At 46.6% G+C, this 143,348-nt stretch overlaps 5 protein-coding genes and 1 pseudogene across 6 annotated transcripts in view; 2 read left to right on the plus strand and 4 right to left on the minus strand.

The window, feature by feature from the left end:
* Positions 1-16,971: 16,971 nt before the first annotated feature.
* LOC144098980 (uncharacterized) lies at positions 16,972-53,931 on the minus strand (annotated as a pseudogene). The gene is made up of 6 exons (XR_013307279.1): positions 53,804-53,931; positions 29,479-29,671; positions 28,170-28,306; positions 27,264-27,380; positions 26,307-26,376; positions 16,972-23,732 (listed from the first exon to the last, which is right to left on the minus strand). The product of XR_013307279.1 is annotated as an uncharacterized LOC144098980 (transcript).
* A 2,340-nt stretch (positions 53,932-56,271) lies between these two features.
* Positions 56,272-78,492, minus strand: LOC144098981 (uncharacterized). The gene is made up of 10 exons (XM_077631969.1): positions 78,205-78,492; positions 74,986-75,171; positions 74,077-74,214; positions 72,612-72,758; positions 70,379-70,504; positions 64,890-65,000; positions 63,041-63,193; positions 59,231-59,419; positions 58,072-58,239; positions 56,272-56,491 (listed from the first exon to the last, which is right to left on the minus strand). Exons 1-10 carry the CDS (start codon positions 78,272-78,274, stop codon positions 56,352-56,354), a joined length of 1,428 nt encoding a protein of 475 aa, XP_077488095.1. The 5' UTR covers positions 78,275-78,492; the 3' UTR covers positions 56,272-56,351.
* Positions 78,493-85,870: 7,378 nt separating this feature from the next.
* LOC144098982 (superoxide dismutase [Cu-Zn]-like) lies at positions 85,871-92,131 on the minus strand. Its single transcript, XM_077631971.1, has 5 exons — positions 91,763-92,131; positions 91,324-91,430; positions 89,195-89,388; positions 87,786-87,903; positions 85,871-87,692 (listed from the first exon to the last, which is right to left on the minus strand). The coding sequence occupies exons 1-5, from the start codon at positions 91,815-91,817 to the stop codon at positions 87,501-87,503; spliced, it is 666 nt and encodes a 221-aa protein (XP_077488097.1). The 5' UTR covers positions 91,818-92,131; the 3' UTR covers positions 85,871-87,500.
* A 2,192-nt stretch (positions 92,132-94,323) lies between these two features.
* On the minus strand, positions 94,324-96,432 carry LOC144097661 (uncharacterized). The gene is made up of 3 exons (XM_077630312.1): positions 96,399-96,432; positions 94,950-95,174; positions 94,324-94,757 (listed from the first exon to the last, which is right to left on the minus strand). The coding sequence occupies exons 1-3, from the start codon at positions 96,430-96,432 to the stop codon at positions 94,465-94,467; spliced, it is 552 nt and encodes a 183-aa protein (XP_077486438.1). The 3' UTR covers positions 94,324-94,464.
* Positions 96,433-111,922: 15,490 nt separating this feature from the next.
* Positions 111,923-113,580, plus strand: LOC144097074 (diaminopimelate decarboxylase-like). The gene has a single exon (XM_077629859.1). The coding sequence runs from the start codon at positions 112,295-112,297 to the stop codon at positions 113,540-113,542; it is 1,248 nt and encodes a 415-aa protein (XP_077485985.1). The 5' UTR covers positions 111,923-112,294; the 3' UTR covers positions 113,543-113,580.
* Positions 113,581-115,345: 1,765 nt separating this feature from the next.
* und (methionyl aminopeptidase und) overlaps positions 115,346-143,348 on the plus strand; it is a 39,847-nt gene continuing 11,844 nt past the window's right edge. Inside the window, exons 1-10 of the mRNA XM_077631972.1 lie at positions 115,346-115,562; positions 115,989-116,099; positions 118,415-118,459; positions 119,867-119,972; positions 120,566-120,671; positions 121,242-121,297; positions 126,265-126,446; positions 129,205-129,299; positions 133,312-133,408; positions 134,945-135,048. Of these exons, the coding sequence (XP_077488098.1) occupies positions 115,409-115,562; positions 115,989-116,099; positions 118,415-118,459; positions 119,867-119,972; positions 120,566-120,671; positions 121,242-121,297; positions 126,265-126,446; positions 129,205-129,299; positions 133,312-133,408; positions 134,945-135,048 (1,056 nt within the window). The 5' untranslated portion in view covers positions 115,346-115,408. The remainder of the gene's footprint in view (positions 115,563-115,988; positions 116,100-118,414; positions 118,460-119,866; positions 119,973-120,565; positions 120,672-121,241; positions 121,298-126,264; positions 126,447-129,204; positions 129,300-133,311; positions 133,409-134,944; positions 135,049-143,348) is intronic.

The following is a 143,348-nucleotide window of genomic DNA, read 5'->3' on the forward strand; positions in this document are numbered from 1 at the left end:
GATTCCGCCGCGCTGGGAAACAAAGGAGGAGGAGAAGGCATACAGCTCTCGTGACGTATAGTAACGACAATGCCGCGGGAACCAGACAGGCGGGAATTTGCTGCAGCATATCGTACGAGAAGGAACAAAAGACAATGCAAGCACGGTCCAGGATCAGGCGCGGGCTTTGCAAAGCTTCGCAAAACAAAGCTCTCTTGGCAAAGTGAAGGGGGGGGGGGGGGGGTGTCCGCGATGCCAGCAGCTTTGAGGTTTGGATTCGTAGCGTGCCTCACGGCTCTTTGATCGTTGCCGCGGCGGCGGCTGCGTTGTCGTCGTGTCCGCAGCTACCGCAGTCCGCGCGGCTTTTCGGCTAGCTTTGCGGCACCCGCTCTCCCTCTCACTCTCTAATTTGTTCCGCTGTGCCCGCGTGCGGAAGAATGGATCCTCCCTCTCTCTTGAGCCTCTTCTTCTGCCCTTTATCCTTGTGTTTTCCTCTGCAAAACTCTTTCTATATTTGCCAGCTCTTTTTTTCTTGAACAGAACTAGACAGCGAAATGGCTTAAAGCAGGGAACGTTTTCTTCCGCCTGCGTGCGGCTGAGCAGTGAGCGCTCATTATTACACTGGCCTCGAGCGAAGCAGCGATATTGTTTCTGATTCTGCGGCTTCAGGAGATTCTTATAGCGTCGCATTTTTCGCTACGAAATTTTGCTTCATGCCGACATGAATTAATGTGTGACGTAGCCGTAGTCCCAGTAGCTTCCTGAATGTCTGTATCGACAAATCATTATGCGTGGGACAACAGATTTTTTTTACTATATGTAGTCATATAGGAACAAATCCGAACGCGCTATAGAACTTGAAAAAACAGCTTGTTGGTATAAGAGGTGACGTTATGGGGCCCGGGAAACTATAGACACTATAAAAAGCTGTATCGACAAATCATTATGCGTGGGACAACAGATTTTTTTTACTATATGTAGTCATATAGGAACAAATCCGAACGCGCTATAGAACTTGAAAAAACAGCTTGTTGGTATAAGAGGTGACTTTATGGGGCCCGGGAAACTATAGACGCTATAAAAAGCTCAACAAGTAGGCATTTAAGCTGTAAAAATATAAATAATAGGCGCTCGAAAAAATAAATTAGCTATTTAAATGTTAAGCAGCACATTATAATAATCATAATAGAAAAAAATCCGGTGTTGTCGACCTTCGCTTACTGCTACTGCCGAAGAGTGCACGATTGGCCGTGTTATTCGGGAGCTGTCAGCTTGCGCTTGTCGATGCACAGTGCAATAAATAACATCCTTTGGCATCATCTCACAGTGGCGGGTAACCCTACATCTCACGTACCCTCCTGCCATGTAATCAAGCTAATATTACTACCACCGGCAAAGTTCGCCATCAGCTTACGCATCAACCACCGCATTGTCAATGAGCTCACCGGGGCTTCGCGAATATCAAGTCAGACAGCTAGGCCACGAATTTGACCTTAGTGAAATTCTTTATACAGTGCCATCATTATCAAAGATACAAGATTGAAGTTGCGCTTCATACATTGTACAGTGCCATCCTCAAGGTTCCTACGCACACGCCCGATGAGCACCTATAGTCTACAGGGTTCTTCTTATCCCTTGGAGACGTCCTACAACATCATCGAGATTGGCAGATGGCCCGCCTTTCCAACGCCAAGCAGGAGCACTGGATCCTTCAACAAGCTGCTCTCAATCCCATCAATCTTCCCATCATTAACTCCCCTTCTACGCTCCCAGATAATCTCCGCTTACCCCCCCCCCCCCCCCCCCTTCCATTCGAAAGTAGGTTGCGGCCGATACCAATCTGTGCAGACACGCTGCTAGTGTTACCCACCACACCGTCCCCCTGATTCGACCATCGTCTGCACAGGTGCTTCGCGAGCTCAGGTTGGAGCCGCTGCTTGCTCCATTGCGCCTGTCAGCCAGATCGCGACAAACACTCTGGGTGCTACACTGATCCGCCTCCCGAAAACCTCCCGAAAACCTCCCGAAAATGACCAGTAAACAGGGCCCCGCTAACTTCAACCCCAAGCGTCTAGGATCCCCTCGCAAGACACTACTCTCCATTATAAACAGCCGCCGCGATGGCTCAGTGGTTGTGGTGCTCGGTTGCTGACCCGAAAGCCGCGGGTTCGATACCGGCCGCAGCGGCCGCATTTAGACTGGGGCGAAGTGTTGGGGGTCCTGTGCTGTGCGATGTCAGTGCAGGTTAAAGAACCTCAGGTGGCCGAAATTATCCGAACTTGCCATCCACTACGGCGTCCCTCATAGCCTGAGTCGCTTTGGGACGTTGAAGGGACACTGAGGAGAACTCTATCATTTTTTTTTGTTAGCAAAATCTGATAGTTCGGCATTTCGTGGCTTTGTTGCCGCTTGTCTGGGCGCGAAAGATGCATTTATTTCAAAGAAATTTGGATTCGAAGATGAAAACGTTTTTCCCGCCGCTCTGATTCAAACTCAGAGAACTCTTATGACGCCACGGCAACTCTTATGACGTCTCAGAACGGAGTGACGTGATACGTGAAGTAAACGCAGACTCCGTGATTTCTGACGGCTAGCGGTGCGGTGCGGAACCTTCCTTTGCCAGCCTTAGAGATTCGTGGTTTCCATGAAGTAAGGAAAGTTACTCCAAGGTGGCGCCTCTTGTCCTAGGAAGTCATCACGCTTGTACTTGCGAGATTGGCCTGTGGCGGTGACACCTGTATTTTAGTTCTTGCTATTTTCTACATTAAAAGAGCTTTGTTTTCAGTAAGAGTGAAGTTTTTGTGATCAGGAGCTGCTATTCTATCGATACAAGCCAACTTCAATTTCTCCTCAGTGTCCCTTTAAATCTGATAAAGCCAAAACCTAAAATTAAAGCATTATAAACCTGAAATAGATATTGTAGCGGGAGCTACACTGGGCTATCAGTCGAGCATTTCGCAGTACATGGGAGAGGACAGTTGTGCGCATGCGCCGTTACCATGGCAACCGAAGAGGAGCAAAGTGCGGCGTGCGCTTCGCTGTCGCCGTGAAGCCCCTCAATTGCTTCATTGAAGGTCTTTACGTCGCCGCGGCCGCGCGCCCGCTCCACCGTCGGAGCCGAGCGTGACGTCCCGTGGATGAGCAGTTGTGCGCATGCGCCGATACCATGGTAACCAGAGAGACCCCACAGCTGCGCCACGTTCTTCGCCGCCGCCTCGTTGCAAGCCGCTCTATCACCCGAACCCCGCGTCGCATGCGCAGGATTGCGTATAAAAGGCGGAGATGTAGTGGGCGTCTGTATCACAACCTTTCACATGCATGCAGAGAAGGACAGTCCAGCCTCTGATAAACGGCGGTATGGACAAAAGTAGATTAACTGTTCCTAACCTGAGGTTGTCGCCTGGAAGTTGGCTTGAACCAAATAATAACGCTGGAGTCTGTGTGTTCGTGAAACAAGGTATCACCGCCGTCAGACATCTCCCTCCGATAGCGGTGAATGCTGTGTTTGGCTTCTGGAAAGCGGCATTATCATTCAAGGAGTCTTCGTGGCACCGGGAACATCTGTGAAGCAGACGATTGATGTGGTTACCACGTGTATACCAGCCTACGGCACGGTTTCACAGTTGTGTGTGACTTTGGGTGATTTCAACAGGAAACATGACTCTCTTATTCAGTGTATGAAAGAAAAGTCTAATTTAGCTTCGGACCCTCACGTCTAGACTACACAATGGTGAACTACAATAGAGCTTGTGTACTAAAGAGGCTCTACAAAATCGAAATACTGTATCGACAAAGTTGAGACCGCTGCATGCTACTTCACAGATCAGCGGGAAGTCTTCGCCTCTGTCAAGCAAAATGAATAAAAGATGTGTATACCCAATGTCTTATTTCTAAACATACCTTGACCACAACAAGTTTAGCCAGGGAAACGTACCTCTCGCTACGTGTATTCTTGCAATGCCGAGCTAAGCCACTGCCAATTTTTTTCGCTACGACACCATTAGGCAACCTCGTCCTTCCCTTCCTGACAAATATCTCACCATCACCAAACCACGCATACTGCGAACCATCAATATAAATACACTCCTCACCAGAGGTGGACATTTGACCTCAAAAATCTCGACCTCACGTCAACCTCAAAAAGAATTTGCCGACCTCGCTCAATTTCAACCTCATCAGTTGAGGTTGAAGTCTCCTTAGACGCCCTCACCTCACTTTTCCTGAGGCCACCGCTAACCTCACTTAACCTCACCTCAACCTCAAATTGTGAGGTTTAGGTCGGCTGCTCGACGTCAGAAAACAAACGAAAAACAAAAAAAGCGATTAAGAAATATTTCAGTTAAAAACAATTCTGAGAATCCTGTGAGACGGGAAAGCCAAAATAATGATGGTATTATTTAATAAGGTGCGTACAGACACTATTGATGCGCACGTAATAGGAGAAGCTTAAAATCTGGGATGAAACCTCAGAGAGCATATGGCCTGCGGGCAGGGGTGTCCCATACGCGGTTACCACCTGCACGTCGGTGAGTACTTTATATGTGTCAGTATTCGGCAACCTGTTTCGTGTATACTTGTTCGTATTGGAAGCCTCTCGCTCATTCACGCACGAACCGGCAATTGATAAACACAGACCTTCTACACCATCTACCAGAAACTGGGAAGAAGGGGGAGGGGGGGGGGGTATTCACGATACTCTTTTCAGGCTTGAGAGTAGTTACCGAATATAAAGGGACTGGTCGTCGATGTACTTTCCAATGCGACGGTTAATCAGATGCATATCAGCATATTTCGATTTTCTCGCTCTATTCGGCATAGCGAGAATGCTCTTTTCAGTTCTCTGTATGTTGCCTTCGAAAACACTTAACAAGCTGCGACTGTAGTACACCAACAGAGGCACGCTGCATTTTTGTGTGTGCGTAAGCGAGCGGCTTCTTTTATTAATGCGAAAGCATTAGATGGCTCACTTTCAAGGCCATATCTGCAAAAAAGTGTCCGCAGGAAACGGCAGGTTGAAAGAGCGAACAAGCCATTCGCAAGTAATGTCTGCTTTGCCTCTGTTGGATTTTTTTTTTACGCTGGCACTGTATGTCATGAACTGAAGTGCGTATCCTCCTTTACCTCAATTTCATCAACGTATCTATTTGCAGATCATTGTCTTAAAAGACACGCTGTCGTGTGCCTCGCCGAAAGGCTTCCGGACTCGTTTACAGCCAGATGCGGGTAGTAAGATGGCCAATTAACTTCGGCATCAAACAACTAAATATATTTTTACGTAGGTGTGAACCTAAAAAGGCGTAGATGTAGCGTGCGTCTAAGGTGTAAGGGGAATGCGTCTTAAGTATTCGTATAAGGTAGCGAAGCAATGCCTCAAAACGCACAACTGCAACAATCCAACGGCACCCCCACCTCACCACACCAGTGACTTTAGTGCAATAATTTCCTTATTCGATTAAATGCTACCCCTACTTAATAGCCAGCTACAACTCAGGCATGCATATTAAGGATACTGACATTCTGCGGTTAAAACCGAATTTCAGAAATTGATTTCGGCGTACTTTCATCGTTTTCTTTTCTTTTTTAAACCGAAAAGTTCGACCCATACGTATAAAGTAGGGCATTGGCTGCGCGAATATATATTACCCAATGCCTGATTACAGACGCTGACAAACTATTCTGCCCGAGGTGTTTCATGCAAAGACAATTACAGCAGAGTGGAGCAATGGTTCTTTCCCCGGCAACGATTAGCGCGTTTTGTGCAGCACAAGCTTCCGAGAACAATTCATCCGTTCTTCAATTCAACGAGAGGGAAACAAAAGACATAAAAGGAAGGAGAAACGCTATAGACATTCGCCTTCTTCTTTCGAGCGGAAGTGTAATTACTGCCTAATGTTGCGAGCGGGCAAACGTCCTTCGAATAGATTCCGTGCGCCCTCTCGCTCTCAAGATAAAGAATGCAAATGGATTTTTCCCTAATGCCGAGAGTAACTGGGGCGCGGACTGACTTAGCCACGCGCAACGTAGAAATTTGGAAAAAAGAAACAAAAATAAGAAAGACTATTAAGGAACTGGAGCGTGCCTAAAAACTGCGCGTAAAAAAACCATCTATCCGACCATGCGTAGAGAGGGAAAGGTTTTGTCGTCTTCAGGGGAAAAGAAATGAAAAATTAAATCGGGCCGCGACCATCTGAGCGTTGCTTTGATATCGTGCCGAGCCAAGTCAAGCCAAGCGTCGTTAGATGCATGTGTACGACTGTGTATCTAGGGCTGCGTCATCTGCAGCGTCTGGAGCCCATAAGAACGCTTTAGAAAGCTATATAGCCCATATAGACAGACGTAAGCACACGCGCGGCGGATTTAGCTTTGCGCAGCGCGATTCCAGACCCCGAAACGATGGCGCAGTGTCGTAATGCAGTATAGCTTTATTTAAAAATATTCAGAAAAGTAGCGTCCAAATGCGACCGCGACTCTTTACGGTCGCGTCTCTAATACATGTGCACAACGGAAGCATACAGCCCTGGGGTTCGGACTGAAATTCGATGAAAGGAATTCAGCTCGATGAGCTGTGCTTCTTTTTTTTCACATCTGCTTGGCCTCCGTTTTATGACCCTGTGATCGAGACTTCACTCCCTCCTCGTTTGTTGTCACTTTTATTTTTTTCGCTGTGCTTTGCATCCTTTTTTCTCGAAATTGGGCCGCAAAATGAGCTTCTATGTAGGAACTATGGTGACAGAGATCTTCACGACTCACATTAACATAATCTTCTCGCCACTTTAACGCACTGGAGAAAAACATGTATTTTGAACCGAGCTTATGGTACAGATTGCACAAAGGACTCTTTCTTTCATGAAGTTGGATAGCCGCACCTTTCATCACGTTCCCTGAAAAACGGCTGCCGATTTACGCGCGAAAAATTAATAACGATATCAAGGCGCACCCGTTCTTTTGAGCGAAGATGGCTTTACGTTTACTGAAGCAAACAGCAAAATCACCGCTTTTATCCTAAACGAAGATATTTCTGTACAAGTCGCCAACTGTGGCCTGAGACAAGGGGATGAGTTTCTGTGTACAGTAGTTGTTTCTCGAATGATGCTGCCATGCTCCTTCATGGTTCGTTAGCCCCAGCTTTATTGTTATCGTTGACACCACCAGCAGAGTAAACGTATACATATCGACCAATCGACGCGTAGCTTAGTCTGGTACTCCAGTAAGGCATGAGGGCGGAAGTGTGGAATGGAGACATTCACATACGAGGCGCATGCGCGGGAAGTTCTTCGTTCATCGTCCACAAAAGGCGTACCATGGGGCCTGGCAACAAATTGGCAGCCATTAACTACCAGTCGATGTTTGCATTTCGCTGTGTAAATGCACCAACAGTTGAAGTTATTGATTCACTTTGTTTTTTTAGCCGTGCGTTAAATAAATCTTTCTACATGCTTCAGTCAGGGCTATCTAGTGCACCTCCTTTCACTACGTAGTAAATATGTCTCGTCTAAACTTTGATGATTTTTTTGCCTTTCGGGGGTAAAAGGAGATAAACAATGTGTGTGTGTGTGTGTGTGTGTGTGTGTGTGTGTGTGTGTGTGTGTGTGTGTGTGTGTGTGTGTGTGGGGGGGGGGGGGGGGGGGGGGGGTGAGGTTGAGTCGACGCGCACGGGATATTTGCACACAGAGATACCATGGCTCATGACAATGTCCAAAGAGCCCAGAAGTGTGCGAGCTATGCCACGACTTTCCACTTTCCAACGATAAGGACAAAGACGCTAGAAGTTTAAAAGTAGATTCATCTTTCTCTCAGCAGCGCAACGACGCTAGACGCTCGGTAAATTGAGCGAGAGAGACGGTAACGGCCCTGCAAGGACACTACGCGTTATGCAGGGCCAACAGTTTCACTCGGGAGGCAGCGGTATGGCACGCGCATAAAAGGGAGATCTCTGCTGCGGCCGTGAGTTTTGGAAAGTCGAAAGCCACGCGGCTAACAGGGCTACTTTTTTTTGGAGGGGGGGGGGGGGGGGGGGGCATGCTGCGAAGGAGAGGCTTTTTGGGGAGTGGAAAGGGAGCGCATAAGGGAGCGGTCGGACGGAATGGGCTGGCCGCGTCGTCGCCGCCGCGACCAGGCCGGCGCGCGATCGAAGGCCCGCAGGAGGCCGGAAGCCGGCAGCGTTTGCGCGCGCTCGCGAGCAATTTATCTGGATCAACTTGACACTTCGCGATTTCTCACGGGAAATGGCGTTATTCCGCCGCCGACTGCCAGCAGCGCAACGGCGACAACGGCGCGTTTTGGGAAGGGGGGCGCTCGCGCCCGCTAAGGACTCCGCAGGCGCTGTGGCCATTACTTTATTTTTGTTATTCTACATTCTTTTTTTTTCGATCAGGGAGCGTGGGAGCGAGCGCCAGTTGCCGCCGCCGTCGTGTTCGCTCGTGTTTTGCGCAAAATGGGGAGTGAGGGGAGAAGTGCGGCCGCACGTCCGAATATGACGTAGGGCACGTAGGGAACGAAGCGATGGGAGAAAAAGGAACGGGCGCCCCCTGATGGAACGCAAATGCGCCGTGTGCGAATAAAGAGGGTAGGCGCTGCTGCGCGCGGAATGAGGTATCAATCATACGGGAGGAACAAATATGGCCTGGCTGCTGTGCTTTTGTTTTTGTCCTGTCTAGAACATGAGAGCGAAAGTCATTTGTGATACTACGTCGCCCACTGTACCAAGCAATTTCCATGATAATAAAGAACAGTCAACGTTAATTAAGGTGATTAGCTTAGCCGCTTGCTTGGTATGCTGCGGCGTGGAATCCAGTGTTATTCTGGGCTACACTTTGTTACGTGGTTTAGACCTATGCTATGCTATACGTTTTGCTTTGCTTTTATTTTTTGTGATATATGTGATGTGCTTAATTATGCCATATATTGTATCATGTGTTATGCTGATCAAAGCAGCGCTGCGCTGTGCTTTGCGAAGCTGTGCCACATGTACTGCCCTTCAGCATGCGCAACATTTCAGAAATGGAGCAGAACCTAGAAGCAGAACCCTTACCCGCCGCGTTGGCTCAGGGGCTAGGTCATGGGTCCGATCCCGGCCGCGGCGGCTGTTTTCGATGGAGTAGAAATTCAAAAACGGCCGTGTACTGTGCGATGTCGGCATGTGTTAAACAAACCAGGGTAATCGAAACTATTTCGGAGTCCTCGACAACGGGGTCTCTAATAGCTCAAATGTATTGCTCTGGTATGTTAAACCCCGCACTTTACACTTCATCACTATCCTATTTCTGAGATCCTGAGAGTGGTTTAAAAAGCAGAAAAAAAAACACAGTCACAAAAACCTAACGTTGAAGATTGCTTACAGATTTAAGTGCTAATATCTTGTCTGGAATTTGGTTATTTAAAGCTGGCCCTTTTGGAAATTATGATGTATTAGAATTGGCGCTTTGGTCCCATCGACCGAAGGGCATTAACAAAGCTTTCCTTATTTCGAACTCCGCATAATTCGAACGCATTTTGGTGTCCAAGTTTTACACATCGAGAGTTCCATCTTTTTCAAGGCTGACTTTCTTAAAGAAAGGCTTGTTTATTAGGGTTGTGCAAATATACGAAAGTTTTGATTAGAGAACCAAATATCATCTTATTCGTTTCACTTAACAAATCAAAAACAGTGCATTTACAATATCATCCTGATCGAACCGAATACGTTTTCAAGATTTCTGATGGTTTTTGAATAATTGGTACGAATTTCGAATAAGGCTGGACGTAGTTTTCTTCCACTAATGTTTCAATAATAGGGACCGCTCCGACTTCGCACAGCGCTCTTCCGCGATCGGGCAGCTCGAGAAGCAGGGTTGACGGCCACGACACTGTCAGTTCATCTGCAGACGTTCTTAATAATACTTTTATGCGACCTCCAGGCTTGGGCGATGTTACAGGGCAGAGGCAGGTTTAGCACTTCAGCTCGGAATCCTTGACTCGGAATCCTTGAAGAAATGGGCTTGGGCAGGGCATGTAATGCGAAGGCAAGATAACCGCTGGTCTTTAAGGGTAACGGAGTGGGTTCCAAGAGAAAGTAAGCGTAGCAGGGGGCGGCAGAAGGTTAGATGGGCGGATGAGATTAAGAAGTTTGCAGGCAAAGGGTGGATGCAGCTGGCAAAGGATAGGGTTAATTGTAGAGACATGGGAGAGGCCTTTGCCCTGCAGTGGGTGTAGTAGGGCTGATGATGATGATGATGATGATGACGTATAGATTGGGGGATAGACAACTTCTTTCTTGTTCCGCCTCTATTCTGTTTTTATTGTATGCGTTGCCGCGTGATGAAGAGAGGTGGTTGTGGGTTTTAAATTTGGTTTTGAATATTTCAGCTTTTATAATCGCCGGTAATAATTTTAATAATTGGTGAAATTTAACGCTACCTTTCGTTTTGCAAGGGCCGTTACAGGCGTTGAACCAGTAGATTGAAAAAAATGTTGGGCCATATGAACATGTGCACGGGACAGAGCGCATAGCCTAACGCGTTACAGTGTGACGTTACCAAATCTATGATGCATCAAGCCTTTAAAAGTGCCTACTAGGTGGCTCTCTCGTGAGCGTATCAAGCCGAGCTGCGCATGCACGAACGCAATTCGACTCGCTGCGGGGTGGATGATGATGACACCTCCTCCGTTGTGGTGTCGTCACTGGAGATGTCTTGTGGGCTCACCATTTTGGCGAAGTTACTATGGGCGGGCTCATTAGTTGAGGCTTGCTTGCTATAGTGCAGTGCACTACAACGACGCAGTGAGACTAGTGCCTAGGGCAGCGATGACAGTAGTGCATTAGTGTTGATTGGGACTATGTCGAAACGATAAGGTGCTCTCACGAATGGTAGCGCTCCAAGGTTTGATTTGAATGCAACAGTTTTCAGTCCAATCAGTAAAAAAGCTAAAGGTCAGCTGACAAAGCTTATTCGGCACCTTTAACTTATTCGAAATTAAAACTACAAGAGAGTGGACAGATAATTGCTTGAGGTAAAGGAGAAACCTCGCCCATACCAGAGAGAGGGGACAAAAATTATTGCGGGACTCAAAAAAGAATGAAAAAGAAACCGTCCCTGCCTGTACCACAAAGAGAGGGGACAGAACATATATGAGTCTAATTAGAGTGGAATCCCCGCAGACAGAAGCCAGGACAAACAAGATTTTGCGCGCATTTCTGAGCAGTTGGCAACTCCAGATTGTATGCACGAAGCTGGATAAGAGACCGCCGCATAGTGCTATAATAAAGTTACATTTTTAGTTGGCTATATAGGTATATATGTATGCCGCGTTGGAGGTAGGAAGCAGGTCGATTCCGTTTATTGCGCAAACCTGCCGAGAGGAGATCTGCAGATGAGTTTGTTGTTATAGTGGGACCTTACGATATATGAAAACATTGCGTTCATAAACAACTTCCCGCTGAAAAATGCACTTGTCCAAAATTTCTGGGTAAGTTTCGTGTGTGAGGAGGCGGGGAGCTGTTTTGTAGATTAAGTGGCCGCAAAACAACTGCCTTATTTACCACAATTACGTTTTATTTTTCCTTTTCTCGCGTGCAAGAGCCGAACTTATACTTTCTGTGTAACCAAAATTATTTATTTGATCCATTATCGTCCGCCCACGAACGAGAAGAATAAGCATTAACAAGTGCCGGTAATGGCACACGTAAAGTTGGAAGCAAAAAAAAAAACGCACTTGTGTGAACAGCATGACAGGTCCTTCCTTCTCACTAAATGAAACTGAGCAAGAGAAGTTGCCGTGAAATATCTCGTATCGTATTGGAGTTTATCCTCGCTGAGATGATTACTTGTGTCTTCGCAAAGACACGCCGCGGCTTACCTCAGTGACAGCGTCGTCGCCGGCTCGTCATCGGGTCAGGTGGGCCCGATTCGGGCCGCGGAATCTGGGTCACACTCAGTGTCGTATCCCGACAGCTCTGGCGCTCACGCGCGCGCCCGATTTACCTTCCCAGCTGAGGGGAAACTCTTCTTCCTCTTCCCCAAAATGGCTCCTCTGATGATCGGGGCGCCGGCCGTGGCGCCATCTGCCTTCTGCGGATGCAACTGCTCTCACTTTAAAAACGTTGGCACCGGCAGTTTCCTTTTCTTGATTTCGGTCCTGTTTATTCCGCACAATAATTATGCATAAAAAATGCGAGACGTGTGCCCAGGGCTCCACACGGTTTTTTTTCCCTTTCGCATAGGAAGAGATTAGTTTTCACAGACAGTCAAATGGTTCTTGGCAGTTTTTGCTTTAGATCTCATTGTGGTCTTAGGTTCCGATCAGATCTTCTGGTACTTTCTCAATAACCACAGATACAGGCCTTTCCGTATGGTGACTCCCTGAGACAATGAAGCAAGCCATAGCCACCTTGTTCTTTAAGTCGGCTCTCACAAAGTTGTGTCGAAATGCGCTGCACATTAGCTTTTACATTAAGGTATACAAAGGGTGCGTTCGGAAGGCTTCATTCTGGCAGCGATCACAATGGTTGTTGAAAACCTAATAAAATATAAAAGCTAAAACTCGGAGTTATTGGGTTTCGCGTCGGTGTAGTAGTAGTAGTAGTAGTAGTAGTAGTAGTTCGGCGTAACCGTTGGATGGTTGCCATGGTAACTACCGAGAGGGTGTTTACCGTGGAAAGAGGGGGCATGACGAAATCAGAGGAATGCGTAACAGCAGGGTGGTTAACGTAGAAGAAAGGAAGGAGGAGTGTATGACGAAAGGGAAGGAATGTGTAACAGGAGGGTGGTGATCACCGGAATTATATGGAGGGTGCTTACTCTGGAAGCAGGAGGGCATGACTTAAGCGGAGGAATGCATAGCAGAAGGGTGGTTACCATCGGAACCATCCAGAGGATGCTTACCGTGGGAAGAGGGTGGTTACCGTAGAAGGAGGGTATGCAAGTGCAGAGTGCGTACCCGGTAGGTGACTACTGCGGGAACCATCCGGATGGTGGTTACCGCGGAAGGAAGAGGGTGAGGAGCGCGCCTACAGGGGGTGGCTGCCACGGGATGAATTCGGAGAGTGGTAACCGTGGGAGGAGGAGGAAGAGTAATACCTCAACAGCTATCGCTGATTCTCACGTTGGACGTATATTAGTGTGGGCAGAGAAAAAGACAGAAAATAATGTTGCCCAGCCCGCGCAGTAATAACAGTCCTGTGAGTTTTTGTTTTTTCTTCACGCGCAGGCGCTTATTTGGGTAATTTCTTAGCGGAACGTAATGCGCACATTCAATATTTGCCTATATATGCGGTGTCGAGAAGGACAATAAGTGTTAGTCGAAAGTTTGCGCCTGTCCTGACCACCTCGTCTACTGTGTTCTTCTTTTATATTTATGCAGTTTTCCTTTGAAAAAAAAGCTCTGGCAAGCTAGCTCAGCAGCACGTTCTGTTTAATTCATCTATCCACTCGCTATAGGAATTAACAGGGTGCTGTGATTGTAGATGATGGCACGCTGGCAGTACCCGCGCTGAACCAATTGGTTCAACGCGGAAGCAGAGAAGCGCTCGATGGATCGGAGACTTGTTTACACGGCTGCACGCGAAGGCAGCCAAGGCGGCCTAAACACGAATGGTAAACGACTTACTTTTAGCATGCTCACTATTAAGGCGCGAGCGTTAAGGAGCTGCAGAAAATACGACGCCGTTAACAGTGAGCGAAAAATTCACAAAAGAACTACCACGGTTTAACTATGTTACACCGAATGGGGGCGCGATAGCTGTTCTTGATTCTATGATTTAGCTGTTTCTTACCTCTTGGCTTGACTTGTTGCTTGCGTCTGCTATGTGTGCGTTTTGACTTGGATTAAGTCAAAATTTTAGACTACTATCGTATCGAGCACATTGAAATTAGCCTGGACATCGATTTGGTCCAAATCGATGAAGGTCAAATTTCCACGGTGGGGTGGGCCATTTTTTTTTTGGTGGGGGGGGGGTGGGATCTGAAACATTTTGGAAACGACCCAGGTCTAGCTTAGAGACACCATCGCATTGGACATTGTCAAAGTTTGCTTCTGTATCTTTTTTAAGGCTGTTGCTATGAAATCGTTAAGTCCGATGGTTACTTCAATATCATGTGCGCACACCGGACTGAAACTCGAGGTTTGCATTAAGTAGAGCTATCGTCCTAAAAGAGGAAAATAACGTTGCGGCGGAGCGGCTATACCGGACATGAGAAAATCTGCGCTACTTTTGAAACACTGTTGGCGCATAACGTTCTTGATGCCAGAATACTACTAATTTCGAAGGGTATTCACATGGTTGTTAATTTAAATCACCCTGCATTAAATTGCTTCTCAGCTCTACGACAGTATACTTTCACTGCCGCCACGTAACGGTCACACTGGGAGCGATCCTGAGTTAAATCCACAAACCATTCCCCGAGTCATGCAGTGAAGAAACTGTAGAGTAAACAATAAAACGTTTCATCGGGTTCCTAAGTGTGTGCACCTCGAAAGTAACCGGCAAAAAAAAAGGAGTTACTGTTTTCACTATTCAATATTTTCACGGAGGCTTTATGAAGTGAAGTAGTAGTTGGCTACTGTCTTAACTCTCAGCCACCTGAACATTTTTATTTTTATTTTTATTTACGTTAATTTTTTTAATTGTATGTGCCTATGCGCGACACTCAAGAACACCGGCAGCCCTTCCCAGCATGGAATAACAAGGCGCCGACGTCAAAGGCACCTTCACGTCTGCTCCGCCTTCTGCGGCATTCTAGCATCGAATTTTTGTCAGCGCAGAGCGTAAATCTGGCAGCTGTGCATAATTCATGGCGGTCGCCGGCTGGGGTCAGGCCGGGCGCCAGCTGCACACTTCTTACTTGTTCCGCTGCCTTAACGCTCAAGCTGTCGTTTCGCAACGCGTTAGTTTTTTTTTGTCTTCTTTTCCTTCGAAAACAGGAATTCTGGCGTGATGAGGAATTGCTCCGCAACACTTTTTGCGAACGTCAACGATTTAATGACTCGGAAAAGTTGCTGCTTCTACAAAAGCGAATTTTGACGTCGTCTTGAAAAATGCCGGATTTTCTTTCTCTGTTACAGAGCGTCTGCGGTTCTGCTTCGCTAGATCGCAGCGGCTGTTTTGCAAGTATCTTTGTTATGGAGTTTACTCTTGGGTCGGTAAAGGACAACAATCTGTTTATTCGATTCTGTTCCATTCTTATCCTCCATGGAGACTGACCTATCCAAGTGGAAACGGAGACCTAGCGACGCCTAGCTAATGTAGAATGTCAAAGAGGAACAAAATTGAGATGAATCTTCATCTCAATTTTCAGCAATTCACCGCATCAGCAATTCAGCATTTCACCGCATCAGGCGACAAGACTGACCTATCCAAGTGGAAATTGAGACCTAGCGACGCCTAGCTAATGTAGAATGTCAAAGAGGAACAAAATTGAGATGAATCTTCATCTCAATTTTCAGCAATTCACCGCATCAGCAATTCAGCATTTCACCGCATCAGGCGACAAGACTGACCTATCCAAGTGGAAATTGAGACCTAGCGACGCCTAGCTAATGTAGAATGTCAAAGAGGAACAAAATTGAGATGAATCTTCATCTCAATTTTCAGCAATTCACCGCATCAGCAATTCAGCATTTCACCGCATCAGGTGACAAGACAGACCTATCCAAGTGGAAACGGAGACCTAGCGACGCCTAGCTAATGTAGAATGTCAAAGAGGAACAAAATTGAGATGAATCTTCATCTCAATTTTCAGCAATTCACCGCATCAGCAATTCAGCATTTCACCGCATCAGGCGACAAGACTGACCTATCCAAGTGGAAATTGAGACCTAGCGACGCCTAGCTAATGTAGAATGTCAAAGAGGAACAAAATTGAGATGAATCTTCATCTCAATTTTCAGCAATTCACCGCATCAGGTGACAAGACAGACCTATCCAAGTGGAAACGGAGACCTAGCGACGCCTAGCTAATGTAGAATGTCAAAGAGGAACAAAATTGAGATGAATCTTCATCTCAATTTTCAGCAATTCACCGCATCAGCAATTCAGCATTTCACCGCATCAGGTGACAAGACTGACCTATCCAAGTGGAAACGAAGACCTATCGACGCCTAGCTAATGTAGAATGTCAAAGAGGAACAAAATTGAGATGAATCTTCATCTCAATTTTCAGCAATTCACCGCATCAGCAATTCAGCATTTCACCGCATCAGGCGACAAGACTGACCTATCCAAAGTGGAAACGGAGACCTAGCGACGCCTAGCTAATGTAGAATGTCAAAGAGGAACAAAATTGAGATGAATCTTCATCTCAATTTTCAGCAATTCACCGCATCAGCAATTCAGCATTTCACCGCATCAGGTGACAAGACTGACATATCCAAGTGGAAACGGAGACCTAGCGACGCCTAGCTAATGTAGAATGTCAAAGAGGAACAAAATTGAGATGAATCTTCATCTCAATTTTCAGCAATTCACCGCATCAGCAATTCAGCATTTCACCGCATCAGGTGACAAGACAGACCTATCCAAGTGGAAACGGAGACCTAGCGACGCCTAGCTAATGTAGAATGACAAAGAGGAACAAAATTGACATGAATCATCATCTTAATTTTCAGCAATTCACCGCATCAGCAATTCAGCATTTCACCGCATCAGGTGACAAGACTGACCTATCCAAGTGGAAACGAAGACCTAGCGACGCCTAGCGAATGTATAATGTCAAAGAGGAACAAAATTTACATGAATGATCATCTTAATTTTCAGCAATTCACCGCAATCAGCAATTCAGCATTTCACCGCATCAGGTGACAAGTTAACAGCTGACATTTGTGACATTTGCACAAAGTCTAGACTAATCGAGCTTTATCGCTTTCATATGTATCGATAGCGTAGAGAAGGTTAGTTGACTCTTCGAAACTGGAAAGAAAGGGGAAAGAGATGGGGGGAGAAGGGAAAGAGGTTATATGAAGGTATGCGTCCATGGTACTAAATACACTTTTCAGTTTGTGGACAGAAGATGAGAAGAGCCAACTTTCCGAATTGTTTATTCACAAATGGTACACAGGTTGGAATGTGACGGTAGGTCGTCGTCATCCGATTAGTTACAGGCAGTGCCGCTTCTCAAACACCCATGTAGTTAACTCTTTGATTTATGTGGTAACCCCACAAACGTTCGTTTGTATTTTTTTATGCTTAACATGACTGGTACAGTAGCGTGAAGCGACAGAGATTGCCAACGGTAAAGTGTGTCACGAAGGTTGAATAATCTCCACAACAGCGCCTTAAGATGGCCGAAGACTGGAATGTACGTCTGGAAATTAATTTTTACTACCTACTTCAAAACATGCTCGCGATGCACATGAAACGAAATACAATTACAACAAGTGCAGGTACAGATGAGGTATGCATGAAGACGTGTTACGTGTTCTGCGTTAACTGAAAAAGAAAGTTAGATGTTGTTAAATTTTAACGTAAAGTTGAAATAGAGTGGGAACAATATCCTTCGTGCACCAAATGCATCTTCAACATGAATTGTATTGGGGATATATCTTTTGTAAACACATTATTTACATTTCTCAAACAGACACAGATACAGTATACAAGAGGGAATGATGTGGGCGTAAATTATAAACATTCGCAAACTCCGCTTTCGCATAAGTTGGAGGAAACAATAATCAGGCAAACGTAAAACACTAGAAAAATAAGCGCTCCGAATCGCCTGCTGTGACTTGGGCCCTTATATTGTTCTTAATCTTTTTTTTTTCATTAACGTGGCAGCTGGGTGGCTGTTTTCACACGGCACGACGTCGTCACACGCAAAAATAAATAATCAAAGCTATGAAACGGACGGGACACATAGGCTTTCTGCAAAGTTCAGGCGTCTAGGCTACTGAAGCGTGAAGCACCGACTGCACAATAAAAGGCATTGTGTGGTTGGACAGCAGTGAGAAGCTTTAAATATAGGTTAGAATAAATGTGCTTTTTCCTCTTTGTCAACTACTTTCCAAAAATACTTTGGCAGCCCAAAACAGAACGGCTGGCGGTTTTGTACAAGCTGAGCACGGCGTCTATCACTAAGGTTGAGAAAGCGGCTTCCGGTCGGGCTGTCTAAAAGAAAATCAAGATGTGTTCAGGCACACAAGTTATAATGCACTTTTTTTTTCAACCACAGCTTAATAAAGAAGGAAAAGATCGCGGCTTTCCATTTTCAGAACCGTGAAGACCAGGGCTTCGAAGTAGCGAGGTATACAACGCTGCAACGCTCACAAATATCAGTGTCATAATATATTTGGACGTCGCTAGGGCAAACTCGTCGAAGACTTACAGAAGGACGTAAAAAACTTGTCAAAGCTAGCTTTCTTTCCGTTCTGTCTTTCATGCTGGGTCTAATAAACAAAAAAGCATTCTGTAAATATTGCACAGCTCGAGCAAGCTCTGAATTAGCGATAAAAGATAAATCAGGTCACGGAACATTTTCTGTCTCCACGCGTTCATAGTGAAGTCTCAACGGCAGTTCGGCATGGACGTTATAGCCTGTCTTAACAAATTCGTGCAGTAGATGTTAACGTAGAAATGACATCGTCTTATCGCTGGCCAATGACGATTACCATTGCAACAATCATGAAGCTGCGCAGCTTTTGCAGGACAGAGTAAAAGTATGTTTTATGGTTTACGACAGTATCATCTTGATGGTTCACTGGTTTGCACTGGGTCGTCGGACGCATTCAACGACAAATACACAAAAGCAATAAATAAAACTACACTTTGAGCTTAGCCGTTATAAAGGCCGAGAAGCGATAAAATAAAACAAGTTAAAATAAAGTAATTAAAACAAACAACAACACCAACAAAAAATTTTGCACTATACTATGGAACTGATGGACGACTTTAAGGGCTTACGTTACCTGTGTGTTCAAGGCAAAGCGCCTTTGGCAGAATCGACTATAAACGCCAAAATTTCAACGTTCAAAAAAAGGAACACGGCTCTGGTGTGCCTTGCTTCAGATGATAGCTACCCAGTCTTCTTGCCACGATAGCTTCCTAGATGATCGTGGGTAATTATTGCGACATATACATAAATAGGACTGTGCAGAGATAAAAAGTATAGACTTTAGAAAACGTGCGTCTTTTCATGCGACTTTTTTTTGTGATTGCCTGCAGCCGTGTAATGCCGAGGACAAATCAGTTAATCTAGAATGGTACCGTACAAATGAAAGAGCAATAATAGGAGGAATTCAGCTGGTGCAGCTTAAAGGAATTGGGCAGTTAGTGTCAGTTTTAGCAACTCTCATCATGCGCCAAAAGTGAAAATCAATGGTGAGATTGTTTTTTTAAATTTCCATTCTGTTAAATCGTCTGGTCATTCTCATTCATGTTTTAATTTCCCGTGATAACACACGTAGTGGAATGTTCCCAAGCTTGATTTGTACGCAATATGTCTGGCTGAATAACGAAACACCAGTTCTTGATCGCGCATAAGATAAACCTAACTCGACCAAACATTTTCAAATTCCTTGTTTTGCTTGACTAGAATATTAGTAGCTGTGCTTTTTACTGCCGTAAATCCTGAGCGCAGCAATTAACCCAGCAGATAAAGTATTCGTTGCTAGCATCCGCGCTTGTCAGTATTTACATATTTATTTTGTTGCTGGCCCGTCATTGTAGGTTTCCTATTCCCATCCGTGTTAGGCGCTGTCTGCTACGTTCAGAAAAACAAAGCGATTGAAAGTTTCACTTCGTTTACATCTGCGCCTGTTATATTGCTAAAACAGTGTGTCCTTACACCATTATTCACAAAAAAATGGCGCCACAGAAACCGGGTACCGTTTTGATTGGGTTGACAGCGCCGGTCGTACATTAGAGCTAATTGTAGCTCGTCAGCAGCGTCTTTGTATCGTATCTTTTATCGGACGGTTAGGAGTGTGGTGTTTGTCAGTTTTATATCAAGGAGAAAAGAGCCAATGAAGCATGCTGTAATGGAACACACAAAATTTTTCAAAGACGGCTCTCAAACAGAGAACTAATACAGTACTTTGTTAGTTTTTAATCATTTATTTTTTGCGCCTTCATTGTTAAAGCCAGTGCGGCTGGGGTAACTATCACTACATTAAATTCGGCCAAAGTGATTTCTTCTCGCATTCTGGCAAAATAAATAATTGGTCGGTTGATAACAAGCACCATTACAATTTACGCACCCTTTTAAGGGAATTAGGGAGCGCATCTTTTCAAACTTTTATGCAGGGCCGAACTGACGCAATATAACAATTACTGCGGTCTCACCTGAGGTAATTCTAGTGCCTGGTTTGTTAAGTGATGTTCAGCTTTGTGCCATACGGTACATATCAGGGGACTGAAATTGTAAGCACTAACGTATATGCTGGTCTGTGTATAATAACGTCAACTGAAAAGCGAAAACTTTAAACGCAATAGTTTGCTGATAGTTTTTGTTCATTTATGAAACAATCTTAGTAAAAAATGTGTGCGACATTGTGTTCCAACTATTCATGCGCAAATATTATCCTTATGTAGTAACTGCGCCTGCTCTGTCCTTTAATTTATGTAGTGGAATGCGCAAGATTTATTTGCCTGCGGCTCGAAGCCTTTGTACGGTGAGACGGTGCAGAAACGCCTAAATTTCCGCAATGTAGAAAGTAAAACAAACAGTTACGTATGTGCTTTTTGGTGCGCTTACGGAGACAGCAGATTCGTCAAATGCGTGTGTCCGGAAAGCATGTGTTTGCTGCTGATACTATGCGACATATATCCGGATTATGTGTGTTTGATCTTTCATCAGAATGTACTTTTTCCGCTCGAGGAGCCGCACAGAAGGCCATAATCCGCCTAACGGGGTCCAGATCCAGGGCCAGAGAGAATGTGCGGAAAAGAGATTCTAATAGTACAAGAAAAAAATGAATTTTTCAAGGTTAGCTCAAGGGCTCGCAAAGTCTAAGAACGAAAGACCGATGGCACAGGCACTCGGTCACCGCTTTTATTATTCGGAAGAATAAAAACTAGAATCTGCACCTGTTTGAATTATTTACTGGTTGTAGTCGCTATATGGATGTCTTCAGTTTTTTGGCATGCATATACGAACTAAGGTTGTTTTCCGAATATAAAGAAAGCTGCGATACAACGCCTCCTCACTCCGTTATTTTTTGCCGCTACTTTTTCTACGCTCGTTGTCGTTAATACCCGTGAGCAAGCTATTCCAACAAAGCAGACGCCCTTCTTTCTAGCCGAAAAAAAAAAACATTTCTACTCCCTAAAGCGGACAAGCAGGCCCGTTGGTCCCAAAGATTAAACGCGCCCCTAGTTTCTAAAGGCTAGAGCCGAAAAAAAAAACTTCTAATTCTATACCATCCGTGTTTGATATAAAAGTAAATTATTCTAATAGCAATGTGCAACGTTGCGCTATATAAAGAAAAATGTTGAGTTCCCTATTTCGTCATTTGGAGTACTACTTTTTTTTTCACAGCTCCCATATCTGTAAAGTTCCACAGAAAGTGGCTAGGAGGGAAAAGCGAAAATCAGTTTCAAGCTTATTGTTATTCAGTTATAGTTTAGCTCTGTGTCAAGAACGCGACTTTTCTTCAGCTCAACTCTCCTCCTCTCCTTGTCTATTTCATTCCATTTTACCGTCTCCCTCCGCCATGTGTAAGGTACGTTGCTAACCGGGCATTAAGTTTGCCTTTCTTTCCTTCCCTCTCGCTCTCTGTTAGCACTAATGATGCTTTATTTTCATTTTTATTCCTAGATTAACGTATAGATGTAAGTAGCATTAAAATGACGCCGCTTTTGGGCCGTTGTTGACTCTGTTTTCTGCAGGTTATCATGAAAACGAAGGAATATTGGGGATGTAGGAGCGAGGATGAGAAGAAAATAGGAAAGAGAGAAGAAGGGAGGGTGTGTGTGCTTATATTAGCAGCAAATTAGATCTTTTAAGTTCACCCTTTAGAAACCGTTGCGTATGAAAAAGAAAGATGAGGATTAAGACTCTTAGTAATCACAAAATATGTCCCATTTGGGAGCTGCCTGGGATGTTCGCAGTGCAGCTCTGATTTTGTTTTCCTTCAACTTCCGTACCATCTACGTTGTTTTTCTCGGCAGAATGTGTTTTCCTCATAAACTAGTGAAGTAATGGGACCGTTGTGGTGGTGTTAAAACCACTCAGTGTAACAAAAAAAAAGTTGTACATCTCTTCATTATTTTATTTTTATAATTTAAATTTCTTGGTTCAGTCGTGTTTTTGCCCCTATCTTCGGACCACGACCAGTACGCAGTTAAAGCCCTTGAGTGGTTCCAGAGAATGGCTGTTTGCAGCTTACGGTTATGAATTACGGTGGGCCCGCGTCTTTCCTGTTAGGAAACGATAATAGTGGAGCTGCAAAGCCAAGTACTACTGATCCTACGCTCTACTTGAATGATGAAGCTATAAGCTAAGACTACAAACTTCCCTCCCTGAGGTACACAAAAGTACAAAGTTTCAAAATGTACCAAAGGACGCATGAACACAGATGTTTAGACATTTGCAATGTAGAATAAGTGTTAAAAAGACGGTGAGTACAGTGCAAAGCACCCACTTCTGCTCACACCGTGGCACACAATAGCGTCCCTCCCAAAACACGTGGAAACAAAAAGGACGGATGTCTCGAAAAACATTGCACTCGCACACAGATAATGGTAAAAGCGGCCGTCTGGGCACGACACAATCTTGCCTGCTTGCTTATAGATTCCTTGTCCGGTTGCAGGCCTAACGACTACGCCACTCAAGAATGTTTAAAAAACATAATATTTTAAGCATATCATGAAAACATATCATATTTTAGTGTGCTGGCAAATTTTTCATACACTTAGCAATGCGCGTACAGTTTTTGTGAAGAGTAAGCAGCCACTGTACGAATGACCAGAACTGACGACCGACCAGTTTGTTTTCTGCAACTTCTCTAGCACAGCGGTTTTCGAGGGAGGAGAAGGACTTTAATGAAACAGGGGAGGTCTGCCTGGTTGTTGGTCGATCAGACTGTTCTTCGCATATTACTGAACCTAGACAGGCAGTTTAGAGCTCACTACGTTCAACGCACAAAACATTATTGAGTTGTGCTTTCTTCTGCAGCAGTTAACTCTGCGTCAAAGCAGCACTTTTTGTATTGTTCCCATAAATATTCGCCACTGTGCTCTCATCTACACTTAAGGTAGTGTGCGGAGGTTGCTGCGTTGTGTAGCAGTTCTTCTCCCATCCATTAATTTTTCTTCCTTTCTTGAGTAAGGCCGCAGACAAAGGACCGAATTAAACTTTCTTTTCCTCCTTCTTTTTTTCATTCTATCATCGCTTGCAACCGCCGGTTACGTCACAGCAACTCCGTTAACCACGATATTAAAAGCTGGCCGAACCAATGGCAGATGGGCATAACACAGAATCGAAAAAAAAAGTCGTTATACAAAGAAAAACAGTCCCAATGTTTTCATTCGCCAAAGCCTCGTGGTTGTTCTTTTCTTTTCAGCACGGAAAAAGCACTTCGTGAGAAAAAAAAATAGCAGTAAAAATAACTAACCTGAACTAGAATATCAGTAACACGAATACGGGTTACCCATAAACACTACTACTTGCACTTCATGAATCGCAGTGACTGCAGGCAATGGCAACACGTTTGCGGCTAATAGGGCAGTGGTAAGACAGTCTTGAGGGCGCTCTCCTCGTCTCGCCCGTGACAGCAGTCCAAGCTTCGTTTGATTCTCTGGAACTCATTGCCGACGCTGCCCGCTGGCAGTCTTTGTCAGGTGCAAATTCCTGAAACAAAAAGCAGTGCTTCAGTGAAGAAAAGCGGCTCCCACAAAAGGGGAGTCCAAAGTCAACAAGCTCTTGCTTGAAGCATCGGCCCCTAGCTGGATTGCAGCTGTCGATAAGCTTGCCAATCAGGATGGACCGATGAGGCAAGAGCTGTTATCGTGATTTGCTCTTGTTCTAGGTAAACACGACAGTCTATCAAAAGATAGATAAGAGATGATAAAATTGGTTCAAACAAACATGAAACAATTTGTTAAAGCAGAGGGTGTTTTAACAAAAGTGTTCTCGCGTTAACAATCTTCGAGATTAGCGGGCGACCTGAAACTGCCAATTCCCGATAGCCGAATAGAACGGCTCCGACTAATCGTCAACCAGGCAGACCTCTCCTGTTCCATTGAAGTCCCTCCCTCCTCCTCCGACTAATCGTGGGTTCCTCTTTGACGCAAGCGAAGTATCATGAATACAGCCAAACATGATTTCGAAGGTATCGAATAAAATTACCTGCGTGCACATTACCATTTTCTTTCTGTTTGTCTTCTGCTGCAATGCCTTTAAAATCATGTATAGCGGACTGACGTACGTTACTGTGAATACGACTTTTGCCCAAGAAATTAACGTCGTTTTCAACCACAAAAAATTCAATTTGTACTGATTTACTTCAATGGTTCTATTTTTTCTGAATACCCTGTGGAAAAGCCTCGCAATGGACAGGAAACCGACATCAGGTGGAGTGTTGACGACTGAGCTAATTCTTAGTAAAAGAAAGTAAAAACTGTCCGAAAATTATGCGGCTTCTGAGGAAAGGAACAGTATACGAGAATATGCTACTTACCATTTACTCCGAACGCTCCGCTTGCTCGTTAAGTGTAATGTACCGAGGTTAAGCATTAATTGTAATTTCAAACTCGACAACGCTCCGCAGAATAAAGCCCGTGCAGAATATCTGCGCGCACACAATTCCAACGATTCGCATGAAAAGTTTTTTTTTCTCTCTTTTCGGCTCACGAGCAAGCGTCGATGCTAATTGCCTCCTCTCAGTGGCGTTGTCGGGCTTTTAATTTTTTCTTGATGTGGTGCACAGGAGGGGGCGGGGCCGTGTTTAATTTATCTGACACGGTTAACAAAGAAGCAGAAACAGAGAACTAATAGAGAAGGCTACGTGGGGAACGGTGGCAACTAAACTTCACGCCGCGTTTTTGCCATTGAACACCTCTAGACGCCACCACGTCCCATATCGCATCGCGCCAAGGGCTTTTGCAACTTAGGCAGATCAAAAACTTCAATATAAAACGAAATATATATATAAGACGAAATATATAATACAGTGTATAAGACAAATACAATATACAATATAATACAATATACAAGACAATATATAAGACGAAACAAGGACATATCAAGAGCTCTGAGTTCTCGCCGGATTACTTCACCATCCACCTCAGTTCGTTACACGAAAGAAGGTGGATATTATAACACGAGTGCAAATTAAGCTCCCACCTGACTCTTGACTGTCCCCACAATATACAGGGCCTATGCTCAAAACACCGCAGCGTCACCGGTGTGGCGAATGTCCATCTAACAAGCTCATTTCATGGAGGTGTCCCTCAACACAAAATCTCGTATAAGCACCTCCATACTCCGTGCGCGGATTCGTGAACATAACGGTCTTGCCGACTTCCTCAGCCGACTAAAGAGATCAGCTATGCGTCTTTTTCACTTAAACCGCATACCCAGATATTCTGGACAAGCGTGTTTTTCAACAGGAAATAGTTCATGAACGAATTTTTATACATATCGTAAGTGTTTCGCTATAACAATCAATGTATCCGCTAATCTCCCTTCAGCAGGCTTGCATTTTTTCCCGATTAACTTTTTTGCTCTCGTAAAAAATGTTCCCCTTTGGCTTTCTATGGCAGTTTTAACTACTCGATGCGAGCGCCAAACTTTAAAATAAAGATTTTGCTTCACACCGGAAGAATCTATCGTTACCTTAAATATTTCCATAACAAACTTTAAAATTAAGATTTTGCTACACATCGGATGAATCTATCGTTACCTTAAATATTTCCATAACAGTCCCTTACAATATTCCACAGTTGCTTCACAATTAAAATTATGTTCAAGAATCGTCGGCTTGGTGAAAAACTTTGTTGCTTCAGGCGGTTAGTGGCGTACATATCCACACTAGAGGATTGGCCAAGAATCGTGAGGAATAGGGAGGCTAATCGGCCAGTCATGATTCTGGGAGGAAGGCCAGCGACCTGCGTTCCGGGCCATCGGTTCGGAAGCAGGCCTGACAGCCAGGCCTTCCCCAAGTAGAGATCAGCGGTTATGATCAGGGGAAAAAAAGGAGAAGGTATAGGCGACAATGAGTGAGGTTTAGCACCACCAGATGGGGCTGTTAAAATGAGGGGGGTGGTAAACGTCCTCCGCGGATTAGGATTGATGAGAACAAAGTTTATCTTTTTCTTTCTTGCAAGATACGCAGGTGCTCATAGTGTGCAAAGTAAAAATTACAATCGCACAATAAACGCGAACGCCAATAATGAAAGCACCGACCGGATAGATTATACTTACGTAGGCGGTAAATGATCACTTGGTTCGAGGTCAGCCATTGAGAATGGTGAGCGTTACACTGCCGTGGCACCTGTAATGGAACAAGCAATGCAGTGCAGTTTAGTGCTTGTGCAGTGTCGTTTAGCGCGTTTAATACATGCTATGCTTTGTTCGTGTGTGCACGAATGTTGCTGTTGCAGCACGAAAATATATGTCGCTGAATTAATTCGAAGATTTTCTTTTCTCATACTCCCAATAGACACTTTAAATCTCACGCCGTAGACGGGAAGATTAAACTGAGAAAAAGATTTCACGAAAGATGATCCAGGGTTCTTGCGGCTATCGTAGATATAGGCCAAGAAATTATCACGTACTAATGGCCCTGCAATGCAGTTTTCACGTTCATTTTTTTTAATAAACACCTATTGTTATTTTCATGCGCCTTTCATTCGTACCCTGAGAAGCGTAGGGCGCGCTTTGTGACGTTTTTTTTATATGAAAGAAAAGAAAATGGAGTGGAAGGGCAGAATAATCTAAGGCTATTTTTGGCAAGTATAGCACTTATGTGATTGTTCAACTAAATTTCATTTTTAGATATCGCCATATTACGAGCAATTCAGTCATGCAATCTCAGGCTTAACATTGAATATCTTGAATTCTTTTACTCGAAACAGAGCTCCGTACTCGAAGAATACAAACAGTTTTCTGCTGTTCTCTCTCTAAATAACTGGGTTTCAGAACTGAGTTTGTAAATATATTCTGACCAGCGTTACCGCGAAAAGTTTTTTTAGATACTGTTCTTTTGGTTAAAAATAAAGTTTTCGATGGCTGAAGTGCGCCGTTCGTGGTCTGCGCAGAGTTGACAGGATTGGCAATAAGAAATTTCGTAAGCTAAATGCAAGCAGCGATATTCGCTGAATAGCGCTGCAACTTTGCATGAAAGAAACCTGTTGGGTGCAGGAGACCGCGATGGCTCACCTTTGGAATGGCTGTCCAAGATGGGACTGCCGTTGGTGGACGCCAAGGGTGCGTATTTCTTCTTGTTCGCCGGAGAGTCAACCGGCACCGTCTCCATGACAAACTCCTCGGATTTGTCTGCGAGGTAAGCGTGGCCGTGTAATGAAAAATTCAGTTTATGCCCGCAAAAATAAAAAGAGCTTCATATGAACGTGATGCGGTTAAACGGCGCCTGGGAAAATTAAGTTTAACCCCTACAAAAAAAAACAGTAGGGTTCTAATATAGTTAAGCTTAATAAACTTGTGAAACCATGTGTTTAGCCCAGTCGGCTTATGGTCTTGCTTTGCTGTCGTCGGCACGTCTGGCGACGATATTAGACTTAGGTTAGGTTCTGATCGAGATTAAGCTGATCTGATCTGTTCGCGCCGCATATTTAAGTTGATGAAGACGACGATGTGCAATGCACAGCGCGAGAGTGTGTTGTAGTTTAACTCGAGGCGTGGTCGGCTGCGGCGATGGCACAGTGCTCTCGTGCAGTGGACGGTGGAGCTAATCTGTTTAATTCCGCGTGGGCTGTTGCAATGCTGGGTTTCGCCAAGGTCACCTTCAAGGTCAAGCTTCACACAAACTCGGTTAGCCGGTTAGACCTCGTGAAGCAGTGCTTTCTCACTAAAATGAGCATAGGGAACGCGGGAGCAAAAATTACTAATGCACGAAGGCTTATCGCGCATTGCTTAGTTATATTCGCAAAACGTTGCAACAAATAATTTTTGCTAAACTTGGTAGGCTCTTAGGTAGCTAAGATACGATTCGTATCATTCGATCATGAGGCGATTGTGGCCAGCTTCTTCAAATGGCGACTGCCGGGCTGAGGGCAGATGCGATCGGCCCATCCTTCCAAATGTGTTGGGATGGGAGTTGCTTACGATTTGGAATGTCGTGATTGTAGCGGGATCTGCACGCGTTGTACAGCGGGCACCGGGACCAGAAGCAGCAGATGATCACCAAGATGGTGAGCGCGAAGCAGGTCAGCGTCACCGACACTGCGATAGCTGTCGCCAAGCTGGGAAAACAAGATGGCGATATTATTACGCACGGCTGCAGCATGTGTGCCAGCCCATCATTAGACACGATCACGAGATCCAAATAAAACAAGGTAAATCAAGTGCTCTAAAAATATACGCCTTGAGGCGGCTCGATTTAAAGGACACCAGAAAAGAAGCACTGATGGAGGAATGAACCTACGATAAGCCTTTCGGTGCGGTATCAAATATGCAACTTCACTAGGCTTTAGTTCCCCTCTACTTTAGTTCAACATGAGCAGCGTCAAGCTGAAAAACATCCTGATTTGACACTTCTCTTCAACCTTAAGTTAATTTTACTTCTCCTGCTGGAAACAGCGCAAGAACTTCATTTTTTACCGCAATTCTTGTATTCCTTGATTGGTTACATTGACTACTGTGCTTCCTCGAATGTCAAGCACTAAAATCCGGCATGTAAAACTCTTTTTGTTCGGCCATCGCCAGCAAGTAACCGTAGAGATGCAGAGGTGGACTCATTTCCTTCTACAGAAATTCCCAGACGTGTTAGGCTGGTATGGAAACTTAATTTGCAGCGTTTCTTCGAGAATTGGCGCGAGAAGAGTCGTATTGTTGTGGCCGAAGTCATGGTAGATGAAGTGAAGTACCGCCTCCTTACCCTCTAGGTAATACTGAGAAACTCTATGGCAAACAGAAGGGAAAGAAGTATGAAGGGCGGCACAGATGTCAAGTAGGAAGAAAAAAATAAGACGATGATGATGATCATCGTCATACCCAACTATTCTGAACAAATGCATTGTGAACGAGAAAGAGCTTATGAAATGAACGCAGTTTTTGTTCAAATATTGTAATATTTCACTCCAACAATCAATACACTGGCAGACCTCCCGTCGAAAGGCTTGCATTTTTTTTTACTATTAACGCTTTTGCGATCCTCAAAAGCATTCCCCATTGGTTTTCTATAGCAGTCTTTACTGCTTCATGCGAGCGATGGAAGAAGCTGTAAAAGAAAGGTTTTTTGCTTCACATCGGAAGAATGGTAAAGGAAAGGTTTTGCTACGTATCGGAAGATTGCAGCATTATCTTCAATATTTCCATAAAAGTACCTTACAATTTTCTAATATATCACAACTTTTGTCCAAAATTGTTGGACATGATGATGATGGTGGTGGTGACGTGGCACGTGGTCACTCACGCATTGTCAATCTCGTAGAACCACCGGTCAGGCGGGCAGCACTTGGACTCCTCTTGCATGCAACACTCGGTGTAGTCCTCCGGGAAGTAGATGCCGGGGCAGTGGTAAAAGTAGCGCTTCCAGGATCCGTTCCGGATACCCGTGCTATCCGTGACCGTCTCCTGCTCCAGGTGGCTCACGCATGTCTTGGCCGCTGCACACGAAGCACAGAGCGGCAGCTCTAGTAAGATAACATAAACAGTGAGCGGTCCGTGAAGCACCAATACTGCACAGAACTCGAACTGCGAATCTGAAAAGGTGAGCCAGGCGCTTATTTCTACATTGAACAATGGGTACATCTGTTACGCTGATCATCGTGTTTTTTAGAAGCGTTTGCCTTTGCTCCTAGCGCCAAGTTATTAGAGTTGAACGTCGTTATATAACGAAGTTGAAGGGGCCCGGCGATTGCTTCGTTATTGCTTCCTTATAGCTCGGCGATTGCTTCATTATAGCTAGCGTTCACCGAGCCTCCAAGCAGAATCTTCATTATTTCGTTATATCTATTATTTTGTTATAAACGGTTTGTTATAACGAGGTTCGACTGTATTTAGTTTTATTTAGCCCTAACAATTGGTTCCGTAGCGGTTCTCTGCTTTGGTACTTACTCATGCATGAACGTGTATTCCACTATTTATGTGGCACAATATAGTGCAACAAGAACAGATTTATTATATATGATAGAATTAGAGAGCTCGAGCAAGTGCTTGAACATTTAAGACTGCATTCGTTTAACCCTGTATTTACGAACAACTGTCTTGTGTGCTTAAAGACAGAGCACTGAGCCCTAATCCTTACTGTGATAGATAGGGTTCTGTTAAAATATTGGAACACATTTTATTAGAATCCTCCGCTTGCACCGACGACACTGCCTGCTACCAACCTAACATAGGATATTCCAGGTCACCCTATGCTTGTTTTGGCTTCAGTGACTGTTGGCTTCCTTCATATGTATGTCATAACGAGCCCCTCATTACCCTACCCTTGTCTGCACAGTAGAGATTGTTATTTAAGCGCCACTGACACCACACAACAATTACTGCTTCATTTCCTGACGTTGTGAAGAATGTCCACCTGGCCTTGTGCAAATAATTCGGCGGAATATCGCAGAAGCCGGGCATGCGTAAAACAGCAAGCCATTAGTACACCCAGCGGCCCACCTGATCGTTACAGCTGTATGAAGTGATTTGCCGCTGATAAGTCCTGTGCGTCAGTCAAACACAACAGTGACACGACCGCTCTTCTTCCTGGCCGAAAAAGTCGCAACCTGAAGTCGTGCTGTACAGCACTAAGTCAGGAACCACAAAATTCTGCGCAAAGAAATTTACACAACCGCGTTCGTTACCTAAAGGTTGCTTTTTGGCATAACTACTGCGTTTAAGGTGATGCACACTTTGCAGGCGATAGCCCACCGCGCACAAAGTGGACAGCACATCGCATTTCTTAAAGCGAAAGCATTAAGCATCGACACAAAAACCTGGCGTCACCCAAAAAGAGGAAACGTTAAAGAATTCATGATTGGTCGATATAGTGTGTCGTGGTCAAAGGCAGGAAAATACGAAATGTTGACCAGTAATAGTCAGTACTAGTTCTTACAACTGCACAAACCACAATGGTATGGAATAAGAATAGAACTGAAATATGATTGAAATACAATGAAATTAAAGTAAGATTGGAATATAATAACGATACTTTCGCATTACACTCACGAAAGTTCGTTAAGTGTCCCGGGAATTTTATTAATTTTGAAAGCATGACAGCGCAAGTATGTGAGCAACATACTAGAGGCGGCAAGTAATTGACAGCAAAGTTCAGCAAATAGTCCATAAACAACAATAGGGCGAATAAGCGGTGCTCAGTCAAACACCGGAAAATTTTCTTGCTCACAGAGGTAACTACAGTGAAAAAAAAAAGTCCGGCCTCAAAAAGTTTACTCAAGATTTTTGAGTACAGGATATTTACAGTCGTAGGCCTAAATGAGCGTTAAATGCCTACAGCAGTGCCCCTTTTCAAATTTGATAACGACACAAAGATAAGCATTGAATAGCGGCCGCGGTTAAAATGGCAGCTGATTACAACCGCTGCTGCTACTCACTGTACTAATACTCGCACTAGCAATTAGCAGCGCTGGTATCAGTGCCACGTGTGTAGCGGGTGAGCGCAAGAAAAGAACCAAAGAACAAAAACAAAACAAAACCCCTGAGCGTCTCGAACATAAGTTTCTCGACAAGCGCACATATCTCGTACTGTGCCCCGGAAACATGCGCGCCCCAATGAACTTCAATCGGGCTCTGAAGGACACGAAACAAAAAATAATAATAAGAGCCGCGCGCTTCTTTTTCTTTCTCAGCTTTTGTGCTGACTGCGGCTCTCAGTTCGTGTCGTTGCGTGAGTGACTGGAGCGCGAACGAAAACATTTGGCCGATACTCCGAATTCAGTCGAGCGAGACGGACGCTATTGACCGAGGCCGACACGCGGACGCAGCGACCTCACTTCCCACAAAGAAGACAGAACATAGAATGGGACGTCTATGAGTAAAAAAAAGTAAAGAAAAGGCTTTGCAGCACTCTCTTTTGACCCTCTGCTTCTCTCCATCTTTTTCTTCTTGCCTTCTCCCAAGGGAACTGGCGCACGCGAGCGCATGGCGAAGGAAAAAATAATGAAGGCGCTCTGTGAGGAAGTTAGCCCGACGTCCACCAGTTGGCGCCACAATACGCGATTGGTGCGCCCTCTAGAGACTGGTTAGTCAGCCTCAGTGACTGCCGAGCCGCACTTCGGCTGAAGGGTTTCCGGCCAACTGCGTCGTTCGTTAGATCTCCAACGGATCATTGAGTTCGGTCACGTCGCCTGCGGTAGAGACGGCTTAGTGAATTCGAACAGGAATGCACTCCCTATTCTAAATTTTTGTTGTCGTTGCTGCCGTTCTCCTTTGAACAAAAAACGTGCTTTAGTTTCGTACTACAGAACTTTCGGAAGCAGGAGCAAGAGGGTCTGGTTTTGTTTTGTTCTTTACTTTCCTATCAATGAATGTTAGTGAAATTTTCAGATTCAAGTTGTACGTTAGGTATGCAAGGTGGTTGTCTAAAAGGCATCGATATTGAGCATTAAGTTGCGCAAAAAATACATTTGAACCAATTTATCTAATCATCACCTGTGAAAGGTTTTGGTGCGTCGTTTCGTAGCCCGGAATGCATCTGATCATGTATATTTTCTTATATTTCAGTATGTTCTCATGTCTCGTATATAAAGGTAGCAACAAAACCAATTAAATGAGCTGTACCCTAGATGTTTCCACCGCGCCATTAACCGTATCCTCTTTCTTATTTTAGTAGACTTATGTAAACTATGGCCTTCGACAATGGTAAGGAGTTCCGAAGCATTAAACCGGAAATAAAGAGATAAAAACAACTAATTTCAGCCACTTCAATAAAAGTAGCGGCTGTATCCATTTGAACTCTAATAAACCTGGCGTGCTTGATGACATGAAGTTTATCAACATTTATGACTAATAGATGCCTTGTTTTTTTTTTTGTGCATAGCCACCAAAATTTTCAGAGACTGCGCAACATTGATTTTAAGAGCGTGAGCTCTTATTCATCACGTTACTCGATTTCTTGAGGTCTGCTACCACCTGCCTTCGGCGTGAAATTTTCTAAGTCCGAGGAGTTCACGATGACGGCCCCATAGTAAATCGATATAGCAACCCAACTGGTGATTTACTGCTGACGTCATTAGTATTATATCGAATTGGTGATTGACTGGTGACGTCACTTGTAAATCCAAGATGTCGGCCAGTAAATAGTAATTGATGACACCATTAATTAATCCAAGATAGCGGCAGCTAATACTAGTTACTTTAACGCATTCCAGACGGTGGCGGCATCTTTTTTCTCTGCTATCATCATTCGGGGCGAAACCTAAATAAATGGCTAGGGTTATGCAACGTTAACGTCTCTTAAAAAACGCGGATTAGCACGTGCTTTGAGCAGCAACTTTTACCTCTCATAATGACAAGAGGTTAAAACTAAGCATGAATTATTGATAAATGCATGTCTTTTTTTTTTCAACATTCTCGTGATTCTCCTTGAGTGCAATAAAAACAAGTTTATTCCGCTGATATGAGTTCTACGTAGTGCTGAAACTCATAGAGAAAAGATGACAGGGCCGAAATGCTCCTGAAATAAGATAATAATAATGATTACAGTTACACAGTTAAACTTTAACGATGTTCAATTTAATAAATGCGACGCAAAAGTTTGGCAGATTAATCAGCTTCTAGAGACCAAAACACATCCCGATATGCGCCTGACTATCCAATGCCGCGTTCTCGACGTGAAAACTTTCAATTGCGTTAAAAGAAGACCCTGCCATGAGCCTGTCACTCCATCCAGCCTTTGCAAGACTAGACCATCGGAAACTTTCGCTACTCTCTTTGTTCGTCCCCTTTGTCGGCGTTAAAACCGCTTCCATCCGTATCCTATGAATCAATAAATCGCCGGGCAGGTTTGACCCCGCCGTGACGAGTGCCTCAACAACGGCAGCAAAAGGAATCGACGGAGAAATAGATAGAAATTCTGCAAAGAAGCAAAAAAAAAGGTGGGGGGGAGGGGGGGGGGGGAGCATGCCGTCACCACAGCAGCTGGAAAGAAAGAAGCGCCCCTTACGGCGGCGACGTCAGCGCAACCCCCTCCCCCTCGACTTTCCCGTCCGGAGTTGTGTCAGAGCGCTCGCCCGTCCCGCGTCGCGGGCAGGCAGGCCACGCCCCTCCGACAGTGGCTGGCACCAGCGACAGCGGCGACATCGGCGGCTGCAGACGGAGGCAAAAACGTCGGGCCCCGGCGACAGTGCTGCGGCGTCGATGCGGCTGGCGCCGGCGCGGCGCCAGGTGAACCACAGAAGGCCAGCCATCGATTCTCGGGGTTGGCCCCGACCCATCGCTCGCTGCCCCTCTCTTCCTCCTCTCTATCTGTCTATCTCTCTTTCCTTCTTCTATTCTATTCTGGGCCGGCCCGCAGACGAAGTTTTCGGGTAGTTGCATGCAGTGCGCTGCAAGGCGCAGTTGTGGCTTGTCCCGCCAGCGCGAGTGGGAACTGCTTGACCACTAAGTGTCACTACACTAATTCAGCCGCAAAATGATTTCTTTTTCGGCCAGCAACAGCTTGCATTTCAACGGTTTACGCACAAACATGTACTAGTATGCATCGTAGAACTCGTGGTTGCAGAGTTGACAAAACGTTGGAATAACTTTGGCGACAGCTGGGCTTTCATTCAGCGATGCTGTACGGAACTGTACTAAGAAGGGACACGTTCATCCCCTAGTGATCCCCTCCCTTACTCATGGACAGACGTACTGACACACGCCGCGCCGCCATACGGCTTCCTGGTTCTTTCTTGGGGCGAGTTTTGCGCGCGCGATTCAGAATGGGGAGAAAAAGGCAGCGCGCCGCTTCAGATTCCGGGCGCATTTTCCCTAATGAAAACTGTTACGTTTGGAGACGCCAACATGCCAAGAATATTAAAGCCACTGGGACTCATCAATCTACCGAGGCTTCAAAGGGCCGTCGATGTGGTTGCAGCGCTACGAGTGCAGGTGGTGGCGTCTACAAGGGTCATTCCCCCCCCCCTGCTGTTTAAGGGGTGAAACGGCTCCCCGCTGTCTGAGAAAGGCTTTAGTGAACCTGTCTTTTGTTCTCAACGCCGGACCAACCCGGGACATTTTTCTCCCGGAGGGGACGGCGGGGGAGCCGGCGAGCGGCGGAACTGCAAATCAGCCGTGACAAATGCGGCCGGGTTTGGCTAAGCCAACGTCTCTGGAATCTTCGTGCTTCGAAAACAACTTCGACTTGGACTGTGCTTTCCCACGCTCTACGTGACAGCTTCTGCGAACTGCGGTGGGATCCATTCGCCCCCACACTACCGCTGTGAAGTGCAGGTGACTGACCTTCAACGCTCTCAATGGGACCCCCTTCGGGCTATTCATCACTGAAGCCTGGACAGCGCGGACACTAATCTGCCAGAAGTGGCAAGAGTGTGTGGCTGGGGGCGGGCCCGGAAGACTGGACACGTGATCTACATCACAGTGATTCGACGCATTTTTAATGAACTAGATTCCCCAACTAGGGACCTGGGGACAGCGGACCCTATTTAAGCAGCGATCTGGCGTGTGTTCGCCAGCTCCCGATTCACTCTTTCAATCTTTGTATAAATGTAAATAAACCCTTCAGTCTCTTCTTCACCTTGAAGACCCTCTCATCTCTTCGTCAACCCCACTACAGCAGTCTCCCGATCCGGAACCCGGGGACACCGACCTTGGCGAGAGACGGCACAGGCGAACCAGGAGCCCGCATCTATCAACTGGTGGCAGCGGTGGGATCGAAGCGCAATCCCCCAACACCGGTGGCCTGCTACGGGAGAGAAGCCCCACATCTAACAAAACCAAGCGCCGGACTTCATTCTGTCGTGCGCTCTGGCTTTTGTGATGCCTGTCGCGTATTTCTCGGTAAGCGGCTTTGTTCTCAATTCGCGCTCGGTGCTTGAGATGCGTTCACTAATGCGGAACTTTCTCGTTTTCATTTCAGTTTTCTCCGAAGGTACCCCGGATGGTCATCGTACGCCTGTAGGCACGTTTTACCACAGCTAATGTTTTAGTCTAAGCTTTCTAAAATGTCATTAACGGTGTTTCCAGTGATATCTCCTGAGTCGACTCGCTTATCCAACATCGGTAGAGTTGATTGCTGGGACTCTTAATTTATGTATACAAATTTCTAAAGGAATGATTCCAGTAGCAAGTCCTGATAGACGGTTTATATTTTTTATTGTAAAATAAATAGAAAGGGTTGCTTTGCTTCTAACTTAATGCGATGAACTACTGTACGTATATGCTTTACTTGAACTGCAGCGACGAGCAAGAGAAACTGGCTTCTACAACTCCCAGTATTTGCACAAATATTTGATAACGTGTGTAAGAATACGCGGTGAGACTCTGATATAGGACGCAGATGGACTGAAAAATAAACAGATAAACATTTAAAATTAGAACTCGAGCAGTCCGCGCAATACAGACTTGAATGTACTTGACCGTTTTATGTTTTCACACGAAGGCGTTTTGTTCCTGGATGCCAAACTGACGCTTCATTCATTCATTCATTCATTCATTCATTCATTCATTCATTCATTCAATTTTCTGCACTCAGGTACCCAGATGAAACATTTAACTCAGCATATTAAGTCCCACTTGCCCATAGTTTTACCGGTGAAAAATTACTAACATGTTCGGGCACGCGCGCACTTGCGTGTGTCTGTGTAGGCGTGTGTGCGCGCATGTACGGGTGCGCATGCGTGAATGAGTTACCTCCTCACTTTCGTGAGATTTTAGTGACAACATGTGGAAAAATGTTGACCACTTCGAGCTCCTTAATGAGGAAAATGTGTGATATTTTATATTGTCACACGCTACCTAGGGACTCCAAAGAAGGACTGGAAAGAAGGGAGGATGCAAAAGAAGCTGCACTCTAAACGGAAAGGTGTAAAAAAGGAATAGGCTGTCCTTTAGTTCACTCCATTTATAAAAGGGAGTGAGCTAGAGGACAACTTACTCCCTTTTCACTCAAATGTGGGCGTATTCGTATTTAGAGTATAAGTACCTTCGCGCTAATGCACCGGGCTCAGGTCGACTTTCATCTGTAAATTAAACCTGTAAAAATAACTTTTTTCGTGGCGTTAATTGGGCTCCTGACAGCGACACATTTCTCAATACGGAAAAAAACTACGCAAATCGTTGAAGGTGTATGGCGAAAAATAGCGCGGCTTTCATCATGGCAGATATCTCCTTTGGAAAGTTCTCGTTTAACGCTCTGATGGCGTGAGCAGTATGAAATGAAGTAAGATCACCATTGCGCTCGGCGGGCTTCACTCTAGAGTCGTCATTAGGTTCGTATAGAGAGTATTGCTCCATCAACGTTGTTGAACGCTACGCAGTCAATATTCATTACGGGGACACAATAATTGATAGAGTCAGCAGTCTCAAATTCGTCGGTGTCTGGTCTTCCGAAACTCTTTCTTTGAATATTCACGTTACTAATCTTATATCTGACCTATGTAAAACAGCTGGTTGCCTTTATAGAATCTGCCATCTCCTACCTAAATGGTTGAAGTTATCTATGTACTATGCACTTCTTTATTCCAAATTGTCTTATTGTTGTCTCGTCTGGGGCACTACGACTAAAAGAAATTACAATAAATTGTTACTTGTTTAAAAGAAGGCATTACGAGCCATCGAAAGGTATCACGGTCATCCTCAATATTTGGCTACAGCACCTCTCTTTCTCAACCACAGTTTGCTTAAAGCAGATCAGGTATATTTTTATCGTTTGTTCCAACACATCTACAAAAACCGGCTGTATAATACCATTCCAGACAATTCCTCATCACAGTATAACCTCCGATCACATAGAAAACTAGTCCCTAGTATGCGTACGAACTACGGGAAACAGAAAATCATCTATCAAGCACCTACCGCACTCAATAATGTTTCAGGTGATCTTAATTTTAGAGTTTCTGTCAAACATTTTAATGAAATAGCCAAGCGCTACTTAATGCAACATGACATATTAAACCCTTAAACTTTTGTGCACCGACGTTCTGACACAATCTGAGCTTACCTAATAAATACAGCCTTTTTTTTTTGTGCCTGAACAGTATTATTACCGTTGAAAATTCTTGTGTATTTTACCTATTTATTTTCTGCGCGCAAGCGAAGTCTGGTTTTATGTCATTTTTATTTTGCTCCGCTGTGATCACGTTTCATGCAATGTGCCAGCCTCTTTCTCTTTGCTTTGTTCTGTAATACGTTGAATGTTCGTTTGATTTTTAACGTGTTAAATTTTTTTACCGCTGCACTGTACTGCAAACTGTACAAGGAACTTGAGGCCTCGTCATGCGCTACAGGCCCTTTGCCTCAGCTCCCTCTTTCTTCGTAAGGAAGAAATAAAGTCTTTGAAGTTTGAAGTATGACTTTTGTTTACAGCTGCCGGACTTGCTTCAAATGCTTCAAGTTCACTGCACGAATCGCACTATTTCAAGCACCTCGCACTGACTTCAAGCTAAAATGTGAAGCTGCCTTTATAGCGCAGGAGGAGAAGCCCAGATTATAGGGATCCCCCTATGTGCCATAAAGTCCGCTTAATGTTTAACTTCACGCTTAACCTAAATGGTGACCCTGCTTTAGCATGTATGCGCAGTGCAGTCACCGGATCTAGTGACTGTGTCTCTTAGTACTGCTCGAGCTCCTTGTTTAATTCACGTCTTAACTACGTACTGAGAAACGTCAGTACAGGCCCTGCTGAGAAACCGCAGTAAAGTTTGAGAAAGCTTATAAAAGCGTCGGAGACATCAAGGCTACCTTCGAGGGATTTCCCACGCTAGGTCTTGACATGTTGTATCCATTTCAATGTATACAGGCGATATTTAGAGGGCGTTACGATGCTGTGAGTAGCTTGGCCAGTGAGAACCTCAACATTCCAGCCACAGCGTCCTACAACGCAGTAAGCTCTCTCGCATGGCTTTCAGGGACGACATGAAACACTTGGCAGCGACAAGTGACTCGCAGATTCAACAGGAGAAGCCTTGTTACCGATATTTCCCTTTTTCATTAACGCAGTCTGTTAAAGCGTCGATGAAGTACCAGTGCATACAGGCGTATCTCAGTATTTCTTTAGGCGACGCGGCTCACCACTTTCTTCCGATTTTTCTTATTATTTTCTTTTTGCTTCGCAGACCCAAGCGATTCTGGATTCTCCAGCATGTGGTCTCATGAGCGGCACGTCGGCCTGAAGTTTTTTTTTCGTCTCTCTGACTCCCTTAATCTCCCTGCCTGTCCTTTATTCCTTCTCTCTACCCTCACAGGCTGCACCGTAGCACTGTGGAAATCAACTTGGTGGTGGTACCGAAATAAATTATATTTAGGTATAATTTAATTTAATATGTATATATATTTGTTGTTTTTTCTGCTGCTTTATAAGTAGCTTCGTTAAGCGACAGATTAATCGAAGTATTATTATCCGACTGATCAGCACTACCAATTAAAAAAAACATTCCCCTATGCACCTCGGTTTCGGTGACTGTTGGCTTCATCCATATGTTTGTCAAAACGAGTCCCTCATTTCCTTTACCTTATCTGCTAATAGCCTAACGAGGGTCTCGGTTCTGGTAGTCTTGATGCCATAGGTAGCATAAGAGGGCTCTCGCACAGTTTCCGCCCTCGCCGTTAGATGACGTTCCACATCACTTTTGCGGTAATACAGGACGTGCTACGTCCGCCGCCATGGTCGAGAGTGGCGCTGGTGAACACTCTCAAGGATCGCTTACGGGTATAAACATAAATACCCACGAGAGCAGCAGATTGGACAGCCGTCGCCGTAGCTCAGTCGGTAGAGGACCGGACGCGACATTCGGAGGTCGTGGGTTCGGATCCCACCGGCGGCTAGGTTGTTTTTTTCTGCTTCTTTATAAGTAGCTTTCTTTAAGCAACATATTAATCGAAGTATTATTATCCGACTGATCAACACTACTAATTAAAAAAAAAGAATATTCCCCTATGCACCTCGGTAAAGGTAAAGGAAATGAGGGGTTCGTTTTGACAAACATATGAATTAAGCCAACAGTCACCGAAACCGAGGTGCATAGGGGAATATTCTTTTCATATATATATATATATATATATATATATATATATATATATATATATATATATATATATATATATATATATATATATATATATATATATATATATATATATATATATATATATATTGTGGCCAATTACTGGTTTAACCTTGCAGCAAACTGCCCAAGAGAAACCTCTCGACACAGCGTAATCCTTCGCGCCCAAGTGGCGTCCCCGCCTTGCTCGTAAAAGCTAGCAAAAGCGTTCGCCGACCAGTCATTGCCAGGACACGTCAGCATTCATGTGGGCGTCGGCCTATCCGCTAAGGCATTGGTGTTGACACTGCAGCTCGAGCCGCGCTGGTCGCTGTGCTGCCGTCGATTGCCGGGCCCCTTCGGAAGGGAGATTGTTTACCCAGCTCTTACGGAAGCCGTGTGGGCCGAAACAAAGGCTTAGCGTCGCATCCGTGACCTGTGAACGAAGCAGAGAAACTGGCGAAAATAAAGCAAACTGAGTAAATAAATCACGTGCGAGGCAACTTGTGAAACAGAATTCGAAAGGTATACCTGTGAAGCAGCCTGTGCAATAACAGGAAGAAATCAAGCTAATGAGGAATGGGCTGGTTGAGAACCCTTTCGGCAAATGCAAAGAAAACGAAAGAAAGCGTTGTTTTTGCGCGAAGCGTTCACGGTGTTTTGTTAATTCGTCTCGCCAAAACCGCGAACCGTAGCAGCAAATTCAATTGGTGTGAGCATAACTGACACCGAGTCCGTAAAGCTATAAGTGTTCACAAGAACGCTTTGCCGTAAATCTACACTTGCGGCTTAATAATTCATAATCATCAGTGTATGTGAACTACGAACTTTTTATGACGTGAAAACAACTATTCGGGTTCAGGTACTGATTGATTCATCAGCTGTGTCTTTGAATTTTATAGCGTCCGCTGTTAAAGCTGCTCGCAGTCAGCGAGGCCAGAAATCTGTGAAAATTAACTTGGAATAATTTTTCAACTTTTCGATACGCTTACATTTATAAAAAAAAACGGGTGCCTCGGATAAAGTTCAGCTATCATCACTCACTAGCATTCAATTCTTGCTTTAATTGAAGCAGATGCCGTCCAAACCGACGCAGCGGCTTCTTACTGAGATCATTTCAGCGTTCTCCTTGTTTGAATGGGAAACAAAGCGTAGCGTATTGCCTTCTACACTGGATGAAATTTGTCGAAGGTGACTTTAACGAAAGGGTGTGTGCGACTGGTTCCTTCGAAGTACCTGCACTTTTAACACAAAGGAATAAAAATGGTGAAAGCTGTAATCTAAGCAATCCGTTTTATAAGAGGGAGTGCACTAGAAGACAGATTACTCCCTTTTTACACCCATATAGGCGTATTCGTGTTTGGAGCGTACCCCCACTCCTTCACTACACTTACTCTCAGGCGCACATCGACCTAATTAATGGCGACAGATAATTTCCACATAGTTATGACTGCTTCGGCGTATACCCACCGCCTGCCCTTTGCAAGCAGGCAACTGCTCCACATGAGCGAACACAAAGGTCACCGTCAGGGCGCTGCAGCTGCCTTAACGCACAGTACACAGCCAAAGATTTGTTAGATGTGAGTGTATGGGAGAAAACCTAGTGCAAAGACCTTTCGCGATTCAGTAGCCACGTGTTGTTACCAACGAATGGAACATGCACGCCATGTTCACGCGTGCAGACTTAAGAAGATTAACCTGCGTGACTGCGCCGAAAAACGTTTTTTCTTTCCTTCTGCCCAGCTATTCTGGACATTGAGCAACTAGTGCACCATATATTGGCCCCCATTAGCGAACATCGCGTAACTCAATGAGGATAATTTAAACTCATAATTTTGAGAAAAATAGGGAGTCCGGAGAGATTTTGCACGAACGTGGTAATTATCATGGCCAATATTTCCTCCTCGCTGCAAATTCTGACCTCTAAAATGCTTCCTGCGCTCGCACCAATTATTGCTGACAGCCATAGAAAATAACTGGTATGTAGCGAAAATTCGAAATTCTCGCGTGGATGGATCGATCGATGGAAGGTAGGAGCGTCCCGTTTGAAACGGGGCAGTGGTAGTTGCCACCAAGCTCAGTTTTTTCCTTTATTTTTGTTTAACTCTGCTGTAAGTTGTTAATACAATTCGCCATTTCCTTTAAAAAAACGTCTTCCTACACTTTAAAACTTATGTCACCTCTCTGCTTTTGTACCACCAATCCTCCAATCGCTTTTTGCTAATTTCCACCGCAGATTTATTTACATGACTATTGTTATCTCTAAACCCTAAGGCCTCAGGAAAAGTGACTGTGCCTGCATCGACATTGGGATGGATACCATCACATTTTAGGATGAGGTGTTCTATTGTTTCTACAGATTTACCACACACAGCACATGTGTCATCTTCTTCGTTAAATTCTTTTCTGTAGCTGCGCGTTCTAAGACACCCTGACCTAGCTTCAAATAGGAGGGCACTGCCTCTTGAGTTATCATAAAACATTTCCTTCCTGATCTGCCTTTTCCAGCATCGATATAGTTCTACACTATGCTTCTTTTCATTGAATCTATCCAATTTTTACCTTCGACGTTTTTAACCTGTCGTTTAATGTTTTTTCTTTCTCCTTCCTCGTCTCTGGCAAACTTACTGGCCAGCTTTCTAGTTCGTTTCCGCCACTGTGTGTCAACGCTCTTTCTGTACAGGTATTTAAATACCTTAGCTGCCCACCTGTTATCATCCAATTTCCTCAGGCGTTCTTCGTATAGTACTTTACTCTGAGCTTCCCGTGCTTCGAACGTTGCCCAGCCCATATCCCCCCTGTACTACCTCGTTTGTGGTTTTCCCGTGGGCACCTAGTGCTAATCTTCCAACAGTTCTCTGATTTACTTCTAATCGCGACTGACAATCGCGTGATTTGAGTGTTCAGCGCCACGCAGCGCGTGGTGGCAGCTGTGCAAACTAGAAGCGTTTGTCCAGACTTCCTGGGCCAGTACATGTCTGAAAGGAAATCCAGGCCGGTTCTTTTCTATATTTTATCCCATTACGCTGTTTGCGTTCAAAACAACCTCACCATATGTATGAGATCATACTTAGCATTTCAAACTATGCGCAAAGTCCTATTAAACATTTTCTGGATCTTCAAAAGTTCACAATTCAAAACATGCTGAGCGGGATACTTTTCACCATTTTAGGAAGCACAGTCAATCTGTGTCAACGGTAAAATAGCAGTTCAGTCGAAAACAAATACGACTAAAATACAGCTGGATAAAATCAAGAAAATGTGGCTATCAACTCTGGCTTTAAGAACGCAATCATAACCAGGAAAAGAAAAACGCTATGTACAAGGTCGTCCAGTCTTAGTGCGAACACGCGAGCGCATGGCTGCACTCCTTATATGACCACTACGCGTGACACAGCCGCTCATTGCACCGAAGAGGCGCATGCAGGATAAGATGAACCTGGACGTGGTGCTTTGCGTAATCTGCCAGTTCGCTTAGACGCGCGGCAGTGTAGGACGCAGTGGCCCTCCGAAGAGCAAGGCCATGCGCTCGCATGTTCGCACTTATAATGGACGACCCTGAACACGAAATATGAGATTTATGTAGAATCAATACAAGTCTCGCCGCAAACTTTCACGCCCAATGGGAATACAACATCTGAGTGTCGCTCGTTCAATCATTTCCAGCAAAGATATCGACGGCAGCTGCTCTTGGCAAGCAGAAAGATAGGCAGAGAAGGTTTGCTGTAATGCACAAAAGCAGACCATGGTAGGCTGCTCCAGCAGACTCTCGTTCTTATCATTGAACCTCCACTTTCATGGCGAAGCACAGCGTTTTGGGACATTATTTTTGGTTTTGATAAATTGGCTCTTTGAAGCTGCGGATCTGGCTTCATGGTTAGACCTTACTTTCGTTAGTATACTATTTTACCAACCTGAATATTATTTGCGTTAGAGAAACACAGTGCGTGCACAACATAGAGGTGAACCCTTTCACACAGTGCTCACTTCTTCACATTTGGTGCAAGCCCACAGCAGTGACCTATGCCTATTGACTCAAAAGCAGCCCTTCAATGCATTCAAGCTTCTCTTCGCCTTGCATACCAAGGTCGCGGAAATCTGAGAGCTACACCACTCGGCCATTAGAAACAGACACGATATTGTCTACCAATGGCTACTATGACACAGCGGCATCGCAAGTAACCACCGTGCGGTTGAGGCCGCGCGAAGCTCCCATCGAGCGAACCGCACAGGTCTCCAAAGCTTATGCGGGAGACCACGCTTGCCTCATGGGATTCCGGCAAGTTTTCGAACCCTACTATACAACCCCTGGACCTTGATGTGAAGCTCTGGCTTCCACCCGGCCTAGCACGACGTGAAGCAACACTGCTGTGCCGCCTCAGGCTTGGTGGCGCATTTACGAACAACTACTCCTTTGTTATCGGTATGGCTGATTACCGTGCACCTGCTGTCTGAACGTACGACGAGACCATAGAACACATTCATTGGGTATGCCTTGCATACAGTGCCGAAGGGCTGTCTCTATGCCGTGCGCTGGAGCGCCTTGACCCACGCCCAATGGCAGAGATGAAGGTTCGCGGACAGTGACCTCGGCAATCGTAGGTGGTGAAGACCTTCCAAGCACTGCTCCATTTCTTGAGAACGTCGTGCCTGCATGATATGCTGTGACTTTGCTTTAAGCTTTTTACTTGCGTACTTCGTTTTCCTGTTGCTCCCTTTCCCAACACATTTACATACCCTCATGCCCTTTCCCTAGGGCTGGCTAGCAAACCGGTTTCGTCTCCTGGTTAACCTACCGGCCTTTCCTTCTCCTTCTCCTCCTGTTATCATGGCAAGCGGCAGTTGGTCAGTACGGCACTGCGGATTTCAACATCCAGCACACTATACACAGCCCCCCCCCCCCCACACACACACACACGCACACGCACGCACGCACGCACGCACGCACGCACACACACACACACACGCACACACACACACACACACACACACACACACACACACACACACACACACACACACACACACACACACACACACACACACACACACACACACACACACACACACACACACACACACACACACACACACACACACACACACACACACACACACACACACAAGCACGAGCGCGCATTCAAGATGTAAAAATCAATAGTGCAAATTTTAAAAACTCATAATGGCAAGAAATTTCCATGACCACAGTCTATGGTCATCGGTTATCTCGATTGAAGTTCAGATTTCAGAGCATCGGCAAAGCACTAACGCTAACTGAAACTTACACTAACTGTGTTGACAGTAACTGATGTCTTCACGGGCTCTTGTCCGTGTTCCGTCTGCGAAACTCTGGGCACGCGTAACACCTGTCTGTCCGCGTGGCGAGCCCATACAGGTAAAAGCGGGAACTTACGTCTATATAACGTTAAAGAGAAAAGTCACAAGCAAAAAAGAAACGCTTGGTAATTCAGGAAAAACGACAAAATTACCACAGTAAGAGATAAGAAAGGGGTGAGGCCTCATAGGACGTAATAAAAGAGAAGCAAAAGCAACGCGGAAGCGTTCCACCCGTACACAGCGACGCAGGCTGGTCACGTCTAGAAGGCGAGCGGCACATATCGACTGGTCGGGCCATAGTTCGTTCCCCTTTTCGATGCAAATGTCCGACATGTTTCCCGTCTTGGATCTGTCCGATGCGACGCACCGCACTTCCCCTCGTCCTCCACTCAACAGTATACACGTATCCTTGCCTGGATCGCGCCGTTATTGCCCACTCCCCGTACAAGCTTACTCCGCCGCTATCAGAGGGCGCCACGGTTGGGTTGCCGACGCGGAAGCCAGGACTGATTACAGCGCCCGCAACGGGGCGGGGCGGTCGTAATTTAGGCAACGCGCGAGCTTTGGCGTACCCAAACAGCTATATGCAGAGCGACAGCCGGCCGCCTTGTGACTGGCACCGGAATCAGCTTATTTATTTATTCGTCGTCATCATCATTAGCCAGATTATATCTGCCGCAGGACAAAGCCTCCTGCTACTCGTTTCCAAATAGCTGTGTCCTCCGCCAGCCGCGGCTCCCTTATCACAGCAAGTCTCGTAAATTACTACTAAGCGTTAGGCGCTTTTAGCTCGTGAAACATTGCGCTGAAACTAGTTTAGGAACATACATTTGTGAACATTCTTTGTAACTAGTCTGGTCGCGCCGAGATGGATTCAAGTCAAAGTCGGCGCAGCTCCATTGTATAGGTTGTACTTACTTCATGAGCTTGAAACGCAAAGCTTCGCCCCGAACACTTGGGACCATAACAGGTTTTTGCCGTTTAACAATAACGTGCAACTGATGAAATTATCTGTAGACATTCAGGCTTCCTGAAGAACGGCACTCAGCCGCTGCTTCCAGAAATGCATGTACAAGAATAGACGGCTATAAAGTAGAATATGGGACCCACTTTGTAAGGATTGCTTTCTCAATTCATCTCTATGTCGTTTAGCCATTTGTTATTTCCGCACTTGGTACCAGAGCGGGTGACAGATAACTGGCTAGCTGCCAGTCCAAATGTCTCAGACAACAGCAAGCAAAGGTAAAGGGTTTCTCCCTTCACCGTTGCTGTCCTTTTATTCAAGAAACGTGTCCTTTATCCAGAAAACAAAAAGGTCTAATTAGGTATATGCTATCGGCCCAACTTATTTCGCCTAATGTCTGGACAAATGAAAAATACCGCAAAAAAGAAACGCTATTTGAAAAAGAGCCGTTAAGACACGCGGCGCTTGTCTGCTGCTCCTAACTCAAAAAAACATTTTGTTATTTTTTTCTTTGAGTTCGCAGTGCAGGTTCTAGTTTTGCAAAGCTAAGCTTCCAGCGGCTCCGTCCATTACCTAAGTCAAAAGACCTTAACAGACCGAAGTCGCAAAGTCTCTAAGGATCCGAACCCGCCGAACCAAGTCAATATTTAACTTTGCCTGAAAGCTGGTACTGTACTTGCATTGGTGAGTGCTGTGAAGAAAATTACAATCTCTCGAATAACATCCCCGTAGCATTGACGTCACCCTTCCTGCAAGGAATAAGTCAGTCCAGCTTCATAATCATATCTTGCTTTTCGATTGCTGTTAATCTTTAAGACGTATGAATTCCATAGCTCTGGACAGAATGGCGGCTTATGAGCGAACCAGAATGGCTTAAAAACATGAAACTTATGGCCTGTGTTCAAAACACGACGCCGTTTTCTCAGCCTCCCAAAATATCCGCATTCACCAGAGTAACTAAAAGCTGAGTCGCTTTGATCTTTACTTCGAAAAGATACAATACTGCCGGGGGCAGCTTCAGATATTTTTTTTTTCAATTTTAGACTCAAAAATTATGTTAGAAGTTTAAAGAACAATTGAATTTTACTCTTATCTCTGAATGCTTTAAGCGCGCGGCGGCAGCGCAATGTTTAGTTTCACTTCGCGCAAACGCCGAAACATGTAAAACCTTTCGGTGGAATGTTTACCCACCCTGAGTGCCCTCCAGTCCATAAACGACTTTTTTTTTTTCAGACTACGCTATCGAGAACGCTCCTCCTGCTGCTTGGCAAACGATGAGATCAAAGCAAGGAACTCCGAAACGCAGTTCAAAAAGATATAAAGAAAGCGAGAGAAAGAGAGAGAAGGAAGGAAAATAACTCTGATGCCTTTAGGACGTTCTACCGAGTTTCTGTCTACCCTCATGGACATCGCATCGGCGATGGTCCGCACCAAAGCACCGTCCGGCTGATCGCCTCTCGGAGGCCAAACGCCATTTGTACGTCGTTCTATTCGCCTAGGCGACACATGACGGCAACATCCGCGGGATAATAGAAAATATCAAGAAAATCCAGTGACACTCGATTCTTTTAGCCGTGTTCTCTGCTTTCGTTCTTTCGTTACTGTGGAGTTGCCAAGCAGGCGGGGGGCGTAGAACAAATAAAAAAATAATAACAAATCGGCGAAACAGATCCCTCGCTTTCCCGAGGGCCGTTGTGTTAGATCCCTGTCTCTATCCTCCTCTCCCTCCGTCCCGTGTCGCCTTTGCGGTCGATTGTACGAAGGGTTCAACGGCGCGCTGGACTCCTTCCTTTGCTGCCGTGGCTTGCGTTTGTCGAAGCCGGTCATGCGTTGGCCGTCGATCGCGTGATCAGTAGCGCAACACGGGCCGACGAAGCCGCGAGCGTTGTCGTCGTCGGAGGCGATGACCCGAGCTCAGACGGCCCCATAGAGAAGGCTGTTTCTGCGCAGATCGTTGTGTGCACCGTTATGGACTCCTCGGAATCGGTGCTGCAGCGGCGAACGGCGCGCAGACAGATGCGCGCTTGGGAAGCTGCGTACCCTTTACTGGCCATTGTCGTCCGTGCCTCCAAGCGAAGCAGCTCCGGTATTTGTTTAAAGCTCGGATCGCGTTTTGAGCCGCGTCTGGGTTCACGGTGAAAGTAATCCAGTACTTTGTTCTTATAGTTTACTTAAAAAAAACAGTAGAAAAGAGAACGCTAGAAAGATTTTTTTGTTTTTAAAGTAAAAGAAAAATACAAATTGGCGGAAGGATTCACTGGGTATGTCTGGTACCAGCGTGGCTACTACTGCAGGCAAAGTGGATTACATTTTTACTTACTCATTTACTTATTCATTTAATGATTAAGTTAAAGGGGTGGAGACACCAAATGTTTTGGTTGACGTGTTGTTTGTTTCAAACATTGCTTATTGAACCCGAGACGCGTGGTAAATGCTCCGCGATTCATATGCGCGCGGTAAACAAGTTCTTATTGCATTATTTATACCGAGCGATTTGGGTTCCGGTTTCCGAGTGCCAAAGTGTGCTGTGACACCGCGCCCGAGGAAGAGCAGCAAACATGGTCAAGTGGGCCCCAGAAGTTGTGACGCACTGACTGCTGCGTCGTCTGCTCTCGTACACATGCCGTGCGTACCAGCGCGTTTCGAAATACCGGCCGCTACTGCTATATGAGCAAACCCAAGCGGGTGAAAAATGACATCGTGTTCTGAAACCAGCTTTGGTTCTGAAAGAGCGCATACGTTAAATGGGTGGAGACACCAAATTTTTGGTTGGCGTGTTGCTTTGCGTATTGCCCCAGGACGCGTCATACATGCTACGGGCTTCGTGTATGCGTGGTAAGCAGTTTATTCTTCGGTTATTCATACTGAGCTATTTCGGTTCCGGTTTCTGAGCGCCGGAGTGTGCTATGACGTCACGTCCAGGGAAGAGCTGCAAACATGGTCACGTGGGCCCCAAAAGTTATGACGCACGGACCGCTGCATCGTCTGCTGTCGTTCACACGCTGCGCATACGAGCGCGTTTCGAAATACCGGCGTGTAAAGCGATATGAGTTGCGCTGTGAAACAAGCAAACTGAAAAACTTTGACCTGCTGGACTAGAAATCCTGCGATCGCGTTTTTCGAAACAAACTAGACAGTCCAGTTTAAACTAGCAGTAAGAAAGAGACGGAACAGAGGAACTGAGCTTTGAGGTTTTGTTATCGTAAAGTTACGCACACGCGGTTGTTTACATAGCTGCCGTCGTCCACATCGTCCCAAGAGGCGCGGGCAGTCTTGGTCAGAAGTCCTAAGGCCACAGCGTTCAGCTACAGCGAAATGAATGTCCCTAGAATGCTCCGTGCAGCGGATCATTCAAAACACAAGTCAAGCCCGAAGCTTCTTAACCGCAAGATGAAACCTTCTGCTAGCATTTCAAGGTCATTCGGTCTTTAACAGTGCCGTAATGGCATCTGCTATGCGGCTGAAGCCTTTGGCCTTAAGACTTTTGACCAAGACTGTACCGTCTCGAAGCTGAGTACGTTCCTGGTCCATTTTTACAAGCACTCCCTGCCTTTCTGCATTTGTTTTCAAGTAAACAAAAGGGGGCAAATAAACGCAATTTACACATTTTATTCACCAATTAGCCATTACACTCTAAACACAAATACGTCTATATGGGAGTAAAAAGAGCTGTTCTCCAGCGCACTACCTTTTATAAAAATGAGCGCGCTAGAGAAGAGCTTACTCCCTTTTAAGTTCTTTCTGTCTAGAGTGCAGATTTTCAAAGACTCAAAACTGCATCAAAAGACGGTTCAGAACTTAGAAACTCGACCAGGAAACATTCATGGGTGATGCTGATTGTCATGTGTTTGAGCTCTCGCCGATATGTTTAAATGACCTTGTGTGACATGAATTTTCAGTTTCTGACAAAGACAGAGAGCGGGAATTTCGCGTGTACTTCTAAATATTATATATTGCGGTCTCCTGGCTCGAGTATGGTTTATTAAATTCGCTCAGTTTTTTATTTCTTTTTTATTTCACTGCCTCCCGTGCATTAACGCTTGCTTTCAAAGACAATTACGTTCGAACCTGCAGTTCACCTTCACACGGTCACAACAAAGTTGGGTGTTTAGCAGACAAAAAAAACAACAATCGCTCACATCTTATCGTATACAAATCCTTAAAAGAGAAAATAATGGAAGCAAACATATAAATACGTCGTATCTCCTTGAACAAGCGAAGTTCCTTCTGATGCTCGCTTATTCTGATGTCGTTTGCAAGATGATCATATGCCTACAGCCTCCGAGTTTCTATTTTAAGTTTTTTTTTAAGTTCAGTGCAAACAAAGGAAGTTTGTTTTGTTTTTTCCCAGCCGAAAATATGGTACAGACCGAGGTTTCTTTCATGAAACCATTCGCGACTCACCGTTTTTAGCGTCAGTCTTAAAATTAAAAATTAGGCTGATTGACCATAAGACCTGCTTTGTCAGCGGCATAAGGTATTTCCATTCTTCAAATAAGATATCTTTACGGCCTTGTTTTCGTTACGGAACTATATACCTATTCACCCATGCTACTTTTTTTTATTGTGGCCCGCGTATCGAATTTTCCGCGCCCATTTCGAGTCTGCCGGTCCTCTACATGTACATTAACTATGAAAACTAGCTTCCAACGCCACGGCCTCCATCTGTCGTAGATAATACCATTACAGCAGAGCAGGCTAGCAATACATAGCATTTGATACAATTACAACAGCCTTTATTGCGAAGCATATAGCTTCCAACGAACGGTGTTCGACCTCATACGATAGTGAAGCCTAGCATGACAGTTACCACGCCTTCCCTTTCTTCATATACTAACCTTACCTAATCTTACCTGGTCTTGAGAGGCAAGTGGGAAAATAGATTAAAGTAGCATGAGGAGCGTGCGATCACCTACAATAAACCGTCGAAACCTTTCTGGAATAAGTTTAGGGGAATTCTCACTCCACGCCCAGTTCCTCAGCTCCGCCGTTTGTAGGGGGCAAGTAAATTTCAGAAACACGCGTTCAAAGTACAAATCGGCTTTACATAAAACCTCTGAAGCTATGTAGAGGTATATAAATGGGCACGCATCGAGTTTTATCCCGATAACGAAGCTCCTTGAATCAAATGTGCGAAGAGATAACACGGTGGAACCTCTTTAATTGGAACTCGCTTAATTCGAAGTTCCGGTTTATTCACACTGACTGTTGAGCCCAGTCAAAATCAGGTCTATTAAATAAAGAGGAATCGTACGAACCCCGTATAATTCGATCAAATTTCTGGTTCTCATCGAGTTAACGTTAGTCGACCTAACTCACTAACTGGTCTCCCGGAGTGGTACGTATCGAGGCCCGCTTTTTACGCTTCTGAATCAACTACGCGCACAAAAGAGTGAGTCAGTTCTTCACCCTGTAGACCACGTGCCTTATCAGCGAGGGCTGGCCACGCGGGCGGCTCCCGTGTAGAGAGCGTGCGAACATAATTGGCTATATAGCGAAGGTGCGGAATCCGTTGGGCCATATATTTGTTCTCTCCGCGTGCTTCCGGTTAGCTGGCTGCAGGCCGCTCCAGCCTCGGCCTCTATCTCTCTCTCTCTTTCTCCCTCTCCTCCCCACCTTTGGCGCTTCTAACATATTGCGTTTTGCGCGCATGGGCGAAGACATCTGGCGTCGGTTCAGCTGCCATGTGGTCGCTCACCTCTGCTTGCTGCGGAACCCGACGCTGCTGACGCTATGCCGCTCAATTTTCCTGTCGGGGTTGGCTACAGCAGCAATAGTTGCTTAGGCTGCACTAGGCATGTTGATACCTGCCTGCCTGTTTGAGTGTGCTGAAGTCATGTTTCCGACATAACCATTGCTTCCAAAGTGTCTGCTGATAATGTTATTTTGCAAGCCTTAATCCTCTACTAAAGACCATTTAATTCTGATGCGTAAGCGTTTTGTTAAGTGTAATTGTATTTGAGACGCAGAAGCCAATTTCAAATATGCGTTCAAATACTGGCAGTTATGGAAGTTTATTTTTTGCTCATTTTGCCAAACTATTGGCGGCCGAAATAAGAATTGTGTTCGCATCAGCCGCTGCAGACTACTATTTTGACTCAGAATTGAACAAACGTAGTCAAGTGCAGTTTATTTAACTAGATCGTGGTAGTTTAGGCAACTATTGGCTGTTTTCCAAGTTTATCACAACTGTAAATAAGAATTTATTCGCGTCAGTCACCGAAGCTTAACACTTTCTTCTCAAATGCAACAAACTCAGCCGGAATCCCTCTAGCGTCGCCTAACAAGAATCAAAGCCCGTGCATGCCAAAGACGAAAGTGTCTAAAGCAGGACACCTCTGTCGGAAGCATAGAGAAATGTTTCTGTTTTTCATCAGTGAGTGCATGTTCTCATAAAATGCAAAAATTCGAAGACGAATTGTTCTCTAGATTGCAACTAGCTTCGCTATTCTTTCGGGAACAAAATAAATAAAACATAATTTGTCGTACAGCTGTATTTCGAAGCCCGCATAAAGCGTAAAATGCGTTCATTATGCTCAATGTGAATATTTTTCTGTGGTAGGTTCATTTACAGACTATAATTTCGTATTCCAAGGAAAAAGACAAACAAGAAATTCAGTATCGCGTGCAGCAAATTAACCTCGCTCAGATGAAGTGCTGCGATTTCTTAACTTCTACATTTCTCACAAAAACGAGATACATCGCTAGCACAGGCAAACAAGCGACCACGCAAATCGGATTGAGGTCAAATCAGTGCAGGGATTTCCGTTATAGATTGCCATTGTACACAACAGGGAGTTCATTGAGATGAGTCATTATACACATATACCCTATTCAGAACGTCCAGCTGACGCACCTCCCCTCAACGCTTCCTGCATGCTTCTTCTTGCGGAGCTAAAAAGTGAGTTGTAAACAGCATGCCTCGCCCTTATTCGCTGATTCATACTTAATTCAACGCATTCTTCCGTCTTATAGACCTCTTGGTGGGCGTGGCGCTGTAATCGCATTACGGCGTTGTCGCGTCGAACAAACGCATTCGGTACGATTAACTTGTCATTTTCAACGTCATAGCAAGTGCGAACTCCCAGTTGGCCACTCATTTCAAGCTGTCCCGCGCACGGAGGCGTTCAGCTCCGCTGTTTCGGGGAGCGTTTGTTTCTCGCGCGCCCGTGAGCACAGCTAGTTGGGTAGCGCTAAAAACAATTATCCCGTTCGACCTCGCGCGATGCCGACAGCTCGACCAGCTGCGCGAATGGTGAAAGGTTTTGATCTTGAACTTTACTCACCCGCAACTTGCAAGTAGCAGGCAGGAATAACGAGATGCCTGAGAGCCGAGCTTCCCTGCCTCGCCGTCCGGGCAGACATCTTGAACGCTCTGGCGGGCGGCGCCACTTCGGCGCACATGTTGAGCCATCTGGTGGAGGGGAAGGGAAACACCTCCCTTCCCTCGTCGCACGCCCGGCCGTCCCTCCCCTCCCACCTCTGTCGGAGGGGCAGGCGACGAGCCGAAGCAGGCCCTTGCTGCCTTGCCGAGGCCGCGCGCTCTTCCCCACTGACCCTTGCGGCGGCCTTCCTTTCTCACACCCTTCTCTCCCCCTAGACTGCTGCAAGTTTCTTTTGTTCCCTTCCGTTCTTGTTGGGGGGCCTTTTGCAGATCTGTATGAGGGTATATAGGCTACATTTGGGGAGCTCCGATTTGCATCGGGGAGGAGCCCCTCAGCCCTGTGAAAATAAACATCTAGGTTAACGGATGGGGCTGCGATGCGGGTGGGGAGATTCCCATCATGCGGTAGCAGCAGCTAAAAGCCGTGGGGATTTGGAAACTCGGCCGAGACGCCGATGCGATCGGTCAAAGTTCACTCTCGAGGAAGGAAGTTGCTCCTCTGGGTTCGCACGGCTGTTTGTGCTTTCGTTTGAACGCGTGTGCGTCTGTCTGTGTGTTATTGCTATCCTGAAGCGTTCTTCCGTACTTGCCGGAATTCAATAGAGTGTCTCAAGTTTTCTAAATCGCTAAGTGCCTTGTTCTTGAAAGAGGCTGTGTCTCGTGGCCAAAATTGTGGAAACGCTGCGCGCTGTAGGTGACACCGTACTGCTGGCGTGTTGATTTGTTTGGGAAGTCTGTCATTAAATTCTCGGACCTACAACGGTGGTATATTCGTATAATTGTAGTTGAGGAACCAGAAAACTGATAATTTGTCAATTGGCGCATTTTTTCTTTCATTTGTTTCATTTTCAGTCTCCAGCCTCATGCTTTTAAAAAAAGCAGTATCAGACGAACTGTAGCTGTCATCGTTAATACACACTTCTGCAATGCTTATAACAGTGCTCAGTATGTATACATGCTTGATTTTAAGATTCCTACTGAATTTTTTTCTTTCTGCGTTACTTTTGAATGAATTGAGTCTAGGCGATAGAAAAAAAAAGAAAATTAATGTGGATTAGCTCAGCTAATCTTGGATACACAAAGCGAAAGATGTCGGCGTTCACTGTGTTCATTCGCGTTGGCGTTGACAATGTTCTAGACGGCGATGGCTTTGAGGAAAGGAAGGACGCATAACTAGCTCCCTGGATATGCGGACGCCTCATTCGTGGAGTGTTTTTATTGGCTGAGTGCTTGGCTCGAAGCACTCTGGCACGGGTCGGCCCGGTATTGCACTGCCTCCGGGATCGGCCCGGGGAATATTAGCGTGCACCTTTTCTTTCTATCTTTGCTCCCCTGTCCTTTAACTCTCCCACTTTCAGCACGTGGTAGCGATTGTGGCTCGCCTTGAGCCAGTAGGCAGGCCCGTGCACTTTCCTTTTCTTTCTTCCTGCCAGCAACAGCAACAGCCTCATTCGTGTTTTGATACATGAGGCGGTGGTGAGAGAGAGATGTGGCCTGAATGCATTAGCGCTGACAGCGTTGTGGCTGACATGCTGCACTGCAGTAATAGCTAGGCCGCAGCGTTCATTTGGTGATCAATCTGTCGCGATCAACCATTAACTGCATACCACCTCCCAGGGTGGCAGGGAGGGCGCACTGCCTATCCAGTTTGTGCGGAACGCAATCAAAGCAGGCTTTTGCAGTTGGAAACCAACGCCACGTACATGAAAGCGAGATTGAGGTCTCCACTGACCCACGGAGCCGGTTGCGCGCCTTTCCTTTCGTGAAAATGAACGTCCCTTGCAAAGTTGTCAACGCCAAAGAACTCTATGAACGCCGTCAGCTCACTTGTTTTGTTTGGTTTTTATGAAAGGAAATGTCACAGTAACCGTCTCAAATATCTCGGTGGACACCCGAACCGCGCCGTAAACGAAGGGATAAAGGAGGGAGGGAAAGAAGAAAGAGAAAACTGAAAATTGAGAGTTGGATTTTGAGGAAAGGCGCGGCGCTGCGCAGTGGCGGAACAGCTGTGGCTCGGTGCTACTCGTGGCGCATGCACAGTAGTGACTAGGGAGCGAGAGAGAGAGAAATATCCGTGGCGAGGCGCGCGTTGTGACGTCATGTGCCTCCTCGGAGCACCGCCACGGCGAAATCGCAAGTTCGCGGCCAGTAAAGCTTTCGCTTTAAAAGGCGAGTAATAACAGTGCTGAGGAGACAGGTTGGTCGTAGCACTAGTGGTAGTAATAGTGCTCAAATGTTTTCAAAATGGAAAACAGGAACATTTTGATTTTTGTTCTTCCAAACCAAAGGCTTTCAACGCTACGGGCTGGTCTCCACTTCAAATATGAGTCGCAAAAAATAAGAAAACCTAGAAACAGCAACATGCACTAATTCTCGTCTTTGCGACAGATTTTTTATTTTTCGCATTACAGCGAACACAAGGCATGAGTCGCAAAACAGCTATGGGGTGCTCAGTTGTGGTGCGCTTCGGAGGGCTTCGAATGGTGGCCGTTTGCATGCTTCGGGTGATGGCCCGCCAGGTGGTGAAGTGGTTGGTGGTGATTGTGGTGATGCCTTCCGAAGTTCGTTCGGACTTCCTCGGGTACGGGCCCTGCAATATTTTAAGCACACTTCAGCAAAGAAGAAAGATGCACACGCAGAAGGAAATAAGTAATACTACTTATGGGCTACTTTGCCTAAAACATACTATCTTCACGATATTCATTTCAATACGCATTAGCACAGAGTGGCGAACAAAAGTATTGCTTCAGGTATAAGCAAGATATCCGGCAAGACACATCAGGAATAAGAAAAAAGACAAACTGGTATTAATAAATGTGAGGGAATATAAATGCATGGCAATTATTCAAAAACAACAAATTGACATGAATGCCTAAACCATACAGTGTAATTAACGTGATGTAATTTTACGAAATATTTCAGCAATACTTTGGTGGCTATTTTCAGTCTGACCTCTTTCCACTGCAACACAGTGCGTATACAATCAATCCCGCGCGAGCGCTGCAAACTTGATCATCTTTTGCATTTTTGTAAATAGTGTGGAAAGCTAGCTCTCTCCTGTCCATCAATTCTCGCTATCGCTCCCCTGAGTACTGCTCCTTGCTATCCTCTCCTTGGCCCCTTTTATTTCCGTCGGCCGCAGCTCGGGTGCTTAAGATATTAATTAGATATTGCCGCGGCTGGTAACATCTTTTCCTTCTTTTTTGTATTTTTGGAATAGTAAAACAGTTATGCTATTACGGTTGTCAGTCTGGTTTAGTTTATTCATGCTACGTGACTACATTTAAACGACATGAACATGCAGGAAGAGGCCCCGCAATATCTGCATAGTGACAGCTTGCCCTGTTTGTCGGAATGTATTGAAAGAGAGTAAGCAAGGGCGATGCAACAGTCATGACCAATACCGTGAAAGAAACGATTTCCCTGTTTTCCTTAACTCGTTGTATTTTGTGCTTTCCCCCTCAATGCTTGCATTGGTCGATTAGAGATATCCGTCTAATTACGTTTCTCCTCGCTTAAACTTAACAGCCACATACTGAATGGCCACCTGAAAATGAACTGTGGACTTTTTTTTATTCGTCGCCACGAACCAACGATCATGGCCTGATTCCACGGACATTACTGAGTAAATTTTACTTCTGTCTTCTCTTTAACCCCCTTTAACCCGTTCTCCATGCATACGCAGGGTGGTAATCCGGGCATTACGGCCGGAACAACCTTCCCGCCTTTACTTTATTCTTTCCTGTCTTTGCATTATGATGATGATAGTGGATTTTTAATGACTCAACGACATCTTTGACCAATGAGCGTCACATCACAAAGCGTATTGCTCAACTCAAGGTGGTATCAGAGACCCATTTTCTAAGCATCTCATCCTATATAACCTGAACACAGTCCAGGGGAAAGCTTGTTACCCATTGTATCACCGGTGGGTCCTCAGTGGGTCCCGGACGGCAAAGAGGTCGAACCCCGCACCTCCCGCATACGAGGCGGATGCTCTAACCAGGCCACCGCTGCGGTCCGACTTTGTATTAAGGAAGTGTGTCCTTTCATTTGTCTGCTTTTTTTTAGAAAGTACTTTCTTTTTGTCCCCGGGCGGCTATGGAAGCGGTTACAATGAAGCAGCTCTACCACAGTCCCAGCACCCGCCGCCGTTATATGTGCACTCACCGTGGATTCCCCGGGCGTGCTCGGCGCGGTTGATGAGTTCCTGCAGCTCGAGGCTTCGGTGCTGTAGTCGCAGCAGGCTGTCCCGGAAGTCGTCAAAGTCCGCCAGCATCCGGTGCAGCGTGTGCTCCGAGCAGAAGGACGAGAACACCTCGGACAGCTGCTCCCGGCCTGCGCGCGAGCACGCAGAGATGAGCGGTGCAGGAGGAAACGGCCCATCACCGTTGGCGTCGTTGCGAGAGCGTTCCGAGTGAGAGCGCGTCTATGCACGGCCCCTTAGGGTGTTGATGGCCTCGAGTCGTAGTTCATGGCATAGAAGACGCCGCGTCGGAATAAAAAATTAATGAGGGGCGATATTGCCAGAACATCTCTTAAGTTCTTAGTTGTTGCTATGTTTGTGCTACCTCATTGACTGTCAGGTTTGGCCGGGGTCCGTGCGCTAGGCGAATCACGGGGCGCTCTTGTGTTGGAAAAGTTTCGTCGAAGCTTATTTTTGATGCTGTAGTATTAGAAGCCTTATCGGGAAGCAAATGTGTCGCCGGAAGCTAAATTCACTGATTGGCTGGAAAAAAGTGACGTCACTAGATCGGAGAATTCCCATTGACTGATTGGCTGGAGTCAAGTGCTGCTAATGCTAACGCATTGCAAACATATAAAATTACGTGTCCTTCTGTTTTTTTTTTTTGTGAGCGCTTGATGTGTGTGTGGCTCGATGATGATGCTTCAAGTGGATGTGGACGATCTGTGGAAGCTTGGTATGCATGGACTAAAAGTAATTGAAAGAAACTAAAGTGATTGTATTAGTCTCTGCAGTCCTGAGCTCTCATTAGTAATGATAAATAAAGCATGTGAGACGAAAGAAAGCAGGTGTCAATGACACTATAAGAACGCAAGCATGCAACGTTTTGGATAATATAAGATTTCTGAAGTCATTGCACGTATGTACTCGCTTCATAAACCAGGAGCAGTGATAAAGTTCCAGCCATCAATATTCGTAATTTTGGCGATGTCTCGGTACAAAATGCTATGTTGAAAGAAGGGCTGAAACCGCAAGATAAGAGGTCACCTTTCCGAGGGGCAAACCTCCACAGTTAGCAGCGTGGTTCCCTTTTCCGACCTAAGTTGTTAGTGCATGAAAACGAGGCAGGGCAGATGGGCTCACGTGTGTGAGGGGCGCAGAGGCACCGCTCGCACTTGCTGGCTTCGGTGTAGTACGGCTGGCAGCCCGCGCCGCAGACCAGTTGTGGACACACGTCCGGGCATTCGCACACCAGGCAGCCGTGCTCGGCCTGGCGGAACTTGCAGTACGGCTCGCACACCGGAACCACGCACTGAACGACCGCGTGCGGCGCTGCATGTGCACGGGAAGGGAGATGCAACGCTGTGAGCATACTGTGCAGCAGCACCTTAATTCGAAGCTGCTTGAGAAGAATTGACTATTGAGAAGAAATGGTGATTGAGAAGAAATCTTGAAGAACCGAAATGTCGCTGGGTATGGGTATAGTTTCGATACTGAAGATTTTTAAGAATCTTCCCGACACAGAAACGGGGGTTCTAGGACACGTACGTAGAAAACGAAATTCACCTTGTGGAACGAGTCTGCAATTGAGAATAACATGTATGTATGTATGTATGTATGTATGTATGTATGTATGTATGTATGTATGTATGTATGTATGTATGTATGTATGTATGTATGTATGTATGTATGTATGTATGTATGTATGTATGTATGTATGTATGTATGTATGTATGTATGTATGTATGTATGTATGTATGTATGTATGTATGTATGTATGTATGTATGTATGTATGTATGTACATGTATTTGTGTGTGAATGCATGTGTGTGTATGCGTGTCTATGTGTGTGGGGGGCGGTAAAAGACCTTCAATGGGTAAATAGAATTACCGGCTACCTGCACTGCGTTTTGCACCCAAGCGTCGATACGACTGTTCGACAAGTGTTGTGTATATGCTGTTCTGCTTGACAACATGACGAAGGCTGCTCCACGGGGCCAAGCGAACTTTCAAGAACTTTAAAAGGTTTCAAAGCCACTTCTCGGTTCACACAGGAATGGTCACCAATACGTGCGGCGGCCCTCTCATTGCACTCCCAGTGCTTTGATCTCTTTGGACAAGGATACGGGAAAACGCTGGGCATCACAGCATGCCTTGGGTATTTTTTATCACAAGCACCATGAGATTACCTCAATAGCGCAGTCATGGCGAGTTAAAAAAAAAAGAGAAGAGTAAAAATCAATGTGTAGCAAATGCGACCGGTCATGAGAAGTAAGTTCACTCTAGTTAGCAGCGAATCAACGAGGGACGCCGGAGACTCCTTAACAAATGTGAGAAAAACAGTGTAACACTATCGGAGTGGTATATCGCGTAGTTTCTGGCAACTTTAGAGACCGACATAATATACCACGAAAAATAAACACCTTGAGCGAAATATTGAGGCGACAACATAGGAAACTTTAATAGTATGTCTTGTAGCATTAAGCGGAGTTTGTCAGGCGTCCGGGACTACTTTCATGTTTCTCCCGTGTTTTTATTGCTTTTTTCAACCAAAAATTCAATGACAAAAATTGACCGAACTTGACCTCTGTGGTAATGTGAATTTCAGCGACATCCGGGACGATGCGAAATGCTGGTGCTAGTCGAAGTGCTTAGTAACCCTGGGTAGGTAGTACGCGTGCTGTGTCTTACGTTCACGCCGCTTAATACCCCTGTCACACGGGCACCGCAAAGGCCTTTGAGAATCGGGTCCTTATATCCAAAGGCTTATATACACGGCACAAATGTTGTGCCTTTGCCGCTAAGGGCCTTGGAGGCGAAGGCGCCCGTCAGAGACCTTTGGAGCCCAAAGGCGCGGCCTTCGAGAACCTGCGACGGCAGTTCCATCCAACGTCAAAAAGTAAATGCAATGAAAAAAAAAAGTAGATGAAGCCAACAATGTTTGAAAACATCTTTTAAAAATACAAAAGGTTTGTCTGGCTTTGCTTTTTGCACGTTGTTATATTTTATGCCCAGATTTCAAGACAGTAAAATTGTTGAAGCAACACCGAGTGCCCCTGGTGGCCAAGGCAATACACAAAACCTGCTGCTGCTGATGAGAGCAGCTGTTGCAGTCATTTCAAGCAAGCAATTAGAATGAAAAAAAAATTGTCTGAGCTCAGCGAATGAACAGAATTCTCCACTTTAATTTTAAAGCACTCACTTCAGCCGGCTCGAGCACAGCAGCGGGTGCTAAGCCTGAACGACTGTTTCACCTTTGGGCTGCGTCGTGTAGCAGCGTAGCTGCTCCTTTAAGCTTTCACTCCTTTGGTGAAAAAAGGTGCCTTTGCTGAAAAGGCCTTAGAGGAATGCCGTGTGACAGGGGTATTACTCACATTAGCGCTGAGACCCTTTAGCTGAAAGTGCTGGAGAAGCCGAGGGCATGAACCAGACTTAGGGAGAGGGTGTGAAAGTTGGGGTGTCGGGGTAAGGAACGACTGTTTCACCTTTGGGCTGCGTCGTGTAGCAGCGTAGCTGCTCCTTTAAGCTTTCACTCCTTTGGTGAAAAAAGGTGCCTTTGCTGAAAAGGCCTTAGAGGAATGCCGTGTGACAGGGGTATTACTCACATTAGCGCTGAGACCCTTTAGCTGAAAGTGCTGGAGAAGCCGAGGGCATGAACCAGACTTAGGGAGAGGGTGTGAAAGTTGGGGTGTCGGGGTAAGGAACGACTGTTTCACCTTTGGGCTGCGTCGTGTAGCAGCGTAGCTGCTCCTTTAAGCTTTCACTCCTTTGGTGAAAAAAGGTGCCTTTGCTGAAAAGGCCTTAGAGGAATGCCGTGTGACAGGGGTATTGCTCACATTAGCGCTGAGACCCTTTAGCTGAAAGTGCTGGAGAAGCCGAGGGCATGAACCAGACTTAGGGAGAGGGTGTGAAAGTTGGGGTGTCGGGGTAAGGAACGACTGTTTCACCTTTGGGCTGCGTCGTGTAGCAGCGTAGCTGCTCCTTTAAGCTTTCACTCCTTTGGTGAAAAAAGGTGCCTTTGCTGAAAAGGCCTTAGAGGAATGCCGTGTGACAGGGGTATTACTCACATTAGCGCTGAGACCCTTTAGCTGAAAGTGCTGGAGAAGCCGAGGGCATGAACCAGACTTAGGGAGAGGGTGTGAAAGTTGGGGTGTCGGGGTAAGGAACGACTGTTTCACCTTTGGGCTGCGTCGTGTAGCAGCGTAGCTGCTCCTTTAAGCTTTCACTCCTTTGGTGAAAAAAGGTGCCTTTGCTGAAAAGGCCTTAGAGGAATGCCGTGTGACAGGGGTATTGCTCACATTAGCGCTGAGACCCTTTAGCTGAAAGTGCTGGAGAAGCCGAGGGCATGAACCAGACTTAGGGAGAGGGTGTGAAAGTTGGGGTGTCGGGGTAAGGAACGACTGTTTCACCTTTGGGCTGCGTCGTGTAGCAGCGTAGCTGCTCCTTTAAGCTTTCACTCCTTTGGTGAAAAAAGGTGCCTTTGCTGAAAAGGCCTTAGAGGAATGCCGTGTGACAGGGGTATTACTCACATTAGCGCTGAGACCCTTTAGCTGAAAGTGCTGGAGAAGCCGAGGGCATGAACCAGACTTAGGGAGAGGGTGTGAAAGTTGGGGTGTCGGGGTAAGGATAGTGTTGTAGGAGGGTACGTTGACGTGCGTCTCGCACGCATGCGTGATGGTGTCGGATGCCATGGGAGCAGTAGGCAGTCATGGTGTGGGGTATAAGGGTTGGCGAAGTTGGTGGTGGGTGTACGGCTGCGTCGACAGTGTTAGTGCAGGCTGGTGCATTAAGCAGTCATGAAGTGTTGGTTAGATGTGTCGGGGTATTGGGGTATAGGGGTGTGGAGTACGTGAACGCTGTCCGCGAGGACAATGACGAGGACGTATCACCGAACGACACCGATACACTTGCCGCTCTGAAGGTCGAAGCCGAAAACGCAGTTCTTGAACTCACGGTGCTGTCTGGGCTCCGTTCCGTCAGCGTGAGTCGCCGTGTGGTTGCCGGGCTTGTGCTCGTGCTTGTGCTCATGCTTGTGTGCTTCCTTGTGGTTAACCTTTTGGTGGTCCCTCCTACCACGATGCGCCCTCTCGTGGCTCTCGCGGCTGTCTGTGCGAGCAGGCAGCAACAACAGAGAGTGAAGTCATGAACGGGCTCGGCCAGCAGAATGATTTAAATGCGAATTCCAGCTCAATATTATGATTACTCCGACTCTCTCAGCACCACCTCATCCCCTACTCAGTTTTTTAAACGATCACTTCTCTCCCTCTCACAACCACGTTTCCCTTTTGTGACATCCCTCTTGTCCTGCATTGCCTCGCCCTTTCCAGTGACCGGTGTCTAGCATGGTGAACCCCTGGATCAGCTAGAAGAAGACCGAGAACACAAGTGGTTGAGGTAATCCACAGCAACGATATATCATGACGAGTACCTTTGACGGAGAGAGTGCAGAGGTGGAAACGATGCCAGCACCACACGCAGAATTAAAGCTATCTTTCTTACTAAGACAGTTTCGTCGTCTAGAAGTTTGCCGCATAAGGGCACATTTTGCATGCGGTAATTATTTTTAACTTTTGATCACTCTCAGCTTTAGTAATTAGAATGGCAACTAATGGCAACTTATTTAAATAAGAGTTACAGAATTGCACTGCTCTAGGCACAAAGTTCTCTCGTATATCTCACACGGTTATGCATCATCTACTTGAGTGGACCTATTTACAATCCATTCAATGTGTTTTCAAACGAACGATTTATTACAATGCGTGACAGTTTATCGTCCAGTGCGTGTCGGGTATTCTTTCTTCTTTCACTGCCGTCGCAGTATTTTTGCTAACTTTGCAGTTAGGCAAAAAGTTCATGGCTCCACTTCTATACATGCCGTGGCTGTGCAAATGCGATTATTTTCATACTAACGGCATGTTTTTTTTTGTTGCTGTCAGGCGGCGATGCCTACCCGCACCCGATGTTCGTGAACATGCGAGATGGCGACACAAAGTTTTGGCCAAATCTAAGTCCCTGCATCGTGTGCTCTTGAATTAAGACAGCTTCGCCCGAACCATCCAAAAGCCCAGTCTCCTAAAATTATGTGCGGCATAAGTGGTAGGCTAGGCACTGGGCTTCGTTCTGCGCCCGAGATTAAGCATAGATAGCGGGCTTCTTTCTGTCTGCACTTCACTCACAATGTGCGCTGAACATATGTACAAGCTCGTTGTTGGCACAAGTATTTTCTGTTCCCCAACGATGTCCACTGCCGATATAGCTCAGGGCCGGCGGGAAAATGACGAACAAAACATTGGAGGGGACACTTAAGCTCCGCCTAATGCGAAAGGTATGACGCGATAGGTTCTGGTGGATTAACGTCCATATATGCGGATTTGGTCATTCTCGACTTTACATTTATAGATTTGTGGGAGTCCTCATACCACTCCTGGCGCAGTAGTGCAGCGATTAAGCGACGCGCCTCTGCCCTGTGATGACAGGTGCTGCCATCGGTGAGTCCGATGTCGAGACGCCCACTGTCTGGGCTGTTGCAAACCAGTTTCGCTACCGCTTCCACCGCGCTAGCGCGAGGCGCAAAGCGCCCAGAGAGCAATGCGGCAACGCCCGGAAGGCCCTCAATTGAAAGGTCAGTGCATCAACTGAACTTTTGATTAAGTAGTGAATAGCATGTTTGGAGGCTGGTTTGGTGGCTATGGGGAAATCAAACGAAACAACAGGTCAGCAGTAAACATCGCGTTAAACTACGCCTGCTTCTGTACGGTAGGAATTAACGCACTTCTTTATGAGGAATAAAGCTGCGCCTTACTGGACTCGTTGCTCTCCTCGGAGCTCTCCTTCTTTGCTGTGGTGTTCCTCTTGCCGACCGAGTGCGATTTGGGGGCCTTTGTCCTGTTCCCTTTCTTCTTGGATCCGGCCTCTGCGGAGAGAACAAAAGAACTTAAGTTCAGCTCCAACAAAACATTTGTCGCAGCTTCGGTTGGGCGTGTTTTTAAAGCAAAAAAAAAGTGCGCGAAAATTTGATCCCGGCTACCACCACATCCGTCTGTGTTGAGACAACTGCACCAAAGAGTTTTCACCATGACGTAATAATATTCGTGTTCTATGCCCACCGAGTCCAGTTTGCTCCAGAAAAAGGGCTGCCATTTAGTATTGCAGTTCGACTAGAGTCTTGCATCCTATTTTGCAATGCAGAGCATGAGAGATAAAAAAGCAAATGAAGCTCTTTTTTTCTCTTGGTGCACACCAACCCTTCTCAGAGTATTGCTGGCTTATAATTTCTGTTGGAAGATCTGCACGTTTTTCATCTCTAGAGCTTTAGCCAGGCACGTGCTGTGTGCATACCTTGATGGATACCTTGATTGCATTCCTTGATGTTTTCACGAGTGTATTCAATTTCTACAACAGACGGTAGCACGATGAAATCCAGATGGCATTCCGAGCTATAGCCATTTCCACATGATAGCCGCCGTGGGACCTGTTAAAACTGGCTCGCATGTAACTCAAGACAATAGTGAGTTGCCGCTGCCATCTATGTGAGATTGCTCGTATGTAAGGTGGTTGTATGCGCACCTCGCACTTTACTGGAATCTCGTTTTGAAGCAGATGTCTTACGCATCCTCGCGCATAGAATTCACCTTCGCTGCAATTAAGCATATTGCCGTTGTTCAGAGGTGAACATTTATAAAACCGCCGCGTGGTACACTGTTTAGGACCGAAGCCGACGAAAACTAGAAGCAAGCTAACAGCGTCCACTGTGACTGAGGAGCTCGCACAAAGTCAAAAGACAACGCTTTGAGCAGCCCGTAAAACACGCAGAGAAAGTGATTATCCGTAGTGCATCACGTTTTGTCGCTGCTACAGAAATGCCACCTGAAATACGCCCCCTTCTCCAAGCGGTGCTGTAATCTGCCGTCACTGGCGCCCGGCGCCGAAAAAAAAAAAACTGCTGATTGTTGTTGTTTATTGCGTTGATAAGCGAGCGAAGCTTGGTGATTCAAGCTTCCAATCATACAATGATGATAGCCGTTGGCCGGAGCACTCTAAAACATTGCAACGTTATCGATTGTAAAACCGAAGGAAGATTATTGCACGTGCGTCTACCTTTGCCCCTGCAGCTGAAATGCCGTTGAGAATACGCCCTCAGTTTGGCAAGCGTTTCTGCAGCCTTCCGCCACCTGTCATTTTTCATTCTGCCGCTGCTGCCGCTAGAGGCCGGGTATGCTTTTTCTAGCTGTCTTCCCTTGAGGTGGAGCGCGTATGGAAGAGGTCACGTGTCGCCAGCCGGCCTATCCGGCACTGAGCCTGTTCCATTTATCGCGGAGTCGGCCTGTCATGTCTCGCCTGCTAGCGCCGCTCCTTGGAACCCGTGAGAGGGCGCGCATGCAGTTATCGCTACCTATAAAAAAAATAGCGGAGCCTTATGCGGTCTGCGTCGTCAACGCAGAAGTGCACCCAGCAAGAGCAGCCGAACGGCGAAACGTGTGCAGCGTTCGTGTCGGTGCTGTCTCTTCTACGTCCAGACGGTCAGCAGCATTCCTCGACACCCGACGCCACCGCTTCGGGGGAGCTGACGGCGATACACCTAAGGCCACTCAAGACACGTCGCTCGCATTGCTTCGTTCCGCAACGAGTACAGTACAAGAACGTCTAGGCGTTGCTGCACCTGGAATGTCAACCGTGCTGCCACGGCCAGCGAAGTACAACGTCCAGTGGGGCTATAAGGACAGCCACAGTTCTACCATGAATGCGTCGGACGTGTTGGCTACGTACAAAAAGAAGGTGCGGCTGATTCTCCGCAAGAACGGGCAACTAGCCCGAGCACTGGCTGCGTCCCAGAGGAAGACGTCCAGGTTAGAGAAGGTGAACGAGCGTGAGCAGAAGATTGAAAAGCTTGCCCTGCCGCGACTCAAAGCCTGGTTGGAAGCGGGTATGCAATGCATACACGATGCCAGCATTAATTACTCACGAGCGATCGTACTTCTGCAGGATATAATGACTCCCGAACGAGACTTAACCCTGACCGATGCCGCTGACGACCCGAGCACTCGGGAAGACCTCGGGCTGCCGTTGCACCTTCATGGTAGGCCATGCGCGAGTGAATGCGGCAACATTACCGTAATCTCTGAGGAAGACGAGACCATCATATGGTCAGGATGTAGTTCCCCCCAAGTGCCCGCACGGGACCCAGGAGTCTGCCAGTCTCCGACGCTTACCGCGGTAATGAACACAGACCGCGAGTTAGATAAAATTCCTGGCTGCCGCACCGTCAGCCCTCTTGAGCCTTTCGCGTTATCCCCTGAGAGACCGACACCAATGCTTAATGCTGTTGAACAGGTTGCGGTGAACCAAAGCACTACCGCCGAAACAGATTCCGCGCTTAATACGCCTGCTGCCAGCATCAGCAACGGTCACAAGCTCGACGGCCGCAAGATGCCGCCGATTTTCAGCGCTGGGGCCGAGGAAGTTGACGATTTCCGCCTCACGGAAGACTCGCCGTCCAGTCCAAAGCAGGTTCGTGTCCCTCCCAAACCACGGAAGTCAGTGGGCAAGTCTAGCGGCAGTCGAAGCCTCGGTTCGCATAGAAGCCCTTCGCTGTCGGCGGTCGGTCACGGCCGGCGATACTCGTCCACAGATGAATCCCCGGAATCGTTTCGGCTCGAAACCGGGCAAAGTATGCGGGGAGAGTGCGAATCATCAAGCGACGTCTCTCTGCGGTCGTCGACGTGCCCTCTGGATGAGGCCTTCGTAGAGTCGCCAGACTTCCTTGCAGTGCTGCCCTCTCCAGTCATTCCTGAAAAGACTGGCATGATTCATGATGGTGAAGGCCACCCGAATGTGCCGCCTTCTGCGGCAAGCGCCGAGACGCCGCCGGGGTCAAGGCAGGCGGAGCAGCCAGCAGCCGCGCTTCAGACGGCCAAGGCGTCGCGCCGCAAGTCAAAGACAAGCACTCAGCCCTTTTCAGTCTCTCCCGCGACGGACGAGGGCAGTGTTCCCCGTTACTCGAGTGGTCGCCCAGCTCGCAGGAGTTCACTCGGCAAGAACTACAAGGAGCCCAGTTTGAAGAAGAGGCTTTCCTGAACGTGATATATCGCGTAGCTCCTGTTGCGCAGTTCACACGAGTCGTATCGGCAGGCCTCGTCGAAGCATTTTAAACTGCCTCCCGATTTTTATTAGCATTTAGGCTATGCGAATAATTTAGCCGCTAGCGCTCGTGTTTGGGCTTTCCTCCTGTAATATACCGGTAGATTCGCAACGGGAAATCCTGTGCTTTTATTTTCTTCAGTAGATAACCTTCCCGGATGCCAACATTTTCACCCTCGGGCTGTTGGTGAACGACTGCGCAGTAGACTGTAAGGACACACATGACGTCGGTGGCCTATCCACCAGTGAATTCAGAATTTTTTAAGTTCGCGAACAAACTGTTATCTGTTTTAGGTTCTTTTTTTTAATGTGTGAGCGTTGTCAATTTCTTTGCACGAATAGTGATATCACGTGTTCGTCCCACTACGCCGGAACTTTCGTACTGTTTTGTGTCGATATTTTACAGAGCTTTTATTTCGTCAGTCATGTTTTTACAATATGTGCAGCACTAGTCAAACCGTAACAATTCTCGATACTAAAATAAAACATTTGATTCAGTAAATCACTGTTTAACCTGAATTCTGGTTGTACTGTGCCAGAAATGTGCCTTCATCTCAATTCACCTTGTAGTGTCTGTATTTTTTATTGTATTTTATTGTCTTTTTTTCCTGCAATATATCGCCCTGTTCTCGGTGAATGTCTCTGTTCGTCTAATTCACATTTCATGTCATAGTGGCCAAAACTGAAAGGCGGCGCCCAGCCTTCCAGTTATGAGTTAGTACGGCTAATATTTTTCACAGAGAATGAATTGCAGCCACATTTTTACCTCCGTAGTTAGGGTCATAAAAGGCTCTTACATTCCACATTTTTGTTATGCCGCTTGTTTCTGTAGTATCACGGGGTCACATAAACACATTGCTAGTGAAAAATTGTCCTGCCTATCTCGACATGCAGTTCAGGTGTCGAAGAGGAAAAACAATCTTCAAAACAGACTATAGGGTCCTGGCGCACAGCCAAATGGACACCGCCACCGTTGCCCCACCTCACAAACTCCGGACAAGGACTGCGTGATATCGGCGCCCTCTAAATCGCACATAATGCACACAACTGAATAACGCGCTTTAGGAACAGTCCCTAGGTCCCCCTCTGTAGTGAAAGTATAAGTGCGAATGGCATCTATATGGACGCCCTTATAATCACACACGTTGCACACAACTGAAAAACCATAAGCATTCCTTAGTCCCTACACCCCTCTATTGTAAGGGAAAGTGCTATAAGTGCGAATGGCATCTATGTGTGCTTCGAGCACTTATCTTCCATTACGGCAATTGAGAAAAGAATTCAGAACCAAAGCGCCGGCGATTTTTTTTTTTTGTCTTCGTGAAGGCGGCATCGCCAGTGATGTGCGCAGTTCGCTACTGGCAGCGCACTGCAACTTCTAAATTTGTTTAAGCAGTCATGAGTAGATGGTTTGACTCCCACAAGTGGCGTGACAATCGCTATCTTCCTGATTTTGATCCAATCGATGCATGAGCCTTCGTAATGCATCCTACACACGGCCACTCACCTCAGCATTTCGTCTCGTAGCAATCTAAACAGGTGGCTGCTCGGTTTAATCGTGTCTGCGAGAAGGATGGGAGAAAATGCGCATAAAGGCGCGTCGTCTAGAGCAGGGTGCGAAGGGGAAAGCACATTAAAACGTTGTACCTGACGTGAGCGTCGGTGTTCTGTCGTACTCAGTGGAGGACAAGGACCATTTCGCGGTGTCTCTATCTGTCGACGAGTATCAACACGCCTCTGCTCTGTCTGAGCACATTCTGATAAGTTAAACTTGTTAATAAAACGTGCAGAGTTGCCCCACTTGTTTCATATTTTTTGTTTTGTTTAAGTTTGAGAGCTTTCAGTCCGTTCGGACAGTTTCTGCCATGTTCTGGATCAGTGAGGTGACGCGCGTCTAATCCTTGCTTATGCCCCTTCCACTTGCGCTTCATACTGCTCTCCTATCTGCTCGCGGCAGTGAAAAACTCTGATGCCAGTCTTTCTTAATATTTCTACCGTAACTTCATACTACTACACGTGTTCATTAACTGGTGACACATGAAGTGTCGATCTCTCGATTCCACTGGCCACATTTGCAGTTCGACTGTCTTCCTCATAGATGGCAACTGCTGGAATGAGTTTTCCGTCTTGCGTAAAAGCCAGAGGGCAGTTCACCTGGCGTGCAGACGCAGCGTGGGCATCCTTGGTCTCCGGGCGCCAGTTGGCATCCCTTGCCGTCACACTTTGGAGGAACGCACTCGGGCTTGGGTGGCTGCTCTCCGGGCTTCCCGCTGCTTGCCACTGCATGAAGGCATTGCAGAGTTTTGTTGATTGGAAGAAATGTTTAACAAGAGCATAGCATCCTGTTTGTTTGTTTGTTTGTTTGTTTGCTTGCTTGTTTGCATTCATGAATTAAGTGAAATCGTGTGGACTGAGTTAGGGGGGATTCGCGCGAAGAGCCAAAACAAAGATTTGTCTCGCGGATGGCTTATCACGTGGCGTCAAGTCACTGGTTCGTGACATCTTGTTGGCGTCCGCTGTCAGTGGGGACAAAAACTGAAGGGCGACTTAATTAGGGCGGCGGAAAGAAATGGATATCGAATTAAGTAAGACTGGCGGCTGAAAACCGAAGTGTTTTCCTCTGTTTCTTTATCAGGTGACGCGTGTCTACCGTTGCTTACTGTGTGATCTTTTCTCTCTTTTTTTTGCAGCCATGTTATCTGCAGTGCATCCACTTTGTTATCCGTTGTTCTAACCCGTTATGCGAACGCCTTCAACAGGAGAATACTAGCCAGGAAACTTCGCCGTGACGTCACTGACGCATCTGTGAGTGCGTCGGTGGTTTGAATCTCCTTATAATGACACCTTGACGAATTAATTCATGTCGTTGTAAGAACAAAAATAAGCATCACCCGCGTACGAAAGGCTTAGTCGGCTTTTAGCCTCGCTGCATGAAAACACCTCACATGATTTCCTTTAATTAGTGTATAGCGAACCCAAATTATGCATTCATGGCAAGTTTGCGACATATATAAAAAAAAACTATCGTAACGCATGGTGCGTTTATTTCCAGTATATGTTAGTGCGCAGGCGCAATGTTATCATGGCTTTATCCTGCGCGTTACGTGTTAGTTGAATCAAGTAACTTCTCTTTGTCGTGATAAACGCAGGAGCTCCTAGAATTATCATGATAGAGTTCGGTTTACCTAGAACGCATGGTGACTCAGTGACTTAGAAGCTAAGTGCAAGTCGTAACATTGTATCGATGAATACAGGCCGCATGTGTCGGTATCAAGTATCTTTGGGTATCTTTTTTAATTCTCTGTTTCTGTCCGTGCTGTCTTTAACCCGAGCTCATATTCTTTTTCAAAGAACACCTGTCATGTGTGGTTTTAATCTACACTGACTCCACAAAAGAAATCCTTATGCAGCATAAACCACGAAGGATGGCGAGAGTTTGAACGAGAAAACTTTGAGGCCTTATACGAAATTTCGCTTTAAGATTTTCCTACATACCGCGCTTCATGAAACCGGAGACCGGGGAGATGTCGCTATAACCTTTGCAACGGTTACAGCCTGATCGCCAGGAGAGTGTACAATAAGTCGAAAGATTTGAAATGAATTGAATACTGAAATGATGAAATAACAGCCGCCCACTTTCGCGTTGTGATAGCTCTAAGCATGTGGTCGGCCATTTCGTTTGGGTCAAGCGAGACTTGTGAAAAAGCCTGCTTGCGGAACTTTATACGAGGTCAAACCTGCTGAGATATTTGCTGAAGGCTAACTATACCCCGCCAAAATTCGAGGTTAGCTTGCATGCCCAAGTATCCAAGCTAACCATGGATGAGACTGTACTAGCGATACGCATACCAATAGAACTCGACGAAAGCCAACCAAACTATATCCAGCCGGTATAGTTGGACAAAATTTAAAAAAAAAAAACTAATTAACAATGACAGTCTATGACCCGCTGACCATACGGTTAGCGGGTCATATGCAGCAAGCCAGATCAACCTGCAAATGTTCCACACTGCTGAAAAAAAAATCATAGAACCAACATTCTTGCACTTAAATTTCCTCTAGTTATTACCTCTTCACGTAGGGGGTATTCACGTGACGTCATGGGCGCCATTTTGTTGTCCAGGGTGCGGCTTCAGTAGTGCCGGCCGGAGCAGGAGACGACGATCTCGTTAGACACGTGCGCGACCTTTCGCAGTGCTTTAAAGACAACAGAATGGCGGCTGCTGTCACGTGGGTGAATACCCCCTATAGGTGACAAGGAAAGCTTTAAGAAAGGACCATTTCTTTGTCGCGAAGGAACAGTGTGCGGGGGTCACAAATGTGCGGACCTTAACTGAGGACTTAGTTGTGTCCGACTATTTTAGGATGCCACCTGGGCCTCGCTCACCCAGCTGCTGAACAACAGCGTCCTGATGGCGTACTTGCTCCGTAAAGTGGACCACGTGCCTGGCGAGAGGGTCCGCCTGCCGGAACACCATGTTGAGCAGTGCGCGGGGACAGTGGCGCTCGCCGTACTTCACCAGGGTCTCCCTGGCTGCAAGACGGCAGGACGACGGTTACGGCACTCTGGACGGCGACCTTATCGCAATTGAAACGACCCAAATTGAGAGGCGGGATGTAACAGCCTGGTTGTGCACCTTACATGCTACCATGTGGGTGCTTTACAAGGTATACCATGGCTAAGATGTCGGACATGCTGGCGTGGTCTGCCCGGCCAGCGAATACAGTTTACAGCAGGAAATACGGTCCTAAGCGCCGCGTGACCGACAAACAAAAAAGGCGGTTTTTGAACTTTTGAACCTTTAACGGCATCCCTTAATAGGCGCTGAAAATATATCTCAATATTAATGCCTAGTGGATTCGTCCAGTACTTTGTTCTCCTTTTTAAAACGGTTTTTCTAGCATCCTCGTTCTTGCCTTCCTAAATTACAGGGATACTGACAGTAATCTTGCTTTCTTGATGCCAAGCGTAAATTTATGGGTGTCTTCCGTGCGATAAGGTTTGCTTGATAATGGATTATGCATATCTATCTGGGCTTTCGTGTAGCTGTAGGTAACTTACAGTAAGTGCTGTTTTCTACCCCATTGATTGACACAACGTCATCGCTTCTACTGGTGCTATTTTCATCTCTCATCAATCAATCAAACAAATGTAATGAAAAGCCAACAACAGAATTTGTCAAAAACTGTCACGCATTAAATTCATTCCAGGCAGCTTCAAGGGTGGGTGCATACGACCCTGCGACTGCACCGATAAGTTTCCGTGAGGATCGTTGCTCAGAAGCCTATCAAATCAAACTGCTCAATGAGTAGAAACAGCGCACTGAAGGACGAGCGCTCGTCCGTGCGTGTCTTCCTTCGCCCCAGTTTCAAATCGCGCTGTTTCTACTCAATGGACTACCAACTCGTCCAAGGTTCTGTTTTAACCTCTTCGATGAGGAGCGCGCTAAGAGGGGACTAGCGTACCTCAATGCCAGCGCCGGGATGGAGACAACTTCAGCGGCACCGCCATATTGGATCACACGGGATCAGCGGCGCTAGCGTTCGTAACGGCGCCGTTCATGTTCTCGGCGCGCTTCAAAGTAGGATGCCTCATTGCCAGCGCCGGGGTGGAGACAACTTCAACGGCGCCGCCATATTGGATCACACGGGATCAGCGGCGCTAGCGTTCGTAAGTGCGTTAACTTGAACGACCTTTTGCAGCGAGAGCTACACTGGGCTACCAGACGAGCATTTCGCGGTACATGGGAGAGGCCAGTTGTGATTCAATATGGCGGGGTCGCTTAAGTTGTCTCCACCCCGGCGCTGGCACTGAGGTGTTCTAGAGGGGACAGCCGCATGCCGCCACCTACCGGTGATGGATGGGCAGAGGCACCATGGGCAGCGGTGTGGGGGCGTCACCGTTTCTTTCTCGCACTCGGCCGGGCATGTCAGCTCGGGACAGTGGCGCTTCTCGGGAGGCTGGCCTCCGACACCGAACCTCTCCTCGCCTGTTCCGAAGAAAAGAAGCCATGTGAGTGGATTACTAGCGTTCACATGATGAGTCAGAGAAGATACACCGTAGATAAGACCCGTCATGTGGTGCTCTCTTCTCTATGCTTATTATATAAAAAATGTTAGGGTTTTAACGTAGTTAAACCGAGTAGACATGCGAAACCATGTGTTTAGCCTGGGTGGATCATGGTTTTGCTTCCGTGGGTCGTAGCCACTGAAACTGGGGAACGCTATAATCAAGAAAAGGGGACAACACCACATAAGGACACCACAAGACACGAGCGCTCGTGTCTTGTGGTGTTCTTATGTGGTGTTGTCCCCTTGTCTTGATTATAGCGCTCCCCAGTTTCAGTATGTGCAACCAACTAGCCCCCTACAAAGCTTTACTGTCGTAGCCACATTTAGCCACGATATTACACTCGGGTTAAGCTCTGATCGAGATTAAGTTGATCTGGTCTAGTCGCGCCGCAGATGGAAGCTGGTGAAGACGACGATGTTCAATGCACATCGCTTTTACTACTCCTTTGACCCTTCTAAACGCTCCTGTTTCTATCAATTCACCGTCTGTGTCTTGGCCACTCCCATGTAGTGGGTATGTGCCATCTTTATTTGAGGCCAACAAATCAACCACAGCCCGATAGGGTGTACTTTGCAGTGTCTTTTCGAGGCGTATTAGAGTCGCGCGACGTGTGCCTTGCTAAATGCGCAACACAAGGCGTTGACGAATTCAGGCTTGCGCCATCTGTCGTGGAATTGGGCCCCCTCACCTTCGCAGACGCACTCGGGGCATTTGTCGGTCCCGTTCTTGACCTCGTGGCAGCCGGGTCCGCACACCAGCACGGGGCAGTCGCCTCGGCAGTCGCACACCAGGCAGCCGTCATCGCCCACCTTGGTCTTGCAGTCCTTGGCGCACAGCGGCTCTGGGCAGTCCACGGGGCCCTTTGTCGTTTTCTCTGCAGTCGAGTGATAGAGAGAGAGAGAGAGATAAATTAAAGCCGGACGGTTAAAATGGTGATGGATGTATACGACATCCGGTGAACATTTTACAGCGAGAGCTGTTCCAAGGACGTTTTAGCACCTGAGCACGCGTCTCCCCATCCCGTTTAGCCTGTGTAGCAGGAGATGGCGCTACAAGTCTGCTTAATCACTGATGGTGCTGCCATATTATTTGTCCACTTATGCTGAGTTTGCCCCCACTTAGCATGAGAGGGCGCCGTATACAGTGCTTAACAGCGATGTGGCGCTGTTGCACTGTTAGGTAGCCGGTTGTGGCGCGGTGATTCAAAAATGATTGGTGATTGGTCATTAGGCTTAGCCGAGCTCTCTCTGTGTTGTGCGGCTTGCCTAGAAAAAGTGTGAGCACTGGCGATATTTTCAACTCAACCAATGCAATCAATTCCGACAGCCTGGTGCGAAGAAATATTAGCATTACGTTTCTCTCTCTCTCTTTTAATGCTTTTAGTCGATATGTAAAAGTAGGGTATCGAGCACACGACTTTATACCCAGCAATACAACGCCACGGCAGTGAGCCTTGGCGGGGCACACGTCAGCAATTGTTCCACCTGTGTCGTGTAGTACAAACAAAATATAACTCCTACCACTGCCCCGAATGGCCAATGTCCTAAAAGAATTTCAAAAGTAGCCTTGCTACCAGCGCTTCTTAGGTAATGAATATTAAGAAAGCACCACGTGATTGCGTCTGTCTAGGAACACGTTCCATCTCCTCATATTTCCTTGGCCGCTGCTGCACGGAAGCGAGTCTGCCATCCAGAAAGTCCACATGTTGTTGGCACCTGACGAAGGCGTTTCTTTTGCTTTGTTTGGCGAGCATCCAGCCCTAAGGAATCATCGAAGTTGAGTACACATAGGTCATAACAATAATTAAGCGAAGGACAGCACGCGCACCACTGGTAAAAAGAACATTAAAAGCACTGACGTTTCGGCATTATGCGGTGAGTTGTCCTGTTCCTCATGTAAGCACACGAAGACACGTACGATAATGGCCGATTCCGTAACGCAAGATGTGTGAATAAACGGGGCTAAAATTTTCTTCATTTTTTTCAGTGTTTGTGCCATGGCTTGAGATTTGCAAGGACTCTAGATGAAGACACGGCATCAAGTTTCTTCCTTTCGCAAGAATTGGCGCACCGTGCCGGCTTATCTGGTGGCCCATGGTATCAGCACGGTCAGTTAAACCGCTGGGACTCACGTGGTGTTTGTTGACATCATTTTAATGCTCCTTCGATATTCTTCGAAAATTGCCTCTTTTCCTAAAACACCCATAGCCACCATACCAGTGATCGATTAATCACCTCGCGCGGCAGTTTGTCCTTGACACTTACAAAGCGGTCCTTGAATTGGGGCAATAGCGCAAGTGCTACGTCCACATTGTATTTTCATATGCCAGAGCCAGTGTGTCGTGTAATACAAGTTTTAGAAGATTAGTACGCGAACATTTCGGTGGGTATCTGCCTGGTCGGAATGCGAATTAGAGTGAAAAAAAACTATGGCACTCCGACCAAAGTCTCATGACTATGTCAGTGCACGTTAAAGGACACCAGGTGATCGAAATTTTCGGAGCCCTTCTCCACGGCGTTCTTCAAGTCGCTTTGGCACGTTAAAACACCATAAACCAAACCAAACTCTCACGGTGGAACCGATGTTTCGGCGCCAACTTGGCACCTTCTTCAGGCTAGAGCAGTCAGTCCTGAAGATTGTTGAACCCTGGTCGGCCTTCTCTCATGAAAATTTGGTCGGTGTGTCGCAGTTTTTTTTTTTCATTTCTCTCTAAGGTTTGCAAGCTTCTTAATCTGGTGTTGATCGCACAAACCACGGCACGTACTTCGAGCAGGAATGGGTTCATAAGGGCTTAACGTCCCAAAGCGACTCAGGCTTTGAGGGACGCCGTAGTGAAGGGCTCTGGAAATTTTGATCACCCGGGGGTCTTCGTGCACTGACATCGCACATTACACGGGCCTCTAGAATTTCGCCTCCATCAAAATTCGATCACCGCGGCCCCTAGCTGCGCATACCGTAGCATGCTGCCAAAACAAATGTTATGACCAGCTTAAGAAAATTACTTAAAATTCTAAAGTCCTTAAGGCAGTCTAATGATTGTCAGATTCTTAGATGATAATCTTCAGAGAAAGACGATTTTTCCAGCGTACTAGGTGACATTCGTGAACCTCTGTGCATAGCCGCTCCGAGTGCGGAATTCCCTCATTTATTACCATTGTCAAGAAGGGGAGTTTATAAGAAGTACTTTGGCGCCTGTCCTGTTGTGTTCGTGTGCCTCTTTTGTCCTTGTTGTTTTCGCGCCGTCCTGACACCATCAAAAAGGAGTTTATAAATTCGAGTTTAAAATTACCGAAGAAACGTCACTATCTTGCTCAGTCACATATTGCTCAACTCAATTCATTCTTATAAGTACAGCAACTAGCGATACGAAAAAAAAAAAGAGCAGCTTTATGTCATTCGAGGCCCAATATTACTATTACACTTGCCTCAAACTTGAAGGAGCCAAGCGCATCACGCGTACGAAATCAAGCTTCTAAACAATAAAAGTACTCCGCACATTTAACTCAAAATCATAGCAATCTCTTTCATATTTACTGAGAATCTATGTTCATTGCCGTGTTAAGACGTGACGTCCCTCTGTTGCCTAATAAGCTAACCCTCCTTGGTTTTGACAACCGTCCCGCAAAGGTACACCTATGACCGATGTGAGCTGAAACGATATAAGCTGGCACTAAAAAAAAAAATTCTTTTCACTTCTTCACGTAACTTTAAAACGCATTAAGAAGATCATGGACACGCACGAGTACTATTTAGAAAGAAAATAAACAAAATAAAGTACACCCCCCTCACTCATACTTGAGGAGTCATCTTTGACGTCCCTCTAGTAAGGTGTTGCTTTTCATATTTCTCGTGCCTGTACATTATTTTATCCCCCTTTCCTCTGAAAGCCCTGCTGCCTCGCACTCACCGCCGGCGACGGCGTTCAGGGCGACCACGAAGACCAGGAGGAGGGCCCGGCGCGTCATGTCGGCTCCCATGGCAGCGGCTGATCTACGAGGCGCCCGCGTCGTCGTCGCGTGAGGAGACCGCGCGCACGCGGTCGTCGCTGCCAACGCTCGCGTCGTCGCGCAGTCGGCCCCAGAGGCGCCGCCTTATCACGGCCTCGCAGACTGCTGCCGCGGCCACGAGACGCTGTTGACCTTTGCGCTTGATGCCGTGCCTCTGTCCGTAACGGGGAGGGGGAAGAGGTGGTGAGATCCCGCCGTGATCTTACACACGGCTCTCATATACCCTTCCTTTATTCGCTTTTACGTTTTTATTCTTTTTTATTGTGTGTCCTTTACTTTCTCTGTCCTACTCAGTTGCTCAGCTATCATTAGGGTGTATCTTTGTTCCTAGCTATCGATACGAACACGCCGTACGTGCAATGTCAGCTCGTGCGTGTCCGTGTGAATACTAGGGTCGTAATTGCAGAACCTATCCTTTGCTCACCGAGGCTATAGCAGCACGCTAAAGCCCGAAGTGTTGCATTAATATTGGCCTGTTACCTCGAGCCAGCAGTCATAGCTGCGTCCAAGAGTAGGTAATTAGTAGTACTAGTAAACTGATTATAACTGCAGAGGAAAGGGGCAGTAACTGGTTGCGGCACTTATCCTGCCTGCGTATTATTTTTGGGCGTTGTTATTTGGAAAGCGAGATTACGCTGGTGACCTGCTGTTTTAAGGAGGGCTCACTGATTGCAACGCTGTTGGTAAAATTGGGAAACACATGAATGTGTCACATCAAAGATTTCTTTCTTAGTAGAATCACTGGCACGTTAATTCAACATTTGACGTGAGGCTTGTTCTTTACAAAGAGACTAAGTTTGTCCTCGTTTCGCATCTTGTCTCATGACGTCGTTCATGTCCGCCACCTGGCTTGCCTTCGCCACAAAGCATGACCACCACCTGATGTTTTTTTTTTTTTTAGACTGAAAGATCTTCAAGATATTCTAGTCGTCAAGAACTTCTGTCCAGCTCATGTACAGGCTGGCACAAACCGAAGCCAAGGGCTCGCTGGACATCGTCATCTGACCAATCAAAAATCTCTCCAGGAACGCACAGTACTTTCATTGCTCCGTGCCTAAGAAATCGTATTCAACTCAAGAACGAAGCGGTCGATTCTATTCGAAGGATGTCTTCCACTCAACAGCTTCGACCGATTGTCATGCAGTCGCGAATAATCCGGATAATCCATGGTTAATCCCTTGCACCTGCAAGCAGGTGCAAGGAGATTAACCACGACGCCATAGAGAAGCGATAGACGCCATAGGATGGACGGTCTCCTTTGAGGGGTGTTCGCCGCTTCGCTCCTGATTTATATCCGTCTATAAAGACTTCTCACCCACGCTGATATCCAACAGATACGGTCACGAAACTCCTTCCACCTACGCCGAGTTTCTGGCAATGGTCGGTGGCTTTCAGGTCTCTTATAATCGGTTAGTTGTGTGACAGGCAGTCGTGGTGACATTGTGATGGCAATCATGACGTTAGCGCATGGTTTCACTCCACGTGCTAAGCTAAGAGGAGTTATGTGAATACCAGCGTATAGTTTTCCGACTACGACATGTACGACAGTTTTTGGAATCTTTTTCTCTTACCTTTTTTTTTTTTGTTGCGATGTCCTGCGCGCGCAGTTACCTCGTGTGCAACTTTTTCACATATTTTTATTTCACATTCTTCTACAACTTGTTGGGAAAATCTTGTTCGGTAGCCAAATCAGTTTCATAAAATGATGTTGGAAAATTTCTTAGGCTGAATGCCATCTGATCGAGGAATCGCTGTTCGCAAAACGGAGAAGTTCGTAAAATCGAGTGTGAGCACGGTTTCCCTTACAAGAAAACCAGGCGGGTCGCTTCAGTAATTCTTCGAAATCCTTCGTTTTGTTTATGAAATCAAAATGAAACGGACAGCGAAGGAGGGGAAAATACTAAAATCGAGTAGAGACCAAACACCTGCGCTCGCCACATGCTGTACGTTCCGACCGAGCTGTGACGGTGCATAATTCTCCTCTCTGCATACTTGGTTGTTTGCGTACCTAAGTGTGCAACCTAGAAAACTTACGAGATTGCTTGAAACGTTCCATTTTTTCTATAGTACCGTTTAGAAACGGTGGCCTTGGGATAAACTTATCTACTGAGGAGCTTCGTCTGCAAAGAATTGCAGTCGGCCTAGAATGTCCTAAGAGAGTCTTGGTTACTTTGTTTCAACGAACGTTGACCGGTTTCACCGCAGCTCTAATCACCGTGGCACTTGTCGTTTGACCTTTCTTTCACTGCAGCTCTATCACAGACCGGAGACTTCGCAGGAGATCAGTCTGATAACAGGTGGATGAGTTTTTACGCAGAGAGCAAGTCATCGTCAGGCAGCCCTTCGACTTCGGCATTCATATTTATCGTGGCCAAGAAAAGGCGTACCTTTTTGTGATAAGTAACACCGGAGGAGATAGCGGTTACACAATGCACGAGATTGTGTTATAACTGCTGGCAGTGTTCAACGCCGCTAAGTTCCTGGCAAGCTGTAGATGCCAAGAGATGAAAGTATCTCATCTCTTTCAAGGTATTAGTATGGGCGTCGCACTGACTTAAGCGACACCAATATTGTGAACCTATTTCAGTGTATAATTTTTTTACTGACTCGGTTTTCTTTTTTTGTTTTCTTCGGGAATAAGGCGGAAGGGTGGGGACGATATCGTGTATTTCGCACGGCCTCCTTTCGCCCTTTTTCTTACGCCAGCTGGAGAGTTCCGGTGGCGGCTTTTGTTCCAACAGACCTGCGGCTAACACAGAGGCGGATTTATGGGTTACTATTGGAGAAGGCGGCTTGGCGGGGCGGTCCTATTTGAAGCGCGTATATCTTCGATTTTTTTGGCCTCCCCAGAAAATGAGGTTTGGCATGATTTTTTTATGTAAACTTTCTCGCTCCTCTCCCATACACAAAATAATCTGACCCTGAGTTAACAAGAGTAATAGTTTATGGAAGCTTCAACACAAATAGAAAGTTCACAGGCACTAGCAAAATGAAGTGCTCTCTGTCAATATGACGATGTTGCTTTGCTAGGCTTTCCAGAAAAGTAAAATTAAACAAATATAAGCGAAGTGTGTAGAAACCGGACGAAAATTAAGGGCATTGCATATTCAAAGCCTCGAACGTAGATCACACAACAGACTGGGCATTTAAAAGTCTTACTGCCAGTGTATGTTAGGCAACCCGCTGGAATTGTTTAGAGTCCCAAAGTGCCGTGGCCGCCGCGGTAGCTCAGTGCTTAGAGAATTCGGCTTTTACGCGGGTCAATTCCACAGGATTTGATGAAGGCGAAATACAAAAGGGGTCCGTGTGCTTTGCCATGTCAGTGCGCGTTAAAGATAACCTGGTGTTCGAAATTATTCCGGATCCCTTCACTACAGCGACAGTTTCTCTCTTCCTTCTTTCACTCCTTCCTCCATTCTTTTCCTCTCGGTGTGGTTGAGCTGTCCACCGAGAAGTGATACAGTTACTGCGCCTTTTCCTTTCCTCAAATGTAATATTCATTTTCATTTCAATAATAATTGATTTTTGGGGAAAGGAAATGGCGCAGTATCTGTCTCGTATATCGTTGGACACCTGAACCGCGCCGTAATGGAAGGGATAAAGGAGGGAGTGAAAGAAGAAAGGAAGATAGAGGTGCCGTAGTGGAGGGCTCCGGAATAATTTCGACCACCTTGGGATCTTTAACGTGCACTGACATCGCACAGCACACGGACGGCTTAGCGTTTTTCCTCCATAAAAACGCAGGCGCCGCGGTCGGGTTCGAACCCGGGAACTCCGGATCAGTAGCCGAGCGCCCTAACCACTGAGCCACCGCGGCGGGTGTCATTTTCATTTCAAAGTTTCGGTTTTATATTGGTATGCATTCCTGTGCCTTTTCTTTAGTGTTTTGCTTCTATAGTACGGTGTTGTCGGCAGTAGCTGCCGAAGAAGACCTATTATGCTGACATAGTCACTGCTATAGTGATCGCATAGTTACAAGCGAAAATACGGGCTGTGTACAACAAATCCAGTGTGGTTATCTAACATGCAGGTCAGATTTCTGCAAGTCACCGTGTTGTTCCTCACAAAGCCAGATGAAAGTGTAAAATAAAAGAATAACCCTCATGGCATTGCAACAGTTGCTACCAAAAAAGGCTCGTAAGAGCTCCCAGTTCTATGCAAGAAGCTGCGGAAAGTGTGACACCTTGCTATGTCCTCACTGACGTTTCTTTCTTGTTCTTGATAAACGAGGCGTTTCGTCGCGTTAGGTATATCGTAAAACGTAACTACATAAAATTCGATTTCCCGAGTGCCTGTGTGGTCACACTTTGCATGTACACTGGATTAAGAAAACCAATATCAACAGGACTGAAACTTCCTTTTGCATTTCTACACGCACTGTATCAGGTTGGAACACGGACAACTGACAGTACATTGCTTGAGCAGAAAGAAGTAATACAATTAGCATTCCATTCGAACAAGTCGATCTCTTATCGCTATCCCTGCAGTGTTGAACACGAGCGAGACGGACTGATATCATGCATACGTAGGGAGAACATCTTTTATTTGATAAGGATAATACGCTTACCTAAAGATGCTTCAGCTGGGGGCATATGCTGCATTTCTGAGGAGATTGATTGCAAAACGCCTGCGGATAGCTTAGTGTGCTCACTTTGAAAGCTGCGTATGGCGCGCTTTGAATTCCGTAGTGTTAATTCCAGACAATGATGCCCAAGAATTTCATTTACAATCCCTAATGGAAGGACTTGGTCTCTGTGGTGGCTTGTACAGCAGTTTGTTTTTTTCCTTTTTTTCGCGCACGTGCTTAATAACGGTGCGGCACAAAGTCAAGCTTAAATTAGCGTGTGAATAATAGACATCTTTATTGATATTCACCCCACTCACAGCTATAATTTTCTCTTTGAGCATGACCAACGCTAAGGCCCCAATTCAGAACAAGTAGATACTTCGGAAGTGCAAGATAGATGGTGTTAAAACGCCTAAGCTGTTCGAGTGGGCGGCTGAATGAGCGTGCCAGAGTGAATTCCGTAGGCTTAATGGGGCAGAGAGGGTGGCGAGCAGACGCTCAAAACAAGTTTTAGTAATAAAAATTCAAAAAGAGCGTTCGAGTTAGCAGGTGTTTCTCTTTTGGTGGTAGCGCACCTGGCTTTAATAGTAACGCGTAGCTCTGATTCATCGCCTTTATATAACATGCTTGAGTTGATGCACAGAGCAACCCTCTGCATAACATAATAGGGCTAACAGCTTTCAGTGTCTTTTCGGACATTTGCGTTCTTCCGAACACCAAGGAAGGGAAACAAACATCGATGCTGTTGCAAAGCAGCTTCATTGCAACGCTTCTGTCATTGCAGAGAAGCTTTCGAATTGGAAACCTTTGAAACTAGGACGACCGCCACTGTCCGGCAGTGCTGCATACCACGAAGACACCTTCGCAACGTCAGCAAGGTGTGTTGGTGGTGAAATTTAAGTCAGTATTTAAAACTAAGCATGAAATCAATAAGGCGCATAAGAGGAGCGAAAGGCACCGCCGTGCAGCACGTAAGAGCGCAATTCTGCAGTGACAGCAGTTTTTTTTTTTAAATATCTATTGCAAACAAAAAGAGTAAAAATGGAGTAAAACTGTCCTCCATCGCACTCTCTTTTATGAAAGAGAGTGCGCTAGAGGACAGCTCACTTTCATATATGCGCTTTCTTGTTTAGAGCGTAGATAGGTAAATAAACAGACAATCTTTACTTATACATACGCGTTTTACATAGATAAGCTGAGTGCATGGGATATGGTTTATTCTGTTCAAGCGTTGGCTTTGAGTAGCAGTTTTGTTCAGCAGTAAAGATTCTCTAAAGAGCTGTCTAGTCCAACTCTCTGCTGTTGCTGGTTTGCGTTTTCACCCCTTTCGCTCCAAGCTCTCGACCTTTAAGTGCGTTTTGCGCAAACCGTGCTTGAAAACACTGACGTGTGCACTGGACCAAGTTCTTCTTTTACACAAACAGCTTTCAGAGGGCTTCGAACGATAGGCAGAGTATTACCCTCGAAAAGTTCAGAAGGCGCTACTTCAATACATTTACATCTGCCACGCGTGCGTGCTTCGAACGATAGGCAGAGTATTACCCTCGAAAAGTTCAGAAGGCGCTACTTCAATGCATTTACATCTGCCACGCGTGCGTGTTTGCTCGAGCACGTGTGCAATGTCGGTCTCTCCGTTGATATCGCACGACGATGGACAGTATTGAAGCTGACTGTTAAGAAAATAAGCAGTTCTCTAAAGTATGTTTTCTCCTCTCCTTGTCGTCTTTATGTGGCCATGACTGACAAGGAACAGAGTGACACTTCGCAGACGAAGCTCTGTTTGTAAGACTCGTTTTCTCTCGGTAAGACTGTTGTTGCAACGCTTTAGAAACAAGAAAGTACACGCCCCTACCATGTAAAGCCTTGTTAAGATTGTCCGGCTCTCTTCATAACCACAGACTTAAAAAATATAGAAAAAGAAAAAGGTTGCCTTGTTCTAGCGAGTCCATTTATCAGAGAACGACTTTTGAAAGCTCCGCAGCTATAGTATACTGAAAAACACGTATCTAGCTGAAGGATATCTTGTCCCATATTGTATCTAAGCCAATGGGAACGACAACGCCCCCGTTAATAAATCATTGCCGGATAAAAGGAGTTGAGCTACTGGCACTGCAGGAGTGTTGATTGTAGCTTTCTCATCGTGAGGCCACCTCTGTGAGTGTCACGTGGTCAGCGGCTCCGCGACACGGATGGGTGAATTCATTGCAGTGAACGGGAGGTGTTGGAAATGATTGTCGCCGCTGTTTCCACAACACTGTATTGTTCAGTGAGTGATGGAAATCGACGAGAACTAAAATGAAAGTCCGCACAGCAGACAATAAAGAACACTGTGCCACACCAACAGGGCACAACAACTGGCATGCTTAACAATCAACACTCGGGCGAAAGCTCCGGTGGTGTTTTTTTTTCTTCTTTTTTTAGTGCGTCAACATGCATTGGAAAGCAGCAGAAGTGAAATGTGTAACAACCGGCCCCGGTTTGTGTAGACGTACTTGTTTTTCTTTTTCTTATTTTTTTTCAGCTTGTTCAGCGCAAGACGCATTTAGAAGCGACGCCAGAATACGCCCGGATAGCACATAGCAGTGTTTTATTCAACGACTGATCATTATTACAATGCCAGCATGCTCAAGGAAGTTTGTGAACGAATTTCTTCGATCTTTCAGCGACCTTAAGATCTTGAAGCAACGTACTTCATGTAGGCGTAGGCTTCTTTTGCTCGTACAAGCGAAAAAAGAAAAAAGATCAAAGCGCAGTAAATTGCACTTTTTCAAGGTCTGGACAGAGCTCGCCGGCACACGCGTTGACACTGTAGATACAACGAACGTCGATAACCTTACACGCGTTAGCACACTCGGCTGCTACTTTAATCTGCTTCGGTGTTCAACACGTGCTCTCGGAGTTATCAAACTTAGCTGACGATGTTGGCGCCAGTGTGTTCGTGTTCCCAGTATAACGCGAGCGCCGTATCTCGTCGACCCTGGAGGAAGGCTGCATGGTGAAAGAGGAAGCGGCTCTTTTCTTGCCGCCGACGAAATCTCGAGTTGTTTTCTCGACCAGAGTCGTTAGCCTTGCCGACTTCGATATTTTGACCGAGAACGAGCGAGACGCTGAGATGTATAGCGGATGAGTAAACCTTAGCCAAGCAATGTCTGCGTGCAACGTCTGCGTGGCACGGGACCGGCGCAAAACTGGAAACAACCGTGAGGCGTGGCGGTGTTCGACACTATCGGCGCAGACGAGACTGAAACTGTTCCGGGTCGAGTCAGCGCTGGCGGCGACACTCGATAGCGCTTGAAACTCGAGGATGGCGGAATGCCCGCGTTGGCAAGAGGCGCGACCGCTGGCGCTTCTAAGCTCGTTCTGTGTACGTGCACGTGTTTCTTTTTGGGTGTTACTTTTTGTCGTTTTTCGAACTTTATTTTTTTTACTTCGGCGAGGCTTGGTGATATAGCGTCCAAGAAAAAACAAAGTAAGTATACAAAAGAAGCGACAAGCATAAGATAGAGAAGCGGATACTATAGGGCAACACGTTTACCCGCCACCTCCCAACAATTCAGGGAAGCGTGCGAAGACCCGTATCTTGCGCCGGATGCGACTCAGCCGTCTTGTTGAGTGCGCTCGAAGCGGACATTGCGCGTGGCACTCGAACGCGGGGCGGTCAACAAGAGTGGCACACTTGAATCGGCTATGTAGAGCACCGTGTCGGCACTCTTGGGAAGGAAAATGAAATGGCGTCTGGCTTTTATTCGTGTTGAGTTCCGAAGACAGTTGTTAAGAGCTCCACTATTCTGTGGCTGCAAGATGCACTTCTGGCAGCATTCTGTCGTGCCCCAAATCACAGATACAGCCAGCGATTCTAACCGCTTTGTAGTTTGTCTTTGAATAAGTGGTGCTTGAGACAAGAGTATGTGTCAAAAACAATCATATATTGTGATTGCAATAGCATTACAACGCTTTTGATGTCGTCTACAAAATGCACTTCCTTAAGCACAGCTTTCTGACTATGTGTTATTATAGCCCCTGGCCGTTTTATAATAGGAGAGGTATCTCCGGCGCATTATGATGGCATACATTTTACAGCTATTTTATTGAGCCTCAGATGATGGTGATGCAAGTTTAGCATTAGCAATAAAATCTACACGGAATTCCTCTGTGACTTTCAGAAACATAAGTGTGATTAATAATTCCGAACCAGGAAAATGAACGGTATTCTTGTTGTAACGCATGCGTACATCCTCAGCCCCTTGGAACTGTCTCAGATCGGACGGCTACGTGTTCCTGGAGTGGTTGTGACCTTTAGGTACGCAGTTAGCTTTCCTGCGACCTCGACGCCGACCGTGGCTACTGTGGCCGCAGTTATCTACAAGCCTTCTCCGAGCTGGCCGTTCCGTGTAGCGCTTGTATCTTACGTCAGATCTGTGACATCTCAGATGCATATACACTCCGCTCACGACTGTTGGTCTCTAAGCATTGAGACGTCAGTTATTTCTATTAGCATTGTAAATTGTGCATTCCTTGAAGTTAAAATGAGGCGAAGAAGAATATAAAAGATGAAACATAAACCTGCGTCTTCTTTGCCACACAATGGGCGCGTTTGACTGACCCCCGCGCGGAGTTTAACCCGCTTCTTCATTCACTCTCAAAATCGCTGAATGGCTGCATAATATCACGTAGGATCCGTTTAGCTGCCTTGCTGCTTAACTGAGGCAGCTTGTCGACTTTCTCGATGATGCAACAGGCCACCCTAGGCCCGGAGTTCCCGGATGACACGCTGTCAGGGTTGTCAGGATTCCTTCCCAGGTCGTCCATGCCAGCGTGAATCTGCAAGAGGTAATTTTGGGTAATTAATTAACTAATTGATTTGGCGAGAAGCGTACTTTGACCGCAGAAAGTATCAGGAAGCGGTATACTTACGTTGATTGAACGGCCGACGATGGACCATGGACCGGTAAGAGACGCCAAAGTATCAGTGAAAATGACGTTGCTCTCTCCATGCTTGTCGCACGCGATGTTTCCGAAGTCACCGACGTGCCTGCAAATGAAAATAAAATAGACCCAGGCGGGAAATGCATTCAATCACTTGCGCGTGAAGAGCGCGTGACGAAGCAAATTCGTGCATATTTCCCCTGCTGTGAAGAATTCTCCGACGTCGTACATTATGTAGTAACTTGCTCGTCTTTGTATTCTATACTGTGAGCAAAATATGCTGGATCACAAAACCCTGATACCACTTTGAAGTACAAAGATGAGGAAAGGGTCGATTGAACCGCTCTAAGGAACACGAGCAAGAAATAATTAAAGGAATAAGAACTTCAATAATTAAGGTCGCTCTCGTTCAGAGACTTCGGAACGACTGTTTTCGATATATTTACCAAAGTCCTTAAGACTTGCGCTCGAAAGTCTGGTCGGAAGTACGCTGCGTTGATACGGCTTATCTTAAGTGCGTCAGTTCGGTATTGTGAATTACACAATCAGAAGACCCATCTCGCCTTCATGCCTGTAGGCATGAAGCTCGCTGTGCTGGGGCACAAAATGGAGCAGGAAGCGACAAAGACGAGACAGATAACTTCACCTGTCTCGTTTTTGTATCGTTTCCCGTTAGCTGTCGTGCCTCAGTGCAGCACGCCAGATACGTACCGCCGTCAGCACGCTTAACACCATCGCTCGAGCGCCTGTCTTCCACTGACATAGCGCCGCTGGGCGTCGGCCGTTGGGTCTGAGACAATACTAGGGCGGAAGCAGGGCACGAGCTGCCTCCAACAGCCGTAAACACACCGTGCAGCATGGTCTCGGACTCAGCGCTCAGAGGGTGTAATGTCAGTACAGGGCGCGCAATCGACAGCTCGTGTTGAGCGTGCTTACGGTGGTACTTACAGAAAATGCATATAACTGGACACTTTTGTACGCCCAATACCGACTCACGAGTATGATATTTAAGGAAAAAACAATACAAATAAAAATGGAGAAGTAGTATAATGGGATATACTTTTTTTTAACGCAGCTGCTAGCGTTGACAAAAAAAAAAAACAAAGCTACCAGAGGTTTCGCCGCCCCTCAGGACGAAAGTGGGACAACGGTAACTATACCGCAGCCCCCCGTGACCACGCGCTCCCAGGGTTACATTCTAGAGAGCATTCAGTCCTGGGCACACATCATTCTTAGGATTCAGACCCGCGTTGACAGCATTCTCATTTGCGATTAAACGAAAATCGGTGCTTTCAGTTTGCGTCATATCAAAGCGAACGAAGTATGCATACTAGTTCACTGAATAGTTAACGCAGTAGAAAGCGCGCTCCCAAGCGTGATCCCCTGGGCAACCTCACCTGACGGGCGCCCTGCGGTCTCCGTGCGTGCTGTTGGCCGGGTTGAAGTGGGGCCCCGTGGACTGGCAGCTGTCGGTCAGGTTGCCCAACTGGTGCACGTGCATGCCATGCATGAAGGCGCGGTGGTCCTGCGCGCTCTCGTTCACCCTCAGCCCGGTCACGTGCACGTGCACGTTCAGGTCGCGGCCGCCCTTCTGCGAAACAGGATTGAGCGCGAAGACAACCAGCGTCAGAGGACGTGGAGTCCCCTGGACGACTTTATGTTGAACAACGTGCATCGCATTTTGTCAATTTTGAATTGCGTGGCGTATCTTGATGAAGAGGGTCATAATCATCATCATAATCATGATCATTCGCTTTAGTCTAAAAAGGTAAACATAATGCAGCGGCAAGGGAGAAACACCTGATCAAAATAATCGCAGGATATGCGCTATACAAGCAAGAGTGGAGGGACCTTCACCGAGGTCAGAGAAACTTTCGCAAAAAACAGGCTCTGACAGAAATAAATGTCAGAACGTGGAAGTCTCGGGCACCAAAGAAAGGCGTACAGACCAATGATGAACTCTCGCTTCGTCTCGATGGTTCTCTCGGCTATTGACCCACTCTCACATATTTGTCCTTCTGTCCTGTCTTACTTGTCATCTACTGCCTTTCAGGTTCAGGTTCCAGGTCCCATGTTTTAGAATATTTATGTCCCGAAGAAAGCCGTTGCCTTACCCGCAGCCGGAACCGCTTAAGTCCAAAGCAAAGGTCTAATCCCCCAAGCTCTTTAAACCTCATTACGGATGTGGTGTACCATTGGGTTACGTGACAAACAGCACGGCTAATCAGGATAAAGAGAAGCGGCAATTTTTGAGACCAAATGGGCGCTTGAACAAAGCGGATAATCCAAGGAAATAACAGCCATATGAAAAGACAAGCGCGAAATTCTGACCAAGCACAAAAAGGGAATGTCCCAACGTTTTCCAACCCTTCACAACTGTTGAACTGGTCACCACGGGTTACCATGGTGTACTCCAGAAGTAGAGGTGTACTCTACTGGAGTGCCTTTTTTCGGGTGCGACTCCGGAATTTGGGCATGTTTTTCGTGAAAGCTTGTTCGGCAGTTGCCTTTTATTATAAATTGTTTGAGTTTTTTTTTGTGCCTTTTGTTCTGCCCTTTGGCCTCACTCCAGTAAAGAGACTAATGCTCAAGATGCTTAGGTTGCCCACGATGCTCAGGTCCGACATCGCTATAACCAATAAGGTCCTTCATTGTTTTATGAAGGCAGACAGAGAAATAGATACTTTTATTTACTGAGAGGAAAAAAGAAAAAGCGAGATATTGTTTTATGGCTAAGGCGTATCGAAATGTTGGAGAGTAATTCTAGAATGGTTTCTGGTAGGACTAAAAGGCATTTTTGTTCCAGCTATTCTGCCTAGAGTATTTCATTTTTTTTTTAAGGTATTTCAAAACATCGGGAAGTACAGCACGAACATAACATTCGGCTTTTATCTTTCTCTGGTTGGCTCTCTGTAAAGTTCAAATCCCGTGCACCGAAGCTGGTTATACATGTGTTGCATAAGCATCAAAAGAATTTTTTTTCGCATAATCTGCAGCAGTTCTGTAGAAACCATAATATAACGTTTCTTCTTCTCATGTGCCATTAATTGAGGTGAATTGAATTGCCTTATTTGTTCAACGAAACAAGAAGTATGCGATTTCAGGCACCAACAATCTGGCACTGAAACAGGAAGACATGCCCTGTGACTGAGCGCAATAGAACAATGGAAGCGTTTATGGATGCTACTGAAATTTATCATTCGTTCACCGAACAAAAAAAAAATAAAAAGCTACGACTACTACAATTTGCCGAAGATTTCGAAACAGGAGTTTGTGTTATTATCTGGAGTTTTGGAGTCTCTGAAGTTTTGGGCTATTACAAAAAGCATGTTTTTCATGCAAGTGTTGCCACCAAGAAAAATCAAGCGGTGGATGTCCAGGGTAGCCAATGTCCAGCATTAAGAATGAAAATTCCTTTCCGATGAAAGGGCTATCAAACAATAATATATCTTTATTCACTTTGTTCGCAGTCTCTTTGTTATATTTCGGACCAGAGTGTGCGCCCATGCATATGCCTGCAGTGTACCTGTTGCCATAGGCTGATGAGTCCCTGCACGGGCTGCTGAAGTTCCTTCGCGATGGCCGTGTTCGGCTGCAGTCGGCAGATGGCAAAGTCGTACTGCGTCTCCGATACTGCGTGTGACAAACAACGTTGTTTCGCCACGAAACTTAAGAGCTTGCGTGAGGCATTACTTTCGTCTTTTGCAACTCCAACTTTCGTCGCTTAATAAGGTCACTGATTTTCAGCCCTCCCTCCCTCCCTCCCTCTTTACAGTATACCACGTTAGGCGCTAGTCTCATTTCCTTTCTTCTGCTCTTGCAAGTGTAACTATCGCAGAGAAAGCCCTGCCAAGACTAATAACGCTCCCGTTATTTTGCCGATCTTGGCGGGAATTTGGCGTTCCTTCAAAATAAATAAATTATGTTAATGAGATACCATCGGTCGATGTCAAAAATGTACGTACACTTAAGTTCCTTGGGGTCCTCCCGTTGAAGCAGCTGGTTGCGGTCTCTGTTCATTGGCACGTGATGCACTGCGTGAGAGCCATGGTGGTGATTGTGATGGTGCGCCCTTTGGTCGTGGTGTGGGTGGTGATGGTGGTGGTGGTGGCCATGCAGGGGCTTTATATTCTCCTGGCTACCGCCGCCGTATTCGTCGTCTGGATCATCACCATGAAGTCCAGCTTCCAGGCTGTTGCTCACCGCAAGGCCAGATTTCTTCCCGGCGTGCTTGTGGACGTCAGTGTCGCTTCGCGTTGAGGCATCTTCGGTGGCCACAGCTGTTGAACGAGAGCTTCGGTCATGCCTGGTGGCGACAAAATCGATTCTTTCCCAATGTAATTTTGTTCAACCTGGTCGCTAAACCTGCACCACTGTCGATACTATTGACGCCCCATATCATATGCGAATCCCACTTAATGAAGCATTAGTACAGCCTTTGTCGGAAGTTTGGAGCTCTGGAGGTCTAATTCTGAGCCGCACCGTGTGGCTTATTATGCATCCTTAGTGATAAAAATATCCTGAACGTAAGAAGATTTCTGGCCCAGCCCATTCCAATCGGTAGGCCTTCCACGAATGCTACAGGAGCCTTACTACATGGCTTAGAAGTACACCTCCCGTGTTCTTAACTGTTGACAACAGCTGTTCATGTAGGACGTAACGTCAACACATTTGATAGCATGTGGTGTATATTACCCATCATTGCGTACAAATAACAAATACTATGTTCTTTCTTTCCGTTACTGCCACCATCGCCATCATCATCTTTACACGCCTTCTGCCCTTCTGTGTGATTTCTGGACAAATTTTCTCTTTATTTGAAATAGCGTCCCGAAGACATACTCTTCAGCTCACATTACTGCTTTTGCACCGTTAAATACGTTTCTTCCCGGTAATACAGTACCTCTTTTCTTCATTTTTTCTTCCACCGTCCGATCAACTTTATTGTATGCAGGCTTGATTAAGGACATGCAACATTCCCCTACCGCATTGCGTCTGTTGCGTAAGAATATTGTGTCTCAATGTAGTAAACTCTCGCGAGCTTATTTCACAGAATGCTTCTTCATTTTTTTAACACATTCTGCATCAGTGCGACTCTGGCATGTGTGCCCATGTAGCTTATATTTATCGGTTTATTTTTAGTTAAGTGGCAGCTGCAACACTTTCTGAAAAATCCGCGATAATCAAGGATTCAAACCCATATAGGCTCTAGGTAAAGCGTGCCAAGTTTTTTTTTTTTTTTTTGCGTTAGGATCCAGAATGACGACGAAATCGACATTTAAAGTTTATGCTTCTCCTCACAGCAATGAAGAAGTGCGGAGAAGTTTAGTGATGGCGTCACGGACGGTAACATTTCTCATTTCCGCTGCATTCACCCACACCCAGCCGTGCGTCGTCGGATGCCGCCAAACAACTCTTCGCGGGCTTTGGTTTCAGTGGCGTTAGTTCTCTTCCTTCAAAATAAGCATTTCTGCGCTGAAAATGTACTGCCACCGCCAATTACGTCATCAATTCCCCCTCCCCAACCAACACTGTGCGCTGCGGCGAATACTGAAGGCCGTCACCGTATTAATCGACGGTTACTTCACCATTTCAAATGCTAGCCCAAAAAGACTTGGAATGCTTTACCTACAAGTGTCACTCATTCGGCCCATTTAAGCGCGTCGTATTATAAAACCGCTTCAGTTGCCTTTTAAGTTGATATTTGTTATTTAGCTATTGCGGCACTCAGACACGTTATTTATCATTGCATTGAAAGCCGAAAAAAAAAGGCGTTAAATTATTACCAAGTGCAACAAATTTGGAGCAATTCTTGTAGCTAAAAAAAAGGGGAAAGAACAAAGAGAGGCGGAAAGAATGGTACGGCGGCAAACCATCAGCAGCGGAAATGGAACAGCAGAGTTGTTCAGTTAGTCGGCAGCCAAGATTGCTTGCACGCTTTTCAAGATAATCTGAGTCAGCAGTGAAGCCTGGTAGCATCGCCCATTCCTGTCTACAGAAAATGCGAAAAGAACGCCGTCCCTTTGTAGAATGTTTGCAGAAATGTCCCCATTGCATGTTCAGGTAAGAACAGGCGGCCTAATGAAAAGCTAAGTTTCCCGTCTCCTTCTGCTCGAGGATGCATGCAGTCTGATGCGCGTTCAGAGCAACTGCTCTTCGCAAACAAACAAACAAACAAACAAAAGACTGACGTGTTAGCATACACCATGACGTGTAGAGCTAGGAAGGCGGTAATAGCCACGTTGAACGCTTTCGTTCCCTTCGGCCTTCTTACCTTTTTCTTTTTTTTCCAGTCTAGGTACTCATGGAGAATGATCTGTCTTCACCTCATGAAACTTTGCGGGATCTCGTAAACACATGACCACCTTTCTATTCGTGAACACTGCACGTGGCACGCCACTTTCCCGTGCATACAGCGCGCTATTAGGGACATTCATAACACGCACGTGCCCGAGCGCAGGCAACCTCGATGTTAGTCTTTCAGCGACAGCAAAGAGAGATTAGATGAAAGCCAGGCGAAGCGACATCAGCGACGGCAGTATTTTATTGCAGTGCCGGCAAGGTACGCATGCAGGATCACTATGTATTGCTTTTAATGACGTCATGCTTCGTGCCAAATGCGGGATGGGTCATGCTCGCATCACAGCGTCGGTGTTAGTCAGCGGAGTCAAGCGCTCTTTTTGGCATTCTCCGCGCCGGCTGGTGCAGGCTTGGGCTGCGCGGGCGCCTGGGTCGGTGCGTCAGGGTTACCGGCGTGTGCTGGTTGGTGCTGGTGGTGCTGGTGGTGGTGCTGGTGCTCGACAGATGGGAGCAGCCGGTGCAGCCTGAGCCCGTTCTCGTGGGTCAGCTGCCGCAGCTGGTGCAGCTGTTCCTCGACCTCGGCCAGCCGCCGCAGGGCCTCGCGCAGCAAAGGCGAGAAGCACGGAACGTCGACCTCGCGGTTTCCGTACGGTGGTGCAGCTGTACCACGAAGCGAATGAAAAATAGAAAATTAATCGACAGTATATAATGCACAATCCACTCTGGGGACACCCGGTCCACGGACCAGGTGCCGCTGAAAGTAGTGGCTCGAAGATGTTTGAGAAGAAGCCAGACAGCATCCATCCGAAATCCCCCCCCCCCCCCCCCCGAGCGTGTATTTACTAGTCTCACCGTCACAGACACATCCGGGACAGCGTCCCTCCGGAGCGCTCTCTTCAGGCCGGCATCCCCAAGCGCACTGCACCACGGGGCATCCTGGCGGGAGCGGAGGGCCTGGAGGGCAGTCGCACACCGGGCATCCTCCGGGACCCGGCTTTGTTCCGCGGCACGTCGGACCTTTGCACAGTGGCTGCGGGCACGGCTCGCTCGTCGTCACCGAAGGCTCGGTCGGGACGCCTGAGGGAGTAGGAATGGAGAACAAAGATCAGTTGTTTACAACATCTACTCCCGTAACCTCGATCTCAAGATTCAGGTCGACAGTGATTGCCAGGTAAGCAATGAAGAGCAAACAACCTGAGATGCTCCTATCAAAATACTAGTGAACAAAGAGAGGGAATTTAATCATTACTTTTTTGTGTGTGAGTCATTAGAGGCAAAATGAGAACATCATCCAATTTTCTTTCTTAGTAAAAATCGATTCTGTGCCACTCAAACTCAACAGTTGTAGACAAAAACATTTTTGAACGTGAAAAAGTTTATAAATCAATTTTTTCATATATTTTAAGATTTCATTATAACAGTGAACATAACCGCAGTTCTTCCGTCGGCACGGCTTGCATGTTTTTGCTATTAACGTTTTTGCTATCGTCAAAAGCGTTCCCATTAGTTTTATATGGCAGTTTTAACAGCCTAATGCGAGTGATGGAAACATTATAAAAAAAAGATTTTGCTACATATCGGAAGACTGAACTATTACCTTCAATATTTGTATACCAGTACCTTAGTTTTCTAATATTCAAAATTTTTGTCCAAGAATGATGGACATGGATGGAATGATGGCAGATGATCTCCCAGTACTGATTGCACTACGTAGACCATACCGCAGTAAGTTTGATGATAATGATGCACTTTAATGCCGCAAGGGCATCCGCGGCCAAAGAGCGCCATGGCACAAGATGTTTTCGTCTATTCAATGTGTGGTCAAAGACCCATTTCTTAAGCATTTCACCCTAGAGAAGCCAAGCACCAGACAGGGGAAAGCTTGTACCCATTGTATCATCTATGTGTACCCGGTGGCACTGGGGATCTAACCCAGCACCTCCCGCATGCGAGGCGGATGCTCAAACGACTAGGTCACCGCTGCGGTCTCCGCAGAATGTTTTCAATTAAAAGAAAATATAGTCGTGAGCATGTAGTCTTGAGTTTAGCGGTAAGGAGAATAACACATACTGAATGTGCGAGAATGTTCTTAAAAAACCGATTCTGCATGTGGTTTCTATTGCATGTTTGTTGTGGTGAAGTGCACCAAGGCTTTTTGAGATTACGACAATCGCAGTGTCACTGAACTCGAGGAGAGGAGGCCATAGCCATGGCGGTGCCCTCGCGGAGAGAAGGTTAGCGGGCCTGAAGCCTTCCCTCCGCACAGTGGTCGACCCCGTATTTGAACAACAGTTTCCTTACCCACACTCTCTTCTGTAATAAAGACCGCACTCATCCCGTTAGCACCACCCGCCCCCTTCCCATGCCATTTGAGACTATGCACTACGTAACAGCGCCCGCTTAGGTTAACGCGTATTGCCTTCAGAGCCGAAGACGTTGATTTTCTTATTCGTGGCTTCTCGAGAACCTAGCCTAGTATGTTCCGACATGAATAGAGTATTTTATTTTTCAATTTTTGTATATGTAACCTATGAGCACTACAAAGATGCAGTCCCGTAAAGGAGATCTTGCAGCATGCCTACGGGTCCTGGCCACCGATTTAAGATCGAATTCGCGGCCACAAAGTAGCACTTGTTTCCAGCGACGAGGTACAGCAGACAAAAATTACGTTTACATGCCGCAATAAGTGTATGGGGTCGATACCATTTTTTTATTTCCTTCGTAAATATTGTATGCTTAACTCGCGCAGAAACTGAAGTGTAATAAACTAAGCAAGGCGTGCGATATTTCCGCAGCCAGTAACGATTCGTTTTTCAAATGGTTGCCTGGTTTGAAAAGAAACATTATTTCTTTTGTATCTGTTGCAATGCCTCGTTAATAAAAAGCTGAACTATTACGCTTGATTTTCTAAAAAAGTTCATTTTTTGATAGCTTTTTTTTTCTCTTGACTTTCGAAAAACATTTCAAAGTTGACGTTGCTGAGTAATTTGGAGTATTTATTAAAACACTCCAGAAATTTTGTCGGGGTCTGCGCGGGGTGAACGACAGCTGGAACTCAAAGCTGTCTTATGTACACGGCTATCCGGTGAAATTGCCTCAAAAACCGAGCGCTCTTTTCTTTATTTATCCCTAAATGGTCTTCTTAGAAGGGGTAATCCTTCACAAACAACGCCTAGACCATGAGCTTCTGTACTTATGGCTTCAACAAACATACCGATGTTTACCGACTAGAATCCGGAAACGAAGGAAGATGATTCAGTGATGACCTCCTATAGCGACCCTCACTCCTTTCTGCTGCAGCAGCAATCCAATTTTTCGCCAAGGATGAAAGCTAAAGCTTTCACTCTCACTTTCTGTTTCTTCTTTTCTCTCTCTTTCAATTTCTCTCTTTCCCTCAACAGAACTGCCTGTCTCGCATGGCCGGCTACGTTCGCTCGTAAAGAAGTTATATGACCAGAGTGGAAGCGGCCTAACAGGGTGCATAATGCATAGAATGGCAGTCCGTATAGAGAAGGTGGATTCGTCGAGGTACTGCGCCGACTCGGCACATGTTTTCGTCCGAAAATCCCGGAGGAGTGCGTCCGCGTTTCAGTCATTCAGACTAGATCCCCGCTGCGTTTCGGAGACTACTGAGCTCACACCCCCAACAACCAGCGTAAACTAGCCTAACAGAAGGCCAGCTTTGAATAAAAAACGAGCTATCTGATGTCAGTAAGAAAAGAATGGAGGGAACGTCATATGAAATATGTTCCACGCGAGTATGACCAACAAAGGGTCTGGGATGGCCCGATACCGTTGTCGCATCCTAATGTAAAGCTCAACTACAGGGAAATGCGTAGAGGCAAGTCTACGCTTCCACGGCGGTATGTTTAACGAAAGTGATGATGGGTTTCGCTTTTGCGAAAAGTATCACTGATTGAGCGCTGCGAAATGGATTATTTATCGTTAAAGTAGATTAAGAGAAAAATATATGAGCACCCTATAAACAAAGATGAAAAAAATGGCGTTAAACTACCGAAAAGCGACTGCGCCCCAACTTTTAAATTTAGAAGAGTCTGCTTTGGTGCCTTCTTGAGAGGTTGCAAGTGAACAAAGGCAGTTGTGGTTTATTCTTCAGGTTTGACTGTGAAAAAGAACCCCAGTCTGTCTTTAAAATGCCACATCAAATAACTGAAACAATTTTACAGCTGTATCCCCCACTCCCCTTTTTTTTTGTTAAGCGAAACAGGCTTCTATCAACAAAATACATTGTAACAACCACATTTCGCAACACAGATGGGTCGTTGTTTACGCCAAATGGTATGTCGTATGTAGCACTGTAGTTAGCTTCGATGGGACACAGTCTTCGTAAAAAAAAAAAAAAATTGTTTTGTGGAAAATTTTTTGTTTTTGTTATCCACGACCTTTAGGTCGCTTAATGGATTGCAGAACCGTTTCTTCACTTTGCCCATTAGATGGACAGCCAGTGATCTGTAAGATATGGATATATAAGTGAACGAAAGACGCCTCGATCACTTCGGAAAAGTTTCGTCTGTCTTACCTGAAAGCGTGAAGAGATGAATTATTATGAGGAGGACGAGAAATAAGTGTTCGAAAAAAATAAATAAAAACCGAAGCGCAGTGTAATAAATCGTAAGCGCGAGTGTCACGAGGTGGCCTTAATTTTAAAGGTGACGCTCCAAGTCTTCAGGACGTGCGAGGGCGAAGAGCGATGGCATTATTTCAAACGCAAATCCTCTTCGTAAGACCTTGTGACGTGCGCAGAGGGACAGAAGGCAGAGCACTCTAGTACACGGCATGTTATGTACTCATGCGCCTGTCGCGTAGGAGAAAGGCGCGGGCAGTTTTGGCTGTTACGGTTTCGCAAAAGTGATTAATATGAGGAGGGGGGGGGTGGGGGGGGGGGGGGGGGGGCGAGGATCGCGTGCTTTAGATGTCTGCGGCGTCTTGGACAACTTGAAAATATTCAGGCCTGCGTCCTCCTCGTTTAACTTAATAATAACAATAATAATTGGTTTTTGTGGAAAGGAAATGGCGCAGTATCTGTCTCATATATCGTTGGACACCTGAACCCCCGCGCCGTAAGGGAAGGATAAAGGAGGGAGTGAAAGAAGAAAGGAAGAGAGAGGTGCCGTAGTGAGGGCTCCGGAATAATTTCGACCACCTGGGGATCTTTAACGTGCAATGACATCGCACAGCACACCGGGCGCCTTAGCGTTTTTCCTCCATAAAAACGCAGCCCGCCGCGGTCGGGTTCGAACCCGGGAACTTCTGATCAGTAGCCGAGCGCCTTCTCACTTTTCCTTTTTGTGTGTGTGACGGGTGTACAGGACTAACCACCTACCTCAACCGCTCATTTCCGCGTTCACGTTCACACGTACTGACCTGTCGTCTCTGTGAGCAGCAGCAACCGCGACAAGTACGGTTGCAGCAACGGCGTGGCTCGTCTTCATGTCGGCTCAGTGGGCGGCTGTCAGCGTTGAGGTCTCCAGTCGTGGCTTTCCGCTCTCCGTGCCCCTGAAAGCGACTGGCCGAGCGTGTCGTAAGGAGCGCCTTCGGATCCGACCCCTCCCTCACCCTTACGAGAGAAGAGCGGGAGTGACTGGCGAGGGGCCCTATCGGGAAGCTCCACCGCGACGATAGCACGCAATCTGGAGAAAGCGCGCGATCCCGCTTACGACGCGGCGCCGAGACTCCTGCCTCTTCATTCGGCCTTTCGTCGCCTCTCTATCTCTCTCATCCGCTCTCTCGACCCTCGCGGCGGACAGCATATGCCGTGGTTATGAAAACAACGTGACGCTTCCCTTCCAGCTTTTATATCTGTTTGAAAATGAAGGGTGACACCAAGGGTTCACAAACTCCTCCGGGTGGCTGTGGAGCTTCCACCACTACAGACAGTCTATTAGAACCTACTGAAGATTATCTATACTCCCTATTGCTATCAACCGAACTGTGTTCTATCCCACCGATGTATGTACAGGATGTTTCACCTCAGAGTACACAGTTCTTAAAAAAAAAAATTTAAGTTAGAAGAGCGCTTTTTTCGGCATAGTGGTGTAGTACATTAGCATACAACTAGGACGTGCTAACTAGCAGGCTGGTTGACTAATATTGAATAGTTAACGTTTCAACTATTACTGTCAGCCTCTTTAATTATTAAGAGACGTGCAGCCCGTCGTAATTAATACCCATATCAGTTTTTGTAATTTACAAAACGCGGTTGCCTTCAACGCTGTGGCCCAGCAAATTTTGGCTATTTGAACGAGTTACGTACACTGGAGAGATAGCTTTGCCTGCAAGCTTCTCGAAAGCGCATCTATTTTGGCGCGATTTAGCCGAAATTTGTTGGGTCACAGCGCCGAGGGTATCGCGTTTTCGAAATTCGAAAATTGATATGGGTATTACTTACGGTGTGCTACACGCCTCTCAAGAACCTAAGGAGCCGAACGGTAATAGTTAAAAAGGTAACTATTCAATATTAGATAACCAGCATGCTTGTTAGCACGTCTTAGCTATTTTTTGATGTACTACACCGCTGACAATGCTATGCCGAAAAAAAAATGGTCTTCTAACTCAAAAGCCTATTTTTAAAAATTATGTAAACTCAAAGATGAAACACCCTGTATAATATTACAGATATTTCCTATACATAAGCTTTATATTTTCAGCCATCTAGTTATCATTTAATTTGATAAGTGCTGTGTTCTGCTGATGAGTGAGCTAAGGGGACGGATCTTTACCATGCATTTAATTTGCAGTATATATCCTCCTTCTGTGCAACCGCGTTCAAATTGTATACAATAAATCTTGGGCTATGTGCCTCTGAAGCGCTTTTTTTGGTTCCTGCTTTTCTCAGTATCTTTCCATCTTATGTGTCTTCTGTTGGCGTCACCAAAGCGACACTTGTTGCGTCATTGATAACAGAGTGACACCATTGGTCAGTCGCTTTGTACGCAGATGGAGAGGAGAGCACGTTCGCCAGTCCGTCGTCGAAAAAGGCGGTCGAAAACATCCAGTCTAAAACACGTAGCATGCAGTACAATAATGTATAAGCGGAGTGCCTTGGACGTTACGCATGCATGGCGAATTGACCCTGCACCTTGAAGTACGATCAAGACGCGAGAAAACGCCTAAAAAAATGCAATGACATCCTTTTCAGAAATGGTTTTCAGGTCGGAGCACCCGTCAAGTGCTTTACTGACGTGACGAGTTGACTGAAAGAGTCCAAAAAGAAGCAAACAGCCTTGAACTTAATCCATATACATTTTTTTTATTTTCTGGACATACACTATCCTGGCAACGGTTTAACTTTCAGAGAAGGTGACAAAGTTCATAATACTTAAGCAATTGTAGTTATCGGGCTATTTTGGTCAGATTCTTCATTCGTCATGACAGGTTTTTCGCGCAAAAGACCACACATAGACAAGACCGACAGGACGAGCGCAATTTAACAACTGGTTTATTCAGTGGATTACATCTACCCATACTTATATAAGACAAAATTCGTCGCATGCGCATCAGGTATACTCCCACGGCATGACTGGTAAACATGCATCACCACACCCTACAATAAAGATTTCAATAAGGCTGACTCGCTATTTACCCAAGACCACAGACGTGTCACTGACGCAGTTATGCGAAGTCTTTGTCCGAAAGGCTTCCATTAGCTCGCGCACCTCAGCATTGCTGTCCCTGCCAAGACTCTTAATCTCATGAAGGCGAGGCCTGCATGCGCATGTTCTGCAATGCTCAGTCAAATTCGTGTTTTTATAACTATCTCTTAGTGTGCGCTCATGCGTTTTGCAGGATCATTTATGCTGCGTACAGTTTTGGCCAGTATAGGCCTTTCCACATGTTAGTGTAATTTAATAAACCACTCCTTTCCGCATTTAACATAGGGCTTGCGATGCTTTTTGGCAAGCCCTATGTAGCCCTATAAAACACTATTGCCGCTTTCCTTAACCGGTCTACTCAGCGAGGCAGACCCGCAGTTATTCACCGAGTCGGCGAAGAGTGGAGGAAAGTGGAAGGAACATGAAGTGGGAGGGGAAAAGGAAATGGTGAAGATATGGGCTCGGTAGCACGTGTACGATGGGCATCACTAATATATACCTCATTTCTTCATAGTGCGTTACACTCTAAGCACGAATAAACCTATATAACGAGAGTAGGAGGATAGCAAGATGACCTCTAGCGCCCTCTCTTTTAGGGACAGGGTATGCTGCCCAAGTTCCGGAATAAATTTCGATCTTTAAATAAACGGAATGCTTACTTTTGTCAACGGAGGTATATTCCCATTGTAACTTGATGCAGTATAGGCAATCGGAAGAGACTTTTAAACGCGGAGCCGGAGCTAATAAAGTTAGCAAGGAGGAGCGACTGAAAAGTATGTTAAAATCTTCGTAACTGCTAGAACTTCGCATGTTTTGAAGAGGGAATTTGTTTCCGTTGCCAGCCTTAAGTACTCCTTAATTTTTGAGTGATGGAAATCTACCCCAGGGTTTGGACAGCATACCCTACACTTTAAAGGGAGTGCTCTAGAGGACATTTTACTCCTTTTTTACTCCTTTTTGTTTAGAGTGTGCCTTGGCTTCTCGTGGACTCAGCCTCTGGACTCCTTCAGCGATAACATTGCCAATCACGCCCTTGTCCCTGCACCGCTACCCCCGGTGTGCGCTTCAACTCCACGCCATAAATATCGGTGCTTCCGCGAGTCTGCGTCCCATGGAACCTGCTGCATCGTCTGCCGGTTGCGCGTACAAATGTGCACAACTCTAAATACCCTATCTGGGTCATCAGTCCCGGCTGTCTTCACATCTGGCCACTGGAACTGCGACCAAGATGTCACCAACGCCAAAGGCCAATAAAAGCACTACACCGACGCATTTTTTAGTGGGCTCGGCTGCACGTCTATGATGGGTATCGCTAACCTACCTAACTTCTCCGTTGGGCAGGTAAAGAACTGTCATTGCCTATTTGCTAAGCGTCCCAGCAGCCACTGTTTGTTTCTACTGCAGAGCCCACGAAGCTCATGCCTCATCACGTATTAAAGTTACTTTTATTAGCTTGTGACGTAGAATAATCCTGGTCTTCCTAATCAAAATCTTGCCGAAATGGCACAACGAATGAAGGCCGGAGAGGCAAATATATGCTTGAGTTGAAATCCACCCTCTCCACTCCTTTTATTTAATTGGTTTTTGGGGAAAGGAAATGGCGCAGTATCTGTCTCATATATCGTTGGACACCTGAACCGCGCCGTAAGGGAAGGGATAAGGGAGGGAGTGAAAGAAGGAAGGAAGAATGAGGTGCCGTAGTGGAGGACTCCGGAATAATTTCGACCACCTGGGGATCTTTAACGTGCACTGACATCGCACAGCACACGGGTGCCTTAGCGTTTTTCCTCCATAAAAACGCAGCCGCCGCGGTCGGGTTCGGACCCGGGAACAGGGAGTGAAAGAAGAAAGGAAAACAGAGGTGCCGTAGTGGAGGGCTCCGGAATAATTTCGACCACCTGGGGATCTCTAACGTGCATTGACATCGCACAGCACAGGGGCGCCTTTGCGTTTCGCTTCCATCGAAACGCTGCCGCCGCGGTCGGGTCACGATACTCTTTTCAGGCTTGAGAGTAGTTACCGAATATAAAGAAACTGGTCGTCGGTGTACTTTCCAATGCGACGGTTATGCAGACGCATATCAGCGTATTTCGATTTTCTCGCTCTATTCGGCATAGCGAGAATGCTCTTTTCAGTCCTCTGTATGTTGCCTTCGAAAACACTTTACAAGCTGCGACTGTAGTACACCAACAGAGGCACGTTTTATTTATGTCTGGGTAGAAGCGAGCGGCTTCTTTTATTAATGCGAAAGCTTTAGATGGCTCACTTTCAAGGTCATATTCGCAAAAAAGTGTTAGAAAGAAACGGCACCATGTGACACACGAGCCGACTAGTCACGCGACGAAGATAATGACGTCACATAATTAAAGCTAATTATTATAAATAGGTGACGCTAAGACTAATTAGTATAATTATTGATGCCATAATACGAGTGTGACGTCATACCAGGTCACGTGACAGTGGTGTAATGTGCCATTAAACCTAGTCACGTGACGACGCTTCATCATACCTACTCACGTGACAACGATGTAATTTCTCGTCATACGAGGCCCCATTCATCCTACTTCCACCCTCATTTCATGATTCATATCGATCCCACATTACTACACATGCGTGCATGACGCACCACAAAGAGTGCCCACAACCCAGTCCACACTAATGATATTCGGATTGTCCAGCAAGTAAACGCGCCAGTTCTCATGTATGACATACTACAAAGATCATGCAACGACACATTCCTTTGACTCTCGAGATGATGGCGATGATGATGATGCTAACAGTGTATCCTTATGAGCGCGGGGAAGTCTGATATACCGCTACCAAATTAAAAGTTGCCAAAATAATTATTAAATACTGTACATTACCCAGCAACCGAAGACAATTATTGTGCATTAAAATAAAAATACCTGCAGCTAATAATTAAGGATGATGATGTTGAGGTTCCTAGGAGGTCAAGACCCTCCCCCGTTTCTGCCACTTCCCTCCAGGTGGCGATGGTAATGGTTTCAAAATCCTGGGAATTCTCCGATGACTCGGTGGTCCCGCAGCATTTTAAAAGAAAGGGCTAGATTACGTCTTCGAACACTCTGCTAACTATTAAAATCACACAGGTCCAAACAACTGGCCTAGAGTGGGCAGCGTGAACCGCTCTCTCTGTCAAGCTGCTAAGAGCCCCATGGCTCTCCGCTCAAATTTCCCTGCAGCGAAATTTTACCGAGACCCCCCTCCCTACCACCCCTCCAACCCGGGGCAAAAAAAAAAACGCCTAAATACGTATACGCCTCAATGAAATTCTGGGTGCCATTTCGTCAACCAGTCTGAGACCAGCTGCTGGAAGTCAATCACTTGTTTTCCTTCAAAACTGAACTAATGAATGGTACGCCAGCATCTTCGACGTTTTTTACCCACGAGCACCGCGCGAGCATTCTGCGAAGCCTTTTGAGGTGAACGATGGGTCTCTGCTAAACAGTTAAAGGAAAGATAACCTATAGTGGCTGGTCGTCTGCAAGGCAGGCCGTCAACATAACTGATCCCATACGAGAAAAAAAAGATAATGATTAAAACATAAAACAAAAATCGCACATTAAAAACAGAAGCGAACAACAGTGTGTCCCATTAAACGTCATATTAGAAGGTTTGAAACATCGGCTCGGCAGCACAGCGCCAGCACATAATGAGTTCTATTTATACATCTTCATTAAAAAAACGAAAAATAAACAGCTACCACATCATTATGCATTCATTATAGTTTTGCATTTTTTCACCGCTGTCACACCGCTATGCTGGTGGGTTCGCCTCGTGTTGCGGTGTTTCGGCATATGTGAATTTCCGAGAAGGAACAAGGAACCGGAGACCAAAAGAGAGGTTATTTGGAAGGATGTAAAAGTGATATTATATTTGCATCTGCTTGCATTACGGAACGGGAATATGCAGAATCAGTATGAGATTCGAAAGCGGAAGTCACCGATCAAAAGCTTCTACGGTGTTATACAGGTTTTTCTGGCTTCGTGCTTTTTGAATCAAATCAGGAGGTGTCCATGTTAGGAACCACCTGAATCACATTCTCTCGCCTGTGCCGACTACTCCAGTTTCTGTTAAGTCAGCTTGTAATGTACAGCAGGATCCCCTTTATTCGACTGCAAGGCAAGAGCCATGACGTCAGCGCCGGCAACAAGCATGAACACGAAGCAGTCTTTCTTGGGGCCATCCGCGCTGCGACGAATTTATTACGTGCTTGTTGGACTGAACTTATTTGTTTGCGGCATCAAACAAAGCTACCGCGGGTCAACGTGAGTTACGTGCTTTGCCCGCTCCCGGGAGTTAGAGCCGACCGGCAAGCAGTGCTACGCCAGCGGGTGCTACGCCAGCGGGGCAAGGGGGAGGGAGAGTGGCGTGCTGTGACAGCAGCACTCCTTCCGGGAAGACCAGAGGGGTGCGTCTTCCTGTAGGCTCGGTCTGAACGGACATTACGGCGCAGCACCAAAAGCTAAGAGCGGACTGCGGCATCTGTTTGTCCAAATAAGGGAAACCGAACACGAAGCGTCATTGCACGAACACTACGGCGGTGCGCTCCAACTCCGCTTCGGAAGCGGCACTCGTTGGAGTAAGACGTGGCAACTGCAAAAAGTCTCGACCTCAAAATTTCGACCTCACTGAATGGCGACCTCACTCAACCTTAAACTCACGTGTGAGGTCGAGGTCTGAAATGTTGACCTCACTCACAAAATTTTGAGCCGTCGCCGACCTCACCTCAACCTCACCTCGCGACGTGAGGTTGAGGTCGACCTCATGAAATCGAAACCTCATGAGGTTTCCACCTCTTCTAATGTAAGGATTTCGTCTCGACGCTGGCTGACCGGATTGATGACGTGAAGAATGGGCCACGCCACTTTGATATTTATGACTTGGATTATAAAGGCAAATAATCGAGGGAAGAAACCGAGACTGGTTATTGGTATTTTCAGTGATGTAGCCTCGTAGAATTTGGAATATATAGAGATAAATACCTAATTTAAGTGGCTATTATACAGGCTTCTCTCGGAAAACAAAATTTATGTATTTCACCATGCTTCTGGCAAAGCTATCGAACTCAAAAACCAGCCACCAGTCACAGCACAGCGCAAAAACCAGCCATCTTGACCTATACTGTCTGTCGTTTTTATTATCCAATATTCGTAGTATTATTCTTTACAGAGATTGGTTATGCAGATTAATTCCTTTGTCCTCTTCTGATATTGTTTTACTACCTGAAACATGGTTTAATTGAAACGTTCGTGACTCTGGGATTCTGCCTTTACTATCTAGTTTGATATTTTTTACAAGACAGAATCGAAAGCTTGCGGGGTGATGGTGTGCTTATCGCCACGAAATTTGAACTGCGTTGCTCTGGCTTAAACGCTCCATTCACGCTTGAAATGATTCCGCTTTTTTGCACAGCAAATTTTCCTATCGTCCTAGTTACACCCAGTAGTGACGGTTCTTTCGTGTACTCCTCTTTCATGACGCACTTAGCCCCATAGCCACTACACACTAAAGCACACCTATCGTGTTTTTTGTCATTTCAACTTTGCGTTGATAAACTTGCCTGATACCGTGTCTATGCCAACCAAATGAACTCCATCAAGCAAATTCCCGAATACATGCTTCACCCTCGGTCTAACACAATTAGATATACCACTCCTATGCGCGTCACAGATCACCCCGCCAACGTCTTGAACCAGCTTCTAATTATTCATCCCGATAACATTTCTTTTGTAACTTGTATGTATGGCCTCAGCGATCGTGTGGCAGGTCACACTATGGTCTCTGCAGCATGATGAATCACAAAATCATTCGACAGATAATTACCATTTATGATAAAGGCGATTGCGCAAGTATAAATGGTGGACTAGCAACATTCTTCCATAACTTCGCACCCAGTTTTCCGCTTCGCTCCGAACTTTAGCCCCTCGTAACATTTTGTCTGCCATTCGTAGCCATAACCGAGCGAGCTCGTTCTCTATTGTTTAGCCCATTTTTAAAACGGCTAAACAACACGAAAAAAAAAAACACTTATTTAGAACGGCTAAGCTTACTAAGTCTTTCCCAGCACGGATAACGAGTAACAGCGTCGAAAAACACAACACCCAAGCAATACAGGAACGTTTCTTGCAACACCTTTCATCAATGTTGCAAAAACAAAAAATCCCAAGCATCTCTGAAAAATCATTGAGCCTCATGAATCTGACGTCATTTCCCTCTGCGTTGATTCCGAAATTTACATAATTGAATCTGACGTCGCAAGGGTACTCAACTCTGCATTTTCTTGTCTTCACCAATGAACCTGCCGGATAACTTTCTTGACATCCCATTTTTTGACCATTCACTCATGGAAAGCATTTCATGTGAACACCGTGGCATTGCTAAAAGTATTGGTTTATTAAAGAATAATCTGTCCTTTGATATTGATGACATTAATACAGAAGTGCCCAAGAGTACTAAACATATATGCAGCGTCATCTTTTCACTAATTTTTCAACAATCACTCACACCAGGATCATTACCACGTGACTGGCGGATCGGTAAAGTCATCCCAGTGTTCAGAAAGGTGACCGTTCATCCCCGTACAATAATCTCCTAGATTCACTCACCTGTGTTTGCTGCAGAATCATAAAGCGTATTTTGTACTCGCATGTCGATACCTTTCTAACGTCTGTAAATTCCTTCCATCCTAATCAGCACGGATTCCTCAGAGGTCACTCACGTGAAACATAGCTTGCCCACTTTCTACATAATTTACTCATATATTTCGTCCGCAATATACCATGTGATGCTCTTTTCCGCGATTTCAAAAAGGCGTTCGATAAAGGCTTAATATACAAGCTATTCGATCTGAATCGACACCCGTCAACCATTAACTGGAACCGTGCCTTTTCAACTGACCATTATCAGTTTGTGAATGCTAATTGTCACTCAAAATCCATTTCACTCGTGGAGGCTGGAGTCCCCCAGAACACGGTACTAGGTCCTCTACTTTTCTCAACTTATATTAATTATCTGCCATTTAGTATTTCTTTTAACATCCGCCTGTTTGCTGATTATTGTGCCATATATCGTCCCATAGCAAATTCGTCAGATGTCATCACCCTCCAAAAAGATATTTAAGAAGTACAACATTGGTGTAACACATTGCTTATGTCTCTTCATATTGCCAAGACCTCATTTATTTCGTTTCACCGTCGTCTTAACTATATCGCGTCTATATACACCATTAATTTCGTCCTTCAGTTCTTACAAGCACATTTCTCGCGATCTAACCTGTACTGACCATGTCCCCCATATAACCAACTCTGCAAAGTGTCCTTGGGTACCTTCTGCGCAGCCTTGCTTTAGCACCCAGTTCTCCGAACACACTAGCCCACAAGACTTTCGTCAGACCAAAACTTGAATATGCTAACTGTGTTTGGTATCCCTATGAAGCTAACCTGATTAAAAATTGGAGGGGATACTTATGCTCCTCTTTAATAGTATGACCGCTATAGAGTTAATGGGTTAATGTCCATTCATGCGGAGTAGGTCATATCCCTAATTAACATTCATAGATCGCTTGAGTTCTCATACCACTCCTGGTGCAGTGGTGCAGCGGTTAAGCGATGTGCAACTTCCCTGTGGTGCAGCGGTTAAGCGATGTGCCACTTCCCTGTGATGACAAGTGCTGCCACCGGTGGGGCTTGTGCGACCCATAATGCTCTTCCCGAACAACCTCACGCGATTAGGCATTAGTTTAACTGCCACGGTGCCCCGTTTGATCACATTCCGGTGGGCAGGTTCTAATGACGCCACATGGTCACGTGACGTAGGTGACCTACCTGCCTCCTAGGTTGCTTCTCTTGGGATTTTTCGCGGATTTTTAGCTCCCGGTCAGCGGCGCCGACGACGACGCCGAATTTTCTACGACACGAGCTCCTTAACGCTATCGCTTTACCACCATTAAGTCAGTTCAGAATCGCGCCGCCAGATAGATCTCATGCGACTACACTTATCATACCAGCATCTCAGGACTGAAATATCAATTACAGTTACCTAAACTCGTCACCCGTCGTAACCCAGCGCGTTTGTATCACGAGATCCTTCACAACATTCCCGCACACAATCAAATCATCGCACGTACTCGTCACGTTTCCCGCCATAGCCAACCCAATGCTCTGCATACGCAATGCGCCCATACCACAACTTTTCGGCAATCGTTTTTCTTTGACTGCCCGCCACCGGAATGACCTTCCGGCTGAAGTGGCGACCATCATCAACTAGCGCGACTATTCAAATCCTCCATCGAGGAAGCGCGTTCATCAATGCAAACGACTGTCCATCATTGTAATCATGTACTATAATGTACTGTAGTATATATATCGTAGTATTAGTATAGTGTAATATAGTCTAGTGTACTATATGTAATATGTCCTTTTATTTTCCGCACTCCTCATGTAATGTACCGCAAAGCACCTTTGAGGAATAATAAAAAAATATAGGTGAGGATGAGTATGTGCAGTCTACAGGCGATAATTTCCTTCAATTCCCCTCAATTTACGATGGAAGGAAAAAAGGTGATTTCCAAATCCTGGACGTCTCCATCTCCGCACCTCGTCTCATATCGCTACGACGTTCAGCGTTTTACATAGCTGTGCTGGTGTTCGAAATGTGCATATTAATGCAAAGAAGTGCATTTCTCTATTTTTTTTCAAAAAATGATTTGTCTTCGTACCCGGTATTTACCCATATAGACATTGTTTCGCGTTGTCAGGGGCAGTTCTTTTACAGCGATAGCTGTATGAGTGTCATCCGGAAAGATGGTGTCGTCGCCGTCATCCGCGCATGCTGCACTCCCTCACCCGGACAGCCATATACATACAAACCGCTGAACTGCCTTACTAAACCACATGGCCAACCTAGGTCAACACCCAATTATGCGCCATAAAAAAGCCCAAACCTAACCCAACCCTACATCCAAAACACCCACCCCAACACACGATCATTGCTTACTGCACGTGGCCACCCCAACATCGTCAACGCGGCAGTCGCACACACGCCCTATATAGACGGATTATGAACCGATGAGTGACCGCGCACATGTCTATGCGTGACGTACGCATCTTACCACAACACCCCACTGCCGTACCTTGAAATACTGAAGAGTCCGACAGGCGTCTGCATTTGGCATCGCTCCAGTCACCCCGGCTCCCTCGCTGCTCCTGTCACGCCGGAAGCCTCTGGATACCCCTGGACGAGCGACCATGCGGGACTGATCACTGCACCCGGCTACTTCAACACACCCAGCAAAAGGCTCTCAGCAGACACCACAGCTTACCCGTGGCGCTAATGCGAGTGTAGAGGCATAAAATCTACAGACATCCTACACTCCTGCTCAGAACTACTAAAGACTCTGAATGGCATTAGCATATCGGGGCAGGAAGCTGTCTTATATTGACAGCTACAGTTGGCGACAGACAGGGTACGTTCTCCTCACCTGAAAACCGACATGCCCGTCACCCCACCTGCACCCCTCCAGCACGCAGCTTTTTCGCAGGTCCCCCGACACCCTACCGCATGGTCTGGGAATGTGCCAGCAACCCCCATCCGTCCATCCGCCACTCCTCAAGGGCCTTGTGGGACCACTGGTGGTCCATCCCTTTGCCCAGCCACCATCTTCTGCTGGTCCGCCGTTCGTGGGCGACTGCAGCCTGATGCTTGGCCTGCTGTTGTATAATAGGAGGCCCGACCAGGACAACAAAATCGTTTTTTTTTTCATCTTAGTAAAGCTTCTTCTCTCTCTCTCGCACCACCCCAGCTTTCTTTGAAATTCGATCGCGTTACCACAAAAATAAGCGTGCAGTGTGTTTTCTTTCTTTAAGAAGAGCGGTTATAAATGCACTAAGTTAAATAATGCTAAATACCCCCCTCCCATTAATAAAGGAAGAAGGGCTCATAAGTTACAAGCAAAGGCAGGCAAGCGGATCTGCTTCTTCTTGCTGCCACTTGTCCATATTTTAGTTACTCATTTCTTCGATATTTTTGCCCTCGTTCACCGCACTATTTTTGGACTAACATTCTCTGTGTCACCGTCAGCGCTTTTAGGAAAAAACTGGTAGCTACTGCTACGACCAGAAGAAAAAGAGAAAGAAGGGAACGGCTGCGCGTGTCGCGCGTTCTTCTGATGAGTCTGCGTTGGGCGGTTAGGCCTGTTCGTCGCGATCTGGCATTTTGGCTGGGGACGATCACGAGGTCTAATCTTCCAAGTCCGAGGGCAACGAACGACTCGAGCAAGACGCCGCTCCCAAGAATACGTCGTCGCGCGGTTCCCTGTCAACTGGAAGGGGGCTGCTAGCTAGGAGGCCTGAACGTGCAGCCGCCCATCTGTGAGTGGCGCCAACGCACACTTTCATGCTTGGCCTGCGGACGTGACTTCTGATGTGACCTTTAAATTGCATTGAAGAGAAGTTTTTACAGGAGACCGCAGCTCTCGGCCGTACCCAATCTTTTTGCAAGTGCGTCAATTTTTTTATATCTGGCCCGCCAGCAACTCGGGACATTTTGTTTGTAATTTTCGACATGGAGTCGTATAGAAACGGCGTATTACACGTGGACCACGTTTCTCTGGCATCGCTGGCGGATCGGTACCAAACTCCTTTCTACGTGTACTCCAAGAGGAAGATCGAAGAAAACCTCCGCACGGTTTTGGAAGGTCTCAAGTACCCCCAGCACATCATATGCTACCCTGTCCGATCCAACTACTCTCTGGGCATCATCAGCATATTCAAACAGCTGGGCACAGGCTTCGTCGTTTCCAACGTCGAAGAGCTTCGGCGAGTGCTCAAGATAGGAGGCGACCCCAAGAAAGTAGTGCTCGCGGGACCCGGGAAGACGAGGGCCGCGATTTCGCAGGCCATCGCCAACGATGTGCTCTGCATCCACGCCGAGTCGTGGCAGGAGCTAGAGCGCATTGAGGAAATCGCTCGGGCGAGTAACAAAGTCGTTCCTGTGGGCATCAGAGTCAACCCCGAGGTGGACGCCCGCGCGCACCCTCATCTGGCCACGTCCATGGTGGAATCCAAGTACGGCTTCCCGCTCCAGGAGGCCGAGGACGCCTGCGTAAGGGTCCACTTGTCCAGGTTCATGGAGCTCGTTGGAGTCAAGTACCACCTCGGCTCTCAGGTTCTGGTCTTCGAGCCTTTCGTCGAGGCGTCCGACAAGATAGTGGGTCTCGTGGACAGTTTGAAGGGCAAAGGGATCGTCCTCAAGCACGTCGACATCGGGGGAGGAATCGGAGTACCACTTCGAGTCAACGATGATGTTCCTGGTCCGGTTGCCTGGATCCGCCACCTCACCGAACCCGTGGAGAAAAGAGAACTGCGCGTCATCTGCGAGCCGGGACGTCTCCTGATATCGAACGCCGCTGTGCTCGTGACGCGAGTGGAGTATGTCAAGAAGACCGCGTCCAAAAACTACCTCATCGTGGACGCCGGCCTGAGCGATTTGGTGACGCCGGTGCTGTGCGAGTCTTACCACGACATCAGGAATGTCCGCGATGGGCCCACCAAGAGGACGGAGCTCTACGACATTGTGGGTCCAGGGAGTGGTCCAGCCGAAACATTTGGCCTTGGCCGCTATCTTCCGGCGACGGAGCAGGGAGACGTTCTCGCGATCCTCACCGTGGGGGCGTACGGATTCTGCATGTCGTCTAACTTCGCCTCCAGGAACCACGCCATGGAAATAGTCGTTGACGGCCCCACGTACGCCATCATCCGCGAAAGGCAGACCCTGGAACAGCAGGTCGTGAACGAAAGATTCTTTAAGTAGCAATAGCGAATGCTGAACAATATAATTGTTCGCACTTTTCTTCTTGAAATACATCACTGCGTGCGTGTTGTTTGATTCCGTACATAATATTTCGTGTTAAATTCTATGCATCTTATAAGTGCGATGAATCAAAGTCTTGTCGTTCATGACATGCGGTTTTGTCTTGCGCTCTAAATGTGTTTTCACAACTTCGTGTTAATTAGCTACCGTTAAAGAAAAAAAAACTTGAACGCTTCAGCAAGTCGCAACAGTCAAAGCATAATACTGGACCCACATTCCGTGTCTGCTTTATGTGCATGCAGTCGCAGCGCGCGTGTGTAAACCGCAGACTGCGACATTACGTTTTCTTTATTTTCCCCTTCATTGCAGTCTTTATTTTGTGGATTCAGTCTAGTGGCTGCTTTGGAACCCTACTGATATTTATGCTGCCAGCCACTTATTATTATACAACCAATAAATGGACTCTGATTTTGCGAGGACGTACACCATCATTCGCTCCGGGATTTTAATGTACTCCTAAGGAGCGTAGTGTTTCGGACTCTGAGCACAGGCATCCCAAGGTTTATGGTAGCACCTTCTAGTCTGTCTTCTGAAGAAGATTGCGGGAAAAAATTGCAACGCCCCTTGCCTAGTGTTTCAGAATCGAGCGTGGTGGGCTTGCTTCTGTGGTGTCCCTGGCTGAATTGACAGGGTTTTAGCTGGGTTATTACCCAGGTTGTTAGGGTGTCGGTGCGTGCGCCAATACTTTAGCTCTTTCCAATGCCCATGTGCGACGGCACCGATTCAGCTGTGATGGATTCTTTGATTTAGGTGGGGGAGGGGGCAAGCACGTATCTAAAGGGAGGCCGAGCCCCCCCCCCCCCCTCCCGAAGTAAACCTCAGCGCCGCCTCACGCTTCTCTTGGCAATGCTCTATTTGGGCATGTACCTGCCCCCCCCCCCCCCCCCCTTATACAGAAAGTTACCCTGAGCTCCTCCCGGAAAAATCTCTGGATACGTGCTTGGGGAGGAGGGTAAGAGGGGTAAGTTATTTGGAAATTTTAGATGGCGTCGTGACTTTCCGTGCAAACTAATTAAGGCATCCAACTTGAACAGTGCAGTGCAATATGCCTCCGCTGTGACGGGAACTTCCAACAAACCAGGTGCTGGCACATTACTACGCTTTCGCGTGAATTCATGTGTGGGTCGTGTGTGCTCAACGCGCTGCGCCATCGCCAAGTAGTAGCAACGATGGCTCAGGCACGAACTGCAACTGAAGTCCAATCGCGTTCGCACGGTGCCGTACTGCCGTCTGCAACACGGGTCTACGGTCCACGCATCTGTGGCCTGTTTGAAAGAGAATTCGTTTTGATCACTCCCATGTTCGATGGCATGAAGATAGATGCAATCATTCTCTTCTTTTCTCGTTGTCATTGCATAGGGTCACGCTCAGGCCATGATGCAATCATCTTGCGGAACTGATGTCCTTCATCCGCCAGCAGCTGCTTCTTCAAAACCGAAACTGACAAAACGGATGTCATTTGTGTCAATCCTGAGAAGGATTGCATGTTTCTTGCCCTTGTGTATTTTCCGCTGATACATATTTCATACATAAGACAGAAAAGCAACTTGTCATATTACCGCACCATTGAATGAAAACAGGTTTTGAATTTATAAATCTGAACCGCCTGGATAGTCGGAGCATTTACAGTGCTACGTTTTAACCATCTGTTCAGTTGCCAAGCGTTGATAAGATTTTTGATTGCCAGCAACTCAAATTTGTCGCAAGCAATAGCCAGCAAGCGGTGCGCGCGAAATTTGCGAATCTCACGCGACGACCAACGCGCGAGGCGCCACGCCGCAGTGAACCGGTGCACTGTAATCAAGAATGGCGGCTGTGGTACAAGATCACGGAAGCAAACATGTGGACGAAAAAGAGGAGATTGTAGAGGATGGCGACGAGGAGGACGACGCCGAAGACGACGTCGGACCACAGGACGCCGCCAAAAAGAAAAAGAAACGGAAGAAGAAGAAGAAGAAAGGTGAGGTCTAGGAACCCCCGCCGACCGGAGTCCCGCCACCCCACATGGCTTCGTTTTGCTGATGATTGGATCTGCCGTACTTTGTTCAGTCACACGAAAACGCACTCCACAATCAGGGCCCGGAGTACGTCTTCCTTATTAAGTAAACAATTGTCATGCACAGCGCATTAAGTTTTGCAACTGTTGACCCGGCGTACTGAGTACTCATTGCGGGCCGGGCCGCCTTGTGTGTTTGGTTACCCGGGAATGCTAAAAATAAGACGCAGTGGGAGACCTCAAATGCAGGTGGAGCTGAATTTTGTGGAACACGCACCTGCTGTTGGATATGTGGATTTTTCTCCGTTTATCTGACACTGCTGAGGTTGATTCCTGTCGCGCACCTTTGTTTTCTGACCCCATTGTTTATCTCTCAATCTTGTCGTTTAGCTCCTCAAGAGGCCGATGGAGAAGAGCTAGGTTCAGCTCAAGTTTCAGCTGTGACAAACGCGCTTGAGAACCAGCACATTGATGGCACAGGCGACAAGACTGACGAGAAAGGTGACACCTTGTTCTTTTTTCTTTAATTTTACTCTGCATGCTGTGATTGTGCTAAGATTTGAGATTTGCACAATGTTCTCAACAAAAGGAGACCTTAGTGCACACACGTACTTTGGGGCATTGGTTATATGACCTGATGTTCGCATAGAGACAAACAGTGGTCATGTCAATAACATGTTTCTAGCTTGGTATCGCTGTGCTGGGCCCATGAGACTATCAAATCCAACAGTTAACAGACTTTTTGGGCTGCCTAGGGCTTGAGTATATGTCTCGTGCATTGTATACAGCTGTTTTTTAATACCATGTGGTACATGCATGTAGAATGGCTCTACTTTTAAACTGATAACAGTTTTTCAGTTGCACTTGTTTTTTATTTAAAGCATAGAATTCTGACACTAAAGATATGATGATAAGCAAGTCTAGATGACTCATTATATGCTCTAAAAGATACTGTTTCTTTGTCCTCTGATCTGCACGCATTTTTGTTCTACAGTGTACTCTGACCCACTGTTTTGCTACACAAAGTATTTATAGACTGTCTCCCTGTGACGTTGCAGCCTATGCTTTTGGATGCAATAAACCTTTCTCATAGCATGACACCTTACTATAGTCGGCTGCAACTCAAGAACACAGCTGCGAATGCCTCTCAATTGAGTCTCTCCAGCCAATGGCTTCGACCGGTTCTTATGGTATTGCGGCTGATCTCCTAGCATGACATCGCTGGTGACTGGCAGGTGCCTGCATGGAATCTGATTAGCTGCAACATCATGACAATCGGTTGACACCATTGGTTGGAGGGCTTTCTCTTTGAGGGGTATTTGCCGCTGCGTTCTTGGGTTCTTGCGTTCTTGGGTTGTAGCTGCACTAGTCAGATTATTTTGTAGCCAGTACGTATTACTACAGTATTTGTATGTCACCAGTTTCATAAAAACACTGCTTAATGCTGTCCTAGTGGAATCCTAATAACAGTGATTCATACTTTTAATTTTTGTCAAAAAAATCTGGGTCTTTCATCAATCTTTAACTTTGTTCCTAAATTTAATAGGCACAGTCTTTTTCGTCTTTAAAGTCTTGGGCATGTGGGCATTTATTTTGCATTATTCTTTCATTCTCACTGCAGTCTTGCAGCAGACTTTCTTCTGAAAAATCAGGCAAATGTATGAGGCAGAGTTCACAAAGAGAATCTATTAAAAGCTCTAGAAAAGCAACTTTAAAAACTTCAGCATAGTGCATGTAGTCACTCATTCAATTATCGGTTGTGAACATTTCTGTGACACTAATTTCTTCTTTTTTTTATTGTTGCATGGGAGACATGGACCCAATTTTTGCTGAAGACTGCTCGCTGTTTTCATGCTCTTGGACGAAAAAGCTTGTTATTATGCTCAAATAGAAGAACTTGCCTAGCTGTGTTTCACATGCAACATCACTTGCAATTCACCACTGTTTTTTACACCCTGTGGTACCTCTGTGGCTTTTGGCTACTATGCCCAAGGATGCTGAGTCGAATCCCGCCTGCTGTGAGCACATTTTGATGGGAGTCCAAATCCAGTGATGTGACTGCTGCGCCAGTTGAACCAAAAAACAGCAAAGGGTTTATTCTGCTGCATGTTCATTATTTCTACGAATTATTAAAGTAGGTAGGATGTAAAAAATACTAGGCAGTACTTTACACCACTGACAACATTCAGTTTATTTCAATTTGGAAGAATACTCTGGTTGTTTTTAAATATTGGTCCATTTTAGCCAGGACACCCTGCATATACTAAATAATTGAGTATATGTATAATACTTACGCGTTGCCACTCCTGCTCCAGACTCTCTTTTTCTGCTCTGAAACATAATTTGCGCTGCCTCAAGAAGTGCTCCAAAGTTACTTGGGCCAATCACATCATGGGAAATGCGAAAATGCCCATGTGTTGTGCGATTTCAGTTCATGTTAATGAATCCCCAGGTGGTCAAAATTAACGCAGAGCCCTCCACTACAGACTGCATTTCTCAGCACCCATGTGTATCCTTGGGACATTAAACCATATCATCACTTTTGCATTGCTGTAATGGAAAAATGTTTGCATTAACAAAGCTGTCTAGTTATGCGTCTGGGGTGCTGCAAGCGTTCACGTTAAACAGTGTCCATAATGGATTCATTAGTTTCTATTGGCCACATTGTTTGTGCATTGCCTCTTAGGAAAATTAAACAATAGTCTCTGAACTGTTTAGGTTAGCAGAGTTCATCATGAAGGGGGTCTGCTGTGTTTTCCTTAACCAGCTCACCTTTATTGTTTATGCACTTTGTATAAGTATGATTCCTTTTCCAGCTGATGGTGAAGAAGCAAAGAAGAAGAAAAAGAAGAAACCTAAAGGTATTCAGCTTGGCACATTCACATTTGAATTGTTTTGAGAGTCAGCGATGCATGCTCAGGTGAAGGGATGCCAGCATACCAACGGTACAGGCCTAATCTTTGTCGCTGGGATAACAATTTGTGTGCATTATAGGTTGAAATGTAACTGCAAAGTTTTTCTAACATTTTGAGTTGGTAATTGCATCACATTTCTGTCTCCTCTACAGCAAACTATTTTTTAAAATACCTTGTGGAATTATTTTAAAACTGCGAAAGTAGCAAACCAAAACTGAAACTGAGTCCGTGGTTGGGGACTTGCATGATGCATCAATGATGTCACAAACATTACTAGCTTGAACGTGTGTTGAATGATGAACTAGCAACTTAAAATGATGACTTATTTCATAACGTGCCTGAAATGACCTAATGTAAGCCTCAGAATTTTGTTGGGGAAATGGGGAGTGGGTGTTAACACGCGGCCAATGTTTGTGGCATTGCAAATGCAGTACTGCCTGTAGAAATCATCTTGGCTGAGGCCGCAGAAACTGGAGACTTTAAAATCGATTTGTGTCGCACGGCTGCCAAATAATTGTTGAAGTGACTAGGAATGGTGGGAAAACCTACAGGATAAGCCTCATTACAATGGACTAACCTGTAAAAACCTCTGAGCTGTATATTCTATGAATGCAGTGATCTCATTGAAATGCAACAGAGAGAAGCTTGGCCATTATAGTGAAGGAAGACAGAAAAACAAATGGCAAATGTTCTATTGCACCCCGTTTTACTGTGAGAACGTTGCCATTAACACTCAGCAACGCAGGAAAATCTCGTTAGTTCCAAGCTCACTTAGTTTGAGTGTGTAGTTAATTTGAACTGACGCTAGAGTCTCGTAAAACTCTTGCATATTACACTCAGCGGAAAGCACCTGATAATATGCTTGCATGAGTATATGCGGTGTTGCGTGAGTATATAGGCAATATGCAATTCATCACTATGCGGTGTTGCGTGAGTATATAGGCAATATGCAATTCATCACTTGTTCTTAGTGTTGAACGGGCGCATACATGTGAGAAGGCGTAGCATGAGCTGACGTATGTGCAGAGCAGTTACCCATACAGTGCAATGCATCAGCCCATCATTTTGATCGCACTTCCTGTAGTTCAAATTTCAGTTAATTCAAACAGATTTTCCTGTCTTGTTCGAATTATCAAGTTTAGAATGCATATGTATTCTGCTACACTGAGAGGTTCCTAACCAACAGGAATGGGCAGCATTCGGTCTTTCATGTGAAAACTTTACAGAAAGGAACATAAGCTTAGTACTGGCATTTTGTGCAATACCAAAACTAATGTCATAAATGGCTTTTGTATGGTGGGATTGTGCAGCCTAGTTCATTTGTGAATCACATTAAAGGGCTGTGATTTGCAGGTCCTAAGCAGCAGACAGACCCACCATCAATTCCCATCTGTGATCTGTTTCCCGATGGCAACTTTCCGGTGGGTGAGGAAGTGGAACATCCCATTCCAAATGATAGGTATGTTCCCCATTGAATCCTGTTTCTGGACTGGTATATTTTGCAATTTACTTGAGCCGTTGGAAATTTCATTGAAACTCTTATTTCATGGCAGGGTTAGGTTAGGTGTTATGTCTTGTGATGTATGGGAGGAGTCTTCATTCTTTTCAGCGCCAGTATTCCTACCTGTCATTAAAAACTTTATAGGCTCGTATAGTTTCTGTTTGGAAGTTCCTAATTTTTGTAAGTTTGTTTGAAGCTGATTAAGCAACAAGTGGTGGATTTTGGGTCTTGAAAGATACAGTATTGTAAAACCTGCATTCTATGCCTTGACTGGCCCCAAGCTTGCTTCTGCTTTAGATCCAAGGATATATGAGACAGGTACTGTGCCATTTCCTTTCCCCAAAAACCAATTATTATTATTATTGTTATTATTATTATTATTATTATTATTATTATTAGATGCATACATGCATGTGCTCGGCATTTCTCAGAATGCCTGTTGTGGCTCCTCCTGGTAGACTGTTGTGCACGCTGTTCTGTTTTACTTTTTTGTTAACAGTATAGATAGTGCTATTGCGTTACTCTGCCACACCTTACCAACTTTCATGCAGCCGTACCGGAAGGAATCGTTTCACTGACCCAGAGAAAAAGGCCTTGGAAGGCATGTCTCAGGAGCAGTACAGAGAGATTAGGCAAGCAGCTGAGGCACACCGTCAAGTAAGTAGACATGTTAACATTAATATTTCAGTCAGTTCAGTGCCATCTCTATTCTTACAATGATATTGTGCTTTCTAGGACTTGTAAGGTATGCTGATCAATTCCAGATTAGATATAAAAATTATGTATGAAATTTCAAACAGTTTTAAAAACATGTCGTTTGTGCATGCAACTGTAAGCCAAAATTCTTGCAGTTTTTTTTCCTCTAATGCTTATCTGGAGACACTTGAGGCATGAACATTTTGTCGCTTTCCTAGATGGGAATGGGCTTCCTTGGCTGTATAATTAATTGGACCTTGAGCACTCATGTCAGTAGTTCATGGAAATGACTGAGCGGCGCTAACAAACAGGATGGAAAAGAAGAACACGTGCTACTCATCTGCAAACTACAACCAAATGCTAGTCAGCGCATATCTCTGTGTTCTTCTCTTCCATCCTGTATGTTAGCACTGTTCAGCTGTTTGCAATGAGCATGCGCCAACCAGCCTGACTAAGCCCCCTTCTTGAATGTCAGTAGTGTTTGTAGTCCACAGTGGCCATTTTCTCACCTTTTTGTACTTTTTGTTTCAGACAAGGCAGTACATGCAAAAAGTTATCAAGCCTGGGATGACAATGATTGAAATCTGGTAAGTAGGAGAACTTGTGATGCAAATCGCCTTTAATAAAAAGAAAAGTTGGGGCCTTTGCTGCATGCAGTAATATTTAACTGAACTGCAATTCTTACCCAGTACAGAATATGGCATGGTTGCTTGCGATGTAAATTTATTTTTAAAAAAGTGGCATATGTGCTACCATATTAACTCGATTTTAACGTCAGGAAAAAGTGCAACAACTTCGACTTTAACATACTGTTACAGGTTCTATTTACAAATAATATTTACAAGGCAGGTCGAGAGGAGCCTGGTGCGCCGGCGGCAGGATACTTGACTTTTTCTTCTACTTCCAGCTGCCGCACGTCTTCTTTATTCCTCAGAGCCCATACGCAGCACGTGACATTTCCCCGTTCGCAGACGAAGCCCTCTGGGCCAGTCAATCAATCGGGGTCCCGAGAGTGGAATGGCTTCAGCCGTGCGACATGCACGACCTGGGTTGTCCTTGAGCGGCGTCCTTGCGTTGATTGGGGAGAGATGACATAGTTGAGGTCATTGAGGCGAGCAACAACGATGAACGGGCCTGTGTAGTGGGATAGCAGCTTTTCTGATAAGCCACGCTTGCGTAGGGGCGTCCACAACCATACAACGTCACCGGGCAGGTAGGAGACATCCTTGCGCCGGCGGTCATAACGCTGCTTAGAGCGATGCTGTGATGCCAAGGTGCGTATCCGGGCAATCCGACGGGCTTCTTCAGCGCGACATAGAGTGTTGGCAATAGAAGGCTCGGTGTCGAGAGAGAAAGGTAAGATGCTGTCGAGGGAGCTTCGAGGCGGACGGGCATAAAGAAGGAAGAATGAGCTGTAACCAGTTATTTCATGCCTCGACGTGTTATAGGCGTATGTAATGAAGGGAAGCACGTCGTCCCAGTTCTTATGGCGGGAATCGACATACATGGCCAGCATGGTCGTGAGTGTCCGATTGGTACGTTCAACCAGTCCATTAGTCTGGGGGTGGTACGGCGTCGAGTGGCGAAAATGGCATGAACTAAGACGCAGAAGATCTTCCACAATGTCTGCCGTAAACTGGCGACCACGGTCACTGATAACAACTCGAGGAGGTCCATGCCGGAGGATGACAGCACGAAAAAGGAAGAGCGAGACCTCAGCAGCGGTGGCGCAAGGTAGGGCGGCGGTCTCACAGTAACGGGTGTGGTGATCAACGCACACTATAATCCAGCGGTTACCGTTGGACGAGCGGGGAAACGGGCCGAGCAGATCGAGTCCAACTTGTTCATATGGCGTGCTTGGAGGTGGCAAAGGATGCAGGCGTCCAGGCGGAGAAGTCGTGGGAAGCTTGAACCGCTGACACTGCACGCAGGTGGCCACGTAGCGCTGAACCATGTGACGCATTTTTGGCCAGTAAAAACGTTCTTTGATGCGGTTAAGGGTCCTGGCAAACCCCAAGTGCCCAGCCGTGACGTCATCGTGCATTGCCTGCAGAACAGAGGAGTACAGAGTAGCCGGAACGACGAGGAGAAAGCGTGCACCTCCAGGCGAATAATTCGTTCTGTAGAGTAAACCGTCGCGAACACAGAAAGGGCTTGCGATGTCGGGTCACGGGCTTCGGCAAAAAGCGGCGCCAAGTGCTGATCCTTGCGTTGTTCCATCTGGAAAGTTCCAAGATCTGGAAACTCTTGGGAAACGGCAGCGAGATAGTCATCGGAGTTTTCATCATCGGAAGTAGTAACCGTGAACGGCAGCCGCGAGAGGCGATCTGCGTCGGCGTGTTGGCGGCCACTTTTGTAAGACACTTTGAAGTTAAACTCTTGGAGGCGTAACGTCCAGCGGGCCAACCGACCGCAGGGGTCGCGTAGATTGACCAGCCAGCACAGAGAGTGATGGTCTGTGACGACTGTAAAAGCACGTCCATAAAGGTACGAACGAAACACTCCTCGTAGCCAGTGTCGAAACGACCATCGTACTCCGGCTGCCGCAGGTGGCGTTGCGGATGAGCTGGCGCCCTGGGGCCGGGGCGGGTGATCCGGGGAGCGTCGCTGTAATCAATGCGAGTAGCACTGGTAGGGGCCTGGGCAGACAAACTCCAAGGGGAGGAGCGGTAGGTGGGAGCCGCCTGCAGAGAACAGCTCCCATACGGGACCTCACTGCGGCGCGCAAGATCTTGATGCCAGGAGAGTTCGTCACGCATGATTTGACGAATGACGTCAGGGAGAGTCGCCGCATTCACAGGCTCGTGGAAATCCACGCTGGCGACGGTGGTGACGTTAGGCAGGCGACCGAACTTGGGAGTAATTCGACGCAGTTTTAGAGCTTCAAAGGTGCGGCAGTGCTTGATGATATCCGTGGGCGAGTCTAAATTTTCTTTACTAATAAGAAAGCTGTAGACGTCCTCTGCGATGCCCTTGAGGAGATGACCAACGCGATCTTCGTCGGACATACTGGGATTAACGACTTTGCACAGCTTCAAGACCTCTTCTATGTAAGTCGTGCAGGTCTCTCCAGGCACTTGCGCTCTCTGAAGCAAAGACTGCTCAGCGCATTTTCGTTTGGCAACAGTATCCCCGAAGCAGCTGCGGAGCTCTTCCATGAAGCGGTCCCAACTTGTTATTGATGCCTCATGGTTTTCGAACCAAGTTAGCGCGGTGCCATCGAGAAAGAAGACGACATTGGCCAGCTGAAGAGTGGCATCCCAGCCGTTGTATTTGCTCACCCGCTTGTAATTGGTGAGCCAATCATCCACGTCTTCGCCAGCCTTCCCGGAAAACGTCCGCGCTCACGGTAGTGCTGCCAAGCGGGCGTTGCGGCGCCGGTCGGACGTGCGTCGGCTTCCTTGGGCATTTGCACGGGCAACGGTGGCAATCCGGCGATTCTTCGGCTGCAGCGGTTGCGAGAGGGATCCGTGGTGATCGGCCCAGCACCTCCACCACACTGTTACAGGTTCTATTTACAAATAATATTTACAAGGCAGGTCGAGAGGAGCCTGGTGCGCCGGCGGCAGGATACTTGACTTTCTCTTCTACTTCCAGCCGCCGCACGCCTTCTTTATTCCTCAGAGCCCATGCGCAGCACATGACAATACGTTTAAGACTTAATTCTAACACACATTTTAGGCGATTTTTTACAGAAAAAAGTGCACATTAGAATCGAGTAAATACGGTACTAAGAGTGTTTCAGACAGTATGTGTCATGCAGCTTTGGCTAAAAGGGGTTTTAATTATGTCTAGGTGTACAGATTCTTTTCCTCCTGTTTTTGTGGGCTCTTTAGTTTACCTCAAATGCTCTTTCTTCATACAGGCCAGATTGCTCATTTTTATGTGGGTGTACTTTTGTTTGCAATAGAGTTGGTAACTGAACCAACTAACCTATTGAGTGTGGGTTGCATGAGGGTAAAGATGCATGAATTTGGTCAAACAGGAAGTTGAGCTGGTTGGTTGGTTCAAGTGCAAAAAGACAAAGACCGAGAAAGAAGGACGGCACATGTGCTACTTTATTGAAGAGAGTTTCAAGAACTAGACATGAAATTCAGTGAAACAAAATGTTGAGCAAGTTGTTACTGGTTCTGCATGGTTCGAGCGCAGCAGACGAAGACTGCGAAAGGAGGATGACACACGCTATTAGTAGTGCGTGTGTCGTCCTTCTTTGTTGGTCTTCGACTATTTGTGCTCGAACCATGCACATACATGAATATTTCCTTGAAAGCTATGGGGTTTCTGGGTTACTAACAGGCGCTGCAGTTATTCAAAGCTCAGAGCAACAGGGTCTAATCTTTCAGGCATGTCTTATTAAGCTTAATATATTTTATTTATTTTGCTGTACAAGCTAAATATTTTCTAGCAAAGAAATTTACCAGAAAAACTATATTTCATGCACTTGCACTCGTGTATAGAAGCACACAGTTGGTCTTGGTGTACAAAAATATACGAGGCTTGCACTAACTATTTTCTTTTCCTATCACTAGAGGTTCTGGAGGTGACTACACCGCTTTGGTGACCGCATAACCTTTGTGATTAAGTCTCTGATTTAGTTTCAAGTGCACATTGCAGTTAATTGTATCTGTATTAAGGGAATCGGCTTGTTCATGAAGCCTTCAGTCCACAGTAAGTGTGGCGCCTAATCTGACACAAAGTGCAGTTGTGGGGTCAGAAAAGTCTGATTCTCCATTTGGCTTGCTTCATTTACATATGGCAGTTTAAATTCTATTTGCTTACATACCAGCCTACTCACTTGCTTTTTATTAGCCACTAGCAGTGGTGCACCAGAAAGCACCAGTGAAAAACACATCTGCTTGAAATATGACACGCAGCTGTAAATTGCGGCAGGTTGACAGATAAAAAGGAAATTTGTAAAATTCTATTGTGAAGAGTTTGCCTTGTCATCTTAATCCTCTCAAGGTGGTTCTCTGGTTGGCGCATTTTCCCATGCGTATGATTGCTAACACCTCATTTTACTGTAGCAGTGTATTCAAGCATGAACGGCTGAAAGGTGGTGTCTTGCATCTTCTTGATTATCTTGTGTAGATAAACTGGAGTGAGCCTTGTAGCAGATGCTTGTATGCTCTTGTCTTGATGGTCATCGTTGATGCTGCACTAAAGGGTAATGCAAGTTGCAAAGTCAAACCAGTGGCCTCCAGAGAAGAAGTGTTGATGAGTTGCAACAGTTGACTCTTATGATGATACACGGTCAGGGTGCAAGACAGCATGGTGTTGACCGCACTGAGGGAGAAGGGTGACAAAAGAGAAAGGATAGCATGACTGCGCAGGTTGTGTTGTCCTTAGTACAGTTTACACGATGTTGGGACAGTTCAGACATGAAAGAAAACAGGCTGTAGGAGCTGTGATGCAGTGCACCAATGAAATCATGCATTATGCAGCTTAGTTTCTTTGCATAGCATCAGGCAACATCACACTGCAAAGCATTGCATGCCTACACCTCGTCTTCACTGATGACACAGAGGTCTTGTCCGTGTGTGTATGCTCGCTGCAGTGAGTTGCTGGAGTCCACGGCTCGCAAGCTGATCAAGGAGAACGGGCTGAGTGCGGGGTTAGCCTTCCCAACCGGCTGCTCCCTCAACCACTGTGCAGCGCACTACACGCCAAACGCGGGTGACCCGACGGTGCTCGGTTACGACGATGTGTGCAAGATTGACTTTGGCACACACATCAATGGCAAGCAGATCACAGTTGGTGGCCCTCTATGAGAAGGCATCTTCTGTCACATTGCTTAATGATTTTTTTTTTTTGCCTTGTCTTTGTGTGGTTGTTGCACTCTCTCTTGTGGGGCTTTACTTTCCCATTTGAAAGTTTGCTGTGATTTCATGGTGGGAAAGATTGCCTCGCATAAAAGGCTGGCTATAATTGACCTAGAGCAGCAGTCTCCTCTTTTGTCGTATCAGGATTCATCACAAATACATGAGCACAAGAACGACCTGCCACAGCAGCCAGGTGGTTAGGGTATTTGGATGCTAAACTCGAGGACACAGGTTCAAATCCTGGCCGTGGTGGCTGCGTTTTGAAGGAGGTGAAAGGCAAAAGATGCCCATGTGCTTTGCTAGTGTAATGTGTGATGTCAGGGCGTGGTAAAGCTCACCAGTTGGTCTAAATTATTCTGAAGCACTGCACTGCTGCATCTATTTAACTCCTTCCTCTACCCTTCCCTTACAGCGCAATTGAGTTGTCTGTTGATAAGTGAGACAGTTATTCCATCTTTTTATTTCTTCAGAGCAAATCTTTACTGTTTTTTTTTCTCGCTAGAACAGTAGCTGCGTTTGTTTCTGTAATAAAAGATATGCTAAATAAATTGAATCAAATGTGACAGCAGCATGCCGTACCTACCTTCTGGTGTATCGCACTCATGTTAACGGGAAAATGCACTGATAGACCATGTCGATTTAATCCACCAGGCATAGTTAGATCGAGAAGGGCAAGTGACATCCATTGTGAATGGAAACAGGTTTTGAGGTACACATCCTACCCAGTGCGCTAGCTTCAGTGCCCTCTCTGCCAGATCACAAAGCAGACGGTGCTAAAGATGGGAGCGTCCACCACATGCACTGGATGTGGTGGCACTGTGCTACCAGATTTTATGAGGCACATGTAGCTAGTGGTACGTCTGGTTTGCGAGATATGCTAGGAGATATGATGCGTTGCTGTTGTACTCGTGTAAATGTGGCTAATGGAAGGAGTGGAGCATAAAAGTATCTTTTATTTTATGGCATTTTATTTCAAATATGGCAGAGAAGGTTTCTCTTTTGTATGTCGGTGCTCTGTCGCATGACCTACTGAACCGTCCATATCATAGTTGTTCTCGGAAGTTACCTACAGATATCTACATGAACACATAGCAGACGAGCTGACTTACAAAGTTGTACTCAGTCAGATATCCGGCATAGCCAGCTGTGCTTTCCTTCAAGAAACAGTGTTTCATAACAGCTGTTAAGCCTTTGGCAAAGTACTAATTGATTGTTTTAGACATGAGAATTTAAAGGTCATTCGAAGCTTCCATGGCACAGGTGAAGCGTCCCTTTGAGTCATGGTGTTGGGACAAATCATGAGATTTGAAAGAGGCAAAAAGATGTAAACTTGCCTTGTTCTGATGTTAACATGTGGCCGTTACCAGATCATTTCATGGGGCCAAGTGTGTGCTGTTTTTCTTTACTGCAAGGTATTGACCACCCGGTGCTTTTGGGACAAGCACATTGTTACTTGATTTCAAACTTTCTTAGTTTACTCATCGGTACGCTTTGCAAAGCACCATTGGCATGAGAATTTCGAAGGTTAAGCACGCATAAGTTTTTAGTCTACCAGGCGAGTCAACAACCGACTACAGTTTTGTGCCAATCTGGTTTGTAATAGCAGTGGTAGCATTTGAAAGGTTAATGTTGGATTTATGTCACTGTGGAGCATGTAAGGTTACCTCAAACAAATAAGGAAGGACCCCTAAGTTAAGGGAGCTTATTAGACTTGCATTTGCATTGGTTGCAGCTAGTTGTGGACTGTTTACTAAATTTGAAAATTATTTGGGAGGGCACATAAATCAGTTCCTTAATGTATCCTCAGGTTTACTGGCAAGGAGGTAGGTGAGGAAAATTTGGAGAGGAGGCCATTGCTTCATCCCATACTGAATTTGAAGGTGGTGACCATCAGTTAGAGATGCTGCACCACTGGAAGTTGCCGTCTTCTTGAGAAATAATGGCTCACAGCTTTTCTGTGTTATCTGTGGATGTCTCTGAGATTTTAAGGGCCTTTCAGTGCATATAAAGGTGGTCAGCGACAAATTTAGTTCTAATTTCAGAAAACGTTTTTTTTTTTTGTACAAAGTTATTGATCTCAAGTCTGCGCAGTGTGACTGGCACTTTTGCAGCGCATGCAAGAATAAACATAATGAACATTTTGCGTGCAGTGGCTTGACATTTTGCCCTTGAAAAATTATTGGTTTATGCATAAGCTGATATTATCACATCGGAAGGTAGCTAGTTCATGCATATAACTATCTAAGTAGCAATTAAATGTTGGAATGCCGCATTGGCTTGTGGTTTAATGGGAAGCTACGTTATGCTCAGTTTTCTTTTTTCAGAAAGTACATTCTTATGGTGTTGTAGTCTGAACGAACTCCATTGCTTAAGAATTACATTAAAGCAAAGGCCAGTGAACATTTTTCTTGTCGAGTTATGTGAATCACGTTAAATATGTAGTATATGCAGCAGATAATGCTGTTGACATGTAGAAAAATTGATAAGTGCTGGTACATAGCGTGATTTCCCTGTGTTCAATGTTCGAGGAAATTTTGTCATACTGCAAAACCGTGCCTATGATATTTACCATTCGTCATTACTGATTTAGTAGCAGTGTATTTATATTTAGTACACTATTTCTATGCCTGATCATTAGCTTGACAGCTATTTCCGTTTTGCTTTTTTTTTTTCAGGCCAAATTATTGACTGTGCCTTCACGCTAACTTTCAACAACAAGTACGACAAGCTGCTGGAAGCAGTTCGAGATGCCACCAACACGGGAATAAAGGTAAATGGCTACTAGGAAATTTGCTAAAACTTTAGAATTTGTTCATTTTATTTGTTTAATGATACCTCAGAGTCCCTGAAGTCGGGCTTTATAGGTTCACTGGGGATAAATTGAAGTGCCTGTTTCGATGGATTACCACTTTCTAATGACCAGCTACTTTCACTTAACGAGTGATAGAAAACACCAGTGAATGGAGTACAGGCATCGCTGTCACCAGCAGTTTTCACAAGCGAACTGTGATGATGTCATACATTTTTTTTGGTTGCGCATCTCCGAGACTAGGCTACACCACCATTCACTTCTAGACAGTGAACAAGGAGTCCTTTTTATTATTGGCATTAAAAGTTTGAATCGAGTGTTGAGAAAAAAAAATGTAGCATTTTTAAATTCATTTACGTCTACAATAGATCCAAGTTGAATTTGCAGTGGTCACGAATGTAATACTTCGTGGTCCTAGTAGGTAGCCTTTTCCACTCATTCGCTGTCTGGACAAAGTGTGTCAGATGCTGGCTTGAGTGGCATGTAGAATTTGTGTAAATGTAGGTTATTTCTGGCTGCAGTAAACCGTCAATAATTTGGTACCGGTTTATTCGAAATCCAAGATAACTCGTTGAATTTGTGCGTTCCTGTAATTCGCAGTGGCAATTTTGCACTGTATGGTTCAAGCCAGCAGCTTGCTCTGGCTCGCTTATTGTGAGAATTTTGGGGCCACTGTCCGGGGACATCCGCATTTGATACAAGCTCGAGAACAACCGAGTTTGACTACTAACACAATTTGTCAACTCTTATAGCAGGTGCTCAAGCATACATTAAGCAGCACACTGCTTAACCAAACTCTTCCATGCTTCTTGCACCGTCGCATAGACAGTGGCAGCATTCCGACTTGGCACGCAGCAGGATGACATTACTCCATTTAAAGCGACCCTCCTCAGTTGACCGGTGCCTGTCTGCCTTTTATAGTGTTAGATGTGTCCAGACCGTGATGGCACCGGCATAGAGAGTAGTTTCTTCTTCTTGCATACACCGGACCAGCTCCAGATTGTCCGTATGGACTTCGTGCAATCCCTTCTTGTGGCTTTTCAACTGACAGCTGCTCCTATCGCAAGCTCTTTTGCTTGCGACGTTCCTTAGAGCTGCACCGCGCCACTAACGTGACGTATCCAGCCTTGGCTGCCATCCTTGCGTGCGCCAAGAACTTCATCAGAGTATAAAAGTGCTGGCGAATGGCGAAGTGCTGTGGTCATCAAAATTAGTGTGACTGACTTTTGGGTGACTGGCCATGCCATGGCAACCAAGACGAGTCCGAATGAGCTCCCTCTGCAGGAGCAGCTTTGTTGAGTGCAATGTTAGTGACTCAAGAGTGCTACATGCAATTGAACGTTATGCACTTGTGATTTCTCGTTTTGCTTTGATTTTGAATACCGTATTTAGTCGCGTAATCCTCGCACTTTTTTTCCCTGAAAATCAACGCGAAGTTTGGGGGTGCGATAATTATGCGGGAAAAATTTTCAAGCAAATGTTTCGGAGTTGTAAATGCAAAGTTGAATGGGTGTGAGATCGGGATTGTCAGGTCCGCTATTGTAAATACAACGAAAACATTACTTTCAAGCGGAACTTACCTCCGTTATGAAAGTACAGGGTCAACATAAGCTCAAGCTGCTAAAGCACTTTATTTGCCGCGCGCAACCTCCCCGTCACTACTCGCGTTGCGTCATATGACGTCCTGCAGGCAATTCTACTCTTGATCAGAGCCGTGATCAGAGTCCGTGTTGAGACTGGAATCTGTGGTTGCTGCGGCATCGGTTTCTTCAGCTTCCGATGCTTCGTCGTCGTCCCACACCAGGTGGACCTCAGTCGCATCCAGGGCGTTCGAAATTCCCGTTTTTTTTAAGCTTCTGACCACCATGTCTGCATCAATCATTCTCCATGCCTCTGATACCCAGCTGCACAGCTGCTCCACGGATGGTCCTCTGATCTTGCCGCCCTGGCGTCGGAGCATGTTGACCTTCGGCCATCCATTCTGTGTACAGCCTCCGGACGTTATCTTTAAATGGCTTGTTCAAAGATACGTCAAAAGGCTGTAGCATTGATGTGAGGCCGCCGGGTATAACAGCCAGGTCCTTGTGCAGTTCCCTCAACTTCGCCCGAACCAACTTTTGAAGATGGCCCCGAACGCTGTCAACCACGAGGAGCAACGGAAAAAGAAGCGCTCCCGGTCGCCGCCCCCACACAGTCTTAATCCAGTCTATCATACGGTCTGCGGTCATCCACCGCTTTTCTTGGACGTGCACGTGTACACCGGGGGGAGCTTTCCTTTCGGGAGGGTCTTCCGCTTGAAAATGACGTACGGTGGGAGCTTCCGCCCGTCCGCCGTCACACATAGCATGACTGTGCACCTCTGTTTTTCGGCACCTATATTCCTGACATGCACAGTCTGAGCGCCTGTTTGTTCTACTGTCCTGCTGCTGGGCACGTCGAAATTCAGTGGAGTGTGGTCCACGTTCCCTATCTGGGAGAGCAAGAAGTTTTTCTCATGCCAGATCCTGATGATGAATCAATGGAAGTCCACGATCTTTTTCTTCATAGGCTGCGGGCAGGCACTGGCAAAGCGTTGTTCGCCTCCTGAGTGAGAGGCCATTGCGTCGCATAAATCGTGTGGCCCACCCGATTACGAGCGCCTGGTTCCGTATCAATTCAATTGACACAGCACACCCATCCACTCGTCGATCCTTGATATAATCCAACAAAGATGTTTCGACGGCAGGAAATTTCCCACTCTTCGGTCCACGGAAGGCCCGGTGCATCTTACCGGTTGTCTTGAGTTGGTCATGCTGCCGTCTCCAATACCGGACGCAAAACTCTTTATTGCCGAAGTGTCTGCTGGCGGTGCGGTTGCCATGTTCTAACGCGTACTCAATAGCTTTTAGCTTAAAAGCAGCTGTAGAGCTTGCGTAGCGCCCCATGGCGAAGCAGCACAAAGAGCACGGTTGGCACGGTGCCACACGCAAACAAGGCAAACGAGGCCTACGAAGCACTGGAAAGCTGGAGACACCTTCGCAAAATGGCGTAGCGGTGGTGGCGGTGGTGTCACTTTCCCCCTCCGCTAACCTCCGCAGTACGAGGATGATAGCACAGTACCGCCGCCTAGCAATGCGTGCGCCCAACCATGGCAATTAGTTGTGGCCGCGGTCAATAGATGGCGCTCGCTACGACAAGCAGATGACTCGTGGCAGTAATTTTGGGAGTGCGGTGATTATGCGGGGAAAAATTATTTTCCAATTTTTGATAGCCAGAGGCGGGGGGGGGGGGGGGGGGGGCTTTACGCGAGTGCGAGCATTATGCGAGTGAATACGGTAATTTGAAAACTCCCTAAATCAGATATTTTAGTGAGTCCGAAGTGTTTTGAATTAATGAGGTGGTCCCGTATTTTGTAACGGTTGTCCAAGAACTACCCTAAAATTTAGAACTATTTTCCTTGAACTGGAATCTCAGGTGCTAGAACTACGTAAATGCTAGTTTTAGCCTGCATGTGTGGCAATGTTCTACAGCTTGCTGCTGCTGATGAGGAAGGCCAAATGTTGAGCGAGGCTGAATGGTTAAAAAAGCCATATAGGCCAGCAAACTGAATTTGGAAACACAGGTTTAGGTTGCCAGCTTTCCTGGAGTTTCTGACCTCCAAAACTGATGACAACAGGGAGGAATTCACCCTGATGTCAACAGCAGCCCATCTTATCATAATCTTTAAGGCAGTGACCACAGTCGGTGTATTGTCTAGATGGAGAACTCTGAATGCTTGCAACTGTCCAGAGCGTTATAAACTTCAGGAGTGCAGAATACCTACTAACCAAATTGGAATTGGTAATGAGCTGATGTCAAGTAATTGAGCCTTTGCAGAAGCTGAAACAAACACTGGTGTTGTAATGCTGTTATATGGGGTGATAATACCTGCAGGCGCCTTTTGTCATTGCACTCTACCCAGCAAAAATGATGTTTTCTCTTGGCTGTATTGCAGACAGCTGGAATTGATGTCAGGCTGTGTGACATTGGCGAGGCCATCCAAGAAGTCATGGAGTCTTATGAGGTAGAGCTTGATGGCAAGACGTACCAAGGTAAGCATAAATATGTTGCTTGAAAAGGGAGTCCTTGAAGCTTTTGTGCCAAAAGTGTACCACTGCAGCACTTTCGAAGTGCATTTGTTGCCGGCCACTGGAATTGATGGAGAACGGCTTGATTTCGTTAACAATGATTAAATCCCTTCATTCTGATCAGGGTGGGTATTGTGGCCGAGTTAATGGGGGGGGGGGGGGGGGGTAGGGCAGAAAGACCGCATGCGGCGGTAGACGCCAGTGGGCTAGAGCAAAGTACCAGGGTATGATCCACTCCTGTAAACTGTGAACATCTGGGGTGACGTACTGGACGCGTATTTGCTGCAGCCGATCTCACTCCCTCAGAAGGTGTTATATGATAGGGCTGTCATCTGTGTCGCACATGGAACAAGACACCGGTGGCTGAGCATTTCATAGATACAATCGCTTGCCTTGCTGCTACTTATTTTAACAATATTCTGGCTGATGTATGGCAAAAAAGAAAAAAAAAATGCTCACATGTATTACATCTTATACACCACTGCTATGGTTAAGTTTCTGGCAACAATGAAAGAAGCAAACTGTCTGGCATCATTCCATTGTGTGCTTGTGGGTCTGGCAGGCATGGGCATGTCTTCTTGAGCGATGGCTCTGTAAAAATTCAAATGCAGCGTACGTTAGGCAATCATGAACCCTAGCACAGCTGTTCCTGACACTTGTTTTATGCAGTGGTGGGAAATGGGATTGGTTTTGCCTGCAAGTGCTGGGAAATTTATTGCTGAGGACATTTGCCCCAACCGTCTAGCAAAGGCTAAGGCTATCATGTATTACTGTATTGCATCACCCACCACAGTGACTCCGTGGCATTGGTGCTCAGCTGCTGATCCTGTGATTGCAATATCAAATCCCAGCCAGGAAGGCCACATTTCGGTGGAGGTAAAATACAAAAATGCCGATGTGTAAATCCGGAGCCCACCACTGTGGTGCCGTGCCCCTCATGGGTCATGTGTTGCTTCCGGAGGTTGAATTCCACATACCACAAACCATCAGGTGTATTGCTTCCTATCGAAAATCGTCATGGGTGTCTGTGAAACCTTTGTTGGAATTAAGCACTCCTGAAAGTGTTTATCTTTACTCACTGCTTATCCTTGCATCAGAAAGAAAATAAAACAGTTTTGCAGAGCGTTTCACATGGTGGTGTCAACTCCCGATGATTTGAAATGAAAGGTAGCCAAAAATTAGTTCGAATTATGCGGACTTGGAAATTAAAAGGCCATTTATGGTGCACTTGACGTTGACGTGAGATTAAAAAAAAATGAATTTTGATTGAAGCAGATGAAAATTAATGAGCATTCACTTAGTATCTGATGAGTGATTGATGGTGCTTTTTTGTGACTGGGGCACAGAAAATGGGATCCAGTGCAGAGCTGTACTTCTGCCTGTGCCTTTTTCTTCTTCCCTGCATCCCTCTCATGCATGCGTAAAGAACATGGCCTCATTCTCAACATAAAGATCTGTCGGGCTGAGTTCTGAATTCATTAACATTATTTTTCATTTCAGTGAAGGCCATTCGTAACCTCAACGGCCACTCCATTGGGCCATACCGTATCCATGCTGGCAAGACCGTGCCTATTGTGAAGGGAGGGGAAGCTGTAAGAATGGAGGTCAGTGCCTTTTGCATGCAGATTACTGGAGCTAGGTCACTAGCAGTGCTCATTTCTTGCATAGCCTACGGTAGTTTTTCTGCGTATTCAGTGTGGCCAGGCTACCCCTATGAGAAGTGTTTGGAAGCCAGCATGGTGCCGGGAGTGTCAAATTTTTGGTGAAATGTTTCAGTAACTTGATGCCATCCCATATGCAGGAGCCAGTTTTATCCCTTTGAGGGTCGAATTGTTTTTTAAAAACTTTGCCGGATGAATTTCGAATCTTAAAATGTGTCAAGTTGGGAAGAAATAGTGAATAAAAATCAGGAAGAGTATTTTGGTGTCAGCGTCACTCATAACTGCAAATGTTCAGTAGTATTTCAGAGTGTGGTATTCCTTGAGACACGGGTCTACACACGGTGCCTTATCGCAGTCTGCACACATAAAATGCGGAAGAGTCGTCGCTGTTGGTGTCAAGAGAACGGGCAGTGCGTTGAGCCATGGCCGTGCATCTGAAGAACTCGAAGGAAACTCAGTAAACAAGGAGAGCGAGAATACGAGAATACGTTGTGAGCGTTGGTGATAAACAAGCTAAGAGCAGCGCCGATAAAGATGGAAATCAATTTCCGCAGCCCCTGCAAGCGAGTGCTGATAAAGATAAAAATCAAGTTTCGCGCGCCTCCGTTGCATTCACGCGGTGAAACCGAAACCACGAAGGGGCGTTGCCACAGGCCGCGCGACACACTCAAGCCAGAATCAGTTCTGTTTATCTCCGCAAGAAGGCAGCGCAACCAAATTTCAAACGCTCTTTGTAAGTCCTAGGAGGTGGCAGCACCTTCCAGTGAGCATTCATCGTCATTATGGTGCAAAATTTCATACGGAGAGTTGAAACTGGTACCGTATGGCAAAGACCTTGCGGGACTGAAAACTGCTAACATACATATATACGACAAAAACCTTCAAAGTGTTAAAGGGGGTGCTGGGGACAAATTGTTTTGTTTGATTACCATATTCTAATGGCAACAATGCTTAATTCATGGGAACCAGAACGCTTATTAGATAGAAAAGGCCAGGAAATGAAATCCGGGTATTGCCATCACAAGCCATCCTTGCAGGTAAACTGAGACGGCATCAAGTGCATTTTTAGTTGGTCAATCTCTGGGTGGTGGTACTAGAGCACATCCACTTCCAACCAGTGATCATGGAGCCCGTAATTCTCTTGACACAGAATTCCCTTGGTGAGAGTGACCCTGCATTAATGTCGTGAGTACTAATTGAGCGGTGAGGGAAAAAATGCCTTCAGTCGAGGCCGGATGTATCGAACCTCAGATATATCGAATTATTTTTTAAATGGAACAGTCCGAATATCCCCTTGGAAATCCTGTGCAAAAGTATAGCAGTAGTATTCGTTTTCATCGAACCCTCGTTCAGCTGAATATTCGACAGGTCAAATGGTGCGCCATGCCTCGTCAAGGGGCACTTCTTTTAACGGCTGTCTTTGGCCACTTTTCGCACATTGTGAAACCGCGTGAAGAGGTGAATGTGGGTGTGCTTGATGCTTGACAGTGCCCTTCGCTCTCTTGTTCTCAATTTCCATGCCATCGTGGGCGCTACTGCTGTCCACTGCTGTCCTGTTTTCAACACAATTGTGCACTCTTCTTTGTAGGCCACCTCCAAGGCAATGAAACGCATGGCATTAATTTGAGTGGCAACAGTGTGGAACAAATAGCCAAGCCTATCCAAGCTAGTCCTTCGAATTGGCTTCGTTTAAATCCAAGATTAGTGCCTTTCATGGCGGTGAAAAGCTGGTTAGGTCTGTCAGCGATGCCCGCTTTCGTCTGCGTTACAATGACAAAACTGACCTTCGGTCAGAAGACTATCTCTGCAAAAGGACGGCAGATTGGTCAAGTTGGTGTTCCATAGTAACAAGAAAATTCAAACAGCGCTAGACAACAGGACCAGAAAGAGGAGGAGAAGGCAATGCTCTGCAGCATTGCTGGCATCTATATTAGTCCAAAAATGTCAGAAATATTGGTTGTGAATATGCATGCATTCCTATGAAGTGCGTGATGGTTTCTCAACGTCTGAAACATTGTGCAAGTCTGAATTATTAGAGTCCGAAAAATCACTCAGCTGTTGTATTAAAAACAGTCACATAATATGGCAGAACACTTCAAAGATGCACTGATTTGGCAATGTCCCGTTTAAAGCGTGCCTTAAAGTTAAAGTGTTGTTAACTGAAACCATACGAAGCATGCGTTCCAGACACGTTTCGATTATCAAACATTCTGATCGAATCGAATATAGCATACCGTACTATTCGCCTGAACGTTCAAAAGCATCAAATATTGATACAGGCCTACCACTACATCATTCCTGCACGAAAAAAAACAAAATAATGGTAGCCAGTTTAGCATGGTTAGGCCAAATGTGAATGAGGTGCGCTAGCACATTTTAGCCACTGTTTTGCTGGTTATGGCAGCGTGATGGCAAGGCACACACAATGTATGCATTCACAGAATAACCAGTTCCACACGATACTTGATTGGTATTACAGTATCGGTTATACAGTCGACGACCGAAAATTTGGACATGCTTGATTAGTCAGACTTTTTCACAGCACTGTGACAGGGCCCATAGAACCAATGTATAAGAGCGCCTGAGATTTCGGAAGCACCGCAATTGGCTGCTCGATTTTTCGCACCTCGTTACTCGCCGCCAGTACCCAAGCTGTCATATATGGGTACAGTGGAACCTCATTAATTTAAACTGCAAGGAACAAGATCAACCAAAGTGAAATTCATGTTGAAAATGAGCCTCTTAATTGGAGGGGTTGATATTCTCTGCAAGTCTGTGCGCCTGCATGGTTTCATATTTGTGCCATACTTGGATGTCGTCCATTGCACAAACTTGAACAGCAGTCACAGTTCGCAGAACCCATCTATGGCGAGTCTTTCATCTGGAATAGGGGAAGAGGTAGCAGTGAAGCGTGTGGAAGGCGTACGGCTTGTGGGTTTCTCAGTAGGCACAGGCCACTACCCACTGCGGGTTCGAGCTTCGCGCGAGCCAAGGGCCCCGATCAGCCGTCACCACACGCACCCTGGGGCACCGCTGCGGCGGCGTTCAACCTCTGCAGAGAGGAGAGCGACTCGCCGCAAGAAACGGGCCTCCAAGTTCACAAAGGAGACGTTTATTGACGCCGTCCTCCAGCGGTACATACACACACTCAACAGTCACCCCGTCCCGGGGCACACTCAAAGCAAGGCTCCGGTGCGCGCTCGGGGCAACAAGAGAAATGTGCGCCGCTAGCACGCCGCTGCAGGAGATTGTCCCCGCGGCAGTGCTGTGATCTCTCTCGTGTCGGCCGTTGGGCCGTTTGCGAGAGAGAGTGGGCAGTCAACGCAAGGTGCGCCTGTCAGAGGTCGTTGGACCCCTGCACAGGCTTGAGCCGCGGCGGATCGAGGACCCACGCTGGCGAGCTCGAGTATGAACTGGTCCGAACGGCAGAGGCCGGCCCGGACGAACAGCAACGTACGCACCTTACGCTGTCTCGGAGGGGGTCTCTCTCTCTGGGCCCCGCTCGGACGGTCGCGCGCTGCGCGGCCACCCAAAACGGGTGCCGAATTCCCGCCAAAAGTCACCAATGGCACCCTTGGGAAGCCGGGGGCGGAGCTGCGGCCGAATGACAGCGATTAGCCACCAGCCGTCTCTCCGCCGCCCGAGGCGGAAGAAAGGGAAAGAGAGCGACGCGGGATGCCGCGCAGACGCCACGGCGGGAATCTAGCAGGCTTCCCACATCCTCCTCTCCTTAAATGCCCTCCTACCCATCGGCGATGTGGGCACGGCTGGTTTTCCCCGTAAGGGGATCCTCCAACAGGTACGCGAGCGGCGACCAGACTCTGACCACTCGGTACGGACCAAGCCACTTAGGAGCAAGCGAGGCTGAGAACCCCTTGCTCGCATCACTAAGAACGTGGTTGCGCTTCAGGACAAGATCACCCGCCTGAAAAGTCAGGCTGCGGTGCTTGCGGTCATACTGAGCCTTCTGTTGGGCTCTGGCTGCCGCCAAACTCTGCCTTGCTCTGTTGAGAGCCCGACCAAGCTGGTCCCGAAGCATCGACGCATAAGCAGAGCAGTCTGCCCGCGTCTGCTCATCCCCGAGCTGGCTCTGCACGACGTTTGACATCGGATTCGCCAGCTCCCTCCCGAAATTGAGGAAGGCGGGAGAGAAACCAGTTGAGCGATTCTCAGCTGTTCGAATGGCGAGCGCAAATTCGCTCAAATGGTCTGCCCAGTCCTTTTGACACTCGGCAAAGGCCGCCAGCATTGGCTTGAGCGTTCGGTTGATTCGCTCGGTCAAGTTGGACTGGGGATGGTAGGGTGAAGTGGTGTAGTGCTCAATTCCGAGGGAACGGCACGTGTTACCGAACACCCGAGCGGTGAAATAGGACGCATTGTCCGTGATCAGTCTTTCCGGAAAGCCGAACCGACAGAACACTTCCTGGAGTTTATCCAGCACCGCTCATGCTGACACTTTCCGAAGCGGGTACAACTCGACCCATTTGGAAAAATGGTCAGCTACTACCATCAGGTAAATGAACCCCTGCTTACTCCTGGGGAAAGGCCCCATCAGATCGCAGGTGGCCATCTGCCACGGACGCACACTGTCAATTGGTTTCATCATTCCGGGCGGCTTGCCGCCCCTTGACAGACATGGCAGTAACGACAATAGCGGAAAATGTCACGCTTCATGCCGGGCCACTTCACCGATTGACTCAGTTTTGCAAAAACTTTGGAGCCACTCAGGTGACCGGCCAGTGGTTCGTCATGAGAAAATCGCAACAGTGCGCCTCTCAGACTTTTGGGGATAACCACCTTGAACGGGTCAATGGACTCATCATCGGTGGCTATGTATTTCAGCACGAGCCCGTCATGGTCCAGCAAATATGAATCCCCCGGGGCTCGCCGCGACACACGCTGGCTTTTACCCCCTGCGCCCGCTACAATACAAGTAGCGTCCCGGCGCTCCGTCTCCCTGAGACCGTCGCTCATCTCGCGACACATGGGGTCATTTTGCTGGGCTTTCAGCAGCTCTTTCCAGCTGAAAACGATTCCAGTTCTCCCAGAGGGGGGCTTGGTCTCGTCCCCCTTCAGGTTTGCAGCCAAAATCTCCACTCGCGACGGCGTCTCCGAGGCGCTCACGCGGAGCTCTGCCTCTCGCCCGCTTTGCAAAGCGCTGCTTGCCTGGTTAGCGGAATGGGTTAGCCCGTTTGCGGGCTCCCCCTCCTTGCCGCCCGGCGGCTCGTCCGCTTTTTCGCCCGCTCCGCCTGCTGGCATCAAGGCGCCGCTGGCGAGCGGGGCACGGGATAGCGCGTCAGCTATCACGTTCGTGCTCCCCTTTCGATTCTGCACCGAAAAGTCGTAATGCTGTATCAGGAGAGCCCAGCGCGCCAGCCGACCCGCAGGCTCGCGGAGCCGCATCAGCCAACTGAGCGCACTGTGGTCTGTCTGCACCACGAATTGCGTTACGTCAAGGTAGACGTCGAATTTCCGCAGTGCAAACACGATGGCGAGGCACTCCTTCTCGGTCACGGAATAATTCCTCTCCGAGGGCAGCAAGGAGCGGCTGGCAAAGGCCAGCGGCTGCAACACGCCATCGAAATCCTGTAGGAGAACTGCTCCTAAACCCAGATCGCTCGCGTCAGTCTGGACTACGAACTGTCTGGTCAGGTCCGGTAGCCTGAGCTGCGCTGTCTCGGCAATGGCACTAGACAGGAAGCGAAAGGATCGCTCTTGCTCGGGCCCCCATCGCCACGCGGCAGTCTTTCCCAAGAGCTTGGTCAAGGGCGCCTGCACGCGGGCACAGGACAGGATGAACGACCGATAGAAATTGGCCATTCCCAGAAAACGGCGGAGGCCGCGTACATCCTTGGGCACGGGAAACTCGAGTATGGCTCGGAGTTTGTCCGCATCGGGCTTAATGGAGCCCTCGCCCAGCGTGAACCCTAGCAACTGAACTCGGGTCCGCGCTATTTGGGCTTTCGCAGGATTCAAAGTCATCCCAGCAGCCCGTACCCTCGCGAGCACGTCGGCAATGTGGCCTAAGTGCTCATCGAAGGTTCGTGAATAAATCACGATATCGTCCAGGTAGCACATGGCGTGAGATTATTTCGCTTCCCCTAGGACGCGGTCCATGAGCCTCTGAAAAATCGCAGGACCATTGCAGAGACCGAAGGGCATGCGAGTGAACTCAAACAGCCCTCTGTGGCACGTGAACGCGGTCTTAGACCGGTCAGCGTCCGCCATCTGGACCTGTAGGTAACCTTTGGAGGCATCTAGCGTGGAAAAGTACCGCGCACTGCCCAGGTTTCCTACGATTGAGCTGATCGTCGGGAGCGGATAGGCATCCTTTCGAGTCAGCGCATTCAGACGGCGATAATCCACACACAACCGGTGGCTGCCATCTTTCTTAGGCACCAACACAACCGGAGACGCCCAAGCGCTGGACGAGCGATGGATAATGTCCGCCGACAGCATCTCATCCAGCAACCCATCGATCACCTGCCTTTTCGCAAGGCTGACGGGTCTGGGGTTGCACTTCAAAGGAAGCGCATCTCCGGTGTGGATCTTGTGGCTCACTAAGTTAGTACAGCCAGGTTGATCCGTGAAAAGCTCATCGTACTGACGCAACAGTGCTGTCAAACGAGCCTTCTGAGTGTCATCCAACGTTACCGCAAAGGCGGCCAGCGGATGTGGTGCCTGGTCGTGCCGCGCCGCTCGGTCCCAAAGGGGAGCGTGAACGACGGAACGCTCGACACAAGGGCTTGGCCCTGGTCGCTGAGCGTGGCACTCTCCGAACGCCTTCACTGCGCAGGCAGTTATTGACGCCGGTGGGCAGATGAACGGCTTCAGCTGGGAAAATGGTCCGTCGCGATAGCCGCCATTCGCAATGTCCACCACGATCCCGGTTTTCAGGAGAAAGTCCCTTCCGAGAATCACGGGAACACTGAGGCCGGGGAGGTGGATGAAACGCGTGCGTCTCGTCCGCTCTCCCCACCTGACAGTCAGCCTCGCGGCGCCAGCCGAATGGGCTACGCCTTTCGCAAGGTTGAATGTCGTACGGCAGTCCCGCAAGCGCACCAAGTGCTGTTGCAAGTGGGACAACACCTCTTCACCGAACAAGGAGGCAGTGGCTCCCGTATCCAGTAACGCCAAAAATTCGCGGCCAGCAATGGTGACCGGAATAAACGGCGCGTGCGCATTAGCAAGGCAGCTTGCTCTGTACGCTGAGGGGATTAGCAAGGATTGGGCCGGTCGTTCCTTTACGACCGACCCGCGCCGCCATTTCCCTGCCTCAAGGGAGACCTGGTTACGGGGCATTCTCTCGCTAAGTGCCCCGTCTCTTGACAGCGGAAACAGCGCACACCGCCGCAAGCTTGGTCGCGGAACAGTGGTGCCTCTCTCTGCCTGGTTCCGCCCATTGCACGGCCAAAGGCCTGTCTGATTCGGGCTTCCCCCTCCGCTGTGCGTTGGGGTGCTTGGCGTCCCTGGGCAGGCGGTCCAGAAAACGGTGCAGCGCAGGCTGTCCGTCTCCTGTAGGAGTAGGGATCGAGAGCTCGTTCGCTCAACTCCCATACTTCGTTTTGCCCGCTAACGGCTGCAGAGGCAGCGTGTGCGGGTGGTCGCCGGTTGGGTGGGGGCATGGCCCCTCTCCATGCACAGCGTGGCTCGAGGGCCTCGCTTGCCGGCGGTGGCGGACGATAGGCGCGCGCGGCGAGAATGTCGCCTTGAATGCGCTTTGCCTTGGCGGCCAGCTCCTCAAAATCTTGGAAACCGGCCTCCGCGCAGGTATGCCGAAAAAGTCGGATGTGCCTGCCTGATCGTCCTTTCCACACGTTCCTCGTTCGAGGCTCTGGGCTCGGCGATTGAGAAAAGGTCCTCCATCGCACGTACGTACTCCAGGAGTGACTCATCCGGAGCCTGTGTACGGAGCTCCAACTCTCGCCGCATCCTACGCTCATAGTCAGCGGGCAGGAATTCGCGCAAGAATGCTGCACGGAACTCCTCGAGAGTCGCTGCCCGGTGGCCGAAAAGCCGATGCCACACCGTGCCAGTCTGTGCTGCGGGGATGATGTGTGCAAGCACAACCTGATCAGTGAGACACATAGCTCTCTGGAAATGGGTGAGGGACTCAAGGAAATCCCGGGCACTGAGGAGGTCATCATACCCGCGGTATGTTGGCATGGGCAACTTGACCGCGGGGTGAGACACCTTCGGCGCGGCCAAAAGCGTCTCAACCGTCCCTGACAGTGACTGAATCA

The sequence above is a fragment of the Amblyomma americanum genome, chromosome 7 (genome assembly GCF_052857255.1).
Source record: "Amblyomma americanum isolate KBUSLIRL-KWMA chromosome 7, ASM5285725v1, whole genome shotgun sequence".
NCBI lineage: Eukaryota > Metazoa > Arthropoda > Arachnida > Ixodida > Ixodidae > Amblyomma > Amblyomma americanum.

Bases quoted from the DNA above. Each gene is read 5' to 3' on its own strand.
- LOC144098981 (XM_077631969.1), bottom strand. From the start codon at position 78,274: ATGGGAGCCGACATGACGCGCCGGGCCCTCCTCCTGGTCTTCGTGGTC. The intron at 74,215-74,985 runs GTGAGGGGGCCC...TCTTCGGAACAG, and splicing joins CCCCGAGTGCGTCTGCGAAG to GCGAGGAGAGGTTCGGTGTC. The intron at 72,759-74,076 runs GTAGGTGGCGGC...GCCGTCTTGCAG, and splicing joins CCTCTGCCCATCCATCACCG to CCAGGGAGACCCTGGTGAAG.
- LOC144098982 (XM_077631971.1), bottom strand. From the start codon at position 91,817: ATGAACAGAGACCGCAACCAGCTGCTTCAACGGGAGGACCCCAAGGAA. The intron at 91,431-91,762 runs GTACGTACATTT...TGTCACACGCAG, and splicing joins GGACCCCAAGGAACTTAAGT to TATCGGAGACGCAGTACGAC. The intron at 89,389-91,323 runs GTACACTGCAGG...CCTGTTTCGCAG, and splicing joins TCATCAGCCTATGGCAACAG to AAGGGCGGCCGCGACCTGAA.
- LOC144097661 (XM_077630312.1), bottom strand. From the start codon at position 96,432: ATGAGTGCGGTCTTTATTACAGAAGAGAGTGTGG. The intron at 95,175-96,398 runs GTAAGGAAACTG...CTACTCCCTCAG, and splicing joins TATTACAGAAGAGAGTGTGG to GCGTCCCGACCGAGCCTTCG. The intron at 94,758-94,949 runs GTGAGACTAGTA...TTCGTGGTACAG, and splicing joins TCCCGGATGTGTCTGTGACG to CTGCACCACCGTACGGAAAC.
- LOC144097074 (XM_077629859.1), top strand. From the start codon at position 112,295: ATGGAGTCGTATAGAAACGGCGTATTACACGTGGACCACGTTTCTCTG.